Genomic DNA, 144179 nt, shown 5'->3' with positions numbered 1-144179 from the left:
AGGAGACCTAAGAGGAGGAGGAGGATGAGATCAGGGTATCAATGCTCCTGATTCTCTCCCTGTGAGGTCACCTTGGCTTTCTGAGCCTTTTGAACTGACCTAAATGACTCACCCTCACACTCCTTCCAGGTGCTGGAAACCATTCACTCTTCTCCTTCTGCTGGGCCTGGGGATGACTATGCCCATGTTTTGGCACCAATCTTATTGTTTCCTCAACACTCTACCCACAGCTTTATAACTAATCCCTTTATTAACAAGTCTTCATCAATTTATTCTAACTTAAGTGTTCCTTCTGTAACCTGAAGGAATTCCACCTGGTACACTCTTATATATAGAAAACGCTCATGGGTTCCCCAAGAGAAAGGACCTAAGATTTTTTACCATCATGATATCCTGCTCAAAATTCTAAATATCCATGATACTCACTGATTGTTCAATTGTGTCCAGAAATGAATTAATTAAACATATTTTCTGCTCACTTCCCATTATGTAATGGTGGAAGAGAAATAAGATTAAGCAGAATAATCGGAAACAATGGAAGACACTAGCAGCCATTTGTTTACTCTCTCTGGGCAGACGTTTAAGGACCTGGGCATGCAGAGTGTTACTTGATTACACACTGATTCTGTTGTCAGGGTTTCTTAGCCATTGTTCTCCAAGGTCCTTAGATCCCTTTCCAGGATATTCTTATTTGTCCATTATATTCCTTGGCCACATTTAATGGGCACTGGGGAATATGCTGTCCTTTGAGACCTTACCACTTCTCAGCCTGCTTCCTGCCCGTGAATGGATGGGGGACTAAGACTTGTTTTAGACCTCAGTAGTCACAGATGTTTTTAGACAGGATTTATAGCTTCTTTGGCAATAAATTTTTCTCAAAAGCTCAATAGGCCTCTAATTTACTTGCTTCCAATAAGTTCTATAAGTCTGTAATCACACTATAGTTCTTTTAAATATAATCTAAATGTTTATTTCCTCACCTTCTCACCATATACCCCTAGCTTTTAATTTATAAGGCTATTGGCTCTAGTGAAAAGTTCATACTTAAAAAAAAAAAACACTTTGCTTTAAAAGATCTTATTGGTAAAATTGACAATAAAAAACATTTTAAATCCAACTCTAATGGTTTGGGATCTTGAAGCCAGCTTTTCCCACAGTGCAGGCTCCACACTTCTGCACCATTTCTATTTTCTTTTAGCTCTACATATGCACAGCCAATTCTCACTGAAATTGCCCCTTTCAAATCTTTGACCCCTTGTCAATTCTAGCTATGGAAAAGCAATAGCAAAATTAAGGTTCTGTTTTTAAATGTCTTTCCGAGAGTTTCTGGCTTAGAACCTACATTGTCTTATACGAAGTAAATTCCTTCAGATGATAGTTTCACCAAATATTCTGTTCCTACAAAACATGGACTACTTTGGATACATTTCATCACTGCATCCCTATAAACAGTCACTAAACCAAAGCTACGTATTTTAAGTTTTTGATATGTATCTTACTCAGTTTGCACTGCTGTAATAAAATACCATAGACTGGCTGGCTCATAAACAACAGAAATGTATTTCTCACAATTCTTGAGGGTGGAAGTCCAAGATAAAGGCGCCAGCATGGACAGATTCTGGTGAGTGCCCTCTTCCAGGTTGTAGGCTTCAGGCTACTCATTGTATTCTCATGCAATGACAAAGTGTAGACACAGGAAGCAAACATTCTCATTACTCTTTCAAAGGCACTAATCTCATTCATGAGGGCTTTACCCTCATGATCTCAACTAATTTTCCTTCCCAGAGTTCCCACCTCCTAAAACTATCATATCGGAGGGTAGAGTTTTAACATATGTAATTTGGGAGAGAGATACAATATTTAGTCCATTTCAGTGTTTAACACCCCACTTCTGGTAACAATTCTGCCATCAGTCAGGGTAACACTAGCTTATGTCATGGTTAATAAACAGCAAACACAGTTTGTTAACATAACAGAGCTTTATTTATCATTCATGTTACATGTTCAACAAACATGTTGATCCCATACCTTTCCATGGTGGCATAGCAGAGGAAGAAAATACACGGAGAACACACACCAGTTCTTAATACTTGACCAGAAGTGATACTTACCACTTTCACTCACATACCATCTGTGAGAACCAATCATATGTGGGCTGGAAATGTGGAGGATTATATGGAAATTCCATGAGCACTTCCACTTTTATCACATTTGTATAAGACACGTCAATATCCTTCAAATGGCATGTGACATAGTTTAGAACTTTCTGTAGCACATCAGCAATATGTATATATATTTTTTCAGTTCAGTTGTTTATCTAATATCAATTCGATGCTACTGAAAACTTTACACAAAAACAGCACTGATAATATGGAGAATCAGAGAACTTTGGAAATTGTCTGTGTAAAGTAGGTATCTGATTTTCAGGGAGTGGTAAACTAACAGAGTTTATTACTGATTTTTTACCAAAGTTTACAAAGCCTATGCTGACATTTCTCACATTATTTCCCACACCATTTTTTTTTGGGGGGGGATAATATTCAAAATGACAGCCAGTTCAGCATATGTACCAACCAATCAGAAAAGATCAGGTGTGGCCCTATCATAATGAATGCTTATTGTAAATAATTGCTATCTTTATACAGTGTGTGCCAGTGGATATCATCCTGGCTGTCCCTTCAAGCATGATTAGCATTTCCCAACATACCAAAATTTAGTCCACCCACCTTGCCTTTGCACAAGCTCTGCCCCTGCCTGGAACTCTATTCTTTCCCTGGAGAAATGCTTCTGGTTTCTTTTAAGTCTAAATTCTAGTATGATTTCTTTTGGTAGGGAAGATTCACAAATGCCTCCTCCCAAATCTTAGTTTTCCTTTCCCATGTTTCCCTGAGTGTGCTGCACCCACTCAGGAAAACATCTCTATTATATAAGTCATTACATGTACTGCCATTAATAATATTAATAATATTTACATATTGTCATCCTCACTAGATTCTGAGCCCTCCAAAAATAATATCAACAATAGTGATAATATATCCATTGAATATTACTATGTACCAGTCAGTATTCTAAGTGCTTTCAATGCATTAACAAATTTAGTCCTAAACAGAACTCTATTATTATCTCTACGTTTCAGAGAAGGAAACTGAAGTACAGTGAACTAAATTTCCTTGTGCAAGGTTAAGTTTGCATCCCAAGCACCTAGCATAGCCTTGCACACATGAGGCCTTTAAATAAATGGAAGGATTTCTACTGTCTTTACACTTTTGCTATCTTTTTCTGCATATATTTTATGAATCCTCTGTATCACTTTATCATGTGTCCCTTTCTTTATGAAACCAGTCCTAGCAATTGTGACCCACCCAGATTTTCCCACTTTAGAAACTTTTGCAACAAATTACATCAAGTTTCTATTACTTTCAGTGTCCAGCTTGTCATCTGGCTTTCCCAATAAAACTCTTTCAGAACAGAAACCATGTCTTCTATATATTTTCAAGACTGCTTAACACAACAATCACCAGAAACCAGGAGTTCCAAATAGAGCTTGTTAATTAAGCAATTAGTAAGAACTAATTAGGACTCCTGCCATTTTTGTGTGGTAGCACCAATATTAAATATTTGAACTCTAAGCAAAAGAACTCATGGTCATAGTGGAATTTTGTAGCTGGAAAACATATGGTAATGGGTTTGTACCTTCTTGTACTTTTTATTATCTTCCTGAAAGTAATGTTGGGGAGGGTCCCTGGGTCTCACACAGAGGGGCAGCAGGTACACCCCCATAAAACAAATCACTGCTTGATATGCTGCAGGAAGATTCTGGAACTGCCCTGGCTGGAGTGGCTCACTGGATTGAGTGTTGGCCTGCAAACCAAAGGGTCACTGGTTCAATTCCCAATTGAGGCACATGCCTGGATTTCATGTCAGGTCCTCAGTAGGGGGCTCATGAGAAGCAACCACACATTGATGTTTCTTTCCTTCTCTTTCTCTCTCCCCTCCCCTCTGTCTAAAAATAAATAAATAAAATCTTTTTTTAAAAAAGATGCTGGAATCTAGTAATCATTTGAATTTAAAAAGAATGCTGAGTGTAGATATATAAATTAAGATGTCATCTGTAAAAAAAACAGACAAGTCTAATAACAGTAGTTTAATAAAAAAAAAGTGTATATATTTTCCTTTTTTTTGACATTTCCAAATGTTGGATGTAAATAAGTTGTAAAATTATAATATGATATTCCATGGTGTGAGGGCTCAAGATTTTTCTGTTTTGTTGTTCTGTCATATGTGGATGCCATTCACAAGGTCAAAAATGCTATGGGAACTACGGGAGCTCCCTTTTTTCCTATCAGATTCCAGCTGGCAAGCAAGCAGACAAGTCAAAAGAAGCTCCAGGAACTGGCACAAACTTCATGCCATGGGCACAACTTGGCCATTTGGCCACCTAGCCATAAGAAAAACTGGGAAGTGTAGTTTGTTTAGGAAGTCATTTGTCTAGCTACATCAGAGATTCTACTACTGAGGAAGAAGATAAAAGACGGTAAAAAGAGATTGTAAGAAAAAACCAATAGGGTTTTGATTCAGCAGGAAAAGCATCTCTTTTTCCTGAAGCCTAAATGTGTCATTTTCCATTTGAGGATGGTGTGTCTCAGAGAAATGTGATTAAAGTAGAACAGAGCTATATCTCAGGCTTCCTTTTTGTAAAATTTGCCCTTCCAGTTATTATAAATATTTTGTTGGTGTTTGTTTCACTCTATGGAAAGATACATTGAAAAATATGCTATTTAAATGAACAACTAAGAGAGAGAAATTTCCAAGTAGATCAGTCATTGTTGCATAATTGATAAAGAAATAAACTGAATTAACACCTTTGCCTTTCAACCATTTGAATGCATTCTGTTGTGTCGCACTCAAATGATTTGAATCTTCTTTTCTTTATTTTTATGTGGAGGCAGTAAATGTATATACCCTCTCAGTTCCACAATGAGACTGGCAGTATACTGAACACTGAATATTATTATCTATTTTCCATGTTACAGCCTCAATCTGTGTTTTTTAATAATGCTCCAATGCAAATCTTTCTTTCTAAAACAAAAATTAACACTTAAATGCTACTACATATACCCTTTGAAATGCCTATAGGGATAGCATATCCAGACTCAAGCAGACCCCAGTCATTGACTTGTAAGGAACATGTGCATAAAATTTTATCAACCACTTCTCCATCCCAGCAGGACAGATGGCTTTTATTACCATTCTCCCAAAGGCCCTAAGCAGTGTGGAGGGTGGGCCCCTGGGTTTTATACAGAGGGGTGGCAAATATATCTTCACAATGGAAACTGATCAGCTGGTCCCCTCCTAAGCTACCAGTGAGATTTAGATTACACTAACACACCTGCCAGAGGCATGAAAATCTGTAGTAATGATGAATTCCAGATTTTACAAGTATCTTCATTAAGCTCCTACTCTTAGAGAAACGCTTCCTTATTTGTCAGGCACTGTACTAAATGGCTAAAATACATTACCTTAAGTCATTATAACAATAGATAGGCATCGTTACCTATCTTTTACAGACAAAAAAAAAAAAAGATGATGTGGATAGCAAGTTTCCTAAACTTTCAGATATTGTCAGGAATGGAATCAAGGTCTGAAAGCTCGTGCTTTTCATTCACATCTAACCTACACATATCTTATGGATTCTTGCATCCAGAAAATATAAAAGAGAAAAACATTTGACTTTCCAATTTAACTGATTATATAACTGAGTACTTCTCTATAATAACTGTTCTCAATTTCTTTTGCACACAAACCTGTCATTACATGTGAAATTATTATTATTCACCTTCTTTCGTGGGACTTGCTAGCTACTTATTACCAGTTATGTAAACAGTACTTCTTAGAGCCATTATATGTACTATATAGTATTTGTTTTTACAAAAAAAAAAAAAGAAAAAAAAACATTTGGCCCTGAAACATATAGTTAAGAATATAATGTTAGTGTATTTGAAAAAGCAAGAGATATACATAACAATACATTGATAATGATCAAATGATTAACTAAAGATGGTGAGGAATTTCCATATGTTCTATGATGAGTATATATTAAATTAACAATTGGAGAAAATAAAATGCATCATTTAACAATATGAGAACCTAGAAGTTAATTTATTATAGTCATCTAAGAATTTACAAAAACTTAAAGAATTTCATGGTATCACTAAATAAGGAAGTTGGATGGAATCTCAGCCAATAACAGCCTTTTTGTCCATCAATTTGATAGTTTTTTTTTTTATCATTTCGTTGACTTACAGAAGATTTGAGGTCTTGCCCTCATTATTACATTGGATAGTACATACAGGAGAATAGGGAAGCACAGCAAGCTAGGATTTCAGGGTGTGCCTGAATCACCACCTAACCAGGAAACCAGGCAGAAAGCACACAGAATGAGAATTATCAGCTTCATAAGCAGAGAATTAGGGGAAATGAATCCTGGATCCAGGGAGGGAGATGGAGTGAGGGGTCCAGGGGTAAGAAACCTTAGTAAAAACAAGTGATCATCTTACAAGCTAGGACACCTCAAAATGAAATGGATTGGGAAATCCAAAGGGAAATCCTCAAGTAAAATGGGAAATCTCATTTTACTTGAGACATAGTAAAATGCACCAGCATGTGTGCTTTTCTGTAAGCTCACTCAGCTACTTTGTGTTCTTTCCTAGACCTCTATGTGATATAGGGTTAGTTCAGACTTGGTGACTTTGGATAAATCACTTCACCTTCTGGGCCTCTTCCCTTGTTTTGAAAATTATCAGCCAGATCATTTCCTAACATATTATGCTATAAGCTCAGTGTTTCGTCCCCCAAAACTTCTTTTCCTTACATCACATTGAGGAATGGCTTCTGTGATGAGAAAGCCTTCACTCTTCCCTGGAGAAAATGTTTATGTAATACTACCTATTCTGACCATGCTATTCATCTTTACTCAATTTAAAAATGTAAATGCCTCGACTGAAAGTGTAGATGTTGAACACACACCATCAGAATACTCAGTTTTTGAAAGATACTGAATTACAGTCAGGTGCCACATAAACAAATGGGCTACATGTACCATGTATAGTGGAGCTGAAAAATTCTATCACCCAGTGAAGCTGTAGCTGTTGTAAAGTTGTAGTGCAACGCATTACTCACGTGTTTGTGGTGATGCTGGTGTAGACAAACCTACTGCAGTGCAGTCATGTAAAAGTATAGCACAGACAATTGCACATGGTACATAATACCTGATACTGAAAATAAATGCCTGTTACTGATTATGTATTTACTTTACTTTTTATCATTATATTTTACAGTGTGTTTTTTCTACTTATTAAAAAAGTTTACTGTTACACAGTGTCATTTATGCCAGCAGCAGTGATGCCTTGACAGCATCACTTGATTGCATCATTTTTTCTTGTACTTGATTTACTCTAGTGTTGTTTTATAAATTTAATGTAGCCTAAGTTACAGTGTTTATAAAGTCTACAGCAGTGTACAGTAATGTCCTAAGCTTTCACATTCACTCACCACTCACTCACTGACTCATCAAGGGCAACTTCAAGTCCTGCAAACTCCATATACCATATTTTTACTGTATTATTTCTATGTTTAGATACGCAAATACTTACCACTGTGTTACAATTGCCTGTGGTATTCAGTACAGTAACATGCTGCACAGGCTTGTATCCTAGCAGCAGTAAGCTATACCATGTATGATGTTTGCACAATGACAAACTCCCCTACTGATGCATTTCTCAAATCATAGCACATTGATAAGCAGCACGTGACTGTACTGCATTTTTGTAACTTCCCTAAATAGCATCCACACCTTGATGGTATACTCAGTAACAACTCTGCCTGGTGACAGTGGCTGAGTGTTTCCGACAGGAGGTGGCTGGGTTCTACAATGCAGAAGAGAATATCTGAGAATCCCATGGGTGGAGGGGCCAACTGCTCCTGGGACAATGCTCTACCGCTTTTCTCTGTGAATTGCACAATTGAAAGAAAACCTCTAGCATTTCATAGGATTAGAAGGAAAGATGATTATGGTGACTAAAATAGCACAAGGCTGACCTGACGATTTGGAAGATGGTGCCCATTCAATGTGAAAAGGAGGTAAAAGACACTGGCTAGAAAGAGTAGTGAGGCAGTTTCCTTGAAAGACCTGAAAATGAGCAGCAGGGAAGATAAAAGGATAGTGGCTTTGCACAATAGCATATTCTTCTCTAAACCACCTAATTCTCCTGCTCTGTATTCATCACTGTCAGGCTCTGCTGAGCCCTCAATGAGGGCTTTATGTTGAGCCTCATTATCTGCTCAAAGATAGAGGGAAAGCCATGCAAATGAAGCCAAGCCCACAGATAGGCTGTTAAAATACTGCAATTTGTCAGCATTTAGATAAACAAATGAAGGGCATACTGTGTGTGGGAGGTAGATCCCTGGGAGGATTCTGAGTATTTTGACACTTGTTGTGAGAAATATCTTTAAAGCCCTCACACTGGCTCCCTCCTTATCATTTAAAGGGAGGAAAAAGAGTTGCTAATTTACTAACTGACTAAGATAGTTGGGAGGCTGGGGGAATCTCTGCTTTCATGCATTGGTACTTAAGTTGTTGATTAATGAATGTCCTTCTCATTAGGCTCAGCTTTCCTTTCTGTCTGATGCTCAAACAGCCTTTAGGAGGAGGGACCTTTTCAGCCTCTAAGAGCAATTTTAGGGAGAAAGCACACACCCACACGCACACACCAGCTAGCGAATCTTTTAGTAGAGTGAAGCTTACCATCAACCATAGGAATGTGAAATCATTCTCATGTCAAGAACACGGTGAAGTAAAGGGGTAAAAACTCCTGTCTTACAAAGAGCGTTGCTTTGATTTTCCAAGAAACTTTGTCTTACTGATTAAAGAAAAATAAAATGAGCCTTGTTAATTGTTCATAGCTTACAGGCCATGCCCCATGCCCTTCTGTCAGTTGGGAGGGAAAGCATGCCAAAGCAAGGCGGAGAGGAGAGGACAAAGCTGCCTTTGGTGATCTAGTCTATTCTCCAGTTTCTTAAAGGACTTTTAACGATGCACTGGTGACAGCACCTTAGAAATCAGAGCAAATCAATTGTAGCATATTTTCAAAAGCAAGATTATGCAACAATGGGTCTCCATCCCCTCTCTGAACACGCCTGGCCACAAAGCCGCCTGTCTAAGCTTATCCACAGCTGTTGCCCAGCCTAAAGCTGTCACGGTGCATCCCCACCCCACCCTACCCAAGAACCAGGCCTTGGTGGCATGAGCTGCCCGTCCGTCTCAATCCCTCCCACAAGACAAGAGTCACTAAAATCTCATTTGTGCCTCTCTGCCACTCAGGCCTCCACACAAACCTTTCTGTTCTTTGAGCAGAATGATGTGGACTTAATTAAGTGTGGTAACTTATGTGTAAAGCTGTATTGATGGAGGAAATGTGGTACAGATGTGGTGTGAAATGATGGTGAATTACTCTTGTGAAGAATACAAATCAGGGTGAGTGCCCATTATCTGAGACCAAAAGAAGTTACTGGGCACTCAATTATCACTGTCTTTGTTACCGCAGCACACCAGATGGTTACAACACTGAAGAGTTTTCTATTATCATAACATTTTCCTAGAGTGCCTTTTCTTCTTCTCCAGTTCACCATAAGATGATTACCTTCTTATGGGGAGTTGATTGTTAGGAAGGGTGCTGGAGGGTCACACACAGATTCTGTGGGGAGGTAGCAGAGAAGGGGGCAGCGGGCGGTATCTTTAGCACCAGAGCCTGTTGATAGACTCTGCTGTGATTCAGGCCACCCCATAATCACTCATGTGAAATGACTGCTTGGTCCCCTCCTCCCTTAGAATTCACCACTCCCCTTTTGCACCCAAATCCTGAAGACACAGTGTTTGAGTGTGACCGGCTGCTTTGCCTTCTGTCAAAGCATTTCCAGCCAAGTGAGCAGTTTTTCTTTTAGGGAACTGAGTGGCCCTCAACAAAATTAATTCCTGCTCATTGACAGCATTGAGGCATCGGGTGAGGACAAAGGTAAACGCCCTTGTGAATATAGGGCTAGTCATTAACTCGGGGCACCCAACTCTATCATCTGCCCATTCCTCCCCGGCTCCAGGGAGGGGGGAAAAACAACACCTCTATGGTAAATAAATAAATAAAACTCCACACCGTGAAAACCTCTGAAGCAGCAAACCCAGACTTGAGGCTCATGGAGCTTGAGATGATCAGAATAACCTTGGGCCCTGTAGAATCTTCTTTACAAAAGAAAGACAAAATGGTGACATATGGAAACCACAGGCTGCTGTTTTGTTCATTGTTGGATATTCATTTGGGAAAAAATGGATTTCCAGGGAATTGCAGGTGATGTGTTCAGATATGGATTCCAGGTTGATTGACTCTAGAATTTAGAGGAGGATGGGAGTATAACCTCACCATCTCTTTCCCCACCAGCCCATACCATGGGCTTCCACTGTCTCTCCCATTCCTTCAAAAATGCTCCTTCTCTCTGCAGAGTTGTAATATTGTAAAATTACAAATTCTTTGCTTAATGTGTAAAGGAACCAACAGGCCTCTCTCTGAAGTTAACTGTTGTTATGGCTGCCTCTGTTTGCTAAACATAATGACGGTGCTATGAGTAGTAATGCCTTTATGACTTTCCTGCTTAAAACAAAAGCACAGCGCTAGTGGTGTCTGCTTGAAACATGATCATGTGGTTTTCAAGGCTGGCACCCACATCCTACTTTGGGGTTAGCCAAATAAAACTATATTTTGGTTTGGTGTTGCTAGCACTGAGGAAATGATGGGTATGATATCTGGTTCAGAGTTTGTGTTTACTTAAACTGCGGCCACCATGAGACGCACGTCCATTTTCCGTGACTGAACAAAAGCCTTCCCTTCCTCCCCCTCCCCTACTGTTTCCAAAGGCAACATTCGACCCTCGCTTCCTTTTAAGTGTTTTCCTATTAAAGCTAAAAACTCCATAATGACAGTGGCTCATCAAAAGAGAAATCAAAATGATGTCAAGTTATAACCTAGAAAGTCAGCCTGAGCACCAAAGGCTACTTATTATTCACAAAACACATGAAGCCACTGACATGCATTGAATAGATCCAATTTCAACCTTGTCTTTCCTTTAATAAATGAAACAAGCTGTGCTAGCAAATGAATAATCAAGTGGTGATAATGTCTGGTTTTATAAACATGCAGCAGAAAGATCCATCTTTCTGTAACAACAACAACCACTAAAAAGAGCTCATCAGAAATCCACAAACTTGATTTTGGCTGCAACTAGAAAAAAAAAATGTATGTGCATGATCTCAGGCTCAGTTACCACATTTTCATAATCACATGCTTCTTTCACTTAGAGGAGTCTAAATGTCTTTGAGTATCTTTTGTGGGACATGTACCCAATCACCCTGCATAATCTATCAAAGAATGGGAGAAGTTAGTCCAAAAAAGATAAAGGTAATTAAAGACTGCATTGATCACTATTGCTAGATAAATTTTGAAATTGCAGCCTGAGATAAATGCTGTCATGTTCTCTATTGTAGCTATAATCTTTATTGTATATAAAAATAAGAGATTTTCAAAAGTAGCAATAAAAGAAGAATGTTTTCTGCCGGTGGACAAGCCCATGACTTCCACTTCTCAACAGGTGGTTATTACTGTGGCTATCATCTTTTTCTTTTTTCATTTTCTAAAATCATTAATGGATAAAAACAAGAGAACTGTTTGCTGCTAACACAAGCTTGCTGCAAAGATCCAGCGGTCTAGAGTTGTAGCAGAGCCATCATGTAGCAATAGCTCAGTGAAGAGCTTCAGCAGTGGCCACAGGCTAAAAAGACCACAAAAACTATGGAGAAGTCAACTAAGAGTTTTCAAACACACTCCTTGCATTTTAAACTTTTGAGCTATTTGTGATTCAAGGGAAAAAAACTCATAAATATCTCCACAGCATCTGTGATAAATTAGATTATTGTTCGGGAATACTCACTTTCTTTTTCTACTTCCATGGGAATCGGTCAGTCTCTGATTTACAATGGTTTGACTTAAGATTATTTGACTTTATAATGGTGTAAAAGTAATACTCACTCAGTAGAAACATACTTCAAATTTTGATTTCTGATCTTTTCCCAGGCTAGCGATACGTGTGTGGTAAGGTACTTTCCCATGATGTTGGGCAGCAGCAGTCAGACACAGCTCCCAGTCAATCACACAGTCATGAAGAGAACCAATACCTTATGGTGCAGTATGAAGTGCATTTTCAGCTTATGATATTTCCAACTTTCTGTGGGCTTTGGACATAACCCTAACCCTATCGTAAGTCAAAGAGCATTTATAATATAGTTCATTGCTCCATTGATGCTGGTTTTGTTATGTGATTTACTCTGGGCAATAGAATGTTAAAAAGACATGACACAGCAAAGGCTTGAAGTGCACATACATGTTTCCCCTTGTTTATATGTGTCTCAAAATCATGAGCAATGCATACCCAGACTTGTTTCTAGTCCCTGGAAGAGAGGAGACACATGAAATAAAGCTGAGTTGCACCAGCCGAGTCCAGGCTTATATCAGCCGATTCCCAGCCAACCCTGACCATGTGAAGAAGCCAGACTGGTATCTGTATAACTACCCTGCTGAACTCAGCCAACCTGTAGACACATGAATAATAAATTCTAATTTGGGGGGATGTCACTAAGATTTTGTAGTTATCTGTTACACAGATTATTTCAGCAATACCTAACTGATACACGTTCTTAGAAATGTTCTTATTATTAAACTGAACACTTTACCGCTATAGTTCTTAACCTTAGCTTAACAGAGATTCTGTCTTAAGTAATTTAATTGGCCTAATTAGCCCCCCAAAATCCATGTTTCAAAAAGTCCTCAAGTGATTCTAATGCACAGCCAGAGTTGAGAGTCACTGAAATATACGAGGAAGTGACTCTATACAAGGAGTTGTCAAAGGCAGTGGGATGGTCCTGAAAGCAAAGGCAGAAATTGCGGCTAACAAATTCGTAGAAGAAAGAAGATTATTTTCCCAGAGTGGATTTCAACCTTGGCTATACACTGGAATTATGTGAAGAGTTTCTCAATATGCTAAATATAGGGGCCTTCCCTCAGAGATTCTGATTTAATTGGTCTACATTGTAACTTGGACATCAATTTTTTTTAAGTTTCTTAAGTGATTCTAATGTGCAGCCAGGGTTGAACTACTGTGATAGGTGGAGCAAATTGTTTTCAGAAAAATTTAGGTAGTGGAGATCCACTCATGAGGGCTGGATTTCAAGGCAAGGCTCTAGTACAAGAGCAGCCAAAATACAAAGAAATGTCCACAGTCCAAAAAAAAAGCAGAGTCCCTAGTGGTGAATAGATCTAGACTGCTCATTTCTTTGTACATAAATTAAAGTATAATAACAAGAAAAGATAGCATTATTACTAAAATTGTAGCACAAGTCAAGATTGGAAAAGAAAGAAAATGTACTAGGGACTGCAAGTTATGGACCTAAGGCACTTTGGGGGCACTTTGCTGAAAATGGGATTGTTCTAAGCATTTGATTCTGGGTTGAAATTACTGGTAAGGGTTAAGGAAGGATTGGTAACACATATGTGTACAGAGGTTAATTTCAGTAGTACGAGTGAATCCACTAAGAGAAAATGGTATCGTGGGGATCGCGGCATCCTGGGCACACACCTGGTAACATGCACCACCCAGGCCTGGACAATTCTTGTCATCAGGACAATTTTTTAAAAAGAGGCTGAGAATTTGGAATTTTCTTAAAGTCACTTAGTTTTTAAGTACTGGTGATGAAAAAAGTGCTTTATAAATATTTCCAAGGTTAATTAAAAATGATCTTGAAATAAATTTGTGCTACCAGCTACCAGCTTATGATCTCAAGGTTACATGGTTCCAACAGTTCGATGCAATATTTATTTCAACCATGCCCTCTCACCATAGGGCCCCACATAAGTCAGAAGTGAAAACACCAAGCAAAGGGGCGTTCACAGAGCCCAGCATTAGAGCTTGAATAAGTCTTGTGTCCTATCAGAATCCATGCCATACCAGGGAGAAGTCCTGTGGAAAGCTTTCGAGATGTGTGGTCCTAACGCAGAGAAAGATTGTAGTCTGAGTTTAGCCCTAGCACAGGGCTTCACCACCTTTCTCCATGTTAAAAATGTCTCCTGTGTATTGACATGCTCCTATTTAACACGTTTCACTGCTTTCAGTTTGTTATGATTAAGAATACCAACGCTGTTTTTTTTTTTTTATCTACAGCTTGAAAAACACAGTGTGTATGTAACGACCTTATATTTTGAGCCAAAAATCAGAACACATTGTCAACAAGAGATTTCTTCCATCCTTCCGAATGTGAGAAATAGTCTGGGAGAGCTCATTTGAATGTCAACAGTTTGGTGGTTCTAGGATGGTTTTATAGGAATGGCAGAGGTTATTTAAAATCCAGGACCATGGAGGCTATATGCATTATGTGCTCATGGGGAATTTATACATTAGGTACTAATATTTTGTACAAATTATTTTTCCCATTTTCCTTTGTGAAATGCTTTTTCTCCTCCATTTTGCAGATATAAGGGCTGATTTGCCTTGTAAAGTTCAGTTTTCTTCTTCTTTATCTATCTTCTCATTTTCCATCCATACCACCAAACTGTATGTTTCCTGCTTTAAAACTATAATCATTGCCCTCAGAGGATCAGAAACTTTTATTAGAGAAAATGTTTTATACAACCAGGCAGATAAGGGGTATTGGCTCCTGATAAAATAGGGTGAAAAGAGTTGGGCAACATTCCTCTTAAATTCCCTTGCATTCTGATCCTTCATTCCTTTTCCATCCAGAGTCTCCTGATTGGAACTCCAGAGCATCTCACTGTTAGGAATTTAGAGCCACTAACTCCACGCAGCAGGCATTGCCTAGATTTTTATTTTCTTTTAAGAACCCAAAGGTATGCACATATCCCAAATCTGACCATTGACAAATTCAAAACTAATCACTGCTTTGCAATTCCTTTTATTTCTTCATTCAAGGATTAATGATGTACCTATTACATGATAGGCACTGTGCTGGACAGTAAACATATCATGGCGGGCAAACTACACGTGGTTTCTCTATTTATGAAACTTGCAGGCTACATGAACAGCAAATATTAGTAAATAATTAATAAATGAAGAACAGTAAATAAGAATTAATAAATACTAACATAAATAATTATAAAATTGCTTTCAAATTAAGTGCTGAAAGGAGAGGGGCTAAAAGATTTGATCTGGTCAGGAAAGTAAGGAAAATTTTCATTGAGGATCTAGCCACTAAACTGAAATTTGAGGGACAAATAAGAATCTTAGTAGGTAAAGAGGAGGAAGAATGGAATACCACATAGAAGACTTTGTGATGAGGAGAAGCACTAGGGAACACGCAAAAAGATCTATTGGTGTGGCTAGTCCATGTGGAGGGAGAAAGAATTCAGGGTCCTATGATCCCTGCTGGGGTGGGTTGAGACAAGGTGGAGAAGTGCTCTGTGGGCTGTTAAAGTTTGCCCATAAACAAATGGGAAGCCATGTAAGAGTTCCAAGCTAGTGGTGATGGGCTTATTCTGTATGACACTGAGAGGGTAGGTCAAATGGAAGGGTTAAAATGAGTGTGGGTAGAACCATTTGGAGGAGTTTTCAGTTTTTCAAAGAAAATTAAAAAATAGTTTAGAGAAATGGTTATAGTTTTTAAAAAATGAACCAAATTGAGATATATTAGCAAATAAAATTGGTGTTGGTTTGAAGAGGGGATCAGAGACAGCTCAAGGGTGATTTGCATAATGGATGAATTATGCCGTCTTGATCTGGGAAGTGAAACTCAGTGGAAGATAAGATAATGAGATCATGAGCTTAATTCTGGACCTCTTGGATTCAGAATGGCTTTGAGGAATTTAATAGAAGTTAGCAAGTGGCTGGTTGTCTAAAAGTTTAAGAATATGGACTGGAAATTAGAATCCAGCAAATACACTGGGTAATTGAAGGGAGGAGTGTAGCTGAGATCCTCTAAAAATATTATGGAATAAATGAAGAGAGACAGGACTGTTTCTTGGAGCAACTAACTTTTAATGATGGGGAGAACAAGAGCTTCCCATACTGAAGGTACAAGAAGGGTTCCATGAACATAGGAAGAGAACTAGAACATTGTGTGATAAAAGCCATAGAGAGCCATAGTGTGACAAAAAGAAAAGAGGGGACACTACTGTCAAATGTTGCTGAGAAGAGAGAGAACAATTTTGAAATATACTTTGGATTTATTAATGAGGTCTTTGGTCATGCTAACAAGAGTTCAGTAGAATATTTGGGCCAAGCACATATTGGAAAGAATTGACAATTTTTTTCTGTATATATTCCAGTCCCACTTCTCACATAAACACTGGAGAAGTCATTTAAAGCACAAGTATCTATTTTGATTCTTTAGTAAATGGATATTGCAATCAAAGATCAATATCATTTGGCCATCTCCAACTACCCTCTGATTCCACACCTCCTACCACCACCTCTCTGCACTGTGTTAGGCTGCAATATTGACTTTAAAAAATTATTTTTATGTGGGAAATAAAGTGAAGGGGATAATATACTTGGATTTCTTTTTATATAACCAAATTGTCTTAAAGTAATATTAAAACTTGGAATACCAGCTTTAGCAAGTGCCTAGGAACACGTAGTTCTTCTTGGTTTGTTAATGTGCTTTCAAAAATATCTCTGTCATCAAAGAGAAAAAGAAATAATGGGAATTTGTGTTGAAGGCAGTCCAATGAGTGAGTAAAATGAATAATACAAAAATCTGAAACATCAGTATTAGAAATTGGTGAGTTATATAGATAGGAAGCTGATCCAACACCAAAGCTATTATTTTCCAACTAATAACCAAAGCCTACAAATTTCTATTTTCTTTTAGATATACTTATCTATGAATATTATTTAATCCATGTACACTTAAATCATCAAATTAATTTAAGGAAAGTCTTTTGGTGGTCCAAGTATATTTCAAGCAATTTAGAGAAAAATGTTTTATCTTTCTCTGTATGGGAAGCATCATTTTGCCAAAAGCAATTGAATCAAAATGACAATATTTGAGACTTTCAAAAAGTATATTTAAAAGCTTTCCAGTGGAATACAGATTTTGGAGAGTGCATGTGTTCATTGCTGACATCTAATGTAATACCAGAAAAAAGGATTCTTGGAGATACCCAGTCAGGGTCTGTTTAGCTCAAAGAACTTCCTGTCTTGGTGTGTAAATCATAAGTCATGTATTCACTCAATGAGAATGTGCTTTGAGTATGCACGTAGCTCCACACACTGTTCTGGATATTAGACAACAGTAGTGAATTTGTGGAAAAATCCCTGCCATCACGGAGTTTAAATTGTAATAGAGAAGTAATAAACAAACGTATAGTGAGAAGTTTTACAAAGTAAACTAGAGTCAGTGAGAGAAAGAAGAGAAATGGTGGTTAGTACTGCAGACAAGTTGGTAAAGAGAGCTCTCTCTGAGGAAGTTATGTGGAGGCCTGAAAAACCTAAAGGAGCAAGTTTTTATAATTATGAGAGTAAAAGAGCATTTTATATATAAAGTACAAAGCCCTGAAGCATGCATGGTGTGTGCCCCACAAAGCAGAGCCCTGCCAGCTCCTTATTCCCCCAAACCTTGAGGACATAGAGAATGTGTTTACTCGACTGCCTCCCTGAAGGTGCTCTCATCAGTTATGGCATCCAAAGAAGAAAAATCTGTTTTCTATTATTGTCTTGTCTTGGTGAGTTTAGTTTGCAAACTTTCTGTGGTTTCATTAAACTGAACCAGAAGGGGTCTCTGAATAAATCTATTGCTTTGGGAAACTGAATTAGAAACTAGCTTGATGTCTGGCTCCTTGGGGTACAGCCAACCTCCCCAGCTCACCTCTGGTGAGACTGACTCTATTGTCTTTCCTTACTGAAGGCAGACCCAGGAACCTGCCCTTTCCAGAGGTACATTAAGAAGGATCAACCCAGGGAACACAGGTAATCTGGCCAGGCAGACCAAGCAAGGTGCATGCATTTTCTCATCAGATCCCAAGGCCTCAATAAAAGCCACAACATGCAGGGCAGGGGCAAGAGATTTTTGGTATATTGACATCTGTGCCTCAGGGATGGTTTGCCCGTTCTTCCACAAGTTCAAGTGAACTGGTGGTACAGCTGCAGGGAGTATCCTTTGGATTTTAAACCTTGAAAGAGGGAACTTATTGTCACATTTGAGTAAATTAATTTGCATTCCCATTGTAGAAGAAGATACAGAGGCATTCTCTCTATATAATTTTATATTCCCTGTTCTAGAGACACAGCTGGCTGCCCCAAACCACCTTCTCCCCAATGCTATGCTGTGTATAGCCCACACATTATTTAAAATGATAAAAAAACATTAATTGCAAAGTTGAGAGCATTCCCATCAAAGCTAAGTTTCTGCATGCTCTTGAAAAACTCTGACAGTAATAGAACCACAATCCCTTACAGCAAAATTTGGAACTTAACATCTGATTTCCTTACATGGGGTATTTGCCCTTCATTGTACCCTAATCCTCATTACACCCTATTGTATCTCAACTGCTCACATCACTTAGTTCATTTCCTGTTCATCCTCTGTAGGTATCGCTTCTTATGGCATGCCCTTTAATTCATTATTGTATTCTTGTAACCCAGCTCCTTTCCTTCAATGTTGAGCACAGCAAAGGGAATGATATCCTTATGGTTTTTACATTCAGTAGCCACTAAAATCTGGTACCTTACCTTGAAAGTGAGGCAATGACTTCCTTGTTTCTTCTTTCTAACAGTATAGTAATCTGAAAGAATTATGATAGGCATACAAGCAATTAACAATAGGAGAAAATGTTAGATTGTGTGGATCTAGATGGGGAGACTAACTCTCTTAGAAAAGAGAACAGGTGGGGCTTTCTCAGTACCTGAGGTTCTAAAAGAAGGTACTTAATTTTCATGTATACTCAGGATAATGAACTGTTAAGCTATTTTTGCAAAAGAAATGTTCAGACAAACGGTTCAACCACTTCTGACTTTCCTAGACTTTAAGCTCTTGAATTCAATAGGCAGATGTCTTTGATTTAATAGTGTTTGCCCAGTTGTAAGTCCATGGCACTTGTAGACACTTTGTAGACATGTTTATGAAGGAATAAAAGTCACACTGTCATCATGTGTGAGCTCTCCTTGCAACATACATCCCCAGCCAGGTCAGCCTAGGAGACTCCCAGATGCTGAGTCCGACCATACCTTACAACTTCTTGAGTGGCTACAGAAATTCCATTTGGATTGAAGTTGCCCAAAATGACTATGGCATGCAGAGGAGAAGAAAGATTTTTACAATAGAGGCCAACTATTAATGCATCAAAACACCATTCCTCTCTTGTTCAGCCTGACAACATCTTTCATTAATTAGTTATTCCTGTAGTTGTTTCCTAAGGCTGATAAACAGCTGGCTTGTACTTGAAGTTACAAAAAGAGCTGGGTTTAACAGTACATTTTAGTATCCACTACTTCATCTAATAGCTCTGGGCCATATTTCAAACATCTTGTTATGAGCTTGCCTATATTATTACCGTCCGTGACCTTCCCTTTAGTAGCTGCCAGCACTGATGGGAACTCATCTGCTTCTTTCTGAGCAGGATTATGGGAGGAAGGAAGTTGGGGAGATGTGAACAAGATCTCAATCTGATGCACACTTTGAAGAATACTCAAAGCTTCTTTGAAAATGTAAACCATGCAGGGAATTTAGGATAGAAATTTTGTTATTTTTCATCCTATATTTCTTCCTTCCCACCTTTAAGCAGGTAGCTATGCTGTGCTGTTGTGTGCTTCAACAGTTTGGGCAGACTGAAAGCAGAATCTATAAGAAGATCATGGTTCTTCTTGTCTTTGAGCTTGGTGTTCCAGGTGGAGAGGGACAGAAGGGGGTTCAGGTCTTTCAGGATAACAGGGTTCAGAACTGGCACATCATCACTTCCACTGTATGCTATTTGTTAAAATGAAACAGCCCAGATTCCACAGATATTGAAATAGACCTAGCCTTTTCACCATAGCATTGTAAATGACATGAACACAAGGTGGTTTGGAATATTGAGGCCATTTTTGCATTCAGTTTATTACATGGAACTTTTGAAAATTTGTTGAGGCCAAAACTTCTGTATCACACTGACCACAAGTGCCACTTGCTTTAATTATTTCTATTTAATGGTTATTAATTAGAGTATAATAATGCCAAATTAAACACAAACATCTTGTGGACAAGAGCATTTCTTAAATTCCTCCACAAATTTCAGAACTTAACATTATATTAATCATTTTCTTGGTAATTCTTTTCATTTGAATAGAGACAGAAAAGTGATACCCACAAATCCGGGACATTATGTGTCCAGAGACACTATTTTTCTAGAATTTAGAATTACCACTTTTTTTTTGACTTCTTGGTATTCAGGCTTAAGAAATATGCTGCCTGGGTTCTTGGACTTAAGGAACCATGAATAGACTCATAGATACAGAAAGCAAACTGATGGCTGCCAGGTGGGAAAGGGGTTGGTGGGCGGGGTTAAAAAAGTGAAGGAATTGGTAGTTACAAATTGGAAGTACAAATTGGTAGTTACAAAATAGTCACAGGTGTATAAAGTACAGCTTAGGGAACACAGTCAATAATATGGCAATACCCCTCAACCAACTAGCTCACACCGGTCAGGCCGCCACTCAGCTGTGTCTGCCAACTCCCACTCCAGCTACATGCAACCCTGCAGCCTTGCAGTGACCTAAATGGGTGCAGGGCACCAATGTCGGCCTCACCCCCAGGTTCTAATGGAGAAAAGGGCAAAGTTGCTAAGGTCAGATGTGGTGTGTCTCCAGGGGGCCTGACTCAGAAAATAAACCACCAGATGGATATGTAGGTAAACACAGCTCACCTCGCACAATGACAGCAAAATTACAACTAAACTACAAAACAACTATCACCCAGAATTGTCAGAAAATTGGGCTGTATGGAAATCCAACAACTGAGAAATTAAAGAAATCTTACCCATCCAGACAGAAGGAGGGAAAGGGACACAAAGTCACACAGACGTGTAGATGCACAGACATGAAGATGGGGAATAGGCGATTGCACACCCATGTTAGTAGATATAAATCAGGAGGGATACCTCAGGAATGAAGGATCCCAGCCCCACATCAGGCCACCCAGCCCACGCTTCCAGTGCCAGGAAGATAAATCCCCATAATTTCTGGTTGTAAAAGCCAGTGAGGGTTGGAACAGGAGAAGAAACTGTGGGAATCTCAGGTGTCTTTTCTTAAAGGGCCCGGAAAGGACTTAGGGCTTAACACGGACTCACTCCCTCTGGACTGCAGCACCACAACAGCAGCTGGAAGGGCACCAGTGGCATATGGGGATAAACTAAAGTAGGTGGCACCAGGGCAAGTGCCAGGGGACAGCTTTATCCCAGACAAAACTCCAGAGGCCAGGCAGCAGCCATTGTCCTTTTTTCTGAGCTCCCCCCACACAGACCCACAAAGCAGTGACACCATATCTGAGACTCCATCAACTTTGTTCACACAGGTTGCCCTGCCCTGGCAATTATCTAAGGCTCTACCCCATCCAAGTTACAGGTGTGCTTTTCTACAATAGTCCATGCTACTAAGACAGGGAGTCAAAGCAGCTCTACCTAACACATAGAAACAAACACAGGGAGGCTGCCAAAATGAGGAGACAAAGAAACATGGCCCAAGCAAAAGAACAGATCAAAACTACAGAAAAAGATATAAACAAAATGGATATAAACAAGCTATCAGATGCAGAGTTCAAAACACTGGTTATTAGGATACTCAAGGAACTCATTGGGTACTTAAACAGCATAACAAAGACCCAGGCAGAAATAAAGGTTACTTGAAGTGAAATAAAGGAAAATTTATAGGAAATCAACAGTGGAGTGGATGAAGCTGATAATCAAATCAATGATTTGGAACATAAGGAAGAAATAAATTCAATCAAAATAGCCAAAAGGAAAAAGAATCCACACGGCCCTCAAAATAAAGAGGATAGGGTAAGCAGTGTCTAGGACAACTTTAAAGATACCAACATTCACATTACAGGGGTGCCAGAATACAAAGAGAAAGAGCAAGAAATTGAAAACTTATTTGAAAAAATAATGAAAGAAAACTTCCCTAATTTGGTGAAGGAAATAGATATGTAAGTCCAGGAAGCACAGAGAGTCCCAAACAAGACGGACGCAAAGAAGACCACACCAAGACACATCACAATTAAAATGCCAAAGGTTAAAGATAAAGAGATAAACTTAAAAGCTGCAGGAAAAAAGCAGATAGTTACCTACAAAGGAGTTCCCATAGGACTGTCAGCTGATGATTTCTCAAAAGAAACTTTGCAGGCTAGAAGGGACTGGCAAGAAGTATTCAAAGAGGAAAGCAAGGACCTACAACCTAGATTACTCTATCCAGAAAGCTATCATTTAGAATGGAAGGGCAGATAAAGTGCTTCCCAGACAAGGTAACACTAAAGAAGTTCATCATCACCAAGCTGGTACAGAATCCCACCAATGGTGTCCTGGAAGAGCTGCGGGGTTAGATTTCCTGCCACCAAGAAGCGTGACTCCCAATGCAAGAATTTGGTGAAAAAGGAAAGAGTTTGTTTATTTAAAGGTTATATAGATTTAGAATAATGGCAGATTTCTGCCATTAAGTCCCACTCCCTTTAAAACTACCCAAAAACACATAGTCCTGCCTCCCTTTGCCAAACCAGTCCAGTTTCAGAATACACCACTCAGAGGTACTATCTTTCCAAAAAACAGAAGTCTACAGCTCAGTATTCCTGGTCACAGTTCAGCTCCAAACATCTCTCATGAATCTGAGTGGCTAGGCAGGTCCCTAGCACTGCAAGCTCTGCCACTGTCTTCTCCAGGCAGACGTCCCAACTTCGTAGCAGACTCATTGACTTTCAGACCTACCAGTGGACCTTCTCTCTCACTGCAGACCTCATGGCTCTCTCCAGACCTTCAACCTGCCCTAATTTAAATGTTTGGTCTAGAACTTCCTATGTGATCTCATAACTGGCCCTTCCTATGGCGCGTTTGTGTCCTCCATTTTTGTCAGTTTCCCAGAGTCTTTTACACTTTTTCAGCTACCATTTTTAGTCAGGACAAGAGTTCCCAGTGACACAGGGACATCTAGGGTGGGTACCTGTCCCCTGCTTCTCATGCAGGTGCGGTATGAACTCCCCCCTGGCTATGTAACAAGTCACTGAACATTTTCAACAGTCACGTACACAGTTTGCCCAGTGTGGTAGCCCTCTTTGCACAATTATTAACTTGACTTTTGTTATACAATGTATCTGAAATGCTGTACCACCTGCTCTGTGGGCAGCCCTCTCCACCCCAATCCCACCTAAAGGCAGGATTGTGGGGGTGTTGCCCTGTTATCAGGGGTTCCATACTCTGTACTCCATTACTCTGTAAAGCCATTATTATATGAAATGTTAAAGGAGCTTATTTAAGAAAAAGAAGATGAAAACTATGAACATTAAAAAGGCAATAAATTCACAACTGTAAACAATTGAATCTAAATAGAGAAATTAAGCAAAGAGAACAGAAACAGAATCCTAGATATGAAGATCATTTGGAGGGTTATCAGTTGGGAGGGGGAAGGGAAAGGAAGAGGGAAAAGGTGCATGGATTAAGAAGTACAAATTGGTAGGTACAGAATAGACAGGGGGGTGTTAAGAATGGTATAGGAAACGGAGTAACCAATGAACTTATATGCACGACCCCTGGACATGAACTAAGGTGGGGGATTGCTGGAGGGAATGGGGGATACTGGGAAGAGGGTGGGAAGGGGGAAAATTGTGACTATCGTAATAGCATAATCAATAAAATATACTAAAAAAAGAAAAAGTTATTGTAATAACTATGCATATTGTCAGGTGGGTACTAGACTTACTGGGGGAATCACTTCATAAGTTATATAAATGCCTAACCACTATGCTGTACACCTGAAACTAATATATTCAATCAACTATAACTGAAAAATAAAAACATTTAAAAAATAAACCATGACTTTATGAAAAAATTTTGCTGTGTAAAACTAAGCAATACATTTGTTTATAATTTTCTTTAAAACAATCTCAATCTCTGTGTCCCTATCCTGCTGAGCTGTTGAAATTCAATCACAGCTGTTGTTGGGGCTCTGATACCCTCCTGTGGGAACTCAAATATCTGTGGAAAGTAAAGGAAAGTTCCCTGGGCTCTACTTTGTCACAATTCCAGTCCATGTGGTCCCTTGGAGTTGAGCAGAGTTCAGTTTCTGAGCCAGATATGGAGAGTGGATATCTTTGGGAGGTCCAGTCTTCTTGTACTCTCTTCAGGAATGGTACCACCACGATGAGAACCAGCCTAGGCAAGGCTTCTGGAGGATGAGAGAGCAGGTGAAGCAGAGCTGAGTCTTCTCTACCAGGCCACCCCAGACCCACCAGCACCCAGCCCACTGCCTGCAGGAGTCCCGCTGCAATCATCCCAGCCAGGCCCAAGTCAGCAGAACTTCCCAGCCCCGGCAGACTTGGGGAAGTAATAGATGGTGATTATTTTAAACCACTAAATCTTGTGATACTTTGTTACACAGGATTACTTTATCAACAGATTATTGATGTGCTGGAATAGTCAGCATGTCAGGTTCCTATAGGGGGAGGGCTTCAAAGATTAGTAAAGAAGGGAGGACTAGAAAATGGTTGCAGTCAGAGGAAGAGGTTTTCCTGACTTGGTTTCAGCCTTTCCAATTGATCATTGATAATCTCAGTTTCCTTAGGTTTGTCTCATTTTCTCTCAGGCACCTTTTTTTGCTTTGCTCAACCTCCCTCTGGGTTCCAAGGAAGTCAAAGCACCTGAAAGTGCTCTGGCCTCCACAAGAACCCTGTGCCTCCCATTTGATCTCTGCTCCAGCCCCTCTGGGCCAACCTCAGGAGCTCTCTTTCCCTTCATCTACACTCTGGGGATGAGAGCACTTGGACCCTTTAGGCAGATTTACATAGTGCTCTCCAGGCCCAGGAATCTCCTTGAGTGCCCAATAAAACAAGGTATTTTTGCAGTTGTTTTATTCCCAGGACCTAGACTTTCATTGTGGAGTAAAATTTAGAAATAAAAATAAAACTTTCTTCACTCCTGGGGCTTCTACCCTTTTTGACTATGAGCTGCCCTGCCCTCCTGGTTCTCAGGCTCTTGGGCTGTAATGCTCAGGATTTCCAACTTCCTGTCTCTTTTCAAAACTGATGCCACTTTCCCAGGCACTAGGAGTCAAGTTTGAAAGGGTCAGTCCCTGGAATTCCTTGTGGTAACAGTGGGGAGACAACCACTCCTGTCTGTTAATTGGCACAGGAAATGAGCAAAGTTGAATGTGGTTCCCCTGTGATTAGAAACCTTTTAAAACAACAAGCATGGCTGAATCTTTCCTTAAAAGAGGGGTGGGAGTGGGTCGAGAAACCCGAGAACTAGCTAGGTGATTGAATGAAAAAATTAGATTAAAGTCTTTTTATTTTGTAGAATAAAAAAGAAAAACAAAACAAAGGCAAAACATTCTTAGATGTTTGAGACTCATGGGTCTCCCTCAAACTGTTTCTCTCTGGTGTTGCTAAAATAAATCATACAAAATACTAGTTTCCTTTCCCATTCATCTTTTTTTCTCCTTATGCCTTCATAGCAGTCCTTTTAAGGATCTGAGAGTTTTTTTAAGTCCTGCCTCCTCCTGTTTGGGCTCTCTCTGACAGACATTGATTTTTAATGATTCCTTCTTCTTAGGTTTCAAAACTTAAAACAACTAATCTGGAGTAAAATTTGGGGGGAAGAGTGGTTCTTTTGTTTTGTTTGAGAGGTCTAGGGAGGAATCTAGAAGACCCACTTGTAATATTGTTAAGATATAAAGAAAATAATACACATACAAAGGCATGACACCATCTTGCTTGAGCCTGACATGTCATTTAGCAACTTCTGCTTAGTCCTGCACTTAGTTATGTTAATCATTAAAAGACTCTAACTCGTAGGCTAGAAGTTATAGAAATAACCTCCCTGCCCCAAGGAGATTAAGAAGGGATATATAGAAGTAGTGACTGTTTATTAAAAGATTTACAGAATCCATATGACTGAGACCATGGCAACTAGAGTTAGAAGTTTCACCGTACCCATTGGACCCTTGCTGACATCCAGATATTTGCAATTATCAATTACCTCTTGACCTCAGATCCCTCCAATTCTCCTGCTCCCCTGACATAAAAGAAGCCTAAATTCTGTACTTTCTCAGGGTAGTTTTTTAGGACGTTAGTATGCCATCTTCTCAGCTTGCTGGCTTTCTAAATAAAGTCACTTTCCTTGTCCCAACTCCTTGTCACTCAACTTACTGGCTGTCGTGTGGTAAGCAGAATGAGCTTTCACTTAACTACAACACTTTTTACCTCCTTCAATAAAATCCACTCACACTTTTGCTTATCAAGTAGTACACTTATATTTTCTTTTTGTTCCCCGAAGTGTTCAACTCAGTCCCGAGCTCAGAGTAAGCATTTAATACATATTTGCTGATGTGAATTGAAGGCCTGGGGTATTTCCTACAGATTAAGCAATTTTGACACTATAATCCCTAAATAATTCCCAGGAAGTGCTTCTTACAATGGTTTCTATTGCGGGCACATTAGAGCTCTTGAGTCCTGTCTTTTGCTGTTTGTTTCTGGTTCATGTGTCAAGCCACTCACTCACTGCCTCTTGGTTCAGCTCTTTAAACAGCCAGAGGAAAATGAGTGAGAATGCCAAAGCAGGGAATTTTTAGTCTCTATGTCTCAGAAATTAGACTCCAAAGCAGATAAATTATTTTTCCACTTTTCTGAATAATTTGATTATGGCCTGCAAATTTGGAGAGAGGTGCTAAAGTGTAGCAAGGAGAAATGAAGGTGCTTTCAATAGAAATAAAGCAGTTCCAATTCTGAGGCCTACTCTGAGCATGGGGAAATGTGGGTGAAATATTATAGCAGCAATAGGAATGGTTATTGAACTGTGAAAAGCATTTGCTACATAAAGAGGGCCTTAATTCCTTTGATGTTATCAGGGAGGGGTGTATTAGGTTCTGCAAAGCAAGTGGCAGTGATCAGCAAATGCATTTTTAAAATGTTCTTTCCCTTTAATATCAGATGACCATATCTTAATCTCCAGTTTGTGTATTATGCTCCTTGCACCCCCAATAGGGGGTGTGGCAATTAAGAGGACCAATTAAAAGAGTTGTTTTAATTTCTGGAATGAGTCACCTCCACATTCACTTTTCTGCTGCTTTTGTGTTTATCAGGAACGTAAAGTATGACACTGGGACCTCTGAGAGAGTAAAACATTACTAATCTATTCATTAAAATGTAAGACTATGGTAAACCCTGAAAAATTTGATAATTACATACAAAAATGTTCATATGAATTTGTATTAACTTTCTACACTAACAGTTCTATAGAACTACATTAGAAATCCTTTAAGAAATTATGTTATTAAATAAAGACATAGAAAATCAGAATATTTGATTTCAAAGCAGCATAAACATTTTTTAAAAACTTACTGAATTTCTTGTACTTTAGTTTGGACTAAAGAGTCAATTAAAAAAACCTAACATCTTATTTCTTCCAAGTTATTTTTAAAAATAAAATTCAAAATGGTGTTTAGTGTTGCAGCCAACATGAAAATATATTTAATAGGTTAGAAATTATAAGTTGTACTGAGAACTTGCAACATGAGCAATCTAGAAACAGCATGGCCATACATTTGTTCTCAAAAAGAGCATCTGACCCCTATTTACACCTTGGGAGGTGGGCACCAGAAGGATGCCAGGAATGTGCTTTTGCTGGAATGTTAAGACACTTGCCTAACTACAGGATGTAGAGAAAAAAAATTAATTCTTATTTCTGTTCCTTTCTTTTGCAACTGCTTCCAAATAGCATGGAGCTGTGACTCTGTCTGCCTTACGGATGTGGCTCTCGGATGCAGATTCTGTCAGTAACCCCACACCCAGCCTCCAGAAACCCCGTTGTTTAAGTCAGAGCCTGATTGTTGCCCAATCTGTCCTTGCTGCTCATTGGAAACTGAAACAAAAAAGTATCCCAAACATAGGCATTTGTCTGGAATCACCTTGGTAATGTAAACTGTATCTGCTTACATTGGGACTTAGCATCCCATCAGTTTCTGCTGGAAGTTTCAACACACCCCTGTTTCTGACCCCTCTACTCTAATGCATGATCCCCCTTCCCCAAAGCCTGGGAGAATGAGGAGAGTCATGCATTTGATAAAAGCCCATTACCATTTAGCGGACGGGAAAAAGGGAGAGAACAGATCTGGAGGCACCCCTACCACAACCAGCAGTTGTTGGGTTTAAAATTTCACGTTGGCCTCTTTCTTATTAGACAGCCTAAGCTGGCATCAAGGGGCTATCGACTGTCAAAACAGCAGCCAGAGAAACAATCGACAAAGCCATCCCTTGAGAATGTTGAGTAAACTGGTGAAAATACCGTCAAAGGAGTTAATGTGCAAGCTGGCACCCAATGCCAGACCCAGCGTGAGAACCACTTACGTGGTAATTGTCCCTCCCAGTGTCCCAGGCTCTGTCAAACACTGCCCCAGGCTTGCCTTTCAGCACAGGAACTGATCTCTTTTTGACAAACTGAAATACACACCCAACCTAAAACCCTACCAGGGTGGAGAATTCAGGTGGGAAAGCAGGCAATTCTGTAGCAACTGCTGGCCAGTTCAGTTTCACCAAACTCTCTTAGGGTTGGGCAAGCTGGGCCCACTTTTTCTTGGGAATGCTGGATGATATTTATATGCAGCCCTGGACTCAAAGGGAGATAAAGCTAGACACCAGCTTGAGTCTCCCAAAACCCTGTGTCCAATCCATCCACAGTAGAAACTCCTCACTCCCTAAGTCCTACAGCAGCACCTTCCTTTGTGGCCTTCAGAATGTGCATCCATAAAAGGAGACTGTGGTCATGCCAATAAGCCCTCCAACAGCTCAGTCACATGAGGGACATGATGCACCATCACAGCACCGGCCCTCCCCGCCCCCCCACCCCTGCTCCGTGAAAGGGCTTGCTGAAACAGTGTGAAATACTTTCACAAAATCATAGAAGAAAAAGGTAATGTTTTTATAATTACACAGGTCAGAAACATGCAATTTGAAATAACAGGATGGAATAGAAACATAGTAATTCCAGCTGAGGTTTGTTTGGTTTTTTCCTGATATCAGGAGACACCTGTCACACATTTGAGCTGAGGCCTACACAGCAGAACTTTTAACATTTTGGAAATCCTACCAGTCTCCTGTTCTGCGAAATTCTTCAGTCACCCCCCAAAATGAGAAATCAGGATTTGTAAATGTAACTAAATAAAACTATTATGGAATAAACAGCCATCTGGGAATAATTGTTAACAAATAGCATGTGAATAAACATTAAAAAATATAATTAAGACACCTAAACAAAAGTAAGTACAGGTTACAAATAGGTCAATCAAAAAAATATATATATAAATGTCTAATAAATGTGTATAACTAATTAAACCCATTACCAGTTTTTTAAAGAAACCTGTAAATTAAAAGAACAATGCCATATTTTTAACCCTAATCAGCAAATTTAAACAAAGATAATGCTAAATGCAATTTATAAAATATGACTAGTGGAAATATATATTGTATGACTGCAAACCATCTGGGAAGCAGTTTGACAGTAGGAATCAAAGTGTGGAAAATATTTGTATACTTTCACACAGTAATTCTTCTATGAAGAAGTATTCCTCCTTCAACTTCTCCACCCCCTGACATTGGGCAATGTGGAACCAAGTGTACAGGGAGGCCTTCTGCAGATGGACACCTCACAACTTTGTCCTTCCATCTCAATCAAAAGACACTGGTATGTAATTTGGGAACTTCTCACTTGTTTATAAACAAATTTAGATTTCTGTGCAGGCCTGTGAAGGGAGGGGCTTATAATGGTGTCTTTTGTCCTCCCTAGATATTGCCCAACTCTCATTCTATGGACCAAAATTTTTTTTATTTTTTTATTTTTGGTTATTAAAAACTCTTTTTTAAAAAATATATTTTATTTATTATGCTCTTACAACTGTCTCATTTGTTCTCACCTTTATTCCCCTCCACTCTGTACGCCCCTCCCATCATTATTCCCTCACCTTAGTTCATGTCCATGGGTCACACGTATAAGTTCTTTCGCTTCTCCATTTTCCATACTATTTTTAACTTCCCCCTGTCTATTTTGTACCTACCATTTATGCTTTTTAATTCCTGAACCAGTTCCCCCATTCTTTCCCCTCCGCCTCCCTGTGATCTCTAATTCTGTGTATCTGTTCCTGTTGTAGTTGTCTGCTTAGTTCATTTTTCTTTTCAATTTTTTAGGTTCGGTTGTCATTTTACTGTTCTTATTATTTATCTTCTTTTTCTAAAATAAGTCCTTTTAACATTTCACATAATAAAGGCTTGGTGATGATGGACTCCTTTAACTTGACCTTATATGAGAAGCACTCTATCTGCCCTTCCATTCTAAATGATAGCTTTGCTGGATAGAGTCATCTTGGATGTAGGTCCTTGTCTTTCATGACTTGGAATACTTCTTTCATGCCCCTTCTTTCCAGCAAGGTTTCTTTTGAGAAATCAGCTGACAGTCTTATGGGAACTCCTTTGTAGGTGACTGTCCTCTTCTCTTGCTGCTTTTAAGATTCTCTCCTTACCTTTCATCTTGGGTAATATAATTATGATGTGGCTTGGTGTGTTCCTCCTTGGGTCCAAATTCTTTGGGACTCTCTGAGCTTCCTGGACTTCCTGAAAGTCTGTTTCCTTTGCCAGATTGGGGAAGTTCTCCTTCACATTTTTAAATAATTTTTCAATTACTTGTTCTTCCTCTTCTTCTCCTGGCACCCCTATGATTCAGATGTTGGAACATTTAAAGTTGTCCCAGAGGTTCCTAAGACTCTCCTCATTTGTTTGAATTCTTGTTTCTTCATTCTGTTCTGGTTGAATGTATATTTCTTCCTTCTGCTCCAAACCATTGATTTGAGTCCTGGTTTCCTTCCCTTCACTGTTGGTTCCCTGTACATTTTCCTTTATTTCCCTTTTCATGGCCTTCACTTTTTCCTCTATTTAGCGACCATAGTCAACCATTTCTGTGAGCATCCTGATTACCAGTGTTTTGAACTCTGCATCTGCTATGTTGGCTATCTCTTCTTCATTTAGTTATATTTTTTCTGGAGCTTTGATCTGTTCTTTGGTTTGGGCCATATTTTTTTTTGTCTTGGTGTGCCTGTTATGTAGTAAGGAGCAGATCCTTAGGTTTTTGACAGGACAGGGCAACCAACATAGCTGTGTTGTGGTACCATATGTGGGGGAAGGGTCCGAGAGGGAACAGTGCTGCTGGCTCAGCTCTTGGCCAGCTTTCAGTCACTTGCCCTGTTACCCACAAGCAAATTGGGCCATTCTAGTGCTGATTCCCAGGTGGGTGGTTCTGTGTATGTTCTAAGACCCTGTGGGTCTTTTCAATGAGCTCTCCTGTGAGGCTGGCTGTTTCTCCCACCACAACCCCCACAGGTTTTGTCAGAGGTTCTGAGGTTTTACTTCCCTGCACTGGAACCATGGGTTCTGGAGTCTGTCTTGTTCCCCAGTTGTTCCTCCCAGTTTATCTGCATTCAAATGTGGGGCTGCCACCTCTGCCAGCCACCACCTTGCCGCGAGTCCTCTCCACCCCTGGCTGCCCATCCCTGCCCCTCCTACCAGTCTGGATGAATGTTTCTTTTTTAACTCTTTGGTTGTGGGACTTGCACACAGTTTGATTTTCTGTCAGTTCTGGTTGTTTTTTGTTTTTAAATTTGTTGTCCTTCTTTTGGTTGTGTGGTCGGAAGCTCAAGAACTCTTGATATAATGGCAATTCAGATTTGTTTTATTTATTTACTTATTTATTTATTCTTAGAGAGAGGGGGAGGGAGAAAGAGAGGGAGAGAAACATTAATCAGTTGTCTCTCATACATGTCCCAACCAGAACTGAACTTGAAACCCAGGCATATGCCCTGACCAGGAATCGAACCAGCAACCTTTCACTTAAGGAATGATGCCTACACAACTGTGCTATACCAGTCATGGCTGTTTTCTTTCTTTTGAATGTTGTGTGTGTGTATATGTGTGTGTGTGTGTGTGTGTGTGTGAGAGAGAGAGAGAGAGAGAGAAACAAAAAGCAGTTACAAGAAAAATGCCTTTATTCTACAAAAAAATACTTTTATATTATTACTTTCTAGATTTTCTAAATTGCCAACACAGATTATTACTCTTACAATTAGGAAAAAAATGCAACTTAAAATTATTTTACAATATAAATAAATTCACAATTTATATTTAGGAAAAAATAAAGTAGTAGTTATATACATTTTTAAAGTCTTACCCAAATAACAATCACAAAAGATATTAATTTTAGCCAGATATGATCTGATAAAGTTATTTCAAAAGTTCAGGCAAAATGCTTTTGTTGGAACTTAAATTTGAAATGCCATTGGAGTTCACAGTACTGTTTTCTTACTCATGTAATATCAGGGTTCTAAAGAAAGCCTTTCTCAAATAAAAAGGTGCCTCATAGATAAAATCAAGTAGAACTGATTTTTTACAGATTGTCTTCTGTAAAACACAGCACCATGCAGTCTTTCCCTTCAGAAATGCTTTTCACTTCCAGTGAATGTACAAAATCCCCTGGTGGCCTTAGGGTAGTTTTACTAGAAATGAAATCACTTCAACGTTGTTCATTCTTGCTTTAGTACAAAAATAACAAGGATAATCACCAGTATTTATTATGGGTGACTTTCCTGGTTTGAACACTGAAATTCTTGCACCCCAGGAAACTTTTCAGCCTTGGTCATACTGTGTCCTGAGTATCTGCCATGTGTAAATTGTTCCTAACTACCCCAAAGCTGAGTGGCTCAAAACAATAGCTGTCTTACTACATCTGATCCTTCTGTAGTCAGGAATTCAAGCAGGGTACCTCTGGCTAATTTTTCAGCCCCTTCTGATGTCATCTGGGGTCATCCTGGTTTTTAGTAGGCAATGGGGCTGGTCTGGAGGGTCCAGTATGGCTTCACACTCATGCACAGTATGTCAGTGGGATGTCTTCGAGGCTGATCTCAACTGGGCCCCAATTGTTCTCTTTTGTCTCTGGGTTTCTCCAGGTATTCTCTTTAACAGGATAGTCAGACTTTGTACCTGGTAGCTCAGGGCTCTGACTGAGAATTCCAAAAGACAGGAAGTAGAAGCTGCCAGTCTCCTAACATCTAAGCCCGGAAACTGGTAGAATATCATTTCCACCATATTCTATTAGTCAAAACAGTCACAAACCTGGCCAGATTCAAGGGAATGGGACATAGAATATGAGGTCTGTCAGAAAAGGTCCAACCATTTTTAATATAACAAGAACGGTTTATGTGACATTGATGGAACCTGGTAGCCAAGGAGAGTGGACTGGAATGCTCCTGTGTGAGCAATGACAACTTCACTGTACTAGTCAGAGTGGGGGGTAGGCACCATTGAGTGAGCCTGTGTACTGTGTGACTGTGTGACTATTGCATTCAAAATCACTGAGCAAGTAGAGCAATGGATCTGCATCAAATTTTGCATTAAGTTTGTGGAAACAATTTGGATGATTCAGCTATGAGCAATTGGTGATTAGTAGCTTCATCAAGACAATGTGTCCATTCATGCATCACGTCTTATGAAGAGTTTTTTTGAGAAACATCAAATAACCCAGGTAACTCAGCCCCCAACAGCCCAGATTTGGTATCCTGTGACTTCTGGCTTTTCCCCAAACTGAAATCACCTTTGAAAGGGAAGAGATTTCAGACTGTGGATGAGATTCAGGAAAATACGACAGGGCAGCTGATGGTGATTGGGAGAACAAAGTGATGTCCCAAGGTGCCTACTTTGAAGGGGACTGAGGCATCATTGTCCTACGTACAATGTTTCTCATACCTTGTATCTTCTTCAATAAATGTCTCTATTTTTCATAGTATGTAGCTGGATACTTTCAGGACAGACTTCGTGTACTTCTCAATGGGAATGAAACTGGGAATGTCAGAGTTTGTGCTGCCTGGTACTACCAGAACCCACAAGTAGAGACACAGATTGAATTATTATGGGCACTTTATTCAGATGCTGGCAATCTGAGAAGATTGTGGATTGTGTCTCCTAAATACCATTTTAACATCTCATCTCAAGCTGACCTATTTTATGCAAAGAAGAAAAGGATAGATAAGGGATTTAGAATTTAGGAAAAAAGTAGGTAAGTGGTTTGGAACTCAGGGAAAATGATTTTATCAGAAAAGTTGTAGTCCAATGATTTTTCTAGCATCCCATCACCTACTGACCAGAGATTCTTTATCTGCATCCTGGTGGATATAGGCCTCCTGGAGTCAGTATAGGTCTGGTCATGCATTCCAGTTCCTAGAACAACAGTGTTCTGCATGCATTAATCACTAAGCCTATTAAATATAACTAAAGCTCAAAAAAAAATTAACACTTGAGTTCTCCCATCAGGGAGAGTATGAAAATAAATTTGAGTTAGACTTTAAACTACCACAGATCAAATACTGTTCATTACATTTTAATAATTGCTATAGGATTCATATTTGAACTTAACTACTGAAAAATATCTATTGAGTGCATTCTAGGTGCCAAATAATAAACTGGGCACATGATATACCTCATATACCTCATATGATTTAATCCTCACTGCAAATTTATGATTCAGTAATAAACATTAGCATCTCCATTATTTATGTAAAAAAAGCTTAAAATATGTGATAGGTTTTTCAAGATTTTTCTTTTTGAAGAGGAGGCAGAGTCTATTTCACTATTTCTTAAATCTTGGCTCAACCATGTGACTTGCTTTGCTTTGAAACAGGGACTTTAGCAAATGTGAAGCAGTCAGAGGACTGAAACACACTTGCACATTAGGACTTGCTTTCCACCTATACTTGAGGTCCTAGGACTATTTTTTGAGTGATCCTAAGCTGCTGTTCTAGAAGATGGGAGGATACATGGCAGAGATCCAAGATGCATCTGAGAGTCAGCCAGCCCTTGGCCAATTGCCTGTCAACTTCCAGACATGTGAGTGAAGTCATCCTCAATCATGCATCCCCCATCAAATCCTCCAGTTGTCCCAATCTAGTGGGAGCAGAACTGAGAGTCAAGCCCATGTCGTCACATTCCAAAGCTTATATCCTTAATAGTAACATTGTACTGACTTCTGCAAAATGTGTCCTGTTCCTGAGAGCACTGATGAGACTAACAGATCTTACAGTGTCCATAAAGACTGCCTGGCATACAGGGAAGGGGAGGCAAAAATTTGCCTTGCTTAGGGACCCCAAGTGACTTTACATATACCAGGGACCTATGGAGTATTCCTCAGGACACTAGGAACATATGAAGATTTTAAATAAAGACTTTAACTTTTAAACAAAGTCATAGAAATATAGAATTGCAAGTCACAGATCAAGTCAAAGAAAGGGGAAGAACACAGGCAGGGTAATGAGAAGCAGCAATCTAGGAGTGAATTAATGAAGTCACGAGTTAAGATAGCAACAGTGAGGTTAAGAGGAGGTGAGGAGATCACTGGGAGGCACTGGGGACGAAGGTGATCTATAGGACATGATTATTTAATCCTATGCCCCTCTCCTTGGGTAGTCATGTCATTCAAGTCCTCTTCTCTTGAACTCCCTTGGGGATCCTGACTTATACAAATGCTAAGATGCAATTTATTTGAAAGTGGGGAAGAAGGAGAGACAGAAACAGAAAGAGATTGAAATATAGGATTCATGTTGTCTCATTTGAAAATCCTTGATCTGAAATCAGAAAATAGGAGTTTTAATCTTTCTCTGACATCACTTACTTTGGAACTTGAATAAGTCACTTTACCACCACCCTCTGACCTCAGTTTTCAGTTTTAATTTCTGTCCAAAAGAAATTCTTTAAAGGATGGGGCTTGTGAAGGTGAAAAGAATTAATAAATATAGTGTATTACTGATTCGTAAAATGGTTTTCTCTATAAGCACTTCCCACACCATGGTACATACAAAAACAGAAAACGTTAAATGGAATTTACTGGAACACTTCATTAATTTTGCACATAGTGCTAATTCTTAGATTAATTAGAAATCCAGATTCTCTCTAATGTCTCTTGGTAATTTAGCCTGAAGTTCTCAATAGCCTAATCTTAAGGGAACTGACATCCAAGATAGATTTCTCTGGCTTCATAATGTACTGCCAAGAGATTTAGAAGGGAGTGATCCTAGTGTTGTCTCATGCCCATTGAATCAAGACATGAATTCTTGGTTTTAAATCCTAGACCCATTTCTTCATAGTTGCATAATCATCTGCAGGCTACTTAACTACTCTGTGTCTCAGTTTCCTCATCTGCAAATGGGGATATAAGAATACCTGTCTATTATAGAATTGCTGTGAAAATTGAGTGCCTTATATATCTGGTGCTTAGAACATTGTCTGGCACACTGCTATATAAAAAGGTTACCAGTTAGTATTACTGCTTGTTAGTATGAACTGTACCCTCTTCCTTTCCCTAAGCTTATATATCAAAATCCATCATCTCTGGCCTCAGTTTGTCTGTCTCTCTCTCTCACTGGCTAGTGCTGCTGGTCCTCAGGCATCCCTGTGTTTGCTCCTCTTGCCTCTATCATAGCAGCAACACATCAAGGGCTATGGTTCAGCCTAATTATTACAGGAAACTGATCTCCAATGACCTAGAGAATATGGCCAAGTACAACTTCAGTCAAAGCAATAGAATGACTTGGACCACTTAAGGGTTTGGCAAGGTTGCTCCAGATCTTTGATTTTCAAGTATTTTTCATATATTTTTCTTTTCTAAACAGCAGAATCTGTCAAACATAACATATACCCTGTATTGAAGGAATCCTAGACTCCTTCATTGCACTAGTGCAATGCCTTCATTTATAGGTGAGGTTCAAATACATTAAATGACTCTGGCGGTTCTACAGTTGTTCAGTGACAAAACCATGAAGATACCCAGACACTGACCAGTTAGTTAGAAGCCAAACCAGCATGTGTAGAGTTTCAAAGGAAATGGCTATGAGAACCCATTCCCCCTTCACAGGGACCACTTAACTAGACACAGAACAAGAGAAGCATCAGAGAGTGGAAAGGCAGTGACAGTGAAGGGAATTCCTTTTGGAGGTCTATTGGGCGTGTACCCCCAGCCCCACCTCTGGATGTGTAGCAGCACCTCTGATTGCTGCTTCCTTCCTCTGCATGTGGTTTTCTCATTCCCAGGCCATTATCATCACTGAAAGTGTATAGTTCACTCTTGATTTGGGCACTCCAGTCTGTTTACTCAGATTCATTCTATGTTCTTGGCTCCCTTTATTATTGTGGCTAAACAAATGCAAAGTAGCTCACTATTCTGCTTTTTGTCCCTTCTGTAGTGAGCAGGCTCTCCACAAAGTCTGACTCCACTTCTTCTGAATTTACTAATTTAACTTTTTAAGAAATTCCTACCAACTAAATATTATACATTTTCTTTGATTCAACACAGTAAGTGCCCACTCTAAATTTCCTTCCTGATCAATATTTACCACTCAACATTTTCCACATACAAATTCTCTTCCACAACATCCTCTCCTGTATGTTGTCAATGTCACATACTTTTGAGTATTGCTTCTTTTAAAATGCAAATCCCTGTCAGATTAAGCCACAGGCACTCTACATAGAATGAATCAACCAACTCCTTTCCAAGTAATTGCTGATTGGTGGGTCTTTTGGGTGTGTGTGTATATCTGGATGTGTGTCCTGATGGTAAGAATGAAGGATGAGAAAAGAATGGGTCTATTATTTGTTGAGTGACCTGGGGATTCTGACCCAGGTAGAAAGCTCAAAATCCAGGGGGAAGGTAAATATCCTAGATTTTTCAGGGAAAGGCAGATAGTGAGGAGGAACCATAAAAATATAAGATCCCTGAGAAGTGAAATAAATATATGAAAAAAGACTTTCACTGGGATTTCAAAGTCTGTTCATGCTCAGCCCACTGCTGAGCTACCCATGACTCCTCCCATCACTGACTGTGGGTGAAGCCAAGAACACCCTTTGTCCAATATGTATAAAAGGTAGGTCATTACTCCTAACCAATAATGTGAAAAAGAATAGAAAAAATAAATAAACAAACAAATAAGAAAGAAAGCTGAGGTGAGTTTCCTTGAAGATCAAATCAAATCTGTCTCCCAGGAGTAAGGAGACTATTATTGATGGAGGGCTAGGATTTAATTATATTTTAGATTAACTTGATTCCAATAAAGATGGAAGCTTTGGAGCCGGATATCTCCAAATGCAGGTGCTCTTGGAAGGTTCATTCTCTTTGGATATTACCACCAGTTTCTGAGAACACAGTGCTGCCTGAATGTAACTTGAAATCAAAGTCTCCATCAATATTTAATCTGACTGCCTCAGACAGACAGTAATCTGAGGCATCAAATAAATTAATCACTGGGTTTTAAAGGAGAACCTTCTTCACAAATCTAAGGTCTATGAGATGCCACATGAGAAATTACATGACACAGCTAACTGACGAGGTGAATTCAAGTGGCAGAACAGAAGGTTTGGAGGAAATGCGGCCTCCCAAAGCCCTTGTCCTCTGTTTTTCAAGGAAGTCATCCTTGTGCCCATTCACCTGAGATAGAATTCTCTCCTCCCTGCCCACAGTTGCATCTACTTTTCATTTTGAAATTAACCTTTTAAAATCTTTCCAATGAAGAAAGCAAAACAAGTTCAAAATATAATAGAAAGCATGGCTTAAAAGTGGCCATTAAGGCTTTTGTCAAATTTTCAGAGCCACTTTTTAAAGGCTACCTCTCCTTTTTGTTCACTGTTCACACATATCTCTTCAGCTCTATCAATACCTTGTTGACTGTAGTGTCCCTTTATTGCTCAGTGTTCTTCATGGGTTCAGGGTCATGCAATTTTTTTCACGAACAACATTGCCTATGAAATTATCAGGCAGGGACATCAAAAAGGCCTGTTTTGCCATAGCAGAAAAGCTGTGTCAGCCCAGCTTCCCACCCACAATTCTCAGAGTGACGTTGGACTTAATTCAGTCACCCTTTCTCCCCTTATCCATGGGGGATGCATTCTAAGACCCCAGACAAGAACTTTCACCTTTTCACTTAAAGAAAGGACTTTATGGTTTCTCTTTGTCATATTCTAATTATCAGCATCACTACTATTTTTTTAAGTTATAGTTGACATTCAATATTATATTAGTTTCAGGTGTATAGCATAGTAGTTAGACATTTATATAATTTATGAAGTGCCAGCACCACTATTCTAGTGCTTTGGGGACATTATTAAGTAAAATAAGGGTTACTTGAACACAGCACCAAGATGCCTCAACACCTGATCTGATAACTGAGATGGCTACTAAATGAGATGGTAGCTTATACAGTGTGGAGATGCTGAACCAAAGGATGATTCATGTCCCTGGAAGAGTGGGGCAGTTCAATATTTCCTCATGTTACCCAGAATGGCACACAATGTAAAGCTCACAAATTGCTTATTTTTTGGCTTTTCTATTTAATATTTTCAGATCTCATTTTACCATGGCTAACTAAAACTGTGGAGAATAAAACCATAATGGGGGCTGGGGTGGGAGGGCTATTATAACATCAGCACAAACTCAAGAGTCAGTCACCCATCCATCCCAATGGTAGACTCCCTCATGTGCTACATTACCTGAAGCTTACCATCTCTTTCAATCATATGTAGGGATGTTGAGGGTTAAATGATATGGTGCATGCAAATCATTAAGAATAGAGCCATTCAATAATAATAGTAGTGATAACTTTCTCTGTGCCAGATTCTGTACTTATCACTTTTCATGGGTCAGGGCAATATTCACAACTATGCAGTGAGGTGAGGCGATATCATTATCCCCATTACACACATTGAGAAAGTTGAAGCTTAGTATGGTCAAATGATTTGCCCTTGGCTATAAAACTAGAAATCGGTAGATTTCAGTGCAGTAGCATAATGCCAGGGCCCTGTTTGTTTAATATTTTGCCCTTTATCATTTGATACATCTAGGTGCATTTACTCATTTCTGCTTTACCCTGCCACCTTGGACTTCAGTGATTTCAAACCACATGGTCTCTTAACTTAATGTTGGTGCTTTCTTCCTCAAGCTTTCCCTTCGTCTTCCTGTCCTCACTCCCAAATCCTCCTGGGAGGGGTGAAAGTCAATATTCAATAGGAGATAATGCTCAGCCCCAAACCAGTTAGGCTGGGTGCACAAAGGCTGTTCTGAAGGACCCCTGCAACTCCAGTAATGAACCCCTAAATAACTGCTTTGTGGAAGTGTGGCTCCATGGGAGGGCCTGGATGGGCAGGGTGCAATGACTATGACCAACTGGTATGGAAGTACAAATATTGTAGAAATCAGTATATTCATGCTGCATGTTTGTATGTTCTGAATTATAGACCTGCCTCCTGTAAGTTCCAATCTGAGTTTCCATTCAGGTATCATTTGTCTTGGCTTCCCAAACAGATTCAAACACTCTCTCTGGGCTTAGTCTTCACTCCTTACTTTGCCCTCTCTTCTTGTCCTCACCTCACTGCCTTGTAATTATTTGTCCATGTCCATCTTTTGCACCAGACTCTGGGCTATGTAAGGGCAGGTTCCAAAAATGGAATCTACTTTTGCATCCCTCTTGCTTTATATACTGCTGAGTGAATAAATGAATCTCTGCATTTGGTACTGTTACCTTTTCCTGCAGTTTTGGATTCCCAAATGGATTTACAGAACCTTGAGTGTGGGAGCTAGAATTCACATCTCCACTTTCTAGTGCCCACAGTTCTCCAATGTAGGCTCCACCCTCAATATTGACATTTGTAGGCTTCACCCTCAAAATTCATGTAGTTGGTGAGGAAGCCATAATAATGATCAGCCAATTATAACTTTCATTTCGTGGTACATTTTCTAGGTGACATACCAAATAGGAGTTGAAATCAGATGTATATATAAACATGTATAATATACATTTGGTCATACAGATGCACACTCTTTCTTAATCTTTAAAAACTAAAATGCTGAAGGCAGCCATTTTTATCTACACTTTGTAGGAAAATTTGAAACCAAAGAGCAAACACATTTTTAAATTTATTTCAGTAATTATATGTACACCTTCGATGTGCTGCCCATTGTCATGGTTTGTCACCAACCCTGGGTGGTAGGTATCCAGTGGTGAACAATAAGGAATGTTTTATACCATTTTTGAGCTTTCAGTAATAGACTACAAATTGTAATAATGTTATTAAGGATAAAGAAACACTATGAAGGAAAATAACAAGGAGGCTGTAATTTAAATTTAAAGAGGTTGAGGACTACTTACATGAAATGACACCCTGGCTAGTAAGGAGCTGGGCTAGAATCTGGGTCTAAATTTGTTGGGCTAATTATGGACAAAACGACATCTTTGTGCTTCATTTTGTAGAAGAGAGTTATTCTAAAACTTTTTATAAATTAAAAATTTATTTTGATTCTGTTTTAATTTTTTTACTATTCACAGAACTATTAGATTAGGAAATAACTCCCAAGTGTTCCCCATGTAAGGATCATTTGGTTAGTAGCCATTTTATGTGGTTATCCAAAAACTACTTGAATGTCATCAGTGGTCAGGGCTCACTACCTCAAAATATAGCTTATTCCACTTTCAGTAATAAACATGACTATTGCAATCTTGTAGTGTGCTCAAAACTGCTTCCTCATTATTCCCATTCAGTTGACCTGGAAAAACCCTAGTGAAAGAATTCACTTCTTCACCATGATATTCTGTGTGATATTCTACTGATTTGTCTGTCTATTGATTTCAGAGAACCCTTCCTCATCTCTTCCCTGGTAAAGTATCACCAGTGCCACTACCATTATCTTAGCCTAACTGGGAGTCCCTGTTAAAGTGGTACCACCAGAACTGAACAAAGTGGCATCTGACCAGCACATAGAGTGTCAGAATTTTTCTTCCTTTAATCTGGCCGTTTTCCTTTCTCCAGGGCCATAGTTTGAACACAATCCACTGTGTTCAGTTATGTCAAAGTAGTCACACTCCTGTTACTTATTCATGCATTCTGTTTTTTAATCATTTCATTATAAACAGCTTGAGAGAGGCTCCTATCTCAGGATTTGGCACATAGCAATTGTCAATGTAAAAATCGTTCAGACCTGTAGAGAATTTTTATGTTTATTCAAACCAAACTGAAGACATATACCAGGAAGTAAGGACCCTCTGCCAATATATAGAAAAGGATACGATCTTATGCACTGTAAAAATTCCATTTTCTAAAACCAACAAAAATAGCTGTAGGGTGAGAATGAAAAGAGAAATGGAACCATCAGAGTGATGGGCAGGCCAATAACAGTATCTTGCACTTATGCAGTGCTACTGGTGTTCCAGGCACTCTAAGGGCTTTTCCTTTACTCATTTAATCTTCACGGTAACTCAGTGAGAGAAGCCTGAATACTATCTCCATTATACAGATGAAGAAACTGAAGTTCAAAGAAGTTAGATAATTTACCCAATATTACACAGAGAATAAAGAGTGGAAATGGGAAACCAAATCCTAGCAGCTCTGACACCAGAGGCTATGCTTCCTCTTGCTAAGGCTATTTTGATGCTATTTACCAAGATTCTTCCTAGTGCTTTCAAAAGCCATCCAACCCTATTATCATATATAATTTCACTCCAACTATACCTATCAACACAAAAATATTATTTAATGAAAAGAAAACAAGCTACCCTTAAGTTTGCTAAGAGAAGCCATAGGTAATTAGGAGTCATGAATTCTAATCTCTGTCCCAATGTCATATGTCTGAACCTTTTCTCCAAAGTCTTGTATTAGAAGCTCACCAAAGTCTCTTTCATCTCTACAATGACATTCTGATAATAACAAGAATGTTAACTCTGTCTGGGTGGCTCAGTTTGTTGGAGTGTCGTCTTACACCAAAATGTCATGGGTTCTATACCCAGTCAGGGCACACACCTAGATTGCGGGTTCGGTTCTCAGTTGGGACATTTATGGGAGGCAACCTATCTATGTTTTGCTCTCACATCAATGTTTTTCTCTCTCTCTTCCCCTTCATCTCTCACTAAAATCAATAGAAACATATACTATGGTGAGAATGTGTGTATATGTATTAAAAACATATGTTATATATGTTATCTATATATACACATACATATGTATAAAATATGTTATATATATGCATATTAGAGCAAGAGAGGGTGCTAGCCATCATCTCTAGCTCTATGTTTCCCAACATGTGAAGAAATATGCTATTAAAAAAAATTAGAGTCACTTAGTGAGATGGTTACTCAGTTTTTATTCTTGGTCAATCGCTCTGCTAGTATCATGAGGAAAGTCTCAGTGTGGTGCTAGGATGTCTTTGACACCTCTTTAACATTTGCTACAAGAGAGAGATTGAGAGCCTTTGGCAGCTGAAGTATTCATTATAATTGTTTTATGCTGACTTCCAGAATAGACTTCAAGCAAACCTAAAACATAAGTTTAATAAGAACACGGTCTATCTGGGAAAAGGACCTTGGCTTTAGCTGGTCCAGAAAGAAAACATTTTCAATGACGGATGTCTAAAGACCAGGAAACTGCTCTTCCAGCAGGGAGGCTTTCTAGTAAAAGCTGAGTCTAGTAAACTATATGCTTTACCAACATTAAAGAAACATTTATGCTTTGCTTGAACTTTTCTGTTGAACATACACCATTAGCCTGTATTACCAACTACAAGGTGCTACCTTAGTTTGAAAGAAAGTAATATTGGTCCTCCATTTATGAATATGGCATAAAGATTCTTTGTAAAATTAACTTGTTTGAGTAAAATAAAATATATGATCTTTGTTCACATTAGATTCATCAGCTAGTAGCAAAGATAGATGATGTTGATTTTCAGCCAGTAGAGAAGCAAGCGTCTTCTCTCTGGTAGAAGAGATAACCTCTAAAGTGAATGTTTGAATGGAAATATTAGCAACATCATTGTTCCACTGGGAACGGAGCCTAGAATCTTCTGCATGTAAAGCAGACATGCTAACCACTATACCATGGAACAGTAAGCAGTTTTGTATCTAACTTAGACACCTTAGTCCATCTTTGTCAAATGCTTGTAATAACTCCTGATTTTCCATTTCTCTTTGGATCTAGTTTCCCATGGCCTTGATCCCCCTCATAATGGATTTGAAATCATTAATACATGTTCATTCTATACTTGTAAGTTAGCAATATTTAAATTGTAGAAAAACAAAACAAAATAATTAGCATTTGACAACACTAAACAAGCAAAATTCAGCAGTTATTTCTTGATCTTGTCTAGTATGCCAGGCACAGAAATAAACATAATTTAAAACTGTGGTAAATGCATTGAAGGAAGAAGTGAGTATGGATTGAGCTGTTTCAGAGTCAATGAAGTAAAAGAAAAGGAATCAAAAATGTCTAAGTGATTATACATGTGGTTCATAGATATAGTACAATTGTGAAGGGAACATAATTGGCTTAAATTCTGAAGAATATTGATAACTCTCCTTACAAATAGGTGCATAGAGGCTCAAGAATACTAAACCACTTATCTTAAGCTTGTATCTCCTGAATTCTCATAGCTTGATCTATCCACTATACAGCTGCAGTACCACCCTTCTCTGAGACAAGACCCAGGGCTCCCTCATGCCCAGGGGCAACTCAGCCTAATCTTTGGTTATATGGTAGCACATACGTGGTGGGAGAAGGAGACAGGTGGACTGGAAAGAGGGGCAAAGTTGCCCATTGAAGAAACAGAAGACTTCCCTAAAAACACCACTGTAGTACCCCTTTCTGTCCTCTTAGAGGTACAGAGCCAGGGGAACACTTTGCCAGGTCTCAGGGAACAATGTTTAACTGGGGCTCAAATTATTTTAACGACAAACAAATGAATAAGTTTGAACAGTGATTCTCAAATTTGTTTCTGCCTTCTCCGTACACATATGCACAATTCTATCAGGAACATCTTTCTCATAACTAAACAGGGTTTAACTTCAGAAATTCTGGGTGAAAAGGAAACCCAGGTAATTGGGAAAAGTCGCCATGATTCTTTTTATACCCAACTTCCACTCTGAGAATCTCAAGAAAATGTTTAACTGCACAGACCCACTGCCTAAAACATACATCCCTCAAAATATAAGGAGGATGTTGATTTTTGTCTCTAACACCTTCCTACATTCACTGTCAGGCCTTCCCGCCACTATCTTGACACCCCTTCCCACTTGGAAATCAGTGGCTTCACAAGAAAAACATCCCAGTTAGTTATCACATTTGATTAAACACCTCACCCTGAAGTGTAAATATTTCAGTGGCTCCTCCTTTCACAGAGATATTTGCACCCCTTGGCTTTATAGCTGCTCTCTCAAACAGTGGAATTTCAGCTATCAGGAGAAACCAGATAAGGTGGATATTTTGGGAAGGAGGATTTCCCCAAAGTCTGATTCCTCAAATCAGATCACTTTGGGACAATTATTACAGTGATTTGTTGAATTAAAAAGGCTATTACTTTGTTCTTGCCCCATAAAATGTCTATGTTTGCTTAGCTTAACTGATTTTCTGGTATATCTGAAATATACTGACAGAAATCCATAGAAGAATGCTTGTCTTTTTCTTTCTTTCTTCTCTCTCTCTCTCTCTCTCTCTTTCTCTCTTCTTTCTTTCTTTCTTTCTTTTCTTTTTCTGTATTGCTTAGTCTAAGTTTCTTCCCCTGGGAAGAAATTTTTTAAATATTTCACAGCTGCTTTGAAAACAGCTGTATAAATGCAAGACACTAATAGAAAAAGTCAAAATATGCAGCAAGGCAAAATAAGACCAAAGATATTAAGCCACAACCTAAAGATAGTCAAAGTAAAATATACATAGGTGTTGATTTAATTAAGACTCCAGGTTGTCTTTTAAAAGAATGGTTAAGCAGAACAGTAAATCTGACACTTGAAAAAATCTTCACATTTGCACAAAGGCACACATGTACATGCACACACAATCATTTCCTGAACCCTAAAGCTAAGGAGACCTGAATGTGAAAACAGAATGAGGTCTGTGGTGCTCAAAGCTGGTCTGTTGAATAGAACATTTTATGACAATCCCTGCCTACCCACCTTGCACATATAACATGTCATTTATTCATAGCAATGTTATTTATCCTGTTCCAATCTGTGTATGAAGATTATCTATTTTATTACCATGAGCAGTGAGCACCTAACTCAGGAAAACTTCCCAATGGCTAACGGCATCCATTTGTTTTCTATTCATTCCTGGGACAGGAGAATTAGGTGGCTGTGTGTAGGAAATTCAGTATTTGTCCTGCCCAGACTTCTTTATCTTTATTTGCCCTATTGTTGGCTACAGTTTTATAATCTACTGGCAGCCAAGGGTCACATTTCTATGAAGACAAATTTCATATTGGACCCACTGGGAGCTGATGTCAGTGTAAATCTGTGCCAGGAGATTCAAAATGATGGCAAAGAGGAAGTTTCTGTATTTTATTTCTACATTATATTGTCCTGTTTTCCTGATAACGCAGCCAGGGAAGACTTGGAAACAGGGCCTATTTTTCTGCCTTGCTCATCTCTCAACAATGGATAAATACACTGGGTCCTCCCTGTTGGCCAGACTTCAGTCTGATTATCTGTGAGATGTCCCAAGATCCTCAGGTTCAGTGATCCTGCATCCCTACCTGCAGCCCCAACTTTGCTCCAGCCCTGGGTTTCATCCAGGGTTTTGCTGCCTGTGAAGGTCAGGCTCGCGGTGTTGACACCCGTGCTTCCTGTCCATTATCAGCCTGTTTGACATTGGATGTGGGTCCATTTTCTGTGTCCACTGGAAACCAAATGTCATAGCTCAGAGATAACATTTTCCCCTGTTTTCCTCCCATTTCAAAATGAATTCAGGTTTTTCTCTATGGGTAAGCCCTGTTCAGAGTCTGGGGGAAATTCCGAATTCAAGAGTGTTCTGTTTATGAAGTAATCCTAGTAATGTGTGGAATTTTCATCATTAGGATTTTTTTTTAATTTTTTTTCTTGCAAAGGCTAAATGTTTAAGAAAAATGCAGGAAACTGGCAATTAGAATCAATTCCCTTCATAACAACAGCAGGATATCAGCTTAAAAGTATGTCCTTTAACTGGTATAATGAGTGCAGTAATGGAAATCTGGAGAATGCTTGTATAGTATAGAGCTTGACCAGGGGCGGGGGGGGGCAGTGGTGAGGTACGGTTCTAACTCAGTAATAAGTCATAGTTCAAGGGCTGCTTCACGCATTGGTGTTTGGAATTCAAAACATAAGCTTTAATTAAATCCATGGAATAAACAAGGATCCCAGGTTGTATTTCACAACCCTTATCACTGAAAATGCATTATATCTGCAGCAGTTAAAAAATAACAGTAAAAAGTATAATGGAGTAAGATAAAATAGATCATTTAGCCACAGGCCATTTGTAACAAATGTCCACTATGTCAAAGACTAACTTTTGAACATCAATTTCTACCTCCACCTCTCTTCTTTCAATTATTCAATAAATTCAGCAAAGATATAGTAAGCAGTTATTATGCACCAGGCTCTGTGCTAAGTGCAGTGAACAAAACTGACAAAAAAAAATCCCTGTCACTGTGCAGCTGACATGCTAGTAGGGGAGAGAGAGAGGGAATCCAGTACAATTTATAAGTGCCAAGAAGAAAATCAAACAGAGAAATAAGTTAGAAAATGTCAAGAAAGACATGGTGGCAATTTGAGATTTTAGCACTGAGAAACCTGCTTTGGATCAAGTTCTAAAGGAAGTGAGTAAGGAACTATTCAGCTGACAGTAAGTGCAGAGTCTCAGGCATAGGCCACAGCCAGTGCAAAGGCCCTGAGGCATACCAGACTTGTTAAAACTTGGAGAAAATGCTTGCTGGCTCCTATTTCCAAGGATAAAACCTGTGTGATTAGAGGGGCCTAAGTTATAAAACATCCTAAGATACAGACTTTTAAAATTAACCCCTCTCTACCTTCTGGGTAACTGCTGAGCACCTACTGTTCTCTTAAAGACAATCAGCAGGACAGAAGCCTTGGGGGAGGGGCATAACACAGGATTTACCTTCATCTCTTTCTTGTGTTCTCTAATTTATGCACAAAACAACACCTAGGAATGGTTGTGATGTATAATCCTTTAGTTAATTTATATGCATATATTTTTATATATGTTTTTTATAGTGTCATTTTTGGTACAAAACTTTGAAAAACTTTTACTTTGAAATGTAACATTTCAAACATTTCAGAAAACAATGCTAGTAGATATACATAGCTCAGTGATTTATCGCATAGAAAATACCCATGTAACCACCTCCCAGGTCAAGAAACAGACGTTGCCAACTCCCTTGAGCCCTTCTGCTCAAACCCTCTCCTTCCCTATAAAAGTAAAGCAGTCTTCTGACTTGAAAATAACCACTTCCTTGCCTTTTCCTTTTTAAGAAAAAATGGTAAAAGAACCCCTATGTACTCGCCTTCATTCACTTTTAATAGTTATCAGCAACAGGCCAATTGCATTTCATCTCACCCCCATTCCTTCCTTTCATCACCCCTCCCCAGCTACATTATTTAATTAATTTATTTATTTTTATTGAGCTATAATTTATATGAGGTGAAAAGCACAGATGTAAGGTATACAGTTCCATGAGCATTGACAATTGTTTATCTATGTATAAATTGTTATAAACATTGAGCATTACAAGTTTGCGTTGCATCTGTGCAAGCTTTCTTTAGTAACTGGGAACTCAGAAGCACAACATATGATTTCAGTCTCCCACTGCGTATACATGAAAATCCCAAGCAGCTAGCTGGCCACCGGATGAGGTCCCTGAGGTATGCTTAGATCGATCTTTGTAAACTCTTTCTAAATGCAGACTGTTATCAGCTTCCCCAGTCCTCTCCCCTACCCCCTCCCTCTTTTTTCTTCTGTCGGCAAAATAGTTTGTTATGGATTGGTGATAAAAATCAGTGTCCACTGAAAGACACGTCAAGACCACCGCCATGTGAAGCCTTCAAAGCATACCAGGCCGCATTATGCCACAGTGTGAAGGGACATGCCTGTCAAGGGGGTCGCAGCCCGTGTCCACCAACTCACTTCTCCTATTTCCCATGAGTGGACAGGTTTTGCCTCTGACCTAACCAGAAGGCACTCCTTTTCAACTTTTTCTGGGTGACAGAACATATAGGTTTGTAATGCATAGGCTCAAGAAGGTCAAGATGGCATGGACAGCAGGCCAGGCCTCTGGTTGATAACTCTGCTGGGTGATAGCTTCAGTGATGAGGTCATACCCAGAATTCTGCTCTCCTTCTTCCACATCCCTCCCTTTTTGGCTTTCTCTCTTGGGTAATGGGTGATGATGAGTAATAAACACACTCATCCTCTCTAATCACAGGGATCTAATGCCTTTATTTCGTATTCCTCAAGAAACCTTGTTATGTAATTTACATATTGCCAAAACTCAATATCTATTTGCTAATAAATAATGTTAATATATGAGTCTCAGAAAATCCGTGACTTCATGATATAATTATACTTAAACATTACCTGCAGATTTTGCATGCTCAACTATATTTTATAAATCCACATTGTTGTCTTTGTTTAAAAAACAAGCAAATGCAAATTTAAACAAGCAAACCAACCAACCTTGAAGTTTTCCAGGCTATCCCTAACACCTGACTGTGTTGAAAGTATATGTGGATTTTTTTACCCTTTGATTTTCTCAATATAGGTTAGGTCAGCCACCAGTATTTACTTTATCCAGAGTCCTACATGAAACAGCTTCTGCAAGAAAACAATAGTAAAGTATGATTTTCAAAACTGGCCTGTGTTACTCACAAATAACAGTGATATAATCCCCATTAGACAATGACATAAAGCCAAAAATGCCACTGCATGTAGAGGCAGGTTTTCAAGGGGCCTAAATATCACATATGATCTGTAACAAACCATGCATAGTTCTAAAAGTCTCAGAGTCTAAACTTTTCTGCATGGAGGTTTGATGTTATGGCGTTCCTTTGCGCTAAATATTCTTTTACAACAGGAAGATAGACATAAAAGACCTACAATAAACAGGTCTTTGATTAGCACTTCCAAGAGTAAGAAATACAGCTGTTTGTGTCCCCTGAACATGGATGTCAATTAAAGGCCTGCTCCCCAATCTCCAGGATGCATGAGAACCTGAGGATCTTGTGAAAATGCAGACTCTGATTCAATAGGTCTAAATGAGGCCCAAGATTCTGTTCTTGTAACAAGCTCCCAGGTGGGGCCAAAGTTACCATCCAGAGACCACTTTGAGTAGCACAGAGTTAAAGCAAGTTACCTCCCATTGTTAGAATTTTTCGGGTAGTGGACAGGAGTGGGAGAGAGGAGACTGGAGCGGGATGGGGGGAGGGTTGGTTAGAGTAAAGGTAAATTGCTTTTTGTATCTTGCAGTAACTCCTGAGCCTTTCACGGGAAAGTGAACTCAAGGTATGGGATTCCTGTCTTTTAAGCACAGTCTCCCGGACATAAAGTGTCCCAAGTGAATTTTCAAAGACTTGCCCAAGGTTTTGCTCTCTTGACTCTCATGGAAATTAACTATAGTCTTGCCAGTTTATGCTTTGACAAAAGCATCTCTCTTTATTTTTGTGGGAACCTGCATCCCATAATAATAGTGGTTCTCAGTGGGAGCATCATGAAAGCAAATTAACCCTTTAAATTACAGGGAGAAGTGAGCAGTAAATTTACCCTAGTCGTAAGCAGTATCCCTTTCTCCCTTTTATGCTGCACAGAGCTCCTTTTAAGGAAATGAAATGTCTGTTGTCAGGTAAAGGCCAATGGGTCTTGCTTCTAAGAGACTTGAATCTCTCTGCATGGCTGTTATTGACCAAAATAAGGTCAGATGTAGGGACATGAAAGTGGCTCCTTTCAATTAGGGGATAAAAGACTCACCATGGAAAGAAAAAAAGGAACTAGCTTCTGTTAAGCTTTAGTTTGTTCCAGACCTTCTATATACAGTATGTCATTTACATTTCATTCTGTCTCTGTGAGGTAGGCACTACTCTTCCTTACTTTCTCAATGAGAAAATTGAGATCTATTGAAATTAAGTCCATTCTTGGGGTGCCACATTAAGTAAATGGCAGAACTGGGGAATGTGAACTCAGCTCTCTGTGATTCCAAAAATATTGGAATTGTTTCCAAGACTCTTAGACTGAAGGCATCCTGCTAATTTCCACACAGAGCCACTCTTTGTATACTACACCTGGTACAGAGGACATCAATCATTAATTATTGCATAAAGGAACAAGCACATTCATATCATTTAAACTCATAGACCCCAGCAAGAAGCCAAATTATTTTTAATAGCTGTTTCCCATATCATTCAGGGACATATATTACAAATAACATGTGCATGGGGATCTGTGATCAAGGCAGACAGTGATATGTGTGGGTTAGACCTTCCTGTCCTCCTTAGAGACTCATCCAGTGGTTTTTCTGTATCTCTGTGAAAGTTAAGGGGAGTAGATCCCTCCCCCACAGATCAGGGCCACAGTAAAAGGAGCTAGACAGGTTCCAAGTATTGTTAGTTCTCAAGTACCATGACATTTTCCATGAGGAGCATCAGTGGGTTTCCTTGTAGCAAAGTACAGAAAGAAGGGGACTGTGGGAGGAAGAAAAGCTGGACATTAGTCCAAACACAATATGGACTCAGCTGTTATGATGTATTCCATAGGAGGGTCCCTACCTTATCTGGACCCAACAGGAAAAAAAAATTAGATAAAAACTAAAGTCATGGTTCTCTGACCCAGAAGTATTAGAAAACATAACATGGAACGTGTCTTCTATAATAAGAAGTAAGGCTAGCATCCCTGCTTTGTTGACCCCAGTATGAATTTCTCTCACTGAAATCTCTAAAAACAGATGATATTCCTGCCCCAGATGATAAAGGGAAATAAAATTCTAGATGGATAAGCTAGGAAAAAACACACACACGTACGTAAACACATGACAGAAAACGAGTACCACCAGCCTCATAAAGAGTGACAAATCAGCTTTCAGGAAGTATTTTGGTAATAATGTTACAAAGAGATATTCCAATGTCCTCATGACTCAGTCATGTTTTCTATGCCCACCGAAGAAAATGGCTCAAAAATTTTCAGGGAAGCAACTGTCTTAAAAATCTTGACATTGTTTTCTAAAACAAGGAGAGTGCATGTTCTTAAAAACAAGGGGCAGAGATGTTTGAGTTGTTTATTTGTAAAGATGAGTCTCATAATTTCATTTTCATCTATTACATTGCTTGGCACTTGGTAATCCCTCAATTTCTATTTGAGAGACTTAGAAGGAAGAGCTTGCTCTGAAAACCAAAGGATTGGGTCAATAAGGGAAGAGATAGTGCTATCATGAAAGAAAACTCCAAAACACTGAAGATATATTTTATTACTAATGACAAACCTATCAAAATCAATAGACCATGCTGCTCCAATGAGGTGGTAAAAATATCACTTGAAAATTCTTTGGTTTCTTTGCTTTCTCAATGTGAGCATCTCAGTCTTTCTCCCTCTATCCTGTCCTTTTCTATTCTCATCCTCAGGAACATATTATGGCTGTTCATTTTTGTTAACATGGGCCTACGAATGGTACTCCAGAATTTGAAGCATCTGAGAACAGACATGGAGTGAAAATACCCAGTAGCCACATGTATGCCCTGGGGTATCAGGCTCTCCACATGTAAAAATGGGAGGTTTTATAAATGTAAATGCTGGCACAAGTCTCAGAAAAGCAAACACTGGGCCTTGCTGGGTATGAGTGGAGATATTGTCAGTCATTTTCCTTCCTCCTCATGGGCAGCACATCTTCCCTCCCCTCCTGTCTTCTAATTGAAGTGACTCTTTTTGGGAGAGCTCTTCCTGTGGTCACTTTCCCAGGATTTTGAAGTAGTATTTCAACCACCACAATGGAACATCGTGGTCTGTTTATTCTGATAGGTCTGTCACCAAGACAAAGGAAGAGATCTTCAATGCTTTGAGATTTTCTTTTTTACCAAAGCTCTAGCTCTTTGCCTTATTGACTCGGTCCTTTGGTTTTCAGAGCAAGCATTTCTTGGATCGCCTTTCCTAAATACCACAAAACAATTTCCTACAGAAAGCAAGATTTTTTTAAAAATATAAGAGCGAGGAGTTAGAAGATTTTATTTTTCTTTAAGTTCCTAAGTTCTATAGGACAGAGTATACTGAGGGGTGACTGGGTGGGGGCTCACTTAGCTCCTCCCATAATCTCTTAAAGTCACCCCAGTTAAACACTATCTAAGCAAGAATAGTGTGCTCATGATGCAACTTCAAGTCACTGTGAACAGAATGCATTAGACTATGTTGAGACAGTTAATTAGTTTTAGATAAACAGCTCTGACATAGGGGCTCCTGCTACTCTACCTTACTCCTGGAAGGGCAGAGGATGTCAGGGGAAGAGAGGATGAGCCTCAAGTAAATGAGCGAGAGCCAAAATTGTGAAGGCAAATGGTGGAAGCTTACATGAGCCAGGGGAGCAAGGACCCAAGAGCTCATCTTGACCTTAAAAAAGTGAACAAATTCTAAAAGACATCAAAACTAAAATCCAGAAACAACTACTTGAAACATCTACCTGGAATTTTATTCAGATTGAAACATTTAATTGTATGTCATAATCCTCCACTTTAGCTTATTATACCAAAGTTTTAATGCCCAACTGAGACAGATAGGGGACGATTTAATACAGAAAAATCAAGAAAAAATTATACATATTTTAATAGGATATGGTGATGAGTTTTATATGCAAAAGCATCAAGTTAAAGGAGGCAACTCAGTTATGACATATCCTATATCTTCTTTGATTTACTACATCTGCAACATGACTTTAAATTTTAAAATACAATATAAATGTAATTTCTTGTTTAAAAGGTTTTTAAGTTTTATTTTTTCAAGCAAGCACAAGTATGTTCCCTCTCATATAAAGCATGAATGAACCCAAACTACTACTATCATCTTTGAACAGCATCCATAGTGAAGCTTTCTGAAAGCCAGGTGGGCTGCTAAGTTAAAACCCTACAACAGATAGACTCTCATCAAAATGTCATCATAGAGTGAGAACATGAGAAATATCAGGAGAAACATTAATTTTAGATCTATTTTCAAAACTTAAGTAATTTCTAAATAATTCTTCCAAGTATATAGTTATACAAAACAACATTCACAGCTAATTGAAATATATCTTCTGAGAGAAAATAGTATTGTCTTATGTAATTCCATTGGTTTCCCAGAGCATTTTCTTCTATATTGGTTCATTTGTTCTTTAGAACTGCATCTGTGTGTGTGTGTGAAAGAGAGAGAGAGAGAGAGAGTGAGAGAGAGAGAGAGAGAGAGAGAGAGAGAGAGAGGCAGGGTCTCCTGTTGATAAACGTTATTCCATTTCTTCTGATATTTCCAAATCATTTTTTCCCTACAATGGATGATGAGTCTTTCTAAAAGAGGTATAACGTAAGAATATATCACTTGGCCCAGTGGTTCCCAAAATTTTCCTGCACACTGAAATTACCTGGGAAAATTTTAAAAAATACCATATCTATGTCTTCTTCACAGAGATTGTGATTTATTGGTCTGGTTGGGGCATATGCTGATGTAACATAGATTTTTTTAAAAAGATCCTAGGGAATTCTAATATGCACAAAATCAGGAACCATCAATCTAAGCTCTTTGAATCTCATTTTCCTCATCTGTAAAGTGGATGGGTAGTTGGCGTTGAATGTGCTTCAAGGTGTGCAGTAACAATCACAGCATTTCCTGAAGTAAGTCCTGGGGAATGGTGGTCTTCTGTGATCCTGTGAAAAACCAAATATGTGTTCTCTGATAAAATCACTTTGGGAAACAAATGTATGAACTACATTGGTTAAACAAAAAAACAATTGTCTTAATGAATGAACCAATTAATCTATCAACCCAGAATCAAGAGTGCTAATACAAGTTCTACCTTCACACCCCACTAGCTATGAATCATCAAATGTCACTTACCTCACCAGGGCTCAGTATTCTCATCTGTAAATTAAACAGTTGAGCAGATCTCCAGTGAGATGTCTTCCAATTGTAACATCCCACAACCCCATGACCAGATCTCTGAGATCCCTTTTATTTCAAAATTCCATGAGTCAAAGGAAACCAACGATCTTATCTCTTTCAAAACTACAAAATTGTGTTATGACTTATATTTAAGTCTTTTATCCACCTTGAATTTATTTTTGTGTATGGTATAAGTTGGTGATGGAGTTTCATTTTTTTGCACGTAGCTGTCCACATCTCCCAAAACCATTTGTTGAAGAGGTAATTTATGCTCCTGCCTCCTTTGTCAAATATTAATTGACCATAAAGACTTAGGTTTATTTCTGGGCTGTCTGTTCTGTTCCATTGGTCTGTGTGCCTGTTTTTATGCCAGTACCAGGCTGTTTTGATTACAGTGGCCTTGTAATACAGTTTGATATCAGGTATTGTGATCCCTCCTGCTTTGTTCTTTCTCAAAATTGCTGCAGCTATTTGGGGTCATTTATGTCAACAAAAGAAAAAAGCCAACGAAATATAACCAGAGAAATTGAAGTTAAAAACAATCTAACAATAGCCAGAGGGGAGTGGGGAGGGAATAGTAGGGAGAGAGGTTTTCAGGAACTCCTCTAAAGGACACATAGACAAAACCAAGGGGGAAGGTGGAGGCGGGGGAGGGAGGGAGGTTTGGCTGGGGTGGGGTGGAGGGATGGGGAGAAAATGCAGATAACTGTAACTGAATAATAAAATAAATAAAAATAAAACAAACAAACAAACAAAAACCCCTACAAAATTGGGAGAGGGTGCTTAATTGGTCTACTTTTACAGTGAATCATCATTAGGCCCCTAGGCAGTGTAGCTACAGACTATGATTCTCTCTAGTGGTTAAGACATTTTATTCCTAAAAGCTTTTAAAATTATTATTTTCCTTATTGTTGCAAATAAAGACAGCTGAGCCTCAGACAGGATGATTCATAGCTACTATTTTTCAGGCTCATAACTACAGATGACAATTGACACAGACCTTCCTTTGCCTTTAGCTTTCTTCCTGCCAGCAGGCTGTCTGGACCTTGCCTGGGCTGTCTCTGGGCATTAATGAATGCTGTATTCACCCCACTGGAAATCCGAAGTGACTAATGGGTAGACTATTTGGGTTGCCTGTAGTTGCATTCAATGTCCTCTTATGCCATCTACCCCCTTTCCCTTGTTTAGCCTGGAAATGGGAACAACACATAAAATGTAGAGAAGCCAGTAGGAATTTAGGGAGAGGGAGAAGAGAAAGTACAAAAATCTGGCTGGTCATATGTGCTTTCTGTCTATTAATGGCTTACCAATAAAACACTTTAGATTAATACAGTTTCCTCTGAACTGACCATCTCTAATCAGGTCTTGCAAATTATCAAAATACCTGTAAGTTAATCAATTATTTTTGAGAATAAAGGATTGCCTCTTGATGCTTTCGATCAGTGACTGGCAAATGATGGCTTATTGGCTAAATTCAATCCACAGACTGTTTTATAAATTAAGTTTTATTGGAATGAAGCCACAGTAATTTATTTTATTTATTTTAATTAAAATTTTTCCAATTATAGTTTACATTCAATATTATTTTGTATTAGTTTCAGGTGTACAGCATAGTGCCGTATACTTACTTGTTTATACAATGCCTAGATCTGGTTTTACTCTAAATTAGCAGAATTGATTAGTTGCAACAGAGACTATGTGAATTGTAGAGCCTCAATTATTTATTTGACTGATCCCTGTTTCAAATATATGTATGTTATTTGATGTGAATACATTTTTCATTCACTCATTCTTTTCTTCAATCACTTTATACAATTGATATTTAATAATCAAAGCAATGAACAACTACTCTAAGAAATATAAAAAAGTATAAAATAATTTCCTGTTCTTTCAAAACATACCCAGACATCAATGGTCATCTTGTTGCATGATTTATGTACAGAATCCTTTAGAAGATCAGAGTGGCATACACTCACACACATGGCTTTCAGGGGGGAAAATAAAAGTATGTATGTGGCATTCTTATGTATTCCACCTTATTAAGTTGATCAGATAGAACACATAAATTCTAAACACATACAATCTAAAGTCAAAGAGGACCGTTATTTCCAGTGCATACTCTCTTGTGAATGTCACAAAACTAGAGTTGGTAATAAATCTAAGTTTTATAACATGTAGGATTCTTGGCACTTATGCCATTATTATAACATAAATATACATATGTTATATGCAGATATAAACAACCCATAATACATAAATATTTGTGGTACATTTCTAAATGTTTCAACATGCCAACTTACACTGCAACTTCTCCCTCTAAGGACAACTGTTGCCAGAATATGATTTCTACTTTTGTAGTTCTGGAATAGACAAAACAAGTAAATACAAGAGAAGTTTTGTCTGGGATTTCCTCACTTGAGGGGGAGCAGATGATTTTAATAAGAACTTAGTTTTAAAGAACTATTAAAACATACACTAACTCAATCCTGTGTACTTCCATCCTGAAGCTGTATTGCACATTGGAATCAGTGATGAAATTGATTTTGATTTTGAAGCCAAACTTTTTTTTCCCAAGACAACAGCAGATCTGACATCTAAATGTATGAAAAACAAAAGCCAGAACAAATTCAGAATTAAATATAAATTGCTGAGAGTTAAAGACTGGCTTAAGTAATGATCATTCTGAAAGAATATTTAAGTGGAGTGTGTAATTCCACTAACAACTAACATAGTGGATTATTTCTTAGTCTCAGTGCAACAAACCAAATACTACAACTACTACTACTGCTACTACTACTACTACTACTACTACTAATAATAATAATAATAATAATAATAATTCTATCCCTAGGACACTGCTTCTTTACTGTTAGGATCTAAAACTCCCAAGTGGGTGTGCTGAGGACCAATTCTTTCACTTTTCTAAGTCATTCCACATTAGGATTTCATGAACTAGTAGATCAGATTACTGCTGCTTATGGAAAGCTGTTGGAAAGTGCAAACGAAAATGCTGGAATTTTAATGCCATATTTCAGTGGAGTGAGTGCATGGCAGAAGAAGATTAATTAGATTCAAGATAGGAGGAGAGTCCAATTTAATTTTACCCCATTACTCCACATGCCTGGAAATTATACTTAATGTGTGGGATTCTTTCCCCGAGGGGAATAGCACCAGTGCCTCCTCCCACCCTGTCAAGCACTGGGAGATGTGCACAGTTTTCCCTCTGCCCATCCTGCTCTGTGCCCTCAGGGGTCTCTTTGTGCCAGAACTGCTCAGCAAGTCAGTGGAAGTTCTTTTCTGGCACTAGATTTTCAAGATGAGAAATGGGTTGCTATGGTTAAGACACATTGGCATGAACGCCTCTCTGGCTCTCAAAATTCTCAGAGGTTAGATTCCAATTCTGTGTCAGGAGGAAAAAGCAGAAAGAAGCATATGGTCACATGTTAGCCATTTGCAAGTATATTCTTGCCTTTGCAAATTAATCCATATTAACCAAATAAGGACTTCCAGGGCTGAATGAGGAAATGTTCCAGACAAGGCACTGGGCCAGGAATGCACCTTTTTATGTTCCCTCTCAAGAGTGTCACATTTACTAGCTGTTGACAAGCCTTCCTTTTACCTATTGAAATTCTTTAAGCCCCAACTCCAACTCACTAGTCACTCTCCAGTCCTTTTCCATTTTGATTCTTTAAATTTTTAGAGCTTATAGTGTGTTCCACACAACTTGTCAGTGAAACTCCAGAACTTTTCACCTTCCAATATACAGATTGAAAGACATAAGCAAAACTCTGTGCTAGAGCAGAGGCTTACCAACTCTGTCTTCTACCAACAGAGGGCGTGAGCTGTTGGAAAAGTGGTTTGAAGAACCAACCATTTACTTTATATTTTCTGGGCAATATTCTCAGAAAATGTCTGTGTCTCATTGTAAAGTATGAGCTCTGAGAACCAGAAGGCGTATTCTTCAATATATTGATGTTTTATGATCTGTCATTTCATTTCTGGTCTCCTTTTCCTAAGTCCTCACAGATAATTAATGCCAGGTCTCACCCATAGGCCCAGTTCAGGAACAAGTCTGGGGAATCCTGGAAACAAGGATTCTCTGAGTCTCAGATGACATTAATTTTAAGGTAGACCATCAACTTGGTAATAAGTAAAAAGAACAATAATTAATATGCCCAATGATTATAAAATATATTGAAATTTCAAAAACATCGTGGTTTAAAAAACAATGGTCACTGTAGAACTAATAAATAGAAGCATACCAGCAGTGTTGACCTCACATCCAGGGGAACTTGGAAATGAGTTGCCCGGATCACAGACTGACTTCTGCTCATGAGTTAGCAGGATGGCAATAATTCTGCACGTTGAAAGAGAAAGCCCTGTCCTAAGCATTACAACAGATAATTCTTGTTTTTGCTGTTACTAACTCTGCTTCTCTACAAAGCTGGCTTTCTCTCTGAAACCTTGCCTGATTTACTGAGACATTGTGCCTTGTCAGCTTATCCTAATATTGTCCTTTTTTTCTCTATTGGACCTCTATTTTCCTCTCATACAATCAAGGGAACTTGTACAAAAGGCTAAAGCTCCCCCAAACAACAGTTACCCAAGGGTGTCCAAGGCCCCAGTTCATCAATACTGAGGATGATCTCCTGTCTAGGTCCTTCAGGTTTTCACAATATTTATGTCAGTAGTTCTCAACCCTGGGCTGCACGTGAGTCATTGAAAGAGCTTAATATAACTCCCTGAACCCTATTCCCTAGATTTTGATTTTTTGTTTTAGAGAAAAGCCCATGACTCAGGCTCATCATTGTTAAAGTTCTCCAGACAATTCTATATATCACATGATTCTTTCTTTGGATAATATTTGTAGATAAGGCACAATGCATATAAAATTTATGTTCGTAAAATTGACCCCAGCAAGTTGGCATAAAAATATTGCAATGTATAAATAACAAATGGATAAAAGAATATTTTCTCTTCTGTAAAATATTCCAATGCCATATCTGTAATTTCAAAATTTTGTATCTAATTCATTCACAGAAGATCCAGGGACTCAAAATTCTTCTTCTTTCTTCCATATCTTATCTTTAGACAGAAAATTTCAGTTCATGGGAGAGATTTGTATAAAGTTATTTAGCAGTATTAGTTCATATTCACTGAGTAATTCCACATGTGGAGAACTTTTCACATATCTAGATTTAAGGGTGCATTACTGACACTTCATTTCATTTAAAATTTCCTTTTAAAAATCAGTTAATAAAGAAATATGGATCAAGAAATTATAAAACATTACAGAAAGTTATGATATAACATATTAATCTGAAAATATGGACTTTAAACTGTGGTCAATGAAGTGAACCAAAGAGTTGATAGGCACTCGCTTTGAGTAATGAAGGACTGATGGCTACAACTAACTTTGTATTAAAAATTACCTTCTCGAATGACTCATGCAATTTTAAGAATTTTAAAATTTAGCTGTCAACATGTTGACCTTCTTAGAATCTCATAAGAAGTCATAACCCAGTGTTTAAGGCATGAAACCTCTCAATGATAAGATAGATTTATGGTGGGAACCATTTATCATATCAATGTTTAAATTCCCTCGAAGAGCCTCCAAGAGCAATGCTGCTGCTTGCTAAAGTTTGTTCTTGAGGATTGGAAAAGAGGCCTCAATTCTCTACCACCTTCTTGATTTGTACCTTCTTCTCCCATCAAAAGATAGACTCTTATTTCCCTACCCCCTGAATCTAAGCTGACCTTGTGTGCTTTAGCCCAAAAGAAAAGTAGAAATTACCCAGAAATCTCTCTTTTTATTATTGTTGTTTATCTGCTTAGATTTTAAATATATTTATAGAAATGTGTCTTTGTCCATATACACACAGAACATATATTTTCCCCAAGTGGCAGAATATTGTATATACTGTTTTATAAGGTTCCTCTCTTTTTTATATATTTTTATATATAACAAGGTATTACAAAACACTTTCCATTTTAATACATTTACCTCAACATGATCATTTCCCAAAACTTCCTATATTACCATGATTTATTAAACTAATGCCTCCATTGCTGGACACTTATAGTGTATGCTCAAATAAAATACAAAATGAAACATAAAAATATCTCCCATATTTCCAATGACAAGGTTAATAAAATAAGTATTTTGGCCCACTTAACTCCATCTCCTTATATATCCAGCAACAGTTCATTAGATTTGATTCAATTTTCTTTTTTTGCATAAATAACCCTGTGGAATATGTTTGTTCCACAAGATTGTGCATTTAGGCACAATTTCTTAGGGAAGCTTCCAAGAATCAAGACTACTGGGTGAAAACGTATGAACAATTTTAAGACCTTTTACGACTGCTTCTTTTTTTTATTGTTCAATTACAGTTGTCCCCATTTTTCCCCCATTACTCTCCCCTGCCCTACACATCCTCCCACCTTCCACTTTCAATTGCTTGTAAGATTTAAAACACTCTAGGCTTCCATTAAAAGTTGTTAGATGAATCAAGTTTTATACTTCTTCTTGAAAGATTTTATTTATGTTATACTTTTCTAAGATTTTGTGATTTTTATCTAAAATTTCCATTTCATTAACAAGTATTCATAATATTTTAACAAGAATATTCATGATATCTTCTTCATGATTCTATATTACATATGTGATGTCTTCCTATTCTTTCATGATGTTGATTATTTATACCTTCTTTTTTCTCTCTTTTAATTTTTTTCATTAATTTGCCAAATGTTTTAAAATCATATTTGTCTTATCAAGGACAGCAATGTCTTACCAAATTTCAGCAATGTTGATCTTTATCCTGTTTTTACTTTCTTCTACTTTGTGAAAGTAGCCTAAGAAGGCTCTACATTGTGAAGTACAAGAGTTCACAGGGGTATTAACTGAGAACATTTGCAAATTAATGGATGCCTAGCCCCATTTGAAGTCTCTATTCTTTTCTTCATTAAATTATTTTGCCTGTAGTTCTATCAATAATTGAGAGAAATATTATAAAATCCTGAGTAGTTATTTTGGGGTGGCTTTGTCTTCCAATTCCCAAGAAAGATGTATTAAAGTCTTCTATTTGAGTATAGTTTTGTCTATATCTTCTTTCCATTCTTTTGTTGTCTGTGTTTTCTTGTGGTTCTATCAATTTCTGATTTTTATATTTTGAATCTCTATCATTAGGTGCATGAATATTTAAAATCATTACATCTTCCTGTGAGTTTAACTAGTTATAGTTAGAAAGTGACTCTCTAACTATGCCTTTTGCTTTAAATCTACAGTATTTAACATTAATGCAACCATACCAGCTATCTTTTGATTCATACTCGTATAATATGTATTTTCCCTTCTTCTTACTTCCATATTTTGTATAGTTAGATCCATGATCACTTAGAATGCATATTGTACATCTCCATCTTAATAAACTGATATGACTATCTCTCCTCCAGGAATTATGCTATGTACCACATTTCATTGGAATATTCTTTAATTCAAGCGAATATTCTTTACTTGTATCTAATCAATCAGTTACTAATATCCTTGTATTTAAAATATACTATCTTACATTTTATTTTTCTACCTGTTCTGCTTTATTTCCTTCCATTTTGTAATCTTTCAGTCTATTTTTAATTCAAATTTTTTGCGTATACTAATTTGGAAATTATACCCTAGAAGTCAAAACATGAATATTCACTAACATATGAATTAATCAATCCATCATATCTTAGAAAATACTAGTCCTTAAAATATTTTAACTTCCTTTATCCCATTCCAAATTAATTTGTTAATATTATCATGTATTTTAATTCTATTTTAATCTCTAATACCTTACTATGATGTCTACTTACTGTTATGTTGTATATTTTGTTAGATTTATCCACATTTCACTATGTTCTCTGCTCTTCATTCCTTGTACACTTTGGCTCTTCTCTCTGCGTTCAACTTGCTTCTGCCTGAAGATCATTCTTTAGTGTTTTCTTGAGTGTGGATTTGCGGATGGCAAATGTTTCCAGTTTTTGTTTTTGTGAAACTAATGTTAATTTCCTCTTCTTAGAGAAAGTATGTTTGATATAAATTTTCAGGTTAATGGTTTCCTTCTTTAGCACATTAAAGACATCATTCTATTGTTATTGTATTTCATTGTTATTGTGAAATCAGTTGTCAGTCTTTTCTTTAAAGGTGATCATTTTTCTATTGTTCAATATTTTTCTTTCCTTTTTTTTTTTGAACTTCTGAAATTTCACTATGGCATGATTAAGTGCAAATGCTTTTTAATATACCTTGCTAAAGATTTCTCCAATCTCTAAATTTTGACTTTCATCAGTTATAAAAATTTTGTTACTATCTGCTCAAATATTATCTCTATCATAATTTCATTCTAAACTTTAAGGATTCCAATTAAAGAAATATTAGAATTTCTCAATTCTAGTCTTTTTGACTCTAGATTCTCATTTGCATTTCAACTGCTGTCTCTTCATGCTACATTCTGGATAATTTCTTCTATGGGTTCTTTTAATTCAAACTCTCTCTTAGATTATATCTAATCTATGTTTAAACCCATACTTTAATCTTTTAATTATTTATTATATCTTTAATATTCTAAAAGTTATTTTTAAAAATATGCTAGATCACTTCCTCAAAATTTTATTGCTTTCAGATATTTTCAAACTTGGCTCTTATTTTGTAACCTAGCAAGTACAATTATTTTTTAATCTATGTGTAATAATTTTAATGACTGAGATTTTTAGCACTGTTTCCATTTTTCTTCCTCTTTATTATTTTTAATTTTCGCCGTTTCTTTTCCTACTGATTGCTTGTTTCCCTTGGCACTTTACAGATCTTTGACTTCGTGTTTCTAATTTTACTTGCAAATGATTTTGCCAAAGTATTTGAGGCCTATGATAATGGTATGTTTCTCCAGTAAAGATTTTTATGATTTATTCCATTTGCTTGTTTTTTAATTTTTCTTTTATTTTTTATAAGTTATTTTCATTTAAGTACAGTAGGTACACAATCTTATATTGGATATATTAGTTTCAGGTATACAGTATAGTGATTCAACATTTCTATGCCTTCCAATGTGATCACCTCAATAATTCTAGTAATTATCTGTCACTGTGTAAACATATCATATTATCATTGATAATATTCCCCTTCCTCTTTTTACCCATCCCCATACTCCCTCCCTTCTGGTAACCATCCCTTTTGTCTCTGTTTCTGAAAGTCTGTTTTGGGGTTTTTTTTTTATTTTAGATTCCATATATAAGTAAAAACTTATGGTATTTGTCTTTCTCTGCCTGATTTATTTCACTTATAATTCCCTTTAGATTTATCCATGTGTTACAAATGGCAAGTTTTTTTGTTGCTGTATAATATTTATTGAGTGTGTATGTGTATATATACACATATACATATACATATATATATACACACATATATATATAATCTTCTTTATCCATTCATCTGTTAATGAACATCTAGGTTGCTTCAATATCTTGGTTATTTATCAGAAAAACGCAAATTAAAACCACAATGAGATACCACCTCATACCAGTCAGAATAACTATTATCAAAATGTCAACAAATAACATGTTAGTGAGAATGTGTAGAAAAGGGAAACTGTGCGCTCTTGGTGGGAATGAAAACGTGTGCAGCCCCTATGGAAAACAGTATAGAGATTCCTCAAAAAACTAAATGCAGATACACCATAAAACCCAGCAATTCTACTTCTGAGTATTTACTCAAAGAAAATGAGAAGACCAATATGATATGTACTCCTATGATCACTGAAACATTATTTGCTTATTATTTTTACCAGGTTTAGTACAACTGCAATAAACTTAAAAGTCATTGGCAGGGGGGTGTTCTTTTCTTTCTTTTTTCTTTTTTTCCATAAGAGGGCAAACAGGAATTGCAACTTTGTTGGCAAATTTATGTATAGGCCACTTTATTTTTGCTTTACCCTTTTCTAATGCTGCACTCCTGGGTTCTTTTTTTTTAATATATTTATTGATTATGCTATTACAGTTGTCCCATTCCCCCCCCCACTCCACTCCATCCTGCCCACCCCCATCCCTCCCACATTCCCCCCCCCCCATAGTTCATGTCCATGGGTCATACTTATAAGTTCTTTGGCTTCTACATTTCCTACACTATTTTTACCCTCCCCCTGTCTATTTTCCACCTATCATCTATGCTACTTATTCTCTGTACCTTTACCCCCCTCTCCCCATCCCACTCCCTTATTGACAACCCTCATGTTCTAGTTGTTTGCCTAGTTTGCTCTCGTTTTTGTTTTAGGTGTGGTCGTTAATAACTGTGAGTTTGCTGTCATTTTTACTGTTCCTACTTTTGATCTTCTTTTTCTTAGGTAACTCCCTTTAACATTTCATATAATAAGGGCTTGGTGATGATGAGCTTCTTTAACTTGACCTTATCTGAGAAGCACTTTATCTTCCCTTCCATTCTAAATGATAGCTTTGCTGGATACAGTAATCTTGGATGTAGGTCCTTGTGTTTAATCTTGGGTAATGTAATTATGATGTGCCTTGGTGTGTTCCTCCTTGGGTCCAGCTTCTTTGGGACTCTCTGAGCTGCCTGGACTTCCTGGAAGTCTATTTCCTTTGCCAGATTAGGGAAGTTCTCCTTCATTATTTGTTCAAATAAGTTTTCAATTTTTTGTTCTTCCTCTTCTCCTTTTGGCACCCCTATAATTCGGATGTTGGAACATTTCAAGATGTCCTGGAGGTTCCTAAGCCTCTCCTCATTTTTCCAAGTTCTTGTTTCTTCATTCTTTTCTGGTTGGATGTTTGTTTCTTCCTTCTGGTCCATACCATTGATTTGAGTCCCAGTTTCCTTCTCATCACTATTGGTTCCCTGTACATTTTCCTTTGTTTCTCTTAGCATAGGCTTCATTTTTTCATCTGTTTTTCGAATAGATTCAACCAAGTCTGTGAGCATATTTATAACCAGTGCTTTGAACTGTGCATCCGATAGGTTGGCTATCTCTTCGTTGTTTAGTTGTATTTTTTCTGGAGCTTTGAAGTGTTCTGTCATTTGGGCCATTTTTTTGTTTGTTTGTTTGTTTGTCTTGGCGCGTCTGTTACTTTAAGGGGCGGAGCCTTAGGTGTTCACCGGGGCCGGGTAATGCTGGTCGCTGCGCTGTGACGCTGTACGTGGGGGAAGGGCCGAGTGGGAGCAAGGCGCCTGCCTCACTCTCCTCCGGATTTCAATCTTTCACTCTGATACCCACAATCAAACTGGGCCACTCTGGTGCTGGTTCCCGAGTAGGTGGGCCTGTGCACACTCTAGGCCCCTGTGGGTCTCTCCCACAACCTCTCCTGTGAGGCTGGGAGTCTCTCCTGCTGCCGCCCCAACCCCCAGGGGCGCTTTCAATCAGAGGTTTGAGGCTTTATTTCCCCAAGCTGGAGCCCTGGGTTGCGCGGTATGCTTCGCTGCTCGCCATTCGTCCGGTTTATCTGTGGGTGAATGTGGTGCGGCAGGGTGCTACCCGCCACTCTGCTTGCCCCACTCTCCGCCACTCTGAGTCCGGCCCTCTGGGTTTATCTGTGCAAATGTGGGGCCGCAGGGTCTGCTAGTGCTCAGACTGCCTGTGCCATTTGTCCCACACTCCGCCAGTCTCAGTCCCGCCACAGCCACACCGAGTCCTCTCCACCCCAGTGCTCGTCTCTGCCCCTCCTACCTGTCTGGATGAATGTTTATTTTCTATTTCCTTGGTGTCGGTCCCCCTTGCTGTTCGATTCTCTGTCAGTTCTGGTGCGAGGAGGCGCAGTGTGTCTACCTACGCCGCCATCTTGGTTCCTCACTCCTGGGTTCTTAACTCAAGTTGATTCCACAGCCTAGGGCGGCTCTGAGTTTGATTTTTCCATCTCCTTTCTTGCAAGGCTAAAGTTCTTAAATCCAAGGTTCACATTTATCAGTTTTTGCAATCACCTTCAGGACAAAATAAGACTGTTTTTTGCTTGTCTCTTGGTTTCCATCTGTCCCTACAATTTTCACCTGGTGAATTTTATTATTTTATGAATTCTTTAAAATTTTATAAGAAGTCTTTAAAAATATTTTATCTATGATTTTCATTGTTTTCAGCTAAAAGAAATATATGACTAATTTAACCTGCTATTAGTATAAATAGAAGTATTACTATTAAACTCTTTATAAGTTAACAGCATTAATCCTTTTTTGCCATAATATTTTTCCAGGTAGATTTTGCCCTTTTTTCTTTTTACAACTGTTTAGCAGTGGAATAGATTGCCTCATGAGTGAATGAAATTTGAGGCACATGAAATAATCACTCACTGGCTGGTAAGCTGTCAAGAGAGATTATAAAATCAATTTTTGTAATAAACAAAAGATTTAACAAGTGACATGTGAAGCGCTGCCGAAATCAAAGAACATGTAGATTCTCTTTCTGCCCTTAAAATTTATTTTCAATAAATTGTGGGTTTTGTTATATGTTCTGAAAGATGATCTACCTATTACCCCTCGATTTAATCAATATCTCTATTTTATCGTATTTATTATATCTTTTGTCTTTTTTAAACAACCAAGACCAAAGGCAGAAAGTGGTGGAATCTGAGATTTTGTCTCAGAAATCCATGGCTTCAGAACTCCCATTTGTAACTACTTCACTGTGTAAAACAGTCAAAAGTGATTAAGTGCACAGCTTACAAATATTTTCAGGATAATAGTTAAAAAACACTAAAAAGACTGTGAGGAGTCAAGAGCTGGAGAAAACCAGCCCTCTTTGGCAATAGGATGAAAACAGAGTCATTTATTCTTTGTGGCCATTATTCTATTCTATGTGTGTGTTGTGTGTGTGTTTCTGTGTGTACGTGCTGGTGACATTTTGTCTGTTTTAACAATTTTTCTTTGGAAAATTATATCTCCCCATTCCCTTTGTCCTCACCGTGCTGTGAAAATAGCTCTGCAGGAAGATCCGATGCCCCTCCCGGGCTGCTAAAGTCACACTTCCTTTCCCTCCCTGTCTCGTACATGACGTTTTTCAGTGCAATTCCAGCCCTTCAGCATATTCTAACCTTGACAGCACTGACGTCAACAATTGAGACAGTTTGCTGTGCCAGACCCAAGCAGGCTGGCTTTGGCTACCAACACTTCCTCTAGAAGCTGGCCTCTTTCTGGCTTAGGCACTCTTTCCCATTCCTGGCCTCATTTCTCCCTGCCAGCCACCTTTCCCCTCTGCTCCTACATCATGTGAATCTTATACAGCTTTGGATGTTCTTGTCATCTGCATAGTCATCATCCATATCAAGACATGCCACTCTCAGAAGGTAAAGAAGCAATCTTGTCTCTCTTTACAAACATCAGAGTACCATTTTGTTGCATGTACAGAAGCTAAAGTTTGCCATGATTTTTTTTTAATACCAGCACATTTCAGTGAGGCCTGGTTGGGCATAAAATTAATAGGTCATTTTTAGTGCTCTGTCATCCAAATTTGCCACCAGTTGTGCCCCGGTCATTCAAGGGCATTCCAAAGCCCAAATGAGGACACTTTGATGCTCAAGTTTCATACCATTCTTTGAGGTTGAGACCTGGTGGTGCCCAAAGGGTTATGCCCAATAGATTTAGGATGGCTCATAAAACAGCAGACTAGCTCCTTCTGATTTAGACAAAAGATAGGAAAACTTGGTGGGGGAGAGAAGAGTATTGCTCAGGTTCCAATGGCATGCATTGTTTTCTATCACCTTGCATTATCCATTCTCTCTCTTCCATCTTTATGAAAAACTCAAGAATATTATAAGTGACTTAGGAAACAAAACTGTATAGCTTTATTTTCCATACCCTAACTAGAAAAAGTAATAGAGGTCCCAGCCAGGTAGAAGTAGCCAGGTTCACAGTGAACTGTGAGGAAAGCAGTATTATTGTTAGTTCTGCTTTTCTTTCTCCTAATAGCTCAGTGCAGCACACAATCTTATAAGACCCAAGAATGTCAGACCTGGTCACAGTTTCCTTATACTGCATCTAATTCATTGCTCCACTATACAAAGAAGAAATCCAACCCAGAGAAAATAAATGACTTTGCCAAGGTAATGTGATTTCCTATGGCAAAACAGATATGAGAATCTAACTCTCTAGACTACAGGCCCAACAGGTGTTTGTTATAGGTCTGATAGTAGAAGGATTGAACTTGTGAAGGGTTGCTGGCCATGAAATGCTGTCTCCTTTCCACAGTGACCATGGGTAAATAGCACTTTTGGGGGCTTAGCCATGGTGTATTTCATGAATCTCTACATCAAACCTCAAAGTAGGAGATGCTTTGTGTACCTCTTCCCACTTTAGTATGGGCTAGAGAAATTAGATCTACTCAATACTTGTTCGAATGTCTCCTACTCAAGGAAGCCTTGTCCAATGAACTTTATGAAGCAGCAGTGCTCCTCCCCCACCTACCCTCTTCCACTCAACATTCAATAATTCCCTTATGCAGCTTGATTTTTCTCCATAGCACCATGTACCACCAATTGTGTTATGGAGTATTTATTTTTGTTTGTTTTTTTTTTCCTTCCCTCTCAAATGTCATAAAGAACCCAAAATGGAGAAGATATTCATGAAGAACTGAGATTTCCCTACCAATACTAAGGTTGTCTACTGTAGAAAAACAAAATAAAGAGTTTTGATTAACAAGTGGGCAGGTGTAAGGAAACAAAGAGAGAATAAAGGTAAAGCAAGAAGGGGGAATAAACAAATTTAAGGTAAAAGAAGCCATCAGACTGGCCCACCAGCAGAGACCTGAGTGGGAAATCAGAGAACTGAGACCTGGAAACAGAACATTAAACAGAAGGCAACTGTATCCACTATTTATTGCTGCAATAATACTGCATAACAAAACACCCCAAAACAGCCTCAAAACAATGATTTATTGGGGTTGGGCTGAGATGCACCCATTCACACTTCTGGAAGTCAGTTAGCTGTTGGCTGATTTAAGATGGCCCAGCTAGGCTAACTGGGATGACATGGCTCTGTCCCTCAAGTCTCAGTAACCTTCATCAGGCTGCTGAAGGTATGGCATGGCTGTGACAGAGGAGCACTGGTTGAGCAAGAGGGAACACATGAGATGTCTCAGAGCTTAGATGGGACCAACACAGCATAGCCTCCACTATTGACCCAGGTAAGTCATAGGAAAAGATTCAAGGAATGGGAAATAGACCAAACCTCTTGGTGGATGGAAACTCAGACAGTGTGGATAGAGGGAGGCATAAAGAATTAGGTCATAACTAAAATCTATCACAGCAATCCAGGAGGTCTGGTGGTATGTAGAAGGAGAATCTCTAACCCTCTATGGTGCTTCTTGTAGAAGGTGAGAATGCTCCTTATGGGACCTGGATTTTTGGAAACCATTTCCACAAGCTTATATGCAACTATCCGTGTGTCATTTTATGCATATACATACAGTCAGTCACTTCCTTTGACATTGTACTGCAGACAGGTCATACCAATGTACTCTTCAAAGATGATAAGTGAGGTGGGCTTCAAGCCAGTGAAATGGAATAAGGAAAATGTAACTTGGCCTACTTTGGCACCATCACAGGATGACCGGAGGGATGGATATACACATGGATGAAGAGTCCCCCATCAACTCCCTACCTCAGTCTCCAAAACTCTGCTGGGGTCTAACAGTGTTTGCTTTCCTATGTGGCTTCCACCTCCCTAACCTCAACAGCTCAAACAAGCCTATTGGTTCATTAAAGAGACTGTAATTGTATTTGCCCAGAATCCCAGACATCCTCTCAGAACTTGGGGAACAGATCCAATCATTTTTGTCCCCAGTGAAGTGACTGACATTAGGGCATACCCTATGGCCTCCTTATAATCAGGCCAAAAACCCAAAAAGTCTCCACCATCCAGCCGCCAGCCTCCCTTGGTAGCCCTCAGTTTGGCATAGAGCTCATCATTATTTAGGAGGGAAACAACCTCATGTGGGCACTTCTGTCTCCTTTCTGCAAGCTTATTATTCTAAGTACAAAATAAAATCTAAAAAATGAAAACCAAAGTCTTGCTCATCCTCTATGACTTTAGAGGGGAATTCCAATCACACAGAGAACACCCTGTTCCTCCCTCCCACCTTTTCCACTCAACAGAAGAGGAGGAACTAGCCTTGGGGAGGAAATTGTTTTCCTGTTCCACTGTCTGTAAGCACATTTTCCAGATCAGTCCTGACTTTTCAATTTCAGAAAGCTTCCAGGTCCAAATGAGGCTGAGTGCTGGACCAGACTCACAATGCACTTCCTACTTTTCACAGGTAAAATGTTTATCAGCCTGAAGGGAAATGGCAAATGCACAGGACGACAGAGAGAACATGCACACTGCTGGCTGGTAAACAGAGCTTTGCTTATGGAAGCTTGGTGGGGGATGGGGAGGTGGTGTGCAAGTGGTTGTTTTCCATGGGCTGTTATCAACAGGAAATCTAACTATAGTTAATGCAGTGGGAGATTTTGGCTAGCCACTTGAAGCAAACTTTTGAGGGCCCTTAAGATAACTGTCACTCACCTTCCAGACTCATTAATCATTGACAAGCTGAAGCTATCCAGTTGGGAGGAAATAAAGAGGGGTTTGTCAAATGTCAAACAAATCATGCTCTTGGGCTGGCACCAAACTCCAATAACTCTAGTAAGAGACAAAATGTAAGCTAATGTGCCAAATTAAATCCCAGCACTGATTGTGCATGTGTGTGTGAGAGAGAGGGAGAGAGAGAAAGAGAGAGGATTGAAGACTAAATAAATAACATGGTTCTCTGATCAAAAACTTGAAACCTTAACTCCCTCTCCCTCTTACTCCCATCTCAGAAAATAGAATGAGAAGGTGGGAGAGACCCAAAAAGAGATAAAGCTGTAGAGTCCCGTGTTCCTGACTTCCTTAGGTAGATGTTGAAAGACTTAATCTTTCCCCATTAGTTTTTATGAAGCCTGACTTGGCTGTAACGTTTCTTAATGCCAGCCAGATTCCAGCTAGGATTTTCCAAGTGCATCTAATTGCCCACTTTATCACAGGCACTATCAGGTAAATGGTGTTCCACCTCCACTGGGCCTGCCTAAGGTTGACACCCAGGACTTGTCAGGCAATGGATCACAGAGCCAGAGTGAGGGCCCCTTGCACTGCATTCCTGCATGAGGGTGACAGTAAATTATGACATCTGCCAGGAAGATTGGAACATGGCTGTGCTCCCGGATGCACCTAAGCTACTCAACCAGGAAGGCTTTTAAGATGTGACTGGAGACGTGTCTGAGAGCTCTTAAAGGAACAAAGAGCCTATTTCCCCAGTGACAGTGGAGCAGAGGTGAGCCCTGGACATTTGCCTTTCTCTTTGATGACGTTTAATTACCTATTTTTATGTTGGGGTGAATAATGTTACCTGACAATTATGAAATACTCCAGAGTTTAAATTATGCTCATATCCATCCTCTCAGAACCCTCAAAGCCACTCATCATCATACCCATAATCTAAGGTAAAGAAACTGTGAATCTAAGCTAGGGGATTTGGTTTGGGTCAAAATAAAGAGAGAGAAAGTGCTACTTTTGGCTGAGCTCCAAACCCCTCAAAACATGCATCCTTCACTTAAGCAAGATCTTCTCTACATTTTCCTCTTCAAAAGTGTTTTTTGTTAATCATAACTTCAGGACTATGGATTATATTTTTGTACACGTATGCCTTTTAGTCTAAATCCTTACAGAACTGACACTGAAACTCAATAACAAAATCCAAGTGAGAAAAACAAATCCTCTCTTAAAACTAGGTATTTTTTTAAAGGAGCTAATGGGAAAAATAAATAAGTAAAAGAAGAAAGGATGATAAGTGACTGATAGCATGAAAGCATCAATACAATTATTGAAATTTTCAATTAAATAAGTTGGACTTTCAAACAAACTCTGTACAAGATGGGAAGGTTAAAGGTCTGACTTGAAATATTTTGTGACTTGACAAGTTCTTTAAATTTGTTATCCAAAAAGACTTAAGCAGGTAACAAAGCCAAGAATCAAAGCATGATGTCATATCAAACACAATGTCTGGGACGTTTCTCATTTTAGTGAATTTTTATAAGGAAAATACTCAGCTGTTATGCTTACAAAGATTAAAGGAGGTGGTTTTGTAGATAAGTGCTGGTCTAAAATGGTGACAATACAAATTGTCCATTAAGTACCTGAAGTTCAACATTCAAGTGTATCCTGGCACACCCACTTGCAAATGCCAGACAGACAGGCTTTTGACTTACCAACGCTACACAGAAAATTAATGGTGCAAAGAGATCAAGGTTTTGTATGATTCCAAATGTGATGACTTGTGTTTTGACGACCCAAAGCAAGTTATTTAACTTCTCTACGCTTGATTTTCTCATCTTAAATTGTGAATGAGAATATTTAGTTTGTGTGGCTATAATGAGGATTAAATGAAAAACTAGATATAAGAGCATCTTGCAAACTTTAAATGCTATTATTTTCATCTAAAAGCAACCTGGTATTTATTGAACATTGTGCCATGTTCTTATGGATTGAAAAATGGCACCATTGACCTTATTCTTCACTCAGCCACAATTTATTGAGTGTTTAGAGTATGCATGGTGTTCTATTAACAACACCGTACCCTCTAAATAAAATAAGACATGGGGAGAAGTGGTGGGGAAAAATGCGGACAACTGTACTTGAACAACAATTTTTAAAAAAGAGGAAAAATAAATAAATAAATAAAATAAGACTTGGTCAAATTGATCCATGTCAAAGCTACCATATATGTGTGAGCATGTCTGTATTTCTTTCTTCCAACATTTATTGAGTATCCATGGCCTTAATAAATTTACGGAATGGCTGATGTGTGTGTATCTGTGTGCATGCCTGCACACAAATAAGTAGATTATTACATTGTCATATATGACAAAATAATTTTATGAGCTTATTTAATGACAAAATTTTCTGGAAGGGAGATTCCATAAACTTAAATATATGCCTTTAATATATAGCTCTACACCTGGAACTATTTATACATAAATGCCAAGTTTTTCATAGTAATAGTTTAATGTATAATGGCTTGGATAATGTTTTCCTTCACTGTAGTTTTTGGCAATATTAGAAGTAAGTAAATAGATGGATACACTTAACTTAAGTGACCAGCAAATGGAAAAGCTGACAAGTCATTGTAAGCAGGCATGACTGGTAGAATGAGGTTGGTTCACCACAATTAAAAGCAGCAAGAATTCTAGAAAAAAATATGAATGGATGTGGCATCTTCTAGCCTTCCTTGCGTCACAGTCAATATTTCAAAATACTAATAAAATACCACCTATGCTCAAATGCCTGGTGGATAAACTGGAATAAGTATATATTTTTAAAGATTTAGTGTTTTCCTTGTCACTTGCTCTCAAGTTGCAATCCTGAGGTAAATAACTGAAACCTCCACTTTTCTCTCTTCAATTAGCAAAACCTTGCCAGGAAGACCTATTGTCACTGCTTCTGACATGCACAGGAACTACATAATTAATACTGAAAATGTGTGTAGATCACATAGAGGATAAGTGTAAGTGTATTCAATAAGCAGTATGTTTTATACTCCATTATTCTAATATAAACATTCATTTGTTTGAAATTCTGCTAAAGAATTACCTGCCTGGGATTTTAGTTAAGATACATCATGGCAATTATTTTCATGTTAAAGCATGGGCTTTCCTAAAAGATCTATGAATCCTGTCATTTAGGAGCCTGGAATTTTGTTGAAAATATTCCACACAGTCCACAGCTGCTGATGTCCTTTATTACCATTGTTAGCACATCACGAAAAGCACAATAACATGACCAGAATGGACTCTTCAGTTTTTCAAGTGGTTTAAAAAACATTGTCCTTTGATTCTTTTATGAGAGTTCCATAATTTCTTGGGGTTTTTCAGCTACTCTTTGATTACTGGCCCTGCCAGCCTCTCTTCCCAGACAGAAACTGGGACACTTGATGGTGGTTGTGGTAAATTAATAAGAAGAAAAAATAAACAGAAGGCCCTTTTCCCAAGTGTGTTGTTTTTTCTTTACAAATCTGTTCACTATACACTTAATTTGGAGCTTGCAATGCAGGACCCCTGTCTGGCTCTTCTAATTCATCATTCTCTTCTGATGTTATTCCTGCCTTAGAGAGTCCACAAGTGGACTCACAGCAGGCAAGTGAATGGATGGTTCTCTCTCCAGGTTCCCACATTCTTCTGACACATCTGTGTAGCTGGATGCAAAGGCAAAGCAAAACTTCCTAGAATTTCTACCACTGAATCCCATAAATTTAATATCATCTAAATTAGTGGTAGGCAAAAGTTTTCTGTAAATAACCAGATAGTAAATGTTTTTGGCTTTGCAGTCCATATGGTCTCGATCATAATTACTCAAGTCTGCCATTCTAGCATGCAAGTAGTCATAGATAATAAACAAGTAAACATGGCTGGGTTCCAACAAAGCTTTATTTATGGACATTAAAATTTGAGTTTTCTATAATTTTTATATATCATAAAATATTCTTCTTGTTTTAAAATATTCCCAACAATTTAAGCATAAGGAAGCATTCCCAGCTTGTGGGGCTGTACAAAAAGACTAGTGGCTAAACTAGGCCCATGTGTAATCATCAGTTAGTTCCTGGTTGAAATGACCAGTTCTTGAAATTTATGTCTCAAGCCAATACTTACCTTTGGGACCCCACAATTGATTATGATACCTTTATTTGTTCATCCCTCAAACACCTTCAGTGTCCAAAATGGAAGTTGCAATTTTCTTCTCCCATTGCTTTTTTTGCCTGGTCGTCCCTGCCTTGGGAAAAATACTTTCACATCTTCCACATAGCTGCAACAGCTAGGAGATTGCTAATCATTCTGAGTGTTCTTTTATCATACTCCATATCCAATCCATCATTAAATTCTATGCATTACACTTCAAAAATGCACCTAAAATCTGCTTAATTCTCTCCATCTGGTCTAAGCCACTCTTATCTGTTAACTGGATTCCTGTAATAACTTCCCAGTTAAAGTCTCCCCCTTTCTGCCTTTTCTATTAGCTAAGTCTTTGCAAAATGAGTTACTGTCATTGCTTCAGAGATATACATAAACTGAGATCACATTGACAACATGACTAGGTAAAGTAGAAGTTTCCATTCCCACCCTCTTTCAGTGCATTTTGTATATAGCATCTGAAGTGAACTTGCTAAAGCATTACTCATAGAATCACAATGATGGCTTTCCTTTTCCTTGAAAAGCAATCCAAGCTCCTAATTTAATTCTTCAAGGTTCTACCTGATATAGACTCTACCTTTATTTACCTCCATTTCTTCACCAACTCTCTCTATTCTCATCCTTGTTCATTATACTTTAGCCCATCTGGCCTTTGTGTTCCTTCTGCATACTTCACCCTTTCCTGGTTCCACACCTTTTCCTCGCTCTTTCTGAGTGTGGTGGTCTTTTTTTTGCATAGTTGATTCATTCTAATCTTTTAAGCTTCAAGTTAATTATTACTTCCCCAACTGTTCACTTTATCCAAAGTAGGCATCTCCATCTTTTTTGCCTTGATGGTTTCCTTTGTAACCCAATTTAACAGTTTTGATGACCTTTTTTTCAACCAGTTAATTATTTGTCTTCCATATGGAATGCAATTGATGTGAGGGTAGACACTTGTCTACTGAATCCACTCTATCCAAAGGCTCAGTCTAGCACACAGAAGCTATGTAAAAATTGAATAAATGACTTAATGAATGAATCTATCAATTAAAAAATTAAACTAATCCTGTGGTATAATGTTTTAAGTGAATGCAAATTTTTAGTAGAAATATAACTTATACTCAGAGAAATGTATCATGGCATGGTTTTCATCCTATTTTTAAAGGTTTTGTACATTTTAAAATTTATCTACCAAAAAAATACATGAATCACTTTTGCTATTAAGAAGTAACAGAAATGCAAATGTTAGCACAAGGAAATTCCATCATATTAAAATTTTGGTCTTAGTTGTCCAAATCATGTACTTGAAATCTGCACGGTTACATTGGAACATAGAAATGCTGCATTGTCTAGGGTAAATGGCAAAAAGGCAATATACTACCAAGGTGCTATCATTGAGAAAAGCTTTTAAAGATAAACTTACCCCTTACTGGAGCTCTAGGAAAGGCATGTGTGGGCTTTGGTTGAGTAACTACGTCTTCTCTGTTGAGTCACACAAGTTTCTATCCTATTTTGTCTGCTTTTTTCAAAAACATCATTTAATTTGAAAGATGGTCAAGCAGCAGAGGCATAATCATAAAAAAAAAAAAAGCCTGAATGGGCATTGTTGGCCTGGGTTGAAATCCTGAATGTGTCTTTGTGGCCTGTGTAATTACATCAACCTCTGAGCCCCAATTTCCTTCTCTGTAACATACAGCTCCTAAGTAATTTCTTATTAGACTATTATTTTGAAGACTTCAAAAATATTTATAAAGGTCTGGTATCTTATGTGATACAGACTAGGTATATATATATATATATATATGAAGTTATCAGTTTATGTGTAATAAATATTGTTTTTTGAAGGAGTAAGTTCCACTATGTAGAAATGTCATATATGTTTGCAATAAAAGGAAAAGAAATCTGGCTTGAGAAGGTACTGGCTATCATAAATCCCTGAGATAATTTCTTTCTCATTATGTTCAGAATCCTTGCTAAAGGTGTGAGCCAGTATTTACTACATTATGCTGCAATGACTAATAGCTTCTGAAACCAGCAACATACAAAGGTTTACAAAGGTTTATTTCTTGTTTGCCTTATATTTGGTCTGTGGCATGGGCTGCACATTGCCAATGACTCTGCTCCATATACATTCTCCATCCCAGAATTCAAAGAGAAGCAGAAGCTTTTCTTTGGGATATACCTTTCTCATAGCAGAAGAAAAATGGAGATGGTTGAATCAAACATACCTCTTTAAACTTCGGACATGGTGTATGTTACTTTGTTCACATTCTATTGATGAAAGTAAATCCTAGGTAGAATGATGTCATTGAGCTAGGAAAGTCATTCCGTGAAAATCAGTGCAATGCACATGGCAACAAGTAGGGATTTATAATTCTCTTACAAGAAGGGGGGCTGAATAACCTGGCATAATAAAACAACAGACTGCATTAACCTGATGTTTTTTCTAAAATTAAAAGGAAATAAATAGTAAGAATGTCCTCTAGAGTCATGTGGACTGAGTTCTTCAACATGAAATAAATTAATGTTTGCAAACAAAATATTCATTGGGAGAAAAAATAGCGGTGGAGTAAGAGGATATACCGCACACCTGCTCCAAGAACCAAATTGGAAATAAAACTAAAGAGAGGACTAGACACCTGAAATAAACCAAAGACTACTCAAAAAAGAGGCTTTTAATGGAAGACAGAAAAAAAAAAAAACAACAACACCATGGCCAGACTGGTAGGAAGGGTGAGGTCATTAAAGGGGCTGGCCTGTTCACAGGGCAATCGGCCAAGGTGGTGGCAAAGCTGTCGTAGCTTCCTCTTTCGGGGAGAGAACCAAGGAACACAAACGAGGCTCCCAAACACAGCATCAGAGCCAGAATGCGCAGACAGCGTAGCACCCAGCAGTGAAAGGCCACAGGGTTTGTCTCTGCTGAGGAAAGTCGAGACCCGCTGGAGACAAAGCCACTATTTCTTTCCCTCTTAAAGAGGCCAAAGCACAGGTTTTGTGTTCACAAACACTCACCTTGGCCCCAGCGACGATACAGCGGCGCGGACTGCAGTCTGGAGAGGAGAGTCTAGTGTAGGAGGCACCTGGGAGCAATGTGGGAGAGTGGCTGTCGGGCTTTCTGTGCTTGGATATACCTGGAGCCTATCACAGCCATCTTGCTTGACTAGAGCAAGCCCCTCGCAGGGGGAAGCAAGTACCTTACCACGTCGGATAGGGCTCGCTACACCCTCCCTCCGCAATCCTGCTCCTTCCACCCTGTATCTTTTGTTTTTCTTTTATGTAGTATGTTCAGTTTTTTTGTTTTGTTTTGTGTGGGTTTTTTTTCCTTTTATTCTTTTTTTTTTTTTTCCATCCTGCATCTTAACCCCTGCTGAGCGGATAGCAGCATACACAGACTAGGGGTGGGGGGACCGCCAGAGGACAGGGGGTGGTCAGAAATTGACTGCAGAGCACAGCCGTACCAAATATATGGCCAGAAAACAGACTGGCGCCTCCCCTTCAGGGTAGAGCCGTAAAACAGCATCCCACCTTCCTGCAGACCCAAAACCTGGACTCTGGAGGCCCCACCCAGAAGCCTACTAGGGGTCCCACGCTGCAGAGAACAGGAGAAAAATCTGAAAGAGACTCAGACACGTGGCTTGGGAGCAGGGGATTATATCCACCATCTTCCTGAAGTCTGGAAGGTACCTGCCATGGGAGATCCAGGAGACCTATCCCACCAATCCCATCAGAAGCCCTATCAGAAACAGTCAGGTCTATGACTAGTTCAAGGCTGACAGCAGGCCGGCAGGCAGAGGCAGACAGAGGTGGGTCTGGCAGTGATTTGGGTCATTTGTTGACATACCCCTGGACCCAGTGCTGTTAAAACCCAGCTCTGCAGAGCAGGTTGGCCCATCTGGACAGAGCCAAGTTCAGAGGAATCAGCCACAAACTATGGGTCACTAGTAGCTCCAAACAGGCTGCCAAGGGCGGGATGTGGACAGCACCTGACACTGGCATACACCAGCCTCAGAAACAGTAAAGCTATATAAATAGGAAGAACCCAGGAGACAAGCAATAAACTTTGTTGAGATGAATTCCACCTTGTTCTTTTTCATTATTTATTCTTTTTCATAGCCTTTTCATTAGTTTTTTCTATTGTTTTCTTTTTCTTCTATTTTTATGGCTCTATTTTTCTGTCATATCTCATTTTACTCTTACCATTGAATACCCAAATTGTTCCTTCCTTTCTTTTTCTTGTTTTTGTTATTCTTTCTCTTTCTTTATCCCTTTTTCCTGTTTTCCTCCTTCAATTCATTATTAGTATTAATTCTAACCCCTTTTCTCCTCCCATAATCACTTTTTTGTCCTTTGTTCTTCTCTTATTCTTTTTCTTTCATTCCCCCCTTCCAACATTCCATTTACTTTCCACTTTTATTACTCTCTGGTCTTTTGTTATTAAAATTTCTGATGTGGTTGAGGGAGTTGCTTGTTTTGGTTTCATTTTTTGTGTTGTTTTGCTTTGTTCTGCCAGCACCGGTACAATAGCATATACGACATGGTGAGGGTCAAGCCTCTCAGTCAGCCAGCAGGAGGGGAGACCTCACCAACAAAAAAGCCAACAACCATGACCTAAATACAATAGGAGAACTCACACAACCCACACAAAGAGCATTCCTAGAGCATCCAGGTCAGGAGATCAGAGGGTAACACAGGACTTTGACCACAGAAGACTACCCCACAAGACAGGGAGTCAAAGCAAATCTACCTAAACATAAAAACAAACAAAAAGAGACAACTAAAATAGGGAGACAAAGAAAGAACCTCCAAATTAAAGAAAGGAGGAATCTCCAGAAAAAGAGCTAAATGAAATTGAGGCAAGTAAATTATCAGACACTCATTTGAACTAATGGTTATAAGGATGCTCAAGGAACTTAGTAAGAACCACAAGGAACTTAGTGAAAAGTACATCAGCATGAAAAATGACTTAGAAAAACTATGAATAAGAACCAGATGGAAATGAAGAATCAATATCTGAAATGAAGAATACACTAAAAGGAATTAAAAGAAGGCTAGATGAAGCAGAGGATCGAATCCATGATTTGGAAGACAAAGCAGAAAAAAAACCCAGTCAGAGCAACAAAATGAATAAAGACTTAAAAAGAATGAGGATACTTTAAGGGAGCTTCAGGACAACATGAAACATAATAATATTCAAATGATAGGGATATCAGAATGAGAAGAAAGGGAGCAAGGGATAAAAACCTGTTTGAAGAAATAATGACAGAAACTTCCCTAACTTGGTGAAGGAAAAGTCATGAAAGTTCTGGAAGTACAAAGAGTCCCAATCAAGAAGAATACAAAAAGGCCTACACCAAGACACATCACAATTAAAATGGCAAAGTTTAAAGACAAAGAGACAATCTTAAAAGCAGCAAGAGAGAAACAATTACCTACAAAAGAGCTTCAATGAAGATGTTGGCTGATTGCTCAACAGAAATAATACTGGCCAGGAGTGATTGGCATGAAATCTTCCAAGTAATGAAAAACAAGGTCCTGCAACCAAAACTATTCTATCCATCAATGCTGTCATTTAAAATGGAAGGAAAAATAAAGAACTCCCTCCCCTGCCCCCTCAAAAAGGCTGAAAGAGTACAAAACAACATTGGAAGAGATACTAAAGGGACTGCTTTAAGAAGAGAGACAAATACAGAGATAGAGAGGAACACAGGTACAAAGGGAAAAAAATGGCAGTGAATAAGTACCTATCAATAGTAACCTTAAATGTAAATTGATTAAATGCTCTAACTGAATGGATAAGAAAATATGACCCACAGATATGCTGTCTACAAGACGCCCATGTCAGAACAAAAGATTTACACAGGCTGAAAGTGAAGGGATGGAAAAAAAATAGTCCATGCAGTATGGGAGAACATATTTGCCAATGATACATCAGACAAAGGTTTAATCTCCAACACATATAAAGAACTCATACAACTCAACACCAAGAAGATAAACAATCAAATTAAAAAATGGGCAAAGGACCTGAATAGACACTTGCCAAGGGGGACATACAAATGGTCCAGAGACATATGAAAAAAATGCTCAACATCACTAGCCATTAGAAAGATGCAAATTAAAGCCATAATGGGGTATCACCTCACACCTGTCAGAATGACTATCATTAATAAATTAACAAACAACAAGTGCTGGTGAGGATGTGAAGAAAAGGGAACCCTATTGCACTATTGGTGGGAATACAGACTGGTACAGTTACTGTGGAAAATATTATAGAATTTGCTCAAATAATTAAAAATGGAACTGCCTTTTTATCCAGCAATTCCACTGCTGAGAATATACCTGAAAAATCCTGAAACACTAAATCAAAAGAATTTATGCACCCCCATGTTTATAGCAGTGCTATTTACAATAGCCAAGATTTGGAAATAGCCTAAATGCCCATCAGTAGACAAGTAGATTTAAAAAACTGTGGTACATTTACACAATGGAATACTATGCAGCAGACAGAAAGAAGGAAGTCCTACCTTTTGTAATAGTGTGGATGGAACTGAAACTATTATGCTAAGTGAAATAAGCCCATTGGTGAAAGACAAATACCATATGATCTCACTTATAAGAGGAATCTAATGAAAAAAAAAAATAAACTAATGAACAAAATAGAACCAGAGGCATAGAATCATGGAACAGACAGATAGCTGTAAGAGGGGATGTGGGAGGCGTGGACTGATTGAAAGAAGGTGAAGGTATTAGTCAACAAACATATATGAAGGACACATGGACATGGACAACAGTGAAAGGACTGATTATGGAAGTGGGTGCGGGCTGAGTGGAGAGGGCAAAGGGGGGAAAGTGGGACAACTATAATAACATAACCAATAAAATATTTTAAAAATTGCTTTGTGGAACCAATGGGTAGAGATGCTTCACATAAAGAAAAGACTGATTTCTTAAGTAGCAAATTAAGTAGCAGAGTCTTGGAATACAGTTTCCAGTGGTTGATGTTTTTTAGAAGGTCTGGTCAAAAGGTAGATTTAGTGTTAGACAGATAGTTCTGGGAAAAACTGACTATCATTCTTCTAAGAGAGCAGGCCAATTCTCAGAACTGTGTTGAGGATTAATAATTGAGCTATAGGCTAAAAGATTTATAGTTTGCTTTATTAAACCACAATATATTGATTAAATATTCACCCACTTTTTATTAGATTTGGGCTACCCAGAGTTGTCTGTATTAATAGCCATCATATTGAACATACTGTTTATGTACTCAGTTATCAGTAAAGCATGAAAAATCCCCCTTTCCTTTCACATTATTATTGTTTTACCAAAATGAAAATTAAATAAAATATTTTAGCTCTACAAATAGTACTTGTCTCATTGGTCAATATTTGAGTCCAACTTTGTCCCTTTTAGAAATAAATAGAAGAGGTACTCTTGTTTTCCTTTTTAAATTGAGAAACTGACACTCAGGGGAGTGAGTCTTGACCTCTGATCTCCAGCTGGTAAAGGGAAGGCAAGAAAGGGGCCTGGATTCTTCATGAAGACCAGTGCCCTGGCATGACTTGGTGTTTCTGTTTCCCTGGAATTCCATAGTGGAGGAAATCTAAACACTTCATTTTTAAAAATTAACAGATTTTTGCACAGAGAACATATCAAAATAGTCCCCCTCCCTGAGAGTCAATCTTAACAAACTCTTTTGTTATTGGTATCCATAGTATTTGTTTCTTAAAAAGTACCTTTACTTCTGTAGACAATGCAGTTAAATTAGGCAAAGCTGATTCAAACCTATAGTTTGAAATGGTCAATTTTTGAAATAGATTATTAAAAAATAACTGATTTCTCAATCAAGTTTAGTAGTACTATACTGAGCAAATTAATGATTCACTTCAATAAAATATTTAAGTCAGTTGTGCATGTGGATAAAATGATAAAAAAGAACTTTACACAAAAATACACTTTCAGGCTTGAACTACTAGAAAAGAATGGTAATACATGTGGGATATTTCTTTTTTTATGCAGACAGAAAAAAAGGAAAAGATACCAAATATTATACCTGAAAACTAAAGCTCTGTCTTCTCTGTTTCTAACAACCCACTTTTCTTCCCCAGAGTCATGTAGACTTTCAGAAATAAATGTATACATTACTGTACATTACAGTTGTTGTATCAGTTAAAGCATGTCAAAAGAAGGTAGGAATTGAGTAAACACTTTTTGTACTTTTCAATTTTCCCAAGTATTGCTTTCAAGGTCCAGGAAAGGGGGGAATGGGAATAAGAGGAAAAAAAAACCTTAAGAGACAGAGCAATGTTCCCAAGCATTTCTATGTCATCTGGATCTCTTGGCACATTAATTGGTGTTTTGATTATTTAAATACTTTTTTTAAATACCAAAGAGCTAAAACTAAAGAAAGGAAGCCTGATAGTCTTCATGAAGAGAACAAGGAATAGATAGGGATATCTTTCAGTTGAGAATCCAGCATAAGATTCTTTTTGTAAAAAATTTAAAAAAATAAAGCTTCTTTCAATCTCAGATGAATAAGGATGACTTTAAGTTTATACATTTATTCATAAGAGTAGTTATTAGGTACCTAATATATGTCAATTGCTGAGGATATAGAAGTAAACAATGTAAATATGACCCCTATGGCCTTAGATGTCCCCAAAATTTAGTCAAGAGCTACATAATTAATAGCTCATTTTCTGAAAGATGATTGAAAAATGATCTTGTAGAAAGAGATGAGTCCAAATTATTAATTCATCAACAATTTCTTTTCATTATAATTTCTATGTAGAATGTGGTAGATTGACTATGAAAATGACAAAAAGGAAAAGGCAAATAAAAATAACAATGAGATACTATTACACACTTATTTGAATAGGTAAAAGAAAACAACAGTATCAAATACTTTCAATACTGTGGAGCAACAGGAACTCTCATTCAATGGTGATGTGAATTCAAAGAGGTATTTAACTACTTTGGAGTACAGTGTGAAATTTTACAAAGTTAAATATGCTTTCCTGCCCTGTGATGTTGGACCAAATCATGTGACTTGCTTTATTCAGTGATCGTAAATATCATATCTAAACAGAAGCGTTAGGAACCACTGCATGGTTGGTTTTTATTCTTTTTGCTATTCCATGAGAATGATATGACCCAAAGAGGGCTTCTCTTTCAGCTGTAGTCCCAGATTCAGAAGACGCAGGGAGCAACATCAAATCAGTTAGAATGAAATGTGAGCAAGGCATAAATGGTTGTGGTTGTGAGCCACTGACATATGGGGATTATTTGTTACCTAAACAACCTCTCATTTACATATAAAATGGTGACTGATTGACAAGGGCTCATGAATCCAAAATATAAAATACTGAATAAATTTATATTCAACTGACCTGCACTTTCATCTATTAAAGATATGTAGAAAGTCAATGCATTGATTTTAAGATCATGTGTGTGTGGGTGTGTGAGAGATACTTATTGTATAACCTTACTGATTCTTTGGAACACTGACCCTTACTATTCATTGGAAGGATTTGTTTACTTACTTGTTTACTAATTAACTTACCTAATGATTTCCTCTTTATTTTTGAATGATATACAGATCATATCATAATGGAGAATTAAAAGTAAAAAAGACAGTGTGGTAAATATTATTTATACTTTGCAACAACTAAAGTACAATTAAATTGCTTTGATTTATTAGTGACTCACACATGGTACCAGAAAAAAATTGTTTTCTTCTGTTGAAAGCCCTAGATATTGCTTGAATGATCATTGTTAATATGCAAATGACAGCCAAACTGGTTTTTTCGTGAGTGGGTTTTTTGGTCCAATGGTATCCTTCCCCATCTTTGCTCCCTTAGAGCTGACATTCTAGATTCAGGAAGGACTGAGCTTAGTCCAAATATTTTAGGCAGCAAGGAATTGTTTGATATGTCAAATTGTGTATTTTTATTCACATAATCTTTAGTACTATCTCCAAGAGAAACTAACTTGCATTCCCAAAGAGGGTGACTGTAAGCAATGGAAATATGAATTAAATGTGACTGGCAATACTAAAAGATTTTCCCAAACTAAGTCATCAAGACTTCTGTGTCAGGGACACAGATATCTCAGGTATGTGATAACACTGGGAGAATGAATTTGCCTTCCGCTACCCTGAACCTAGCAATGTGACGAGGTGGAATTTCCCAGGACCAATCTATTTTCCAGGACCACAGTGGTAAATAGATTGAGGTAGCCCTGGATCATCCATGTGAACACCATAATGTCATCAATGCAAGAAATGCTGTCAGCAAGACAAGGTGCTTAGGATTGTATTGCTGGGGATCCACAACCAGCTTCTACTGTTTCCATCAGGGATATTGCCTGGTGATGTTTCTGCCATCACTCTAAACTCCAGAGGAGGGGAAACTTGAGATGTAGTTTAAGTTATTGTAAACTATATGTCTTTTACAGGTCAGTATGAATTCTATATAACTATGTGATCACTGCACACTTCCCACAATTCATAGTCAGGCCAGTGATGCAGAATGAGACCACTACAAATCTCTGAGAAAGATGACTTGAGAGAAACATGGGATTTTCCTCAATTGATTTTTAAGGACATAATATGTCTTTGTTGGGGGGATAGACTCAGAGATATGTTATGTAAATAGAGGTTTTCGAAAGTCAAGACCTAACCACAGTGTTTGAAACCTTACACAGACAAGGTGGTCTGCCCTTTTCCTGGGAAGTCTGAAGAGCTGTGGAAAATGGGCCACTTCGCAACCCCACTGGCCAATCAATGATAAGCTTAACAACTACATTAGAAATTTACCACCCTGGAGAACCTATTTAGGAATGTAGTACATTTTTTCTAATATCAAAGTCCTCTAGGTGCTTAATTCAAACTCTCAAAATGATTTGAGATTTGAGCAAGCTGAGGGTGACTAGTGAGCATAAAATTGTTCCCAGGATATATAAGCATGTTAACATTGCTTCTCTGATTCAATTACTTATGGGTATATGGTCAATGTCTAAGCAACATATGAAGACAGAAAAGGTTTAGATTAAGAAGGTTCAGAAGCCACAAGTTCCAATTAGATTTTGGTGTACCCCTACCTCTCTTAATATATGTCAAAATAAAGACAAATAAATGTAAGGACATATATGAGTGTTTTGAAACTTCTAATAATGATGTCTTCAATACAGTTCTTAGAAATTACAAATATTAAATTCTTCCAAAAGAACATTTGGGGTAATCTCTGTTTAGCTGGTGCAATAAGCCCAGCATTAGTCCACCCATGTGATCATCTAGCAGCAAGACAAGCTCATTAATCTTGGCCACTTGTAACATTTGCTGTGAATTTTGTTCCCATAAATCACTGAGCTCGTTTTTCCTAAGTTGTAGAATGAGGCTAAATCTTCCCAATAATTTCAGAAGTTTTTAGAGAGCAACTGGAAAGAGGAACCCATGATGCATAAAGATTGTCAGGTCTGTTTCTGTAACATCCTGAATAAATTTCTAAACCAGGAGGAATAGGAAAGTTATATAGACTACCTGAGAGAAAGAGCCAGTCAACACTAAATCACAATGACTTAGAGATGGGAATGAGCTCAGGCCAATTACATAATACTCACTATTGTGCTCTGGCTTAGTCAGAGCCAAATTCAGGAAGCACATTCCATTAGACTAAATAAAGCTTCGATCATGTGTAAACTTTCCAGCTTGAATAGGCAGCCATCCTATCACTCATCGGGCTAGATGCATTTAATGGGTGTAATTTCTTCCTCATATTTCTATGTGTTTATTGTTTCATTTTTATTATAGGAATTTAGGCATCTTATAAAGCTTATTATTTTCTGTTAAGCCTAGGCTTAAGTAAATAGTGTTCTACAGGGTGTACATGAAAATATGTTTCCTTTAGATTGCCAAAAGAATAGGGCAATCTGATTCAACTTAACTATGAGATTAGAAGAAAGGAAAAGTGAAAAAAAAGAAAATCTATTCAGCACCAAGCCAATGTAACTTGAGTGTATAGAAATTATTTGAGGAGGGGGATTGTAAAGTATAAATCTGTCAATTCCAGAAGTTCCAATTCTGTAGACTCAAGATGGAATTTAAAAATATGTATTTTAAGAAAGCTTCACTTAAGAAAGTGAAATTGCCTGGGGCCCCTGTAAATTGCATTAAACTTGTTCTTAAATCTCTTAGAGGAAAAGGAAAGAAGATGGCAGCTGACTGTTATTTTAATACTTCTCAGGCCAATTATTTGAAAAGCTGAATGTCAGATATTGTTCCCGCAACATTTTAATTTCAACCTTAAACTTTGTTTATGATAGCTGCTGAACCACACAGCGAGCTTTTTAAAGGATTTTATTTATTTATTTTTAGAGAGAGGGTAAGGGAGGGAGAAAGAGAGGGAGAAAAACATTGATGTGGGAATGTAAGAAAAACATCACATACCACAACAAGGGACTGACCTGCAACCCAGGCATGTGCCCTGACTGGGAATCGAACCAGGGCCATTTTACTTTTCAGAATGACACTCCACCAACTGATCCATGCCAGTCAGGGCCACACAGCTACCTCTTAAGAATTGTATGATCCAGGTCCCATGCATCTGGCTGCTGACAGAGCTTCAGTCTGAAGCAAGTACTCATTAAACAGGATGCAAGTGAGCAAGGTTATATATATATATATTTCTGGGAGATTTTCCAAGGTAATGACATGCCCCAAACAAAAAACCTAAAAAAAGTGGGGAGTTAGCCTCTGAATATTTGAGTGTGAGAGATGGCTCATTTAGGTTTTTTGTGAGGGGTGGAGAATGGTGAGGCTAAAGGTTTTTGTATTACAAATTCTTCAGAATTCCACCCAGACCTAGAGGCAAAGACTTACAGGTAAATTGTTTGAGGGGTGATTTTAGGAAACACTGGTAGAGGAGTCGGGGAGCAGTGAGACTGGTATTGGAAGACAGCCAATAAGGATGCTTGATCAAACAAGTTATCATTGTGGAAAACTGGGGCTAAATCTTCTTTGGGGAACTCTGGGAGACAGTGTAGGACATGTGCTTCAGGGTTAGCTTCCCCAGGGCAACAGGAGCTGTAGTAGTGAACATGACCCCACAATGAGTCATTAATGGGTTGAAGGCCAGTGGTTGAAGGGGAATATTCATTCCCTGGTACTTCCAGCCTACCTCTTGCGTGGGCAGATCAGGTTTCAGGGGCCAGAGCAAGATCTCAGACAAAGGTACAGGCTCTGGCAGTTGGGATTCACGCAAATGTATACTAAAGTGGTAAAAGCCAAGACTATGGGTGGAGCACTGAAAGCATCAGCTAGAGGGATTCGGAAATAATTAAGTGTGTGAATCCAGCTATACTCCCTACGATAAAGGACCATAGAAGAAAGGACTTGTTAGGCAAGAGCCAAGCCTCATTATATTTAATACGTGTCTTCTGTGAAAACACTAAGCCAGGTTAAAGGGCAGAGAGCTGGCCAGCTGCCCTGATTACCAATGCAAAAGTGGCATTAAATTATCACAATAATAAATTGGATCTATGTACCAGTTCACTTGGATTTCAATTTGAAAATCCTTCCATAACTGGTAACATGTAAAATTTTCCTTATCTTCCAAAGAAGAGAATGCCTTCAGGAAAAATATTAAAAGTACCTCTTGCTTGCATGCCTTAGCTCTTTTGAAGGTTTTTGCCTCATCTAAGTTTGATGGTACAAATTGAGGTAGCTGAGTGTCATCAGGAAAGAATAGAATAAAAGGCAGCAAAAAATTCTCATACTGAATACCACATGGACAAAGGCTGTTTCTCTGGAATCCGTAATTTGTTTTCTAAATGTAAAAGGTTTTATATGCCTCCTATTAAGTTGTTCAGTTCAGAAAATAAATTTATGAATTTCTCATTTTAAACATAAAGAATGAAATTTATATTTTGACACTTGAAAATGTTTCTCCCTGGCTCCACAAAGTACATAATGATTAAAAATGTAGACTGTCATATTGAAGTAACACCATTTTTTTAGCCCATCAGGAGAAATTTCACATGGCTTCACATAGCACTTTAAATATGGTAAATAAAGAAAGTGAGTAAGAATCTGGCGTTATTTTAAATACACTCAGTACCTTTTTCCAAAATGTTGATGAGTGTCCAACAGCTGCACAAACTACAACTTTGCAAAGGATTAAAACTACCCCCTTGTTCATGAAGGTCAAACAATTACAGTGCTTCTTGACACGATGCCCTAAAGCTATATGAATGGAATCACAGAGGGATTTTTTTCCACTGGAGATTTGCAAACTCATCAGATGCAGACACTGTAGCAAGTAGCATGCCAGATTTAGATTTCATTCTGCCTCTGGTCAGTTCTGAAACTCAGACTTCCTCTTGTGTGCTCTGTGGATCAAAGCAAGCTGCATTTACATTTGATACACACACAGACAAACACCCAAGGTACAATTGTTTAATTGTGTCTTTAAATTTAATTTATTCCAACTTCAGGGAATATTTACAAATTGTAGAAGGATTTCCTGGCTACAGTCATGCCTGGCAATGCTTTCCATAGTAATTTAGCTTACAGTTATCAGTGTGGCAATGGAACAATTAATATCAAAAGATATTCTAAACTGAGTATCATTTTATTGGTTTTGCATATTGTAGACTCTGCTACACATAAGGGAATTTTGCTTCTATTACAAATTATTGTCAAAAACATTTTTCTCTAAAAGAAAAGGAATCCAACTATTAATATTTAATTTGAATACAAGTATAATTTTGCAACATGGATTTTTTCTGTTGATTTGGGTACTTTCTGTACTGTGTTATTAGACAGAAAAGCCAATAAGTTCAGCTGTGAAATCCCCCAAACCACCACTGGCTATTGAAATATTTGTGCTTCTTAAATGACAAAACCATGTTAAAAGTGTCCAAACTATTGGAATGAGTTAATAAGCGAGGTGGAGATAGAATGAGTTGAAAGAGATGCTGATTCAAAGACATGACAAAAGAACATTATGAGTACACCTTCCACATTTAAGTTACACTCTTTCAAATATGTGTCCTCTGGGCTACCAAAGTGGAGAACGCTAAGGGAAACACAGAGGGGAGCAAGGAAGGGAAAGAAGGATAGATGGTAAAACAAGAAAGGTGGACATGGTTTGACGCTTGAGTGATAGAGTGAAAGAATCAGCAACTTTCTTGGTCTTAGTTCCCTCATCTATGAAATGCTGGTGTTGAAGAGGATGGTCTCTGACAATTCAAATAAGTATGAAGTTCTTCATTTCTTTGCTTTTATAGTAATAATCAGATTTTAGCCACCAGCCATTGAAACAACTCAGAATGCCTGTCCCTCACGTCCTTGGATAAAAATAGTTTTTTGTAAAATGGTTTATGAGAGCAAATTGTGGTCCAGCTTTTTTTTAATTTCTTTTTTATACACAAAGATAAAATTATCAGGCTGTTCAAATTTCAAAAGGGACTTGAGCAAAATTACTAAGTGGCAGAAACAGACTCCAGGTCAACCTGGATATAAGGATATGAGGAGTTGCATGGGCCAGCTGGCATCACTGAACTCAGAAGTGGAGGCACTAATTGCACATAGGTAGTCAATCTTTAGGTTGAGTTTGCTGGAACACTGCCCATCGTTTAAAGGATGAGTGTTGCTTTGGGGATAGAAGTTTCCCCATGGAAATAACAAACACTAGCCACCAGTAAGGTGTGTTAATTCCAGAACTGATGTCAGTGCATCTCTGCCTTCTGCTTTCTACTTCTGAGTCAGAGCGAGGCACTGGTGCATCTCACTCTGTTTCGGACCATAAGACAGCATGACAATTATAGCTATTTTCATTTTGGAGGTGGCAGAGCTCATTTTGGAATAATAAGGATCTGTATCAAGGGGTTCCATTATTCTCAATCCTGGAACACTTGGCCCAGAGGCTGGCTCCACCTCAGCAACTTGTCCCCGTATAAGTACCTGAATAATAATGTCCATTCTGGCTTCTTTCCCCACAGCACTTGCCTGTCCTTGGAACATGAGGGATGCTGCATGGCCTTCAATCAGCTCACTGAGTTATGTCAGATACTTGGCTTAACTGACGTCATACATGGTTCTACTGCTGAAGTTTGGATGAATGATCACCTTGTGTATAGAGACTTCTAACTCCAGTTGGTCCTGAATACAAAAAGACTAAGAATATAGAGTAGTTCCTTTAGCAATAAACTTCAATCTAATGTTGAAGATGAAAAATAAGTTTTCTTTATGTCTAAAACATCCCACCAAACTAGTTAACTAGTAAGAAGCATTGTTTGAGTGAGGAGACCAAGGCTCCAGTATAAGCCATGTATCATAAGTGTACAGTTTGGCAACATCTCACACAATGAGCTCACCCTCATAAGTGACACCCAAGTCCAGACACAGGGCATTGCCAGCACCTTGAATACTGTGCTTGTGATGGCTCCTCATCATTACCACAGCCCATGTCCCTTTGAGCAACAATTGTCTTGACTTCTGACACCACAGATTTATTTTGCCTACTTTTGAACATTTTGCAAATAGTATCATATGTTATATATGCTTGTGATTGGGTATTTCTGCTCAACATAATGTTTGTGTAATTCACTAATGTTGTTGGGTATTGTTGTATTTCATTAAATCTTGTCACTATATAGTTTCCATTCTGAGAAAATAGCACAATTTATATATCCATGAAACTATTGAAGGGATTAGTCTCAGTTTTGTGGCTATTGTGAATAAAACTTTATGAACATTCTTGCAAGGTGTGCATATATGTGTATTTCTGAGGGAATACTTATTCCTAGTGGTAGAATTTCTAGTTCCTAGAGAATGTATATGTTTACTTGTAGCAGACATTCCCCAGTCTAAGACTTTTGGCCGTTCAACATCCTCATCAATACTTAATATTGCTTGTCTTTTTAATTTTGCCTACTAGGTACATCATCAAGCCAGATATTTTATTATACAAAGATAATATGCATACAAGTTCCATAAAAATAGACAAAACATTGATCAAAATAACAAAGTAAAAGCATGTAAGTAGCATGTAGAATTCATTCATTCACTTATTCATTCATTTAATTAATTACAAATATTCAAAGGAGCTTTTACATAAATGAACAACTGGGAAATGGAAATTTCAAGGGAAAGATTTAAAGAGGGATGTTTCATGCAGATACAATGATGTTTTTCCTGAACACACTGTTTCCACATGCTCCCCAGATGGATGTTAAGTGTCTCTCAAACCTCCAGTTGCAGGATGATTTCACTATTTTATTTCTCAGCAATAATAATAATGATAATAACAATACCCACACCAACAGTAGTTTAAGCAATTGAACTCATTGATTTTCACAACATGATTTCATTTATGCGTTTTAATCTGATTCTCAAAATTGTGAGATAATACTAGATTTTAGTCTCTTCAGTGCACAATCAAGAGGACAGGGGGCCTGAGATAATAAGAGACTTTCCCAGGTGATCAGAACCATAATAAGAGATGCAGTGGATTTGGGATTTGAACCAAGCAAGGGCTTTAGACTTCTTAGCCTCATAATGCCCTTCTTTACCCTCAACATAACTCCACTAATAAAGACATTTTACTGATAGAGATACTTTGTACAATAACCTGCTTAGTTTTCATTTTGTTTAATCATTGCTTTAGACACCATATCCAGTCATGTTGTTCCCATTTCACAGATGAAGAAAAACAAGCCCTGGGGAAAATTTAAGAATTTTCCATTTTTTTAGATGATGAGTTATCTAGTGGGGAAACTCATAGGGAACACTAGCATGTTGATTACTTTCTTAAATTATTCCTACTATTGTAAAAGCGCTCAGATGCAGCCATACATATCAGGATGCTTCTGATGAAATGGTAATCTTCGCTGTAATCTTAGAAGTTCACATTTCTCTGCCTTTGCTTGGACTCACAAAGAAAAGAAAGTTCCTATAATGTGAGTTTATAAAATTTAGAGGCTCAAATTTAGAGCAATTCCATTCTCAAAATTCTAGGCACATACCTGATTTAAATTGAGCCAATAAATCTTCATTGTTGGCCAGGTACTTCTGTAGTCCAGGTTCCACAGTAGATAAAAATATAAAATGGTACATCATACATTAATGGGCACTTGATGAGTCCAGGCTTCCAGAACACAGAGACAAGAAAAAAAAATAGATCACTAATTTTGATACAACAAAAATGTCAACATCAGGTGATTTAAAATGGGAACTTAAGCCTTGCTTGTTCCCTCTGGATTTTGTTGTTTGGGGATAGGGTGGGTAACAGGAAAGGAGTTTATGAAATATATCCCATGGGTCTTTCTGTGAAAAAGAAACAGGAGAAAAACCTCCCAGTGTTTTCAAATTTCAAGGCCAAATAACAACAAGAAGCTTTATTGTTTCTTTTGTTAATCTTTCCAACTGTGCTGGAAGTCCAAAGGGGTGAGTCAGCCGAAGTAAATTAAGCTGGTGTATCTAATACTTCACAGAGTCCAAGTTGGAGTAGCATCCTGCCAAGTGGATATGTCTAGTTAGAGGTGTTTGTGTTAATATACATTCTTCATGTGGTTTGGGTCACCTCAGTGGTCAAACTCCATTCCTTCGTACTGGCAAAGTACCAATACCCACTAGAACAGATCATTATGTCCACTGGAATATTAAAGAATAAAAAAACATACCAAGAAAATATGTTAAAGTTATACATTTTGGATAATGCATTGTGTAAAGTAAATGTATTGTTCATAAATATGTCAAAGTGTAAAAATGTTTATTGGTAGTCTCATCTCACTCTCAGGCTACCTGATTGAAAATCAAATTAAAACATGAAAAAATGTAAAAACTTGCACAAATAATAACTGAATATTAATTTTAAAAGAATTGCTTGTAGACTAGATAAATTTCCTATATATATATTTATTCTTTTTTACTGATTATGCTATTACAGTTGTCCCATTTTCCCCCTTCACTCCCCTCCTCCCTGCTCACCCCCTCCCACCCACATTCCTCCCCTTTAGTTCATGTCCATGGGTCATATTTATAAGTTCTTTGGCTTCTCTATTTCCCATACTATTTATACCCTCCCCCTATCTATTTTCTACCTACCATTTATGCTACTTATTCTCTGTATCTTTTCCCTCTCTCTCCCCCTCCCACTCCCCTGTTGATAACCCTCCATGTGATCTCCATTTCTGTGGTTCTGTTCCTGTTCTAGTTGTTGGCTTAGTTTGCTTTTGTTTTTGTTTTAGGTGAGGTTGTTATTAACTGTGAGTTTGCTGTCATTTTACTGTTCATATTTTTTATCTTCTTTTCCTTAGATAAATCCCTTTAACATTTCATATAATAAGAGCTTGGTGATGATGAACTCCTTTAACTTGACCTTCTCTGAGAAGCACTTTATCTGCACTTCCATTCTAAATGATAGCTTTGCTGGATAGAGTAATCTTGAATGTAGATCCTTGCCTTTCATGACTGGGAATATTTCTTTCCAGCCCCTTCTTGCCTGCAAGCTCTCTTTTGAGAAATCAGTTGATAGTCTAATGGGAACTCCTTTGTAGGTAGCTGTTTCCTCTTCTCTTCCTACTTTTAAGATTCTCTCCTCCTGTTTAATCTTGGGTAATGTAATTATGATGTGTCTTGGCGTGTTCCTCCTTGGGTCCAACTTCTTTGGAACTCTCTGAGCTTCCTGGACTTCCTGGAAGTCTATTTCCTTTGCCAGATTAGGGAAGTTCTTCATTATTTGTTCAAATAAGTTTTCAATTTTTTGTTCTTCTTCTTCTCCTTCTGGTACCCCTATAATTTGGATGTTGGAATGTTTAAAGATGTCCTGGAGGTTCCTAAGCCTCTCCTCATTTTTTTGAATTCTTGGTTCTTCATTCTTTTCTGGTTGGATGGTTTTTTTTTTCCTTCTGGTCCATACCGTAGATTTGATCCCAGTTTCCTTCCCATCACTATTGGTTCCCTGTACATTTTCCTTTATTTCACTTAGCATATCCTTCATTTTTTCATCTAATTTGTGACCAAATCCAACCAATTCTGTGAGCATCCTAATTACCAGTGTTTTGAACTGTGCATCTGATAGGTTGGCTATCTCTTCATTGCTTAGTTGTATTTTTTCTGGAGTTTTGATCTGTTCTTTCCTTTGGGCCATTTTTTTTTTTTGGTCTTGGCACACCTGTTACATAAAGGGGTGGAGTCTTAGGTATTCATCCAGGCAGGGAAACTCATTGTGACGTTGTATGTGGAGACGGAGTCCGAAAGGGAACAATGGTGCTTGCTCTGCTCTCTGCCAGCTTTCAGTCACTTCCCCTGCTACCCACAAGCAAAGTGGGCCCTTCCAGTGCTGATTCCCATATGGGTGGGTTTGTGTATGTTCTGGGACCCTGTGTGTCTCTCCAACAAACTCTCCTGTGAGGCTGGGAGTTTCTCCTGCTGCTGCCTCAACCCCCGAGGGGTTTTCAATGAGTGGTTTGAGGCTTTATTCCCCCATGCTTGAGCCCTGGGTTGCAAAGTCTGTTTCGCTCCCCCTTTATTCCTCCTGGTTTATCTGCACTCAAATGTGGGACCGCAGGGTCCACCAGCCACCACCTCTTGGGATCCACCAGCCACCATTTGGCCATGAGTCCTCTCCGCCCAGCTTCCCATCTCACCCCTCCTACCAGTCTGGATGAATGTGTCTTCTTTAACTCCTTAGTTGTTGGGCTTCCATACAGTTCGATTTTCTGTCAGTTCTGGTTGGTTTGTGTTTTTAAATTGCTGCTGTCCTTCTTTTGGTTGTGCGAGGAGGCACAGTATGTCTACCTACACCTCCATCTTGGCCGGAAGTCAAATTTCCTATATATTGCACCATTCCTGTACATTTCATATAGGAACTGATTTGTCCAGGTATGTTTTATATGTATTATTGTCTAAAAAAATATATAACACAAATTTCTTTTGGGTCTCAGAACAAATAAATTAACTTATATTTAATTCATAAAAGTAAAGCTCCAATTAATTGCAGTGAATTAAATTTGTTCCTGTTCCAAAATAGGTCTGGAAAACCAGAGACAACAGTGAATTTCAACTTAGTATACTGTCAAAAACAAAATAACTCGATATGGATTGAGAGAAATTGTTGAATAGTGAATTCCTCATTATCTGCACATGTACAATATACCTGTCAAAGGCAGAACAGGATAAATACAATATGACTGAATGAAGCAAAATCTTGGGCAGAGATCCTACAAGAAGAAACTCAATGTCTGCCGCATCTCATCACAGGTGGAAAGAGCATGATTAGCTGGGAAAAGGCATTCCATTTGGGGTATTCTGGAGAAATGCAATCTTTACATTGCTTACGCTGATTAGAGATTACAAAAATAAAACATGAGAACACGCTGCAGTCTTGTTTTAGAAATGTTCCTTGGAGGAACAGTAATATAGATAAGTAAACTTGAAATGTTTTAAACTGTGTTTGTGGCACAGTGGGTACTTTTCTTTTTTTTGTGGGAACAAGTCAGTGGAGAATAGAAAATAAGTGAGGAGAATTTCTCCTAAAGGAGGTGGTCCAAGCAAAGCAAAGTAAAGAAAACACTATATAAAGTAATACGTTAAGCATATCAAAAGAGGTAATAAGACTGACTCTGGAAATTAGGGAAATATAGTGTTGGGGCTTGGCTTTGCTTCTGTGATAGGCAAAGTGATGTTCATGTTAGAAGAAGCCGGGAGGAAGTCATGAGAGTCAGAATTATCACATGTGAAAGGAAATTGGGAATGATTAGATCAGTTAGAGAAGAGAAGTTAGGTGGTTAATTTAGGAAACTAGGAGTCTTAGAAAAGAAAATGAATGGGACATTATTTTAAAAGAGGATATAATGTAGCATTCCACTGATGGAGAAGTGACATATCTTCTTTTTCTTCACTTCCTTGATACGATATTTTCCTCTCAAAGATGCCTAGAATGACAATCCTGTTGAAAATTATCACTCATCCCAGCCTCTTTCCCCCTACATTCCTTATCCCTCTTGTCCTGCCCTATTTTTTTCTGCAGTATAACACCTTCTAAATGTACTATATTAGTTTTTCATTTATTTTCTTTATTGAATGACAGCATTTCCCTAGCTGAAGTGGAAACCCGTGAGGGCAGAGAGTTGCTTTATCAGTGATGTGCCTCAAGCATGTAGGATGAGTGGTGTGCCTGGCCTATAACAGGCACTTGAAATACATGTATTGAATGCATGAAAAATGGGAAATATAATATTCAAGGAGGCAAGGTCATATGCTGAACTTGAACTGTGAGATTTCCCATTATTAAATAGGTATACTTGAAACCCAACATTACACAATCTCTTGGAGCCAACCTACTTTACAGGAATATGGCAAACATTAAAGAAAGAATAGAACATTCTATTAATGTCATTGAGGAAGAAGAGTATGATAACTATGAGTGTGTGACATGGCAACTAGAGACTGAACTTAGGAATATGCCTCTGTGGCATGTGTTCTAAACTGAAAAGAATTCTAATATCCCTTTCACCAAATAAAATAAAATATGAAATAAAATAAAATAAACCTTAACAAAACAATGTGTTTGTGTATCCAATACACAGGTCAGACCCATCAAGTTCATGAAACTTCTTAATAGCATCTGGTATTCCCAACAACTTTTATCAATTGGTGTAGCACACATATGATGGCATTTAATCTTTGTGTAATATTGTTTTAGGAATATCTGCTGAATATTGCCTTAGGCTCCTCAAATTTTACAAGACCTGTAATATAAATACATGTTTAATGATCTTATTTGCACAACTTCTTAGTGTTCATCAACTAAGACATCAGTAAGACGAATAAAGATATCCCTGCATATTCCCAGTATTACTGCATATTACTGCAAGCTGGAATAGAGGATTTAGATGCATGTAGGACCTTTATCTTCCAGGGAAGCCCAGGGCAGATGCTGGCAGTAACCCACCCTTATCTCCTTAGCATTCACCATTCCCATATTATCTGAAGGCTTCTTACTGCGAGCACCTTGAGAGCATTCTTTGGTAGAAGGAGCAGGCATGGTCTATACATACCAGAAGTGCCAGGGAGTGAGTTGTGCTACATGAAGCCCCCACTAATGATGGACAACATTTGGAAGGTAAATGCCCCATTTCCTCATGCCTTGAATGGAAAAATTCTGAGATGTGCTCTGTAGATACCCCCAGAGGTCCTCAGTGGAATTCCACTACAGTTGCTGACAGTGGTAACTTTCTCATCCATGCACCTTAATTTGCCTGCCTCCCATTCCCTGTCTCACTTCCCCATTTCTCTATCAGTTCTCCCTGGAATCACACCCTTACACTCAAATCCTCATCTCAGGTTCTGCATCTGGGGAATCCCAACCTATCACAAACTTTCAGTCTATTTATGAAGATAAGGCAATATACCTAGAAAGCAAACAATACCAGTAATTAAATGCCAAGCTTTGTGACAGGAGCTAACTACCATAAAGAAGAGATAAATTAGGGTGAAGATGACAGATAGACTTTGTACTTTAGAGAGGAACTGGGATATTTTGCCTGAATCTTATAGATATAGAGGATTTTCAGCTGGATATGAGAGGTGAGAGATGTTAGGACTCAGGAAAATGATATAAAGATTTGTGGAATTAAAAGGAGGAGCAGGTTGTTTCAGGAACAAATCTGATAGAAATTGGCCAGCTACCAATTGGCGAACAGAAGAGGATATCATAAAGTTATTTCCCAGATGGCCAAACAAAGGTTTAAAGTTTGGAAATAAATGATGTATCTGCTTCCACCCTCTATGGTAAGTCTCCAGTAATCACAGTTTGTGTGTAGTGGAAGCTATTGGAGTCCTCATCTGGGTCACTGTTACTGGCCGATGCATACATTCCCCAGCTCCTGTTGGCTACTAATGGCTTTCAGGTTCCCTCTTCTCCAAAGAAGTACATTTGGCTGAATGGAAGCCTCTTTGCCTGAGAGATTGCTCACTGACCCTCCCAATGGCAGCTTTCGACAGATGACTGCCAAGGGGTAAATGACAAGGGGTACAAAATGCAGGGTCCCCAAGCCTCTAAGGGTTGGAACTCATATTCCAGAGCCCCAGTAGGATCAGTCAAGATGATACACTTGTTTAGCGTCTTCTACCATCTTACCCTGCTTCTCTCACCCCTTTCTCATGAAAGCACACCCTCAATAAATCACATGCATCCAAATAACAGTTTTAGATTCTGCTTCCAGAGAACCTGACCTCAAATCCCACATGTATGACAAGAGTGAGCCTTCTTCATAAGCTCACAGGGACCTCTACCTCAGACCTCTGCTGACTCTCTGCAGAAGATTAGTAAGGACTTTCCACCTCCCTGAAGCTACCTACTTAGTCATCTGTGGACTGTCTTTTTTATAATTAAATTCAATTTTTTAAATTTACTTATTTATTTTTAGAGAGAGAGGAAAGAAGGGAGAAAGAAAGGGAGAGAAACATCAATGTGTGGTTGCCTCTCATACATCCCTTACTGGGGACCTAGCCCCTAACCAGGCATGTGCCCTGACTGGGAATTGAACCAGTGACCCCTTGGTTCACAGGCCAGCATTTAATCCACTGAGCCACACCAGCCAGGGTACCTGTAGACTTTCCCATAATCTGCTATTAATCTAAGCAGAATGCACTGCCTAAAGTGGCCCCATTCATTTAAGGGCCAGCACACCACTAACTGGTAAGGTGGACGTGACCTCAGGCAGAAACAAATCTTTAATAATAGTAGCACAAAGACATGGGAACTGCCTTTTGGGCCAAAGTGCCCCACCCACACACAGTGGAAATATTGAGCAGGTGATTTTCTGAGAGGCCTAAAAATGGATCCAGCAGGAAAGCTTGGAAGGAAAAGGACTATATAACTTTATGTACCAAATCTCAGGATCAATTTAAGGGATTGATGTGTGGGAGGCCCTTGTTTCAGGTTCTCAGTGCAATTCTGGAACCTTCAGCTAAACTCAAAACAAAGCATAACAGAGCACAGTCACATCATGCCTAATACTCCCCAGATGACTTTAAATGAATATACACAGAGTGTTAGCAGAACATGATGTTTTCCTTTCTTTTCTGTTTTTAAAGAGGCATTGTTCAAACTCACTGTGACATTGCAGTGTCTGCTGACGCTATGAGGTATAATGGGGTCTTTCTCCCTCTGCTGCTGTTACAGAACAGAAAGATTTTGTCCACCTGGCAGAGCCTAATACTAGGCACTGAGAACTGCAGTGGACCAATATTGGCTATTTTATTATAAATGGCACTGTCCAGGAGAAGAGGAAACTAATGCTCAAAAGACCAAACTCCTTGTTACTGTGTAGGTTGCAGATTATATAGGGAAAAATCACAAAACACAGTGGGTTAGGAGTCTAGGGCTGTGCTGGAAGCTGATTGGTCAGAAGTGAGGTAAAGGTCGTACTTCTTCAGATCTTGAGGGCAGCTCTAAGGCTTTTTCCAGTGTCACTCTATTCAGTCTCATGGGAAAATAGCCAGAGGGTGGTTTCAACTTAGGGCTCAGGAACTGAAGCATAACTTAGGTCAAGATGTTATCATTAGCGTGCCAGAGGTCCAGATCCTGTTACCATTAGTCAGGTGCAAGCTACTGTCTTCTGCAGCTTTGGGGGTTGGTTGCTGATCATCCAAGGCAAAGGCATATACTCCTTTAGCCAGAGGTGGGGGAGTGGAGGGATTATTTCTAGAGCAAATATTTAAACTAAATTCCATATACTCCTGTAGTTAGAGATTATTTCTAGAGCTAAGATTTAAACTAAATTTAATCAAAGTAATTTGGACCCTTGGTTTCACTATCATGCAGTTTCTGCTCAATGAACAAAAATATGCTTCAACATTAGCCCAAGTAGGTTTAAGCAGAAATTTTATCTGTAGCTCTGATATGCACGTTTGGTTTGCTAACCCAATGCATTTCTCACCCAAGAAGCAGTGGTTTGGGCCCTTAAAGACTGAAATATATTTGGAACCTCAACACCAGTCAATAGGCCAGTTACATATGAAGCATTCAAAAAGCAGTGTACTGTACAACATAACCCAACAACTCTTCTCTTAGGAATACAGCCGACAGAAATGTGAGTATATGTTACCAAAAGACATACGTCAGAGCCTTCATAGCAGCATTATTTGTAAAGTCTCAAACTGGAAACTACTCAAATGCTGATTGACATTAAATTGTGATGTTTGCATAGATTACTCTGTAGAGAACCAGGAATGAACAATCTCCCCATAAATATTATTGTTTGAATGGATTTCAAAACACAATGTCCATCAAAAAAAATACAAATGAGCACAAACATGGGCAAAAACAACTCTGTAATGTTACAGGACAGGACAGTGGTTTACTTCTGAGGGGTGGGAAACAGTGAGTGGGCAGGTGTCCAGTGGGTGACACCAGGATAGCAGTAGTGATCTGTTTGTTAATTTGGATGTTGGTTACATGGGTGTGTCACTTTGGGAAAAATCCATCAAATTGTATAGGTACAATTCTTGGACCTCTCTGCATATTAACCTTGAAATACATTTCAAAAGAGTAAGTTTGTTCAGCTGAACTGAATTCTCCATTATTTGAGGTCATTTGGACTTATCTTTCTTCCTTAAATATCAATAACCAAATGCTAAGTGGTAAAAGTAAATATGGGGTGTTAGCAAGACTCTTTAGTCTGCATTAGGAAGCACTAGGGAACCAACACAAACTATCTTGATTTATAAGATTCAGGGAAAAATATAACAGCAAAGTTTTCTTTTTTATTTTTGGCAGGGAGAATATTATCTAGTTAGGAATTTTAAATTATAAAGAAATTCTAAAAATTGTATTAAATCATAGAATTTTAAGTTGGGAGGGGACTTGCAGAATAACTAATATTGCCCACACATTTTACAGATAAGAAAACTGACCTCAAGAGGTTAAATCATAGACCCAAGGTCACATGTGTGGTTAGAAGCAGCCCTGGGAGCAGGTCCAAGGTCCAAGGTCTTTTTCCTCTAGACCACACAGCCTCCTTGTTTTCCAGACCTTCAGAGAAAAGTTCATGAATACATTTAAAATGTCTGTTTCAGAATTTTTAAAAATCTACTAATTTACCCCCTATTGCTATAACACATAGGATGTGAACTGGATCGACTTCCTCCACCCCGATCTGTCAACAATCAGCACTTGAGTAGACTCTAGCATTTCTGCTTCAAGTTAACGGTTCAGTTTAATTAACTCACCATTTCTGTACTCACTTAAACCCTTCATTTAGCTCATACAAACAGGCTTAAAATCAGGAAATATTCTCATCAACTAACACAATTGAGGCCCTCAGGGTCATTTTTCCAAAAGCAAAAACATTTGCACATCTCTTGAGGGCATCCCAAAGTCTTTAGGGCAAATATCTCCTAACTCTCTGATGTTTATGATAGAGATTCCCAACCCTAACTTCTTTCCAGAGCAGTCTGTATAAGGTTTTAAGCACAGGATACTGTGACACCACCCCAGACCTCCCAAGTTGTATTCTCTAGGGATAAGACCTGGGCTCCTGGATGCTTTAAAAGCCCACAGGTGATTTTGACACAGTCATGGTTGGAAAGGCAGATTTATTGCTCCTCTATGGCACAACTCTTACCACTCCCTCTGTGATCATTCAAACAGGTGAATATTTAACAAATATATCCATAACTGGCCAATGGTTGTCTCAGCTATGTCAAACCTGAGTGTTCACTCTTTTCCAAAGGCTCATTGATTACATATCACATGCTGTTGGTACATTGTCCACCTGATTGGCTACATCCAGCCAAAAGATCAGTTTATTCTTTATGGATGGATGCTATAAATGTATTAGAGATCCATTAAACTATACCTTTTTTTGGGGGGGTGGTCACAATAGCATAAGTAAAGCACAAACAAAAGAAAAAAAGAAAATCAAAGCAGGATATGAGAAGGGTCAAATAAGAGTAAAAGATTCAGCCAGGGCTCTGAGTCCAAAGTCAGAGGAGCTTTGGGAGGGTTAGGGAAGTCTGAATAGATGAAATAAAAATGGATTGTCAAATAGAAACTCATCATATTTGAGCTTTTGTTACATAGAGACACTTCTGCTGTAGCATTCTACCTTATACAACTAAGTAAGTGTTACTGACGACATTACTATAGAATAACTTGAACTCTGTTAACAGGGACTTAAGAGATATAAAGTACTGATATTAGCAAGCATCAATAATTAATTAATTAGTTTTACCCTTATTAGTTTGTTCATTAGCTAACTAATTCATAGCATTTTGTTCACTGTGCAGTAGTTTTAAGTATAATAGATTTTTTAAAATAACTAGTTTATATCTAGTGGGATGGCACATGAGTAAACAGATACTGTAATATGTTGCTAAGATAAAATTCAAGGACAAGGGCTATGGTGCACAGGGAAGAGCTGGTGCTCCAGACAGACCTAGTCATGTGAAGCAATTCCTTAGGTAAGTCACAAATGATAAGCAGGAAAAGGTGAAACAAGGAGAAGAGTTACACACACATTGATGGAGACCCTAAAGCATAGACAGGATGAGACAGATGTTGCTGATTTTGTACAATGTCAGATAGCTTAATATGATATGAACACAGAGCTTATGAATCTAGGAAAATCCCATCTTCTTAGTTTATAAGTTACCATCTCATGCTACCTATCATTTACCTTGGACACACATGTGTCTTAAGAGTCCCTTGAGGATAGGGGACATGTTTACCTGGTTTGCAAATATATCCTATGGCCTATCATGTGGTAGGTTCTCAATACATATTTCTGAATGAATAATTTTTTTCTAGTTTTTTCCTACTGTAACTGAGGAAACTGAGGTTAAGGGAGATATACTGGACAGTGTAAAATCACATACTATTTAGTGGGTGAACCTGTTATTCAAACAAGATCTTGGGATCCATGCTGTGTCTAACTCTGCTACAACAATACCCATGCTAATCCTGAATTGTAGGACTCTTCCCAGTTTTCTGTGAATGTACCTAGAGAATGTTGAAAATGGAAAACTTACTTGAATCTTGATTTCTTAAAGTAAGTGTTGGTTGCTGGAATTATTAATTTAACATAGAGAATGAGTCTAAATCAACAGCTCTGTGATTCAGGAAAATTATAACTAATCCCATTTTTAAAAGTCGGCCACTTATAAAAATAAGTGATGTTGTAATAGAATTTTAAATTTTATGAACATAAACAAGCAACTTAATCAGATTGTAATGGAAAAAATGAATTGAAATACACCCTTAAAGTGGTGAATCATTGCACATTGAGTTCTAAGGACTGTATCAAAGACAAAAAATGAAAGGAATTTAAAATCATGTGTAAGTATCATCATATAGACATGAAGATAAGAATCAGTAAGATCTTATCAACCTTCAAACACTAACACCCAGATATTAATGGTATATTTCTGTCAGATCCATGTTATCATAGAAAAAATACTATTTTCAGGCAGTAGCTGTCTGCACAAGAGGAAAGCCAATAGTAATCTTTAGTTGGTGTTTAGAATTCTCAGTATCGTGGCTTCCTTAGTATCGTTATCCTCTCAGTTCTGAATCTGCTATGCATAGCTCTATTATTTATAGATGCCCCCTCCTCATTTTTTTAAAAGTGATTTACAACAAAACTATCTATCACAGTCACTCTGTTGGCTCCACCACCATGGCCACGCCCTGGTTACTCAGAGTTTAACACGATTCACATGACCAGGCACTCAGTGAAAGCTGGCCAAATCCTGGCTTTGTGCTTAGGGTAGGACTGCAAAAATAGACCCTCAAAGGACTCTTCAGAGCAAAGGGATGAACAAGCTCCTACTATCTGTGAATGTAAAGCAATGAAAGGGCTTATCAGAGGCACAGACTAGGAAATCTGTGGGCAAAGAGATGATTAAGCAGGAGAGATGGAGATTTGGAGAGGAGTTATTATTATTCAGCTGGTCTTTGAATAGTTACCAGGATCTCAAGCATGTTCCTTGAGTGTTCCACAAACACGTTTGGATTTTTTTCTATAAGCCATAGGGAACCATTAGAGATAAATAAACAGGACTCTTTAAGGGAACAGCTTTGGTTGTAGGGACAACTGGAGAAGCTAGGATGAGAGGCAGAGGAAAGAGTTAAGAGATTCTTTAGGAGATGTACAGCCTTGTGCCTTGAAGCAGCCTCTGCATCACCTGGCAGTTGATAAGAAATACAGAATTTTGGGGTCCATCCCAGATCTACTAACTTGGAATACCTATATTAGTGAGATTCCCCAGTATGAAAACCACTAGTCTAATTGAAAATGTTGGGTATCCCCAGCTTGGCAAGCCTGGAACTCAAAGAGTTGGGACTAGCCCAAAGCTTAGAGTGAGAATTGAAGAAAATGTCAAGTTATTATAATGGTTAGGGGTAAACTCTGGAAGTGGTGGATAATTTAAAGACCCAAGGTCCTCAAGTATAGGTGGAATATAAAATCTTGCTCACAAATGAAAGGTCCACAGAAATGAGCAGGCAAAACCAGGTCATGTCTGGTTTTAGGGTATTTGGAGAGATTCCAAAAGGCAACTGATGGGGAAAAGGAACCTTCTATGGAACACATAACTACCAGAGAGGTTGTGAATTAGGGGTGGGTCCAGGTAGGGGTGGGAGTTTGGGATACTTATATGCATAGGATGCTACGTAGTTCTAATTTGGGGAATAGAAAGCAGGCAACTTCAGAGTCATAAGGGAGGGACAATCTGTAAGTGTGATTGACAAATTTTAAGTGTGGAGTGAGACAGAGATGCTGAAGATCACTTACGACTACAACCTGCTGGATTGCAGGAAGGTGATATCATTTGAAGTTCCATGCCTAGAATTGACACAATTGTATATCACCAATGAACAAACCTTTAGGATACTTTGTTTGAAAAGTACACACAATTTGCATTGGGTAACTTTATAGAGGATCCTTTAAGAATGAGTAAAAATATCTAATGTTTATTGTGCACTTTCTGATATTATACAACACATGACTTTCAAAGCTTAAAATGCTCATTGTGTGACACATGATAACTCCATGAAGTAGGTTCTGTTATTTTTCCTATTTTACAGGTGAAGAAGCTGAGGCATCTAAAGGTTATTTAACTTGCCCAAAGCAAGAATCAAGGCCAGGATTTGGACCTGGTAGTGATGTTACAAACTATAATCATCATAACTATGCTGGACTACACTGCCTCCCTTCTCACAGATCTTTATCCTGTGATCAACCCGTAGGGCATATCAAACAGGTATACCCAATTTTTACTCACTGTACAAAAAAAAAGTGTTAGAAAAGATTTTTCAGTTTCTTGGAACACAGTATATCTCTAAATTTCAAGAATTACTTCTATGGATTAAAAAGAAGTATTTCTGAGAAATAACAAAAGAGCTGGACAAGTTGGGATAGATCAATTCCTGTTTATCTGTTTATCTATTTATCTGATTATCTGTTAAATAGTGACATGTTAACAGGAACCGTTGACATCTTGCAATATCCCACAAACTTTACTATGATCAGCTAGGTCCGTGCTGATCTCTTACCACTCTAATTTAGATTCCCACTTTCCATGAGCAAATCATACTGTCTGGGCATCAATTTCCCCATCTGTAAATTGGGGTTAGTGATAACACTTACTTCAAAGTATTGTTGGGAGAAACAGAATGACAATTTATGATGAGCATATGGTAAACAGAGAATGGCACAACAATCATCAGATCAGTAATCAAACCAACACATAAAAATTAAATTGAAAATGGTGACTCTTCTTTTACGAACTGTCCGCCAAACTGCAGCATATCTCTCTCTGTCTCCATGTCTTTCAGTTGTGGATTGAAAGATGAAGCCCATGTTGGCAGAAAAAATCTCCTTTTAGTTTTCTTTAAATGACATCCAGAGGGTTTTTTTCCCCCATAGCCACTGTTATTTACTCTGGCACTCAAAGTTAGCAGAAAGAACTATTAGCAAAAACCCCCAAATCACATGGATATCAATAGAATAAAAACCTTCCAAGATTCCATATCCTGCTTATGCCTCAAGTCCAGAAACACGCACTGACCTCCTTTTAGCCCTGACTGATGACAATGCAGATATTTCAGGCTGCAGTTCCCTGTTCACTGCAGTCTGTCTGAGGCTGTTTTGCCTCTGGACTATTTTTGCTCACATGGTTGTGCTCAGCCGCAGACATTCAAATGGAAACCAGAAAGATCCAAATACTTGGGAGGAACCTATAAACAAATGTAGGAAGAAGCATCCAGTCTGACCATGGTACCCACAAAAGTTTCTGTAGACAGAATATAAGGAGCTGAGTTCCCAACACCTACTATTTGAGAACTTGCCTAAATCATTCTTAGATACTTAGCTACTTCACAGGGATGGAGGGATAGAAATTCAGAAATTCGGAAGAGCAGGTTGAGGAAAGCCTATGCAGTGTGTGTGTGTGTGTGTGTATCTGAAGATTTCCCTTTTGACCTGAGAAGAGTTGGATGGGATGCCTGCCATTTTGTCCTTACAGAGCAAATACAAATTGGCAAAAGGTATCATTTAATTAATAAAAGAAAATGATTAAAATAGGTTGTGAACATTGTATGAGTAGTATCCATTTGAGGATTAAGTGACCCCAAGCCCAGCTTGTAAATATACAAACACCATTCAGCACAAAAGAACTCTCTAATTCTGTAGAACTCATAAATGTGCACTGTAGTTGGCACAGGGCCTTCCAAATTTCTATTCTTTTCTCCCTGTGTCAGGCTCTTTCTTCTCTCCCCCCCAAACCAACAGGACCATCAGCCAAGAAATTGATGCAAAAAAAAAAAAAAAAAGAAAGAAAGAAAAGGAAAGGATGGAACTCAAACCAGGAAACTGTTCTGGCAAAGTCTTCTAATTGGAGCATAAATTGAACTTACCGTCAGTTTCATTCATCATAGTCCTGAGTCTGAATAACTCATCAATGTGTTGCCACCTTTGCAGGATATTCATCCAGAAGCCCACAATGCTTGCATCCTGGAAAAAAATAGAACAATGTTATATGGGACCTTACTGCCCTTACTTCATGAGAATATTGGGTCATTAGATGTAAACATGTAAAAGCAAAAAGAAAAAAATCCCACCCAAAATCAGTAAGAAAACTGAAAGGAATCCTTGCTTTCACGAATGGCCAAATCTTTAAACATGTGTCTATTAAATACATCTTTTAAGACTATCTGGAAAATGACGTGCAGCCTGCCAAAACAATATCGGCTTATAGAACATTTTCACCTTTTTGCCTTCCAACAAATTGCCTGTTTTCCCATTCAAACAATAACCTTATTGTTTGCCCTGAAGTACAGTATATGACTAGTCATGTTAGGAAGTGAATGAATTGTGTTTTCAACAAGATTCCCCCCACCGCCCCACATACCTATTATTTCTAGGAATTCCTTCCAAAGTTAGAAACTTTGAAGAAAATGCACACTGCTTTCATCTACTTTCATTACTCTGAGTTCTCTTGGCAGTTAGACTAGGGTTGCTTAGCAATGTGAAATTAGTAGTATAGTAGTATTTGCACACATTTCTGAGTATATACTGTTGTACCTTTGTCCAAGTCTGATCAGAATGTTGGCCCATGATATTTTGTGTTTTATTTAAGCCCAAGTTAAACACAGGTGACCTCTGTAAGGGTTCAGTTTACCTACTGGTTCAGAAGTATATGGAGACATGGTAAAGGCATAGGCCTGAAATGCAACACCCTAAATCTTTCTCTTTCTTCTCTCTCTCACAACCCTTAGAAACTCAGGAGCTTATTGCCCAAGAAGAGGAGCTATCAGACCTCAAGCTTTGTCTGATCTATATGATTCTCCCTTTATAATTAAAAAAATCAGGCCTTTTATTTGCAAGTCAGCAAAAAAGTTCAGTGCAAAAATATGTGGAGCTGAGACAACTATTCAATATTTTTCTAAGCATATTGCAAACAGAAAAGTACTCATATGTTCCTGCTCTGTTCATCAACGTAAAGAACGAGTCAGACACAGAGACACTCATGCATGAAATAAGCTTCATGCAGTATCTATTTTCAGCCTCAGCTAAAGCCATGGCCACACTAATGAACACCTGAACTTTATCTCCACATACCCTACAGAATAATTGCCACATGGACCAGCTAGCCTTCAGCCCTCACCCTTCATTTTTATTTGCTTTTTATATTATAGTCCTTCCTTTGTTTTCTTTAAACTTTGAAGGGATAATACAATACGAAAAATAAAGTGTATCACTAGGTCCTCTTTATGCTCAGAATTCTAGGGCCAGATCAGATTTTGCTTGAGACTCCAGGCACATATGAATGTTTTCTTGAAACCTTGCCGATATCTACATACAAATGATGAATAATGATTCTCAGAGAAAAGCAAAATCCTTCAATCTGTTTATTTCCTCTTCTGAAAGAGAAACTGGAATGCATGGAGGGTAAATGTTCTCCACTTTACCCTCCCAGCCCTTCCCAGGCTAGCCCGGGCATGTTCTCGTGGCGAAGGCAAAGGTGTGCCAGTGGAAGCAGAAATGCACAAGTGCGGTTGGTTTTCAAGCCTCTGTGTGTGTCTCATCTGCTAACATCTCAGTGGCCAGCATTGGTCATTGGGCCACATTTGGAATCAATAGGCACAGAAGTATACTCCACCACCTTGTATATCACAAAGTGTGGTTACAAGAAGGAGGAAAATAATTGGAATCATTAATGCAGTGAATCTATGACTTCATAGATTCATTCATATCACAGATGACAATATAGAGATTGTATCAGAGATGAAACTAGAACTCTAAACTTATGGCTTGCTCCTCTTTTTATGATATTCACTGCCTTTATTTTAATAAAGAGCAATCATATGACTGAAAAGGTATACCTTAATCATTTTCACTATTATCAAATAAAACCCATACTCTCTAAACAGTGCATAAGAGCACTATACCTATAAAATATACATGAACAGCTTTGAATAAAATATGAAAAATTTAATTCCCCATTTGGTGTTTTAGGAGCTAAGAGATTATGCTGTTAGAGAGCACAATGCAGACCCATCAACTATCAGTAAAAGAGAAACATGAACTATGAAGGCTGGAGACACAATCCACTTACAGTTGCCAGATTTAGCAAATAAAAATACATTATGCCATGTGATTAGAAGTTCATAAATAATGACTGTTTGGTGTATCATGCATTTTTTGGAATACACTTATGCTACAAAATGTTTTATTATTTATTGGAAATTCAAATTTAACTGAGCATCGTCTATTTTATCTGGCAATCATAAATCTACTAGGAGCTTTAAGAAACGTATAAATCATAACCAACAATGTATGATGTCTATACATACATAATATTAATATGAATAATATCTATTCCTAATTTCTTCCAGAGGAGTGCCTGTAAATATTAATAATAAAGATACAGATTTTATTATAAAATTGTCATATTTGGCATAATAATTATCTTTCAATATGAACTTTTCCACAAAATTACATAAATAAAAAAGCATAATAGGATTTCATATGTATATATGGAAATTAATTCCATATAGAGTTTGATTGCACTGGAATTGAACCTCACAAATGCACAATAAATCTGTTAAGGTTTTGGGGCCTCTCTGGAACCTTTGGTGAGCTAGAAAATTGAAAACACAGAGTAGGAACTTTCTGGATTCCATAAGCCACTGTGGAAGAGGTTAGCCCACAGAGTAGATGTAAAAAAAGGATGTGGATTTAATGGTCTCAACAATGTCTTCTCAGTGCCTTTCAGTGCTCCACCAGCGAGGAGACAACACCCAGTGAATTCATTTCTGTGTTCCCTCTCTCTACAAATTCCCGCCATAGAACTGGTGACCCCCATGTCAGAGTCCAATGTTTGAAGAGAATAAACAGATGGGTAGTTGAGAGAATCCAAAATTTTAAAAGTAGATAAGTAAAAATTTTAAATTAAAAAATAAAACATATATAAGAGATTTGAGTCCTTATGAGTTGGTAGATGAGACGAATAGTTAATAACTGTCTGGTTCCATCAACAGTTGTCAGTGAGAGAGAATTAAAAACAACCAACAATAAAAACAACAACTTTCTCCTAAATATGGCTAAGCTATCTGTTAAAGCTGGTTCCTATGAAATGTTTATTAATTTAATTTATAAAGCCAAAGCCCAATGGCTGCTGTCTACTACACAGGCTGGCTGTCTGTGACTATGTAGTATCATATAGACTGGTATCATGCACACAACCTTGTTTGAATCTCTAATACTCCAAATTTGAGAAAACTCTTTATGGCTCTAATATCCTTATAATACAAACCAAATACTGAATTTCCTGTGTTCAGTTCCTGTGTTCAGATTGTGAGCTTTCTTGTCAGCAAACGGACTCAAGCAGTGATTTTCTTCACCATTTTCCTTTTTTTGATATTTTATTCTTTTTATTTTTTATCATTTTTTATTGTTGATCAAATACAGTTGTCTCCATTTTCCCACCACTACTTTCCCCCACCTCACCCATCCCCACCTCCCACCCTCCATCCTCCCCCACTTTGGCTTTGTCCATGGGTGCTTTATACATGTTCCTTTATGACCCTTCTCCTTCTTTCCCCTGTTGTCTCCCTGCCCTCTCCCCTGGTTACTGTCAGTTTCTTCTTAATTTCAACGTCTCTGGTCATATTTTGCTTGCTTGTTTCTTTTGTTGATTAGGTTCCACTTATAGGTGAGATCATATGGTAACTGCCTGGCTTACTTCACTTAGCATAATGCCCCCCAGTTCCATACATGCTGTCATGAAGGGTAGGAGCTCCTTCTTTCTTTCTGCTGCATAATATTCCATTCTGTAAATTTACCGCAGTTTTTTGATCCAGCCATTTACTGATGGGCACCTAGTTGCTTTCAGCATGTTGCTATTGTAAATTGTGCTGATATGAACATTGGGATGCATAGATTCTTTTGAATTATTGTTTCAGGATTCTTAGGGTATAATCCCAGCAGTGGAATTGCTGGGTCAAAATTTTATCTTTAGTGTTTTGAGGAAATTCCATACTGTTTTCCATAGTGGCTGCACCTGTCTGCATTCCCACCAACAATGTACTAAGGTTCCCTTTTCTCCACAACCTTGTCAGCATTTATTGTTTGTTGATTTGTTTACAATGGCCATTCTGACTGGTGTGAAGTGGTAACTCATTGTGGTTTTAATTTGCATCTCTAACCATTTTAATTAGGTCAAATTTTTCACTTCCACTAGAGAGAAAGAGGAAGTTGACTCTGTGTTATATGCATTACTGTCATTGGACTGAGGCATTATATTTTAAACATTTCTTATATTACAGAAGTCTTGCTTCTAAGTTAAACATTAAATATGTGTAACTTGTGGATATATAAGTATCTTTCATATATGTTGGATATTACTTATAATGTGTGCTATAATTATATACAGAATGAATTCAAAAATAATGGTAAATAAAAACAGTGGTATAAATTACAGTGTATTCCAATATAAATAATGACTATCATAATTAATAACACAGGTTTCCCTTTCAATCCAAAAATAAAATGTTTCTGTGAAAACATTCATAAGTCAAAATGTCATAAAAGAGCAATTAACATTAATTTACATAGAAAAATGTTTGGGCATTCCTAGACCCCCAAAATAACCTACAAAATTATACCAAATAACACATAAAACCTAAAATAACACTAAGATTAGAAAAGCTGTAATATGATAAATACACAGGCTGTATAAAGTAGAAATAATGTATATACAGAGAGTGTACTGGAAGGCTAAGAGATGGTGACGATGGTGCGTTAGGCTGAGTTGTCCGAGGTTGGAGTGGTGAGGGTTTTAGGACACTGGAGTGTAGGAGAGACAGGCAGAGGTCACCTATTAACACCTCATCATTGTCTGAATGCGTCAGAGCAGGCAGATCACTAATGTCTACACCTTGTTTTATGTCTTTCTGCCTTGATGCAGAAGGTCAGGATTCTTTGTTTGCTGTGGTAATGTGGAAGGCTTGAAATAGGATGTATGCTTGACTGCTTAACCTCCTGCGTTTTTCTACCACACAATTCTTTATAGGCACTCAAAGCATCATCCTGCAAACATGCCCTAAATCTATGTGTCATTTCAAAATTAAAGTCATGCTTTTCTAATACTTTCGGACACATCTTGCTAGTGAGTGCACAAAATAAATTAAGATAAACCTATATGCTCACAGACACAGTTCAAAGCCATGGCTGCTTGATGCTGAGCTGCTGAGTGTGGTGGCTGTGGAAAGAGATTCGTGTGCCACTTTCATTGCTTGAGGTGAACCTGCTCTACAATGGCTGCTGCAAAACAAATGCCGAATGCTAACTGCAGTTTTCACCTTTTTTCGCCAAAGGGAAAGTACTCTTTTGGTTTCTCTTTGTTAGCAAAAATAGGTACCAATGTGGGTCTTTTGTAAAAGTGAAGAGGCTAGAAAAAACTTTTGAAAAGTAGGGACTACCTGCATATGCTAAAATAAAAAAAAAAAATGAAGGGAATGAGAGAATACTTATTCTCTTTTCCTGGCTCCAATTCATTCTATGAATATTTCCCATTAAGTTTTCTCCACTTCCCAACCAAAGTCAAGCAATGAGAGAAGCAGACATTGTTTTTTTCACTCCACCAAACAGGAAGTCTTCTGGGGGCATTTTCTAAGTTTTCTGCACTGTGCTACCTAAAGTGGAGGATAAAGAGTGAGTGTGAGATATGTTGCTCGTCTCCAGCAGCTAATAGTCTGCTTATAATATCCCCACAATGGCTCTTCCCTGTGGTTTGTCATTTGTATAAAAATCTCTACCTACTAGCCAAATAGTGGCCAATAGTCAATATGGAACCCATTTGGGTAGCTACTGAGAGAACCACTGAGAGGATGGGCAACCTCATCTATCTTTTACCACCGAGAATTATCTATCATTGCAAACATGACTATTTGTTTGATTTTGAGTGTGGGTGTATGTGTGCATGTGCACACACATATGTTAACAGAGAGGAACAAATTTAACTTAAATAGCTTCAACATGAATTTTAATGACAGTAACCTGAAAAGATCTACGCAGCACCCATGTGAGCCACAACTGGGTGTCTATCCACCAAGAGAAGGGACAATTAAGAGATTAAAAACCAGAATGAATATTTAATGTAATATGAAACAGACAACAGGTTAATTGACTATTCTTATTACTTGTTTGTTCCATTTGGTTTTCCAGTGTTAACTGGTTGCCATGATATTCTGTGGATATCATTTAATTCCCAGCTCAGGACATCACTTAAGCACAGGGAGAATGTGGTTTGTTGATGAAAAGCTTATCTGTGTGTAATAATGTGGACTTCATTCCTATTAAAATAAGATATTTTATTTAGCCAGTGAGTTGGAATTTAAAAAAAATTCCTTTATGCTAAAGTCATCCCTGTTTCTCATTTTAAAAACAACCGAAATATCTTAGAACTGAAGAGAGGATTCAATCAGCACTTTGTCAAACCCTAGAATGTTGATTTGTTAACCTAACATGTTTTTCCTTTGTTTTCTTACACATACTTTTTACTTAGTTACTATCTAGCCAAGTACTTTTCCATCTGAACAGACGGCAGAGCCAAGAGACTATGACAAATGGGGCTATTCACACCTACTATATGACATCAAGTGAGCAAAAGTTGGCAGCTGAGGTCCACAAACAACATTGTAGATTTGGTATCTGAAGACCAAGCTCCAATGTCAGTTCTGCTTCTTGCTTGATTGACAGAAGACAGGTCCTTCAATGTCTTCAGGGTCCAGCCCTTAGTCTTAAAAAATAATGCAAGTGTTATAGTGTGAGGAGAGTTTTTTGACAAAAGGTATATAAAAATGCTTCAAAGGATCACAACTAAATGAAGTTAGAGGAGTGCTGCAGTATGGCCTCTGCAACTCCATAAAAAGGGGCAGAACCACCCCAGAAGTCTTCCAAAGATAGCTATCCATAACCATTCTGAGCTTTTGTTACTGATTCCTTACCAATTGCCTGAATTAACCACAATAAAATTGAAGACTATTCCTGATTAAAAACCAATAGCTAGAAGATATTGATGGTTGAAAGAATTTGTCAATAATAAAATACATTAATTTATTCTTTTTTAAAAAATATATTTCATTATGCTATTACAGTTGTCCCATTCCCCCGCCCTCACTCCACTCCATCCTGCACACCCCCTCCCTCCCACATTCCCTTCCTGTAGTTCATATCCATGGGTCATACTTATAAGTTCTTTGGCTTCTACATTTCCTATACTATTATTACCCTCCCCTGTATATTTTCTACCTACCATTTATGCTAATTATTCTCTGTACCCTTCCTCCCTTTCTCCCCCTCCCACTCCCCTGTTGATAACCCTCCATGTGATCTCCATTTCTGTGGTTCTGTTCCTGTTCTAGTTATTGGCTTAGTTTGCTTTTGTTTTTGTTTTAGGTGTGGTTGTTAATAACTGTGAGTTTGCTGTCATTTTTACTGCTCATGTTTTTTATTTTCTGTTTCTTAGATAAATCCCTTCAACATTTCATAGAATAAGGGCTTAGTGATGATGAACTCCTTTAATTTGACCTTATCTGAGAAGCACTTTATCTGCCCTTGCATTCTAAATGATAGCTTTGCTGGATACAGTAATCTTGGATGTAGGTCCTTGCCTTTCATGACTTGGAATACTTCTTTCCAGCCCCTTCTTGCCTGTAAGGTCTCTTTTGAGAAATCAGCTGACAGTCTTATGGGAAGTCCTTTGTAGGTAACTGTGTCCTTTTCTCTTGCTGCTTCTAAGATTCTCCCCTTCTGTTTCATCTTGGGTAATGTAATTATGATGTGCCTTGGTGTGTTCCTCCTTGGGTCCAGCTTCTTTGGGACTCTCTGAGCTTCCTGGCCTTCCTGGAAGTCTATTTCCTTTGCCAGATTAGGGAAGTTCTCCTTCATTATTTGTTCAAATAAGTTTTCAATTTTTTTTCTTCCGCTTCTCCTTCTGGCACTCCTATAATTTGGATGTTGGAATGTTTAAAGATGTCCTGGAGGTTCCTAAGCCTCTCCTCATTTTTTTGAATTCTTGTTTCTTCATTCTTTTCTGGTTGGATGTTTCTTTCTTCCTTCTGATCCACACCGTTGATTTGAGTCTGAGTTTCTTTCCCATCACTATTGGTTTTCTGTACATTTTTCTTTGTTTCACTCAGCATATCCTTCATTTTTTCATCTAATTTGCAACCAAATTCAACCAATTCTGTGAGCATTCTGATTACCAGTGTTTTGAACTGTGCATCTGATAGGTTGGCTATCTCTTTGTCACTTAGTTGTGGGTTTTTTTGGAGCTTTGATCTGTTCTCTCATTTGGGCCTTTTTTTTTTTTTTTGTCTTGGTGTGCCAGTTATGTAAAGGGGTGGAGCCTTAGGTGTTATGTGTCGGGGAGGGGCCGATAGGGAAGAATGGTACCTGCTCCACTCTCTGCCAGATTTCAGTCACTCCCTTCACTACCCACAATCAAATTGGGACACTCTGGTGCTGATTCCCAAGTGCGTGGGTTTGTGCATGCTCTAGGCCCCTGTGGGTCTCTCCAGTGACCTCTCCTGTGAGGCTGGGAGTTTCTCCTGCTGCCGCCTCAACCCCCACAGGTGTTTTCAATCAGAGGTTTGAGGCTTTATTTCCCCAAGCTGGAGCCTTGGGTTGTGCAGTCTGTTTCGCTTCCCCCTGCCGTTCCTTCCAGTGTATCTATGCATGAATGTGGGGCCACGGGGTCTGCTAGCTGTCGCACTGCCTGCCCCATTTGTTCCACAATCTGCCACCTCTCTGGGTCCGGCCAGGTTGCTGAGAGTCCTCTCCACCCCAGCTGCCCATCTCCACCCCTCCTACTGGTCTAGATGAATGTTTCTTTTTTACCTCCTTGGTTGTCAGACTTCCGTGTGGTTCAATTTTCTGTCAGTTCTGGTTGTTTTTTGTTTTTAAATTGTTGTTGTCCTTCTTTTGGTTGTGCGAGGAGGCGCAGTGTGTCTACCTATGCCTCCATCTTGACTGGAACCGTAATTAATTCTTTATCAGCTTAAAATACATAAGGTGGCTTAGGTTTAAAATCAAATTGATAACAAGAAAATTAACATGAAAAGTTAAAATTAAATGTGTATAGAAAAGCTGGAAATTTTAAGAAATATACTAAACAAGTAGAATAATAAAAATCACTGTAATTAAGCACTTAATTTTGCAATAACTTTCTACCAACCAAGTTGATATTTTTTAAAAAGGAAATGATGTAATTCTCATTATGAAATACCTCAATATAAAATATTAATGTAAGACAACCTTTATTTCTGGGTATAAATTATAAATATGACTTATCTATTTTTATTGAGATATAATTGACATATAACATTGTATTAGTTTCAGATATACAACATAATGATTTGACATATGTATATATTACAAAGTGATCACTACAATAAATTTAGTTAACATCCATCACACAATTACAAATGTTTTTTTCTTGTGATGAGAAATTTTAAGATCTATTCTGTTAGCAATTTTTAAAGATGAATTATAGTAGCATTAACTATTGTTACCATGCTGTATATTAACATCCTTAGGACCTAAGGACCTTATAACTGGAAATGTGTCCCTTTGGACAACTTTTACCCATTTATTTATTTATTCTTTATTTCTGAGATCCTACTCAAGATATAATGCTACAATTCTCAAGCTGTGGAATACATACCCCCAGGATTATGGTGATATGCTTAGGGTATACCCAAAAGCACAAATGACTTAAAGCATTAACTTAATTCAGGGTAAAATTCACACATTTACATGTTTATGTAAATGCAAACATATACCTTATGAAATAGATGTGAAATTTTCATTGGCTTTTACAATAAAACTTGTCTAGAAATATTTTGTTCTGCTAAGCCTGATTCAGTCCACAGGGGCAAGTTTGTACTCCTCTGCTGAGGATGTCATTTTGCAGAATTTTCTGACAGCCTTACCTAATGACAGTATCTTCAGTAACAGTGTTAGAGAAAATGCTAATATTCTCCCATGAAGTTATATAGGTCCTCCATAAAAATCCAACGCAGAACACTAAATCTTGAATCATAATGGTGCATATTCAAAGAACCACAACAAGGAAGTTTGTTTTGAAACAGGTTGCTTATACTCTAACTCCAAGGAAATAGCACTTTGTCTCAAAATATGGTGCTCAGAGTACATACCTGCATCAGAAAGCCCAGAAAATGCTTATTAATATGAGGACATTTAGAGTATATCCATAGCCCAAAGGGTGATTTGTTCTGGAGCAGAAACCCAGGAATTTCCAGGGGAGCTTATGTGAGGATTGATGTATAGACACACTGAAGTTTTCAAACAATGTAAGATGGTTGAGGGACTGAAATTCCCCTAGTCTAGTTTTTCTGTACATCATATTCCTCAACTCTCCTTTTCATAAAGCATGGTGGCAGCTGAACTCCTAACAGTTATTAGAGCTGATGGAAGAGAGCACCATACATTTTGAATACCAAAACTCTAGGTGGACAATTTATTGTTCTACTGAAGATATTGAGAGCCTGACTTAGCCTCACTCATTTGGGAAACCAGTAACACTCACTTGAGAAGTGTTACAAGGGTCACCACAAAGAGAGACCCATATTTCTAAATCTCTCCCTCAATCCATTTAAGTGTCTGAACAAATATTTAAATGAACACCATACTTCTGACCATTCCTTCCTTTCACAAAAATCAAATTCCTCAGGTTGTTATGAGATTGCATACTAAAATGAGGTCTTATTGTCTATTAGTTTTGTATCAGACTTACTCAAAATAGATCTTTTTTGAGCCTTTAATTCATTCATTTACAGAGTTTTGAATAGGAAGATAAAAATGAACATTTTAATAAATTTTCTTTTGAATTTATTGGATCAGAGAATCTATGTGAGGCAGCATCTTGGAAAACCAACTTCTGTAGCCCCTTGCTATTCAAAGCAGGACTCTGAAATCAACATGGATCCATATAAACATCCCCCAGGAGCTGGTCAGCAATGCAGCATCCCAAGTCTTCACCCTAGAAGTACTAAAACAGAGTCTGAAGTTTAACAAAATTGCCATGTTTCTATGCACATTAAAGTCTGAGAAGCAAAATTATAGAACACATTTTGAGGACCAAGGCCAAGGACAATGACAGAAATGTTTAGAACCTGGAAAACTGTAGGAATCAATCTTATATAGTTCATTCACCTTAGCTCCTGAGAGACTTCAGTGTTGTTTCCAAGGAACAGCTGTTTGGTGCTGTGAATTTTACTAGGAAAATTACATTGAAACCTGCATGCTAAGCAACATTTTCTGCAATAGAGAAAAGTGCAAATCTGGGCTATGGTTTGTACGTTTTCTGGTCTAGGAACAGTTTGACTTGCACCTAATATGTCCCATGGAGACAGAGATGCTGAAAGAATTAGAACTTTGCCTGCCATTTGAATCAGCAGAGAAATAGCCCATTCCCAACTGCAGCTGAGAACACATCATCTCCTCATAGCTGACAAATAATCAGAGATTTTCCAAATTACTATTCCCAAGCCACTCTGAGTCCCAAGCACAGATTCTGAATCAGGTGCTTGTGAAATGAAAATAGGGCTGGAGTTGGGAAGGGAAAGATGAAGCTTGAGCCTTAACAAGCAAAATGTACATGTTAATAAAAGCCACGCACAGCTTCAAGTCCATTTAAGGTATGGATCAACCAGCAAGAGCGAGGTTCCCATCGGAATCTTCCCAGCATACAGCCATGACTCATGCCCAGAGCCATCTTGTCCCTGCAAGAAAAGCATAAATCATCAACCATTCTTGAAAATGATGCCAAAAGTGCATTTTATTCAAATGCATTCCTTAAAATAATTGCTGAGAAAATAATACAAGAGTATTCAACTGACAACTGACTCTTTAGTGTTCACATCTGGAGGGAAAAATGTGTCATGGAGTGATTAAGTGGATTCTAGAGATGCTGGGAATTCCTAAACACACAAAAGTCCAAGAACAGCCGAGTTTGATTCATGATTTTGAGGAGGAAACTGTTGTGTCTTAGCACATTTACACAGAGGTCTCCTAAGTTTTATAATGCCAACTTTATTGTGTTTTTCTTTTTTTCTTCTGCTTTCATATTTTAACCAACAGCATCAGGGAAAAAAAATTTGTCATGGATTCCTATAAGCTCTCCCTCCTCTCTCTCCAATAAAATTTCCACCAGCATTCGAGCAAGCCGAAGACCCTTTCACAGTCATAATAAACCATCTTTGACTCCGTTTCTCCTACTATATCCCCTCTTAAGCTATCCTCATTAAGAATCATACTAATTTTAGCAACCATTTATTGAGCCCTATAGTGGATACTATTGGTGTCCCAGTCAGTGCCTTTTACCAGATTGGTATACCTGCCCCCACAAGAAGCTACAAGTGTTGGCTGTTAATAGGTCACAATTGCCCCCCTTTCCAGAAAATTCCTCTTGGAAAAATGGCAGCCATTTGCCCAGGAGGACATCCCATGCCCATCCCAGGGACAGGCCCCTGCCAATGACTGGTGGACATGAAAAAAGCAAAAGGCCAGCCAGTCACACCCAGGTTGGAACAACTCCATGGTGTAATTCACATTCCAGAGCCTCCATTGGATCAAGCTAAAACCAGAGTCCAGTACGGACTATATCCTGGCTTAGGTCCTTCCTTTACCACTTCAGCTTCCTTCATGTTACTTTCTCCTGAGAACCTTACTCTAATAAATTCTACCTGAATCCCTTTCACAGGATCTGCATCTAGAGATGAAGACCTAAGTCAAGCCATAGTTCTACATGTATTACATGATATATTGTCTTCACATACTTATTTCATTTAACACTTTGAAATACCTTATTTGGGTAGGCTATATAATTGAGATGACTAGAGACCAGGGTTGCCATGACTAGAGACCATGCTTTCTAAACATGATTTATATTTATTATACTAGACTACTGTCTATGTATGGACAGTACTACAAATGTATCCTGCCTTATACATTTGTAGTACAAGTTCATCACATATCACCAATGCAGTTAAGTTACAATTTTCATAATTTGAATGAATGTGTCCTCTCCATGTTAACATGTCCAACAACAAACAAACATTGCACAGTGTTTCCTTGACATAAGGTTATATTTTTTCATTAGGGAAAAAGGAGAAGAAAGAATAAAAAGATGTGAAAGTGAAAGAAATGAAAGAAGGAAGGAAGGAAGGATAGTGAGGTAAGAGGGAGAGAGGAAAGGAGGGAAAAAAGACAAATACACAAAGAGAAAAGGCTACAATAAATACTTGTTTTAATAGGCATTTATCCTTTTAGATGACCCTGGTCTTGCTTTTTGTCTGGAAATGCACTGCTGGTCTTTTCTTTCTCCTTTCCACTTTTCAGTGTGGAGCAGTTGGAAGTGTTTTAATCATGGGCTGGGCTTCAGTGCAGGGCTTGGCTGAGAATCACTTTTCTACTAAGAACTGTGAGGAGTTTCCAGGGAGGGCTTGTAAACTAGTTATCTCTGTTGATGACCACATCTGTGTGCACATCTGTGGTACAGAAACATTCCATGTAATAAAGTGTATCTTGTGTTCTGTGACTTTCTGCCATGTGGGCTTGTCTTTCCCACTGCATTCAAAACGCCCTTTTTTTTATTAAAAAGAATCAGAATGTTGAGAGTGATACCACGCCCATAGGGTGAGGAGAACTTTCTGTTTTTCATTTTGTGTCCAAGCAAGGAAAATACCATAAAATTCATTTTGTGATTTTTTTAAGACTTCTAAGATGATCTCACTCCAAAGACATTGAGGATGCAGAATGCCTACTATGTGCCAGACATAGCAATAGCACTGAATATTTTATATCACTTCAATGGAATTTCACAACAAACATTGAATCAGGCAATCTAGTCCCCATTTCCCAGAGGGGAAAACTGAGAGCCAAAGGGATCAGATCTATGATCAGGAATGGCATCTAAGAAAAAGAGAAACTCAGTTACAGAGTTAAGTCTGAAGGATTTCTAAGTCGAAAGTCTACTTCAACAAAAGCACAGACAGTGACTTCTCAGGTACCCATCACCATCTGGATAAGAGAACACTTTTTCACCTTGAAGAAGTGACCGTTATAATGGTTATTTGCCTTTAAAATGTTCACTCTGCCCAGTTCTTCTAATTCTAGAGAGATCTACCAGCCTTCAAAAGAATACGAAAAGAATCATCATGTAATACAGTATATTCCCAAACCACAAGACGAGGTAAGTAAGCCTGGAAGAACGAGAAGCATGGAAAATGGCCTGCTATAACAAGGATTACTCAAGATGACTACAAGAAAAAATAAAAGAATGCTTTTGGAAGAAGATTTTGTTTGAGCTCTTGGATCTGAAGAAACTGGAAATAAATGCATTCACTCCCAAGGAATTTGGGCCCCCAAAGCTGTAACCTGGTCTTCCAAGGAATCTGATATCCACAGGCATCTGCCCAGAACAGTGACCTTTGACTTCATCACTGTTTTTAGTAAATATGGGAAGAAGATGATTTAAAGGAGCTTGAAAAAATGGTTTATTTTTAAAGAAGAGCAGAAAGCATGTCAATCAGTCAACTAAAAAGGTATTAGGTTTGAAATTTAATCATCAAATGGGGGTAGGACTAAATGAGTTCCAAGTTTACTTTTAATGATTTTTTTAGAATTTTAAGACATATTAGCTAGAAAATGTGCCTGATAGATGGCAATAGATTTTATTGGGTTTACAAACATTTTCAAAGAATCTCAATGGCCCTCTAAACCTAGTATTGGCAAATGCTATTTGTTTTTTTTAACAGAAATTATTTTACATTCCTTGATATAAATTATACTATAAATAACATAACTTTCTCTCTTCTAGTTCCAAAAATAAGCAATATGATTTATGGGCTTAAGTACCCTAGTTAATAAGCAAATGGAAATAAATAGTAGTGAATAAATTTTTGAAAGGCATTCAGAGTTAGCACAGACATTGTTGCAAAGATGATAGGTGGTCTTTTTGGAAGATGCCTACACAAAACCTTTCACTGTTACTGGTCCAGGTAGATTACACTTGGAAGATATTCACCTGGGGAAGGGTTGTCAGGAACATATACAAAGGACACATGGAGAAAGCCAAAAGAGGGTAGGATTGAGGGTGGGAGATGGGGATGGCTGGGGTGGAGAGGAGTGGTGGGAGGAAAATGGAGACAACTGTATGTGGACAACAATAAAAAATGTGAAAAAATAATAATTAGAAAGAAAGAAAAGAAAATTAGTTAACACTACTTAAAAAAAAAGATATTCTCCTGGTATATTCTAGAAACAGATGAGTGCTTTGTAACTAGGACATCTATATTCCATGCTTTTTTACTTAAATAATTACATACCATTGTAGCATCTGTTGCTTCTTTGTTCCATCATTCTGTATCTAATTTTAAGTAAGTGTTGGAAAAGGATCAGGACATTTGAAATTGCTGAAACCTTCTGTCCATCAACAAGGTAATAGGTATGAAAACAGTGGAATCTTTACCAGCTACTTTTGAGCTCTCTAGCTCAACTGGTGGACCCATATCCATGAACAGTCAGTAAAAACCCTTGGCTTTATCTGAGAGGCCCATATGGAACTGGCTTTCAGAAGCACTAGAAAAATAAAAGACAGATTTTGGAGAAATGGCTAAGGAGTGTCTCCTTGGCTTTGTTCTAGGATTATCTTAGACATGCCATCCATGTCCCTGGGCTTCCACAGCCAGAGGAGTTCATAGACTTAGTGAGGCTACACTTTTAAGCCCCACAGCACAGAAAGATTAGAGAATATATCCACGGTGGCATAGAAGAGACGTGACAGAACCAGGATTTGAACTTGTATGACTTCATGGTCCATACTTTCCATCACTTCTTTCCACTGGTTAGAATCTACAGGCCTAGATGATTCCAAGCATATAACCTTGGATGTTTCCAAGGCCAGGGGATGGAACATCTCCTCATTGAACCACAGCATTTGCCAACTAGAAGAGATGGATACACTATTGACTATAAGGAGAAGGTAGCTTTGGGATTACAGGAAAACATCCAGATCCAATTGAAGCAGACTATGAAATTATTATGCAAAGTGAAATATGAGGTTATGTCCCTTCCCAGAAAGTTTAGGAGCATTAGTGAGAACCACATTTCAGAAAGAAGATAAATGCCTTGAAATTGATTTATCTCTCTTTAAAATTATCTGTTTAGAAGCACCTTGGTGTCCTCCAACAATTCAAAGAAATATACTAACAATTACTCTTAAAAATGTGTCTATCTGTACCTTGGGACTAAATCATATTACCAAAATGTCCTCAAAATGTTTGTCTATCCCTTGGTTCAGATCTTACTTGGATCAGTTGAGGAGAGAGAGAGAATGCAAGGAAATTTCCCACCCTGAGTCCTCACTGGGCAAGAACTGCTAGTCAACTCCGGTGTGGGTTTCATGGCAACGGAAGCACAAAGATAAGGTTGCCAGCTCTCAGCTGACACAGTGAATGTAAGGGAGGAAATTTAACTGACGATATGAGAGCTGAAGCCCGGATGTAGGGTTCCTATTATGAGTTTCTATTTTTCCTCTGGGAAAACTGAACATTGTCAGAAAACACTAAAATGAATGCAGTGTATTTTTCTGTTGGAAATATAAACATTTCTTTATTCATTCACTCATTTATTTATAGAAACAAAGTAGCTTCATTTTCAGGGAAGCCCATAAGGATATTTTTCTAGTACTCTTGTTCCCCATACCTGTTACAGGATATAGAGTTGTAGTCCTTAATGAAAAGGAAGAAATCAAAATCCAAACAACTGTAATAGCATAATCAATAAAATATATTTAAAAAAATCAAAACAAAACTTCTAAAGGTGAAAATACAAGCATTAAAAGATAAAATAATGGTAACAATTTCCTCTTGTTTCTTTCTCTCTTCTTCTACCCCTTTGCATTCCTCTCTCCGTCCCACCTCCTCCTCTCACACGTTTTCTTTTGAATTACATGCTTTCCTGACACACAAAGGAATGCCTGCCTTCATTTTGTCCCAGGTTCAACTGGTTTATGCAAAGATAAAGAGAGTTTTCTTTTTTTCAGCTTTATTGAGGTATATTGACAAATTTGTAAGGTATTTAAAGTGTACAACTTGATATTTGATGTATATATACATTGTAAAAAGATTCCCCCATGTAATTAATTAACATATCTATCACCTCACATATTTCCTATTCATTTATTTATTTATTGAGAACATTTAAGTTTTAGTCTCAGCAAATTTCAATTACAGAATACAGTGTTTTCAATTATGTAGACACCATGTTCTACATTACATCTTCAGGCCTTAATTCATCTTATAGCTGAAAGTTTGTACCCTTTTAGCAACCTCTCTCTTTCTTTTTCACCCCCCAGGCCCTGGTAACCACCACTCTACTTTCTCTTTCTCTTCAGTACTGCTCTTTCAGATTCCACATATAAGTGATACCATACAGTATTTGTCTTTCTGTCTGATTCATTTCACTTAGCGTAATACCCTCCAGGTTCATCCATGTTGTAACCAGTAACAAGATTTTCTTCATTTTTAAACCTGAATAATGGATAGATATAGATATATAGATATATCTTGTATCCAAGAATGTAATATGAAAAATAGAGACATTTATTAAAGAAGATGTAAGATACAAAACACACTGTACATAGGACAATGACACCTTGGCCCCCTTCAAGCAGGCGCCTTGGGACCTCACACAGTTCTCCCAATTGCCATCAGCTGCCTTGTTGTATTTTCCTGAATCTCATCAATGGTCTGAAATCTCTACCCTTTCAAAGGTGATTTTAGTTTTGGGAAAAGCCAGAAGTTGTGGGGTGCCAAATCTTGGCTGTAGGGGGGCCGCATCACCTGGGTGATTTGATGTCTCCCCAAAAATCCCTGCACAAGATGGGATGCATGAACTTGTGTGTTGTGGTGAAGAATCTGACAATCACCAGTTGCCTATAGCTATGACTTTCTGAATCATCCAAATAGTTTCTGAGGAGTAATATTCAAGTTTAATGCAAAATATGAGGCAGATTTGTTGCTCTACTCACTCATTTTGAATGAGATGGTCACACAGTACACATGCTCACTCAACAGCATCTACTGCTCCCACTGACTAATATGGTGAAGTCATCATTGTTCACACATGCACATTCCAGTCCACTCTCCTTAGCTGTCAGGTTACATTGATGTAGCACAAACCATTCTTGTTATATTAACTATGATTGGACTTTTTCCAGACAAATGATAGATATAGGTATTGGTATATAAATAGATATAGATATACATAAATATAGATATATCTCACATCTTTTTTTATGCAAGTACTTAAGATTTTTTACTCAAATATTTAGACTATTATGAATAGTGCTGCAATGAATATAGGGATACAGATATCTTTTAAAAACCATTTTACTTTATTTGGCTATATGCCTGCAGGTAGAATTGCTATAAGGACAACCTTATTTAGGGGAGTACAGATTTTCCCCATTATGCTCAAGTCATTCTTGGTATTGCCCATTCTATACAAAGTTTAATGGGTGTCTCTGTTTCCAAAACATTGGCCTTCCAAAAGTTAGCCCATTCTCCAACTGTCTGAATTAATGCAACTTTTTTTGCCTTGTTTTTCAAATACTTGATTATAAACAATATAGAACTACACAGCTTTCTACTCATCACAAAAGAAATAATGTTTCTTATGTCATTCCTTATTTTTCTTTGTCCACACAAGTTTTAAATGAATCAAGCCATGGGTTTCTACTGTATATTTCATTAAAAATAATCTCCATACCATAGAACTTTTTTTGCTACATGCTATTTTTTCTACTTTTTAAATTGAAAGAGAGATTTGTTGTTCCCCTTGTTTATGTATTTACTGGTTGCTTCTTGAGTGTGCCTTGACCTGGGATTGAATCCACACCCTTGGTGTATGGGGAATACATTCTAACTAGCTGAGCTACCCAGCCAGGGCTTTGCCACTTGATATTCAGCTTATGATTTCATTTCCTTTATTTCATACATAATTCTTAAATTTTGTCTAGCACCAGTACAATGAAAGAATAAACTATTCTTGATAATTTCCACTGCACTTTTAGGTGCAGGCACACTTCTTTTACATCCAGTCTAATTACATTACCTAATTTGTTTCTAACCTTAAAACATATCTACTACTTCCAGGTCTCCTCCATCGCCATTTTGATATTCTAGTAGTTGTCTCAGTTTTTATTCTTGGCAAAGCTTTGAAAAAGTTGTGAAATATCACAAGCAAAAGATTTAATTATTTTAGTTCTAGTGGGACTGGCCATGAATTCCATGCAGATATGTAAACATTGCCCAGATCATGAGATTCCTTTCCATGTGTTTACCTGCTGAACCAAGCCTTTATTTGATAATCATTTGTTTGTCTCTAAGTATTGGGCAAGCCATGAAGCTCCATTTACTTTGTTATTTGAAAAATCAGACTGATTTATACCTGGGGAAAACATAGTGAATTTTGCAAAGTTTCAGTAATTTTCCCTTAGCTTGTAAATTTTAAATAACATGTAAAGTGTTTCTTATACATGTCATGGCTCACATTTCTCCCTGTGTCTCTTGATACAGCAAGTAGGGAGGTAAATTAAATAACATGTTGACTTAAAACCAAGAAGAAATTACTTGTCCACTTCATGAGAAAAGAAAATAAATTTCTAATGGGAAGTTTAAAAAGCTCCACAGTGTTATTGAATAAAATTTCCTGCCATGAGGACCAATATAGAATGAAAATAGGAATAAATTCTTTAGTTGGCAGCCTGGCAGTCCCAGAATTAAATGAAAAAAATGAGCAAACACTGAAAGACAGTGTTGATGCCCATATACAAAAAAAAATCACACACACACACACACACACATCCCCACACACAATTTTAGCTCTCTGTTTGCTCAATCAGGAATCAGTTTGTGCACCTAAAATAAGTGAGGACAGGTGGGTGGTTGGCACATGAATGAAAGGATATTAAGTAAATCCAGGAGCCACTGAAAGCAAGATGGATGGTGCAGTAAGTTAGCTCCGTTCTGGGGACCATATGAGAGTTGTTATTTATATTCAGAATCCAGGTAGAAATATAGAATATGAAATGGCAGGCTGGGAATCTGGGGACTCAATCTCTGGTGCATTTAAAAAAAAAATTACAATCTTTTTATGCAATCCTTTTAGATTCCAATTCAAACAAACTCAACAACTTTTTTTAGTTAAAAAAGTCACCCTTTTATTAGTCATTCTCTCCTGCTTATTGCTAATAATGAGAGGAGTTTGTTTTATGTGGAAAGACCATTTACCAGCTGTGTGTCTTTGGCAAGACATACAACTATTCCGAATGTTTCCCTATCTATAATCACTTCAAGATAAAAAATACATAAGGATGTAAAATTAATTGAAAACTGTCATGGAAGTTTTTATTGCTATGTGTATTATCATTATTTATTAAATACAAAATACAAATTCTGTTATTTGTTTAAAAGAAACAATTCAAAAAAAGTGGAGTAAAATAGTGTGAAGGAGAGTGTCTAAACCTTAAGAAGTAATTACTTTCATTTTCCCCTCATCTGAAGTTCACTTTAAATCTCTCTTACCCATCAAACTTCTTACCTTAATGAAGACATGGGGTTGAATCTCTTCAAAGATAAAGTATTGAGGGCAGGTCAGCAGAGGGACCTGCTGGATTGACAGACTGCAAGGAAGACCTTGCTCCAGACAGAGGCTGGAGGAAAGGTGAGAACTGGGAGGGATAGGCCTGGATCCAGCCAAAGGAAAGAAGAAGAGGAAGGGGAAAGGCGTGTTGGTGGAGGTTCAGTGTTTCCTCATTTTATTGGGAACCAGTGAATGAAGGAGCATCCTCATCTTCATGTAGCCTCTGATGGTAAAGTGTTACAGGGTCCCTGACTACCATGAAAGATTTCCATGACAGAGTCCATTTCGACACGTGTGGCCTCATGCTTTCCTTAGTCCTTTCACAGCCTTAAGAGCATTTGGAGATCATTCTTCCATTAGAGACAAATTTACTCATATCCAACACAGTTATTGTCCAAGGAAAGAAATGTCTTCCAGCTGCCTGTGGGGAGTTTGCCCTTGTGTACAAAGATGGCAAAAAAAAAAAAAAAAAGAAAGAAAAAAATAAGCCCAAAGTTTAAGAAGCAGGGAGTCTGAAAGAGAACAAAGGATCAGAGAAAAGGCTTCATTTCCAATTGTGACTAAAATTCCCAAGATTTATACTAATGTAGTTCATCCCTTGAGCGGAGTTGATCAGCCAATGTAGGCCCAACAAGCATGATCTCTAAACACATTCCCACACTCAGGCTGGATTGCACCCCCTGAGGTCCCTCATTGCTTTACTTTCAATCCATTGTTTCCATATTAACCTCTTGCACAAAGACTACAGGGTATAGAAGAGGTGAAATACACTCTCTCCCCCAAGGTCTTTCACTGCCAGAATTTGACCCTTCCCCAACCTTTTCTTCCCTAACAAGGGGGAAGAGGATGCAATTTCCTGATGTCCTAGGCAGAGGCAGGCAATGAGTCTTACTTCCACATAGTCTCAGGAAACACATTAATAGTCATTTGGCTCTCACCATATCCCCTTGGAAATCCCCATGTGTGCCTTTTGCACAACTAAAAATAGAAGAAATAAGGGTGCTTTTCTTTTAAAATAAACAGGTCATTATTCTGCTTTGTCTCATAGGTGATTCCAGAGCATATATCTGTCCACAGGCATGACTATACTCCCAAAAAACCTACCTGTGAGCACAGTCATCTCATTTTTAGGTAATGATTGCCTTATGGTAAATATATCCTACCAAGGTTCTCTTGGTATCATCATTTAGCTCTCAGCTTTGTCTTCTACTTCAAGTGTCATATACAAGGAAGTCTTTCTCTTGTGATATTTGTATTCCTATTTTTTCCTAGAATTTTTATTATAGAGCATAAGTCTCAGTAGAGTCAATTAGGAGACTTTAGTGGGGGAGAGTTATATTATCCTTCCAAGTATATTTCTCCCTTCTTTTTGGAAGATAATGCTGTGTGAAACTATCTCAACCTTATTCACATCCCATGTGACTTGAAGAAGGCATGTAACCTAGGTCTGGCCAATCAGCATCTTCCACATGCAGTTACTATTATTGGTTCAGGAAAAACATGTGACTCCACTCATTGCAATTAAAGTTAATCTCACCACTTCTGTTGCAAATAACATCTAAGAACCATTCCCTTTTTTATTGAAGTTATTGAAGGGATAAAATGTACACATGAATGTGCTAGAAGCCATTTTGCCACCATCGAGAGAGAATGTTTGAAAATGAAAGCAATACAAAAGAAAACAGAGGGACATTGGCATTGTGTTAGTCCTTAGATCCAGTCATGCCTGAAGCCAAGCGACTTCTGACATTTGTAATGCAATAGTGCATCTTCTTTTTGGCTTCATTCTCAATTAGGTTTTCAGCCAATCTATGTTAGATTTTCTGTCACTTGTTACCAAATATGTTCTGTTTTAAAATCTTCCCTTCTGTGATAATGCTTCACCTCCACCTAAGATTTTATCAGCAATGTTCTCACTTTGCCACTTAAAGTTATGCCTGGAAATCAGGTGACAGTAATGAAAATGATCCACAAGCTATGACATTCATCACTAGCTGAACTTCAACTTCCAATAAATAAAGGAAGTTGGATCACAATTAAAGCACACAAAATCATTTCCAATGTGAAGAATCTTTAGGACAACTCCATTCTTTTTCACTCCAGTGACAGAGAAGAGTTTCTTTGCATTTTCTCTGGTTGGTTAGACAAAAACACAACAGAATGAAACTACGAAGTCGAGATTACTATAGAAAATGCTACCAATAAATTAGAGCAGAATGATAAAATGAATATGCTATTAGTCGGGTCTTTGTAAATCACACTTGAGTGTTTATTAAGTGTTGGAGTTAAGTTTGATTACATTGGGTGAAGAATTTCCATGTGGTAAAAGTGAGACTAGTGTAGCCAAGAAGCAGTTGGAAGTCACACAGATTTGTTCTTGGCTTTCCAATGGGTGTGGAAAGAGTAGACAGACTAAAAACACAACTGGAACTCTGGCCCAGTTCCTAAATATTAGCATAGAGGGGTGTGTTCTCCATGCAGAGGGTGTCATCAAGTAACCAGAAGAAGAAATACTTGGGGAAAAGAAAGAGGGTGGGGGAGGAGTCCCTTTCACTCTAGTTCTCCAATGTCAAGGAGACTGGCTGGGAATCAACAAAGATCCTCTAAGAATGCTTCTATTTCTTGGTTTTTGGCTAGTTACCCAGAGCAGATGTGAAACGTTTGCTATGATTAGGAAATATTTTGCATGTGAGAATGTGAATGCTACAATCCTCAGCTCAGCCAAGAAAACTTAATAAAGGGTGAAATTTTACTTCTTTAGGGAGGAGCAACAAATGTTTTAAAAAGTGTTGGCTAAAATAAACACCAAATTCCAGAGGAGAGACTTCCAACTCTGATGATGTACATCATTGATCATTTTATTACTGTGGAAAAATTTACTCAGATAGTGAAACCCACCTCATTCTTTTGTTATGTTTTCAAATCTCCTATTATCAATGGCATACACATACTCATCCCTTACTATCCAACTTTTCTTTTGTTATTGGATGAACCAGAAATTGATGACACAATGTGCCCTTTGTTAGCAAATAATAAATGAGAAAGTGATTTGATGTCATCAAAAATTACAAGCCTTTTTATTTTACAAATGAAACCAAGTTATCAATGGCTTAAAAATTATGGAAATTGGAGAGTATACTTGCATTCTGGTTCTCCGTTATAGCCAGCTGCCTGACTTTCATTAAGTCACTTTATTTCTCTAAGCTTCAGTTTCCTGTTGTGTCAAGGAGAGAACAGGATGACATCAGCATTTCCCAGAATGTGTATTGTAGAAACTAGTTCTGTGGGATATAAATGAATTGTAAAAGCAAAGGTAGGAATTAGCTGATCAAATATGACAAAGAAAGGTGTTCAAGGCAGAAAAAATAATGTATGTAAAAGTACACAGATATGAAAAAGTTTTTACTCATCTGTTCAACAAATATTTATTGAAACATATTAGGTACCAGGTGTTAAGTTTGATACATGTTGAGGATTCAGTGGTAAGAAAGGATGATAATAAACTTACCTTCAAAAATTTATATTCTTGTGGGATTTGAGATTAAACACTGAAAATAAAATCATTATTCTGAGTAGTATGATAAAAAAAGAACAGAGGTTCCTATAGGATATGGGGATAAGGGAGGTAAGAAAGGGCTTTAGGAAGAAGTTATATTTCAACCCAGACCTAAAAGATAAATAGGAGTGATCCAGGCATTGTGTAGAAGATGAACATTCCAAGCAAAAGGGACATTACGGGTGAAGAGCGGGGGGCTGAAAAAGATAATGATGAGTTTGAAAAACTTGGGCTTGAAATCCAGTATGAGTGAATTTGGAGTGAGAGGGTGAAGTAGAAGAAAATGAGCTTTACAGGGTAAATGGTGGAAAATCATGTATCTTAGAAAGACTGCAGAGTGCTTTGGATTACATCATACAGAAAATAAGCAATACTAAAAGCTTTAAGCACCTAAGCAAAGTGACCATGTTTTTACTTTAGAATGGTGGCAGCAGCAGCTTTAAGATTTATTGCAGAGGAGCAGGATTAGAACAAATTATACAAATTGGGAAGCTCTTGCCTCCAGGCTGTGGCAGTGAAGATGGAGAAAAGAGGTAGAAGGTGGAAGTTATTGAGGTAGAGTTGGAAGATTTGTGTCTGATTAGATGCTGTCAGTGAATCAGATGGAAGAATCTTGGCTAACACCTGTAATTCTGTTTGGGTCACAAGGTGGGTCATGGTTCCATAAACGAGAACAGAGATTATAGGGCAAGGAGGAGGACAAGAAAGAGGAAATTGAGAAATGAAGTTGAGTTCTCTTTGGGGTGTGTTCATCCTTTTATTACTTTATACATTTAAAATAGAAGTATTTAGATACACCGAGGACATAGAATGAAGTCTGAATATAAATTTGAACATCTTTATTTTATGGATAACCATTAAGTCTTGGAGTTGCTGAGATGAGTCAAAGAGTACATGAGGAGTAAAATATGAAGAAAGATAAGGCTAAAGCCAACATGGAGGGAGCAAGCAACCTGGAAGCTGGCTGAACAACTAAGAAATCATAATTAATCCAAAGAACAAATCAATACATGCAGAAATAAAAAACAAGCACATAAAAAATGCAAAGATTATCCCCCCAAGTGTTTTATATTTTCAGTTTCACTTGGGTCATAGCAGTGAGCTTCCAAATTTTGGAACTCATTGAACCCTCAGACCGTCTGATTTTCTGACTAAGCTACAGTCTTCTGGAGTTGATTTCATCAGTGGCTAGTGAAGCATGACTTTTTATTTTTTTAATAATCTTTTCTTTTTAAAACATTTTGATGAGGTAAGCAGAAATTAATCAGAAACATATGGATTAAATTGACTCCAAAGTACATATGGGTTTAAAAAATAAGAAAAGTACTTAGGACAAAAACACATTTAGGGTTTTATGAGCCCAATATGTCAGAAAACCATAGCAAGAGGATTCTAAAATATTACCTCCCCTTATCTCTGTCATGGTCAGCAAAATCTTCGCTATCTTCTCACAGAAAAAGGAAGTCAAGAAACAGATGAGCACCATGAGATTATTTGGTTTTACACCCCACTTTCTAAGGCCAGACATTGGAATTTCAGCCTGTCTGCTCACTTTTTGAGGGAAAGCAGACATTCTAACAGCTTATCTCTTAACTTCTGAGACATTGGGGGCTATGATCACACATCAAGGTTATCCTCTCCTTTGAAGACAAATGCCCTCATCTTCCACTTCTTCTGAGGCAATTCTTCTCTTATATAATCTGTTGTTACCTTCAAATCAACCTATTAATATAATGAATTTATTATCTACTCCTTTCACTTCCCCATCTCCCCATCTTCTAGGCACAAAATCTTGGGGGCAACTTTGACTTTGTCCTCTTAATTTTTTACATCCCATCTGCCATGAAGTCCTGCCAAATTGTCATTTGAAATTCATACCCTCTAAATCCTGACTGCTATCACCCTCATCCAGCCCCTCATCACCTCACACCTGGATTACAAAGAGTAGCCTCTATGGATTCCTTCTAACCTCTAGGCCAACCCACATACTACTGGCAGCCTAATCTTCTTTAACCAATGCTTTGATCATATCACCACTCCCTTTCTCCTCTTTTGCTTTTACTTTGTCAAGTTTAAATTCTTCTGCCAGCCTCCCAAGTTTGTTCATAACATAGATATACTCTACTGCTCCAAGCGTGTTTTCCTTTATTGCTCAATACTGCCTATCTCCTGAAGCTTGGCGTGAGCCCTATGTTAATGTTCAGTTTCTGTTCCAATTTATGTCCTCCTAAATCATTTCCTGACTACTCTTTTCCTCACTTTTATTTACCTTTTTCTACATTTTTATAGTATGAGATCTATATCACATAATGTTGGAAATTTACTAAAGTAATAGCTAAGTGACAACCTGAAGGGTAAAAAGGACATAGCTCACAAAGAGTAGCAGAAAATAGCTTGTGCAAGGCCCTGTGATGGCATGTGGGTGGAGAAAGAGAGAATAACAACTTTGTATTTTAAGAAATTGTAAAGACAAAAATTATGGGCGAAGAAAGTGTGTTTAAAATATGTAAAGAGGCTGTTGTAGCTAACATAGCTTAAAAAGAAGAAATGGTGGTGAGATCACATTGGACAATAGTCATAGGCCAGATCATAGAAGGCCTTAGCAGCTATGCTAAGGAGTGAATTTTATTCCAAATTAAACACTGTAAGGTCATTACACTAAAGAGGTCATTTACTAGATGATAACTTTTGCTTCTCAATGAAGAATTAATAGTACCAGTACAGAAATGGCAGTAAGGACATCAGTATAAATGTTAGTTTAACAAAATAAAAGACAGAGAAAGGTGGCTTGGATTTTGTGATAGCAGTCAGAGAATTTCAAAAAACATTCTGGAAGAACTGACCACTTTACTTGTAGAGTGGATATGAGGCATATGTGGAAATGACCAAACAAGGATGATCCCTATATTTCAGGCTTGAAGAATTGAGTATATGTCTTAAAATAGAGGTGACTGTGAGTATAAGAGAACATATACATTCGATAAATTTTGGGTTTTTGGTTTTGCCTCAGACAACAGTGGTCTAAGTAGTTTTGGTCCATCTTCACTTCCTTGAAAATGACAATGACTGGAGAAAATAGTTTTAAATTTATTTAAAGGCATTGAAGATCTGAAAGATAGACACCCAGGAGAAGAAGGGAAAGGAAGGGGAGAGGAAGGAGAGGAGAGCGGGAGGAGAGGAGGAGGGAGTCCAGAAACATGATTCAAGCATTTGGTTTTCACTTTTCCCCTCAATTCTTTTGCCCATTTTGAATATGAAAGAAAAGATGCTGAAATGCTGATCAAAATTTTTGCTAGATTTTTATTGCTAAGAGGACAAAAACTGGAGTACATTGTATACCAAGAAAGAAGATCCTTGGTAAATGCTTTGGTCTTTTGGTTAATACCTCAATGACCACACCTAAGAAAGAAAGTTAAACTGGAAGTAGCCCAGACATGATAGAGACTGAACCTAGGTTCAGATCATCTCAGTGCCCTATTGGATTAGAGTGATATGTGACTGTTAGTGACCTAATTTAGCTGCCTACCAAAACCAAAGAGAAATCTCTGGAGAAAGATAAGAATCAAACATGTTTCAAAATACCTCTAGAAATTATGAAACACAATATCTTGTATTCAGTAAAAGTAAACAGATATACCAAAGATGACCAAAATAAATGACAAAAAATAAGATAAGATATACAGATAATAGAAACAGAACTAACTACAAGGCATTTTGAATTTGAAGATCAGACATGAAAATTACTGTAATATATTCAATAATTTTTTAAGAAGAAAAATATTGGAATAGAACAGAAACATATTTTTGAAATTAAATGAAAAGCATGGAACTGAAAAAATATATATAATAACAGATATTAAGAACACAATGAATAACTTTAACATTGTAAAAAAACAAAGAGAAATTTAATGAAAAAGAAATATATCAGGAAGAAATAAACATATTGAAATTTGAAAAGAAAATTTAGTGGTAAGTACAGAAAAGAATGTAAAAATTACATGGGAGATACTTAAAGGTTCTAACAAACAAGTATTTTAAATCCCAGGAAGAAGAGAGACAGAATGTGACAAAACAGTATTTGAAAGATAATAGCTAGGGGTTTCCCCAAGTGACAATAGATATCAAACCACAAATTCAAGAGACTCAAAATACTAGCATATTAATAGAACAAAAAGAAAGTAATATAGCATTTTAATAGATGTAAAAATAGCATTTGATAAAAATAACAGAAGTTTATGATAAAAATTCTGTTAACAAGCAGACCAAAATATTTGAACTTGAGAGCAGACTTATACAACATGATTAGTAAGCCTGATGTCATTCTATCAGAAAGTTGCACCCCCAAAACTACAGAAATCACATTTTTCTCAAGTCTTTACAGAACACTACCAAAATTACATATAATGAGCTATATAGACTCACCAGATTTCAAAGTATTTATATAATTTGGAGGATATACTTTAATTCCAGTGGAATTAAGCAGAAGATCATAACAAAGAAGGTATCCAAAAAACCTTTATTTTTAAATTAAGCAGTAGAGGTATATCTTTAAGTGCCCCATGGTTCAAAGAAGAAACAATGAAAATTAGGAAATATCTCGAATTAAATTATAATGAGAATACTACCTACCAAAACTTATGGGATGTAACTAAAATGGTACTTACCAGAAAATTTATGGCCTAAAAGGAATCTATTAGAAAAGAAGAATGACTGAAATTCAATAATGTGTCCATGCCAAGAAGATAGAAAAAGAACATTATGATGAATTCAAAGAAAATATATTGCCAAAAAAAGGAATAAAAAAACAGGAATAAGCATAAAAACAAAAAATAGTTAAAACAAAAGAACAATAAGGCCAAATGGTCTTTTTAAAAAAGTGAAACAAGAAGTAAGCACACAAACAACCATGACAGGACAAGTGAGAGAGGGACACCAAGAACCAGAAAGGGAGAAAGGGAAGGAGGAAGAGAAAAGGCACAAATAATTAATTTCAGTAATGAAAAATAGAATACCACTAAAAATCCATCTTAGACATTAATAAAATAATAAAAGGAGCTTCCGACCAAGATGGAGGTATAGGTAGACACACTGTGTCTCCTCGCACAACCAAAAGAAGGACAACAACAGTTTAAAAACAGAAAACAACTATGAAGGACACAAGGACAAAATCAAGGGGGAGGGTAGAGGTGGGGGAAGGAGGTGGGACTGGCTGGGGCAGGGTGGAGGGATGGGTAGAAAATGCAGACAATTGTAACAGAATAAAAGTTAATTAATTTAAAAAATAAAATAAAATAAAATAAAAATAAAAACAAAAAACAACCAGAACTGACAGAAAATCGAACCACATGGAGGTCCGACAACAAAGGAGATAAAGAAGAAACATTCAACCAGACCACTATGGGGGGCGGAGACGGGCAGTGGGGGCAGAGAGGACTCACAGCAATGTGGACACTGGCAGACAGACCCAGAGAGGTGGCGGATTGTGGAACGAATGGGGCAGGCAGTGGGACAGCTAGCAGACCCCGTGGCCCCACATCGGCGCATAGATAAACCAGGAGGAACAGCAGGGCAGGGGGAGCAAAGCAGACTGTGCAACCCAGGGCTCCAGCTCAGGGAAATAAAGCCTCAAACCTCTGATGGAAAACACCCGTGGGGGTTGAGGCGGCACTAGGAGAAACTCCCAGCCTCACAGGAGAGGTCAGTGGAGAGACCCACAGGGGCCTAGAGCATGCACAAGCCCACCCAACAACTCGGAAATCAGCACCAGGGGGCCCAATTTGATTGTGGGTAGAGGAGGAAGTGATTGCAATCCGGCAGAGAGTGGAGCAGGTGCCATTGCTCCCTCTCAGCCCCTCTCCCATGTACAGCGTCACAGCACAGTGACCAGCATTACCCCGCCCCAGTGAACACCTAAGGCTCCACCCCTTTACATAACTGGCGCACCAAGACAAAAAAAAAAAAGGCCCAAATGAGAGAACAGATCAAAGCTCCAAAAAAACCCACAACTAAGTGACAAAGAGATAGCCAACCTATCAGATGCACAGTTCAAAACACTGGTAATTAGGAAGCCCACAGAATTGGTTGAATTTGGTCGCAAACTAGATGAAAAAATGAAGGCTATGCCAAGAGAAACAAAGGAAAATGTACAGGGAACCAATAGTGATGGGAAGGAAATTGGGACTCAAATCAACGGTGTGGACCAGAAGGAAGAAAGAAACATTCAACCAGAAAAGAATGAAGAAACAAGAATTCAGAAAAATGAGGAGAGGCTTAGGAACCTCCAGGACATCTTGAAATGTTCCAACATCCGAATTATAGGGGTGCCAGAAGGAGAAGAGGAAGAGCAAAAAATTGAAAACTTATTTGAACAAATAATGAAGGAGTATTTCCCCAATCTGGCAAAGGAAATAGACTTCCAGGAAGTCCAGGAAGCTCAGAGAGTCCCAAAGAAGCTGGACCCAAGGAGGAACACACCAAGGCACATCATAATTAAATTACCCAAGATGAAACAGAAGGGGAGAATCTTAGAAGCAGTAAGAGAAAAGGACACAGTTACCTACAAAGGAGTTCCCATAAGACTGTCAGCTGATTTCCCAAAAGAGACCTTACAGGCAAGAAGGGGCTGGAAAGAAGTATTCCAAGTCATGAAAGGCAAGGGCCTACATCCAAGATTACTGTATCCAGCAGAGCTATCATTTAGAATGAAAGTGCAGATAAAGTGCTTCTCAGATAAGGTCAAGTTAAAGGAGTTCATCATCACCAAGCCCTTATTATATGAAATGTTAAAGGGACTTACCTAAGAAAAAGAAGATCAAAAATAGGAACAGTAAAAATGACAGCAAACTCACAGTTATTAACAACCACACCTAAAACAACAACAAAAAAGCAAACTAAGCAAACAACTAGAACAGGAACAGAACCACAGAAATGGATATCACATGGAGGGTTACCAACAGGGGAGTGGGAGGGGGAGAGAGGGGGGAAGTAGCATAAATGGTAGGTAGAAAATAGACAGGGGGGAGGGTAAGAATAGTGTAGGAAATGTAGAAGCCAAAGAACTTATATATATGACCCATGGACATGAACTATAGGGGGGGAATGTGGGAGGGAGGGGGTGGGCAGGATGGAGTGGAGTGAAGGGGGGAAATGGGACAACTGTAATAGCATAATCAATAAATATATTTAAAAAATAAAAAATAAATAAATTCAGTAAGGCCTAAAAAATAATAATAATAAAAGGAGATAAGTTCACATCAGTAAACTACTGAGGTGAAGTGAATATACATCCAAAAGTATACAACTTAAAACCAACTCAAGGAAAAATACAAAGTGTGTTTGTAAGTGTATTACTGTTTATAAGAAATTTGCCTTGCTTTCTATAAAGCATGATGTTTCTGGTTTCCTGATTACCTACAAACAGGATCCAAGAACTTTCTATGGACTGCAAACTCTGAGTGATTCCATCTAGAGCTTCCCGTTTACTTTTCAGAAACAACCCCATGGCCAGGAGCAATAACATTTGTTTTTATTTGTTTGTCTGTTTGTTTTCACCAAAATTGTTTCTTCATTACTCACAGGTTGAAAGACATTGAAATCAGGGCCCTTAGGACTTATGAGAAAAACTGAATACTGTATTCATGAGCAAACATCAATACTGGGTTCCTAGAACATTCCAGAGGACCTCACCCAATTCTCAAAGTGTGGGATGGACGTAAGTATGCCAAGAACTCAGAGTTCTCTCTCTGAATATAGTAGTGAAGTCATCAGAATGTTCTGCAAAAAGAACTCCAGAGGTTAATTATTATCTGGAAACCAACAGATGATAAGCCACATCTAAAATATATAACTCATAGAATTCCAATCAACTTTAAGCTATATTTGTGTCCCCAACATCTAGCAATGTACCTGGTACATCTTAGGCCCTTAGTAATTCTCAACTTGATAAATGTCCAATGTCAGTGAATAAGAAATGTAATCTAAGAAGTCTTGAGATAACTCACAAACCCAAAATGAATTGATGCTTCAACTTCCACTGGCATAACATTGTTTACTAAGTTTGAACAAAATACAACTAGTCATGTTATCATTGCTGGGAGTAGTAAGTCTGTTGCTACATAAAGAACTAACTTGTCTTCTTTATGTTCTGCCAATTCATGAGATTCAGGTTAGCCTAGTTTCACTTAAACTGCTGAATATACTAAATTGAGCTCAGAATTCTTTCAAACCCCATTTTCCCTAGACCCCAGGATACATTTCAGGCTCAGGACTGACTGTCATGATTTCTTGCTCCACCAGACTAATGAGACAATCCTTTCCATAGAAGAAGAAGGAGGAGGGGGAGGGGGAGGGGAGGGAAATGGGAGGGGGAGAGGGAGAGAGAGAGGGAGATGAGAGGGAGAGAGAGAAGGAGGAGGAGGAGGAAGAAAAAAGAAATGGGAAGAAGTAAAATAATCCATGACAGTTAGCAGAATTAGATAGATATGTAGACATAAATAAAACTGGCAGTGGGATGATTAGTATAAGTTTTAATACCACAACTTTTGGAAAAATTACACAATTCTATCATAGCCTCACCACTTGTGAACGATGTAGTCATTGTTGGTCTGTGGCAATGAATAAGCTTCACAGCACCCAAACACCATCAGAGGTTCTATATTTACCATACATCTGCCAACAACTCATGTTCTCCCATTTTCTGTGTAAAAGAGCTCCATGTGGGCCAGATTTAATTTGATGCAGAAACACTATATGTCACTTCCAATAAAAGCAAAAAGGAAAGAGAGATTCACACACTAACTTATCAAGGATGGCAGCTCATGCTGGTGTTTGGAATACTTTGGAGGTATTGTTTTATTTACTGAGCCATCATGTTCAAAGGAAGGTGCACAAGCCTGATCAGAATGGCCTCTGCAGCTAATAGAAAACATATGCCACTGGGAGGTGAGCTCTTCATTTCCAGCTACATGTGAATTTGAAAACATTCTGACTCTGGGGAAGGGGAATAAAATATAGTCCTTCCTTATATAGAAAGGTAGGTCCAGGGTAAATTTCTGATAACTAAGGTAAAATGCATACCAAATGTCCCTAATGCAAGAGCCAAAGGGAGCCTGAGGCACCATTACTATCTTATTGCACGCTTCTGTAGATTCCTCTAGGTACAGATACTAACACGTAAAGAGATGACATGATTGCACCTAAAACCACACAGCAAATCCACGGCCAAGCTGGAGCCTCATTGTTGGTCTCTTGATTACAACTCAATATTACATCATGTTAGACATCAAAACAAATTTTTAGAACATTATTTAGAGAAAAAATACAATAAATAAATTACCACAGTTGATATCATGACAAGATTAAAAAGTTGAAAGATATTTCTTATTTAGTACAGAGAAAAATCCTTGTATATGAGTCAAATTAATATTTTTTGTATGATTCATGTAAGACCAGGTACAAGAGGAATTGTCTCTTATTTTCCAGTAGATCAGCTTTATTCTTTTCAGTTTAAACTTGTTGGAATGAATATTGAAAACTAACTGAATTATTTTGTTCTGGCTAAATTCAGGAATGTCATCTTATATAAATATGTATTATAAAATGAAAAATACAAAAAATAAAATAATGGTAAAATAGCAAGCATGAGCTCTTTTCTATATATACTCAACTTATACACATACAAACACACAAAAGTATTTTGATGAAATGTGATTTTTCTTAATGAAAAGCAATGATTTGGACTTGTTTAAATGTTCCTGTTCTGAAAAGCAAAAAATACTTTCCATGGTAGTTTTAGGAATCAGAAAAGCAAGTCCATTGTTTACAACCTATCCTTTTGTAAGTTACCTTCAAGGCCTGAGGAATATGAGTCTCTTTCTATATTTGTAAGTCCCTAAAGTCAATTGATAAATATTCTAAGATTTTTTTATTGCATCATTACAAAAAGAAATATTGAAGCAAAATAGACATTTAAAATAATGCTTTGTTACTAGAAAACAGTCTCCATCCTGATTCTGAGTAATGTCTGCCTCTATTCAGTTCTACAGCCTACTAAGAAAGTAATAGACAAAAACATGCCAGATCAAAAACATCACACTCCAAAATCATACCTTGTGAAGAAACCCTGAAATCACCCTGAAATGACTTCTGCAAATATGGTGGGAGGTGGAGCACTATTTTATTTCTATTTAAAACTTGCATAGAAGCCTATTTATTTAATAAAGATTTTATACTTTCATCAAAGTTTTATTTGCTTGGCTTTTTCTATAGAGACACTCTGGGCATTCCCCAGTTTAGATCCTGTAGAGATTAATGTTGACTCAAAAGCCAACTTTCTTTGGCCTTTCCTCTACTAGGTTTAGTCTTTGTTTTTGCCAGTGCCCCCCTGGCCCATACTGATGACACCATACAATGAGTCACTAAAAGGCCTGCCTGCACATACATGCTCAGACACAATAATGATGCTGCTGATGACAACACCACTGTTAATAATCTGACCACAGAGTGATATGAAGTGTTATCTGGTTCTATGCCTTAACAATTAAGTCTTGATTTATTCTTCCTAGCATAGACCATCTAGGATTAGACCATGCCTGCTTTTGCTTTTTTTTTTTTTAAACCTTATCTCTATCCTTGTACATTCTTGGCCAACATAGGAGAAAACATTTGAGCCATCTCATAGCCTTTGAATGACCTCTTCTGGCTAAATGAACATGTCTAGGACAAACACAGCTTATGTTTGACACCATTTCCCCTTGAGGCATGAAGTTGTATACAGATGATGAAAGATAAAAACTAACCTTCACAAGCCTTCTCTTAGAGATCTATTGATTTGCTCTAAAATTTATGTTTAATTTTTGCCAAATAATTATATTGCTA

This window comes from Desmodus rotundus, chromosome 6, assembly GCF_022682495.2.
Source record: "Desmodus rotundus isolate HL8 chromosome 6, HLdesRot8A.1, whole genome shotgun sequence".
NCBI lineage: Eukaryota > Metazoa > Chordata > Mammalia > Chiroptera > Phyllostomidae > Desmodus > Desmodus rotundus.
The sequence above is the reverse complement of the archived record's forward strand: the minus strand, read 5'-3'. Positions refer to the sequence as shown.